This window comes from Scomber scombrus, chromosome 11 (assembly GCF_963691925.1).
Source record: "Scomber scombrus chromosome 11, fScoSco1.1, whole genome shotgun sequence".
Classification (NCBI taxonomy): Eukaryota; Metazoa; Chordata; class Actinopteri; order Scombriformes; family Scombridae; genus Scomber; species Scomber scombrus.
In genome coordinates this window covers 8,407,823-8,527,655 of record NC_084980.1, presented here as the reverse complement: position 1 = coordinate 8,527,655, position 119,833 = coordinate 8,407,823, and the positions used below count along the sequence as shown (strand labels likewise).

The 119,833-nt window shown below is 39.6% G+C and overlaps 4 protein-coding genes across 5 annotated transcripts; 1 reads left to right on the top strand and 3 right to left on the bottom strand.

The window, feature by feature from the left end:
• Positions 1–2,632: 2,632 nt before the first annotated feature.
• On the bottom strand, positions 2,633–18,256 carry LOC133990755 (amyloid beta A4 precursor protein-binding family B member 1-interacting protein-like). The gene is made up of 14 exons (XM_062429159.1): positions 18,129–18,256; positions 17,915–18,023; positions 12,511–12,570; positions 10,967–11,054; positions 7,760–7,977; positions 7,595–7,666; positions 7,323–7,482; positions 6,978–7,099; positions 6,809–6,883; positions 6,519–6,662; positions 4,935–5,045; positions 3,914–4,012; positions 3,676–3,760; positions 2,633–2,805 (listed from the first exon to the last, which is right to left on the bottom strand). The coding sequence occupies exons 1-14, from the start codon at positions 18,254–18,256 to the stop codon at positions 2,666–2,668; spliced, it is 1,611 nt and encodes a 536-aa protein (XP_062285143.1). The 3' UTR covers positions 2,633–2,665.
• Positions 18,257–26,395: 8,139 nt separating this feature from the next.
• Positions 26,396–34,147, bottom strand: LOC133990554 (annexin A13-like). The gene is made up of 11 exons (XM_062428902.1): positions 34,063–34,147; positions 32,789–32,864; positions 32,146–32,240; positions 31,880–32,050; positions 30,479–30,512; positions 30,142–30,221; positions 29,453–29,521; positions 28,343–28,444; positions 28,155–28,230; positions 27,944–28,056; positions 26,396–27,627 (listed from the first exon to the last, which is right to left on the bottom strand). Exons 1-11 carry the CDS (start codon positions 34,075–34,077, stop codon positions 27,508–27,510), a joined length of 951 nt encoding a protein of 316 aa, XP_062284886.1. The 5' UTR covers positions 34,078–34,147; the 3' UTR covers positions 26,396–27,507.
• Positions 34,148–38,591: 4,444 nt separating this feature from the next.
• Positions 38,592–98,759, bottom strand: gpr158b (G protein-coupled receptor 158b). Its single transcript, XM_062429326.1, has 13 exons — positions 97,864–98,759; positions 91,587–91,692; positions 73,371–73,473; positions 69,631–69,842; positions 67,531–67,599; positions 59,680–59,789; positions 57,932–58,170; positions 51,672–51,810; positions 44,931–45,036; positions 42,700–42,846; positions 42,141–42,384; positions 40,795–41,348; positions 38,592–39,557 (listed from the first exon to the last, which is right to left on the bottom strand). Exons 1-13 carry the CDS (start codon positions 98,724–98,726, stop codon positions 38,592–38,594), a joined length of 3,858 nt encoding a protein of 1,285 aa, XP_062285310.1. The 5' UTR covers positions 98,727–98,759.
• Positions 98,760–105,542: 6,783 nt separating this feature from the next.
• dis3l2 (DIS3 like 3'-5' exoribonuclease 2) lies at positions 105,543–118,648 on the top strand. 2 transcript variants are annotated; one of them, XM_062429246.1, is made up of 21 exons: positions 105,543–105,601; positions 106,270–107,069; positions 107,173–107,303; positions 107,585–107,638; positions 107,762–107,863; positions 107,998–108,181; positions 108,416–108,480; positions 108,797–109,026; positions 109,130–109,303; positions 109,570–109,649; positions 110,128–110,240; positions 110,440–110,547; positions 110,764–110,997; positions 111,516–111,595; positions 111,696–111,879; positions 112,312–112,398; positions 112,657–112,804; positions 113,119–113,249; positions 113,976–114,080; positions 114,518–114,622; positions 115,108–118,648. In XM_062429246.1, exons 2-21 carry the CDS (start codon positions 106,295–106,297, stop codon positions 115,207–115,209), a joined length of 3,192 nt encoding a protein of 1,063 aa, XP_062285230.1. In that variant the 5' UTR covers positions 105,543–105,601; positions 106,270–106,294; the 3' UTR covers positions 115,210–118,648. The 2 variants fall into 2 exon arrangements, with proteins under 2 accessions (XP_062285230.1, XP_062285229.1); XM_062429245.1 differs by having other exon boundaries at positions 105,545–105,606.
• The last annotated feature ends 1,185 nt before the right edge of the window (positions 118,649–119,833 follow it).

Sequence of the window (119,833 nt, the reverse complement as noted above, 5' to 3'; positions counted from 1 at the left end):
TGTGGACAAAAAAAAGGGAGGGGATAAAAGCTTCTTTTTCTTTTTTTTTAACTGTAACGGTCACATTTTGCCTCACAAGAAATGAATCACTGAAAGAAGAGGGAAAACAATACCAAGTAAATTAGATGTAGTGTTAATTTGTGTACGTGCAAAATCAAACCCATTTAACACATTTACAGTATTTACAGTATGCAGTTGATTCAGGAAAGTGAAGTATTGCTGTGATTTTTTAATTGAATAGATGAGGCAGTGTAGTGCTCCTTCCCTCTTCTTTTGCACTGTAGTCCAGCAGACCGGCCACATTTAAAAGCTTTTCCCTCTTTTCAAACACATCCATCTTACCTTATCAAAAAAAAAAAAAGAAACTAAAAAGGACAAAGAAACATCAACAAGTGCATTAGGACACGACTGAATGTTCAATGCCGTCGATGTCCAAATCACGAGATGTTTAAAGCTACTCTTACCTTTCTTGCATTTCACACAGCACTTTGAAAAAACTTGAACAGCAACAACCCCTCCTCCCTCCTATGTCCCTCATATCATTCGGACCGAATGATATGATTGGTCAGAGTTTTCACAGAATATTATGAGAATGGAATAATGATTAGTTTCTATGCCTGGTGGATCTCTCTAACATTTTAGAGTGCCATTACCTTATTAATAGCATTTTAACCTAAACAAAAAAAAGTGTAAAAATGTAACAAAGGTTAGGGTAGCTTTAAGAGGAGGAGGAGGAGGAGGAGGAGAGGGGCGGGAGGGGACAAAAGAAGCAACCTCGAGTTGTGTATGTACTATGCTACGGTATGTGTCGGTGGGGATGGATGGTGTTTAAAAAAGGGTGAACTGAGTGTATAGGATGCATTACAAAAAAAAAGAAAAGAAAAAAGTTTTTCTTCTTTCTGTTCTCTAACTTGTATATAAACTGTAACGTGAGAAGCTGCCAGTACAGTACGTTTGTCAGTTAGTGTGTTTTTTCACCTGTGAGTTACCATCGGTGTCAGTGGAGGTGGTGCCAAGATTGGATGTTTTTTTGTTTGTTTTTTTAAAGTTTATTTTTACTTGAATATTAATTTTATCCATCACTCACAGTGCCATTATAGCTTGATCTGGGCAAAGTGGGCGTGTATGATCATTTATTTTTCTATGTTAAGTCACAGCGATATCATTTTCATGCTGTCCAGCTACTGTAGCAGAGCCGCATCTGTGAAGCGAAGGAAGGACTAACTCATGTGTCTCCATGTTGTTGTTTTTTTTTTTAAATTGTCCATTGTGTTGAAATAGCTGCACTGATTAGTTATCAACAACTGTGATGACTTTATGATTTTCTGTCTTTGCTCAGATTGCGACGCCAGAGTCGCATGAACTTAACCTTTACACCTATTCTTTCAATCGGTTGCTGGTGAGGTGCTTTACATTGGTGCTTAATAACCATAATCACCTACTCAAACAACCTCAACTCAAGACTGCTCTGCGTAGAAATGTAACAGAGGATTTTAGTCTCTTTGTTTTGAGGGGTGAACATTCATCAGTTTTGATTGTAATCTTCTTCAATCACTTCAGCATCTTAGTGAATGTAGGCGACTCAGCGGTAATGTAGTACAGCTAGACTCAGCCTGCGACACATGTTTTATTTTGGTCCAGAGGCTGTGCCGGGGATGAAATACACCTGCAGTGAAGGAATGAGCTGCAGTCCTGAAGGGTCTTAAAAGCAGCACTCGATATGAAATTACATTTTTTTTTTTTCAACTCTACTACGACTATACGATGCCTGCTCTTACAAAGTGATTGTCGGTGCAAGTAAAACTCACTGTCAAATATCATCGAAGCTAATGTTTAACTCAGAATCTATGTTTGTAACAAGCCACATAAACAAACATAATCATGTGTACTGAAATGCATTCAAGTGGAACATTTGCTCTGAAACGGAACAAAAGTAGAATGGCTTTCTTTGGTTGTTAAGCGAGGGAAATCCTTCATGTTTCCCACACAGACAGAAAAAAAGACATAATGCCAACTCAGTCAGATGATCAGTATTCATTCAGCCACTGTGCATGAAAGTACAGGAACATCATCACCACTACATCCCATTCTTGATTGTATTTTTTGTGAGGAAACAACTTTTTCTACCTAATGTATTTCTAGCTTTGCATTCAACTTGTTTTTACATCTTGTGTCTGAAGCTGCTGAGGAAGGTTTGCTAGCAGTTTGTATGTAAAGGATTTATTTATACTTTTTCATAGAGAAATCATGAGACAACCACTGACGTGCAGAACTTTGTAATGTTTACCACTTTACGTCTAGCATTTCAGGGCATCACAGGTCAAGACGCCTTTCTTTGATGTGTGTTTTTTCTTATGATGAAATGTGGAAGAAAAGAAGAAAAAAAAATATCCGTAACTTAAATGTTCATGGGAACAGAATCCAATATTTGTCTTCTCTCAGTTTGTACATAGGATGTGTTCATTGAAATTTATGTACAGTCTTTTTGTAATAAACAGCTCATTGAAACAATGAACTAAAAAATGTGTGTTTCCTGTGTCATAAAGCTGTTGAAGAAGATTTATGTTTGTCTGGAACAAAATTCGAATAAATATGATACATTTGAGAATAAATAACAGCTTGTGTACGTTATAGGCTCGTAACGAGGAGGAGAAGGGTATGCGTGTCAAACATGAGCTTGTCCAGGAGGAGGAGGAGGGATGAAGTCAGGTGGCGCCTCATGTGGATAGTCTTCAACAGCTGTGCTCTTTGGTTGAGGTGGACCAGCAGGTTGTGGGATGGTCTGAGGGACTTGACCGTTTTTGACTGTAGAGACAGTGAAATGCAAATCAAATCCAGAAATGTACAACATGTTTTAATGTTTATATATACAGTGTTTCAGGCAGATACATTCCTACCCTTTATATTTGTTGAACCCTGCTTTCCTAAAGTAAAATTTAACAAAGAAAACATGCATAAAAAATGATCAGAATCTCCTATAAATGAGTGAGGACTGACCAGCAGATGCGTTATAGAATATACAATATGTAATATGCTGACTGAGCTTTGAAATATACGATTTCTGATTAATGTGATTAACAAAACATATAAAAGACACATTAAATGATCCTGTATACATTTTGCCAGTAAACGTTTTAGGGAAATGTTCCAGTCCTCGATCAACCTGAGTTCTCTATTTTGGAAAAACAGGAACTACATTTTTTTTTTTTTTAAAACATACATATTTTACCTCAGATGCTTCTCACTTAGTTACTATAATCATCTTCAAGATTTTTATGAATCATACACCAAACAATATGTTAATATTGCCAACATAACTAAGTTAAATTTGATGACTTCTCCTAATGTTCTTCACATTTAATATAATTCACTGACATTTTTTGGTGTCCTCTTTTATGTACCATAGGATCATTATATAGTGATTGTAAATGTTTCCGCCCACAAACAAAAAGCATACAAACCAAAAAATAAATTGCTCTCTGAGAGCTTCATTAATCAGTATCTGTGACTGATGAAATGTTTATGAGTGATTTGTGATTCAGATGTCTGGTATAAAGCCTAATTATGAGGAAATACTGAGGTGGCTCAGAATGAACAATAAAAAGTATGTAAGACTTAAAACAATTTCTTGAACGCTTTACATATACCTGCCCTGCTCTTAACATGCAGCCTTACCTTTGTGGGCAGTGTGTTGGAAAGTTTGCAGAGTGGAGGCTTTTCTCACTGCAGTCTGGTAGTTCTGATATAGGTCAGTCCCATACTGAACATGCAGACATAACACACACATGTTTAACTCTGCAGTCATGAAACGTCTTCATATTGATTTTTCATTAACAGCAGCCCTAAATGTATAACTAAAACTGAACTGTAATTGGTTTAACTTCACTATTCTACTGGTAGTGTTGGATCTGACCTTTGCTATTCTGATAGAGTTGACCCAAAGCAACAGTGTGTGTTCATCTTCACAGCACAGGAACTTGACGTAGTGCGACTCCTTCTGGATACAGGGATGCTGGGTGAAGAGAGAGAGAGTTAAATACTGTCAATACTGTAAATACTGTATGTCTGCTTTCAGTTAGTGTACTTGTAGTCTGCACAACAGCCAGCAGAGGGCAGACAAAATCCAGCTCGGACTGCACTGTGGATAATGGAGCTTGGAAAAACATTGGTATGTACAATGTCCATGGGGAAAAATCATGATGAAAAACAGGAAGGAATGAAAGCAAGATTTGTTTCCACTGTGAATGTGTCTGTTTATTATTAATGTATTAGTAGTGTTTACTTTTAATTAAAGACAGTCAACACCAACATTTTTTTTTGCTTGTCCAGGTTACTAACAAAGCAAGCTGCCAAAAGAGAAAAGGAAAAAAAACCCAGTGCACCCACAGGTCAATGTGTTGTTTTTTCTTCATTCATCTCACTTCCTCACAACTTCACTTATCACTCATTTCCCAATAACATCAACAGCACGTTGTCTTATCATATGACAACTTGATCTGTGCAGTATCTGTGCAGAAGTGTAACGTTCAGACTTCCTCTCAGTCTTTGCTCTTGTGTGCGTAGAAAGTTGCTGCCTTCCAAAAACAAAACTTTTGTGTCGTGTTCCAATCACTTCAGAGGACATTACATTGACTTCATTACATGGAGACTAACATTGACCTTACATTAACAAGTCCTCACCTTAAAATGGAATGATTTACATTATATTACATGTATCTATTAAAATAGAAACATGTGTTCACTTCCTATTGATACACAGAATAAAGAGATATATCCGCTCATGCTGCTGCCCAGGAACAAACAGCATTCTTTCAATAATAACTTCTAGTTTAGCAAACCACATGAGAAACACTCAACTTCTAGCCACTTGCTTTGTGCTTTTAGGATTTATGATATATTCATCCACTTTCAGTGACTATAACTGCTGAGCTCACCTTTAGTATGAAGCAGAAGTTGGTGGGAGCTCTGTATCTCTGTTTGTAGTTGTTGGCGGTGTAGATGTTGACTTTCTCGAAATGGACAAAGCAAGCCAGATCTTTACAAGTCTGAGAAAAACAGAAAATAATCAGACTGACATGTAGGAATGTGGAACATATCGATGCATACTTGTTGGGACTTGGAGTGTGTTATGAATATGTATGTGTGTGTGTGTGCATGAGAAGACAAAATGCATTTAATTTGTATATCATATTCCATGGTAGGAATTCAAAATGACAATTCAAAGGAAACGATTGAGTGACTGCCCATTTCTCTTCATTCAACATTCAAAGGAAGTCCTCATTTGATTTCCATTTCAACACATCATGTCCACACATTGAATGGAAATCAGTCAAGCCTAACTGACAAACTGTTGTTCACTGGAAACAACTGGATTTTCTTCCACTTCCACTTCCTGGAAGACTCTTTTGATGTTCTTTTGATGGTTTCTTATGTTTCATCGTTCAGGTTTCTTGCTTACCCTGCCCACTTGATGACCACAGCTTCATCATTCTCTCTTCTTCAGGTAGCTTTTGTGTCTCTGTTAGTCTTGGTGTTGCCGTCACATGTGGGTGCAGCATTTGAGGCTGCAAGAGAAGCTTAGATTTATTTTTTCCTCTTCCTAATGAAGTATCCTTTCCAGATCTTCCTGCTCTTCATCCATGTGTCCTTGACCTCAGATGATTCCTGCAGCTCTCTTATGTTTGAGATTTGCACATCTGTCTTGCACAGTTTCCCTCCCTCATCTATTTCCTCCATTATTCTGAGTTAGCCTGGCCGGTGTTTTTCTGATCTGTCTCAGTGATAGGACGACATGTTTCTCTTTAACAGCAGTGAGGCATCAGTTCACACTGTCCATCTTCATTTCTCTTCCTCTTGCCATTCTGCCTCTGCTGTGCTCCAGCACTCAGATGTAAGCCATCATGCACTTCTCTTGTCTTTTTGTTTAAGGAGTGCTGCTTGTCTTCTCCAGTGTTTTCTTTTAATTTCTCCATTTTCTCATCATCTAGACAGTTGTTAGACTGGGCCTGACATCATTTGTCAATATTGCAGATGTATTTCATCGTTAATGTAAAGAAGTGTTCATTTGTTTAATCTTACCAGGAAATATATCATCAGCTATCCAAATGAAAAGTCTAAATTATTTTCTGATTTTCATACTGCTATTAAAACTTTATAACATTTAGTGGTTGGTTCAATTCAGGTTGCAATTTTAAACATAGTGCAGCTACTGCTTGACACAAATCCTCTGTAAGACAGTGAGTAATATTCACAAAAAGTCTTTTTCTTTTCTACTTGGTGCCAAACTATCACCTCATGAAACCTTAAAAAAGTATTTGCTTCATTTACTGTCATGACTTCCTTTCCTTTGGTCTGCTAAAGGTTTTTAATCATCTTCCTGTTGTATACATAGCAACAAGAAAAACAAGTAGTGTTGACAATGCATGGTTTCTTGTCTATGTTTGGCACTAAATTCAGTATCTGCTGGCCTTCGCAATGAGGTAAGATGTTGAATGTTCTCATAGTTTGATTTGTCATACCCTGGTCTTTCCTTTGGGTACGAAGTAGATGCCTGAGGCTCTGAGCATGAAGTAGCGAGACTTCCAAACCTTCTTTCCATCTTCCTTTAGGTACAGCATTCCCTCAAGATCAGGGACAATCAGAGTAGAACCTCCAAAATGCTCCTGCGGGGTCAGAGGAGAGAGATAACATGCAAAAAAAGAGGTGAAAAGAAAATAAGGCATAACTTTTCAAGCTGTTTTGAGCTTTGAGATGACACACAGCAACTTTGACATGTAGTGACATCATTGTGGGGAGGTGTGTAACTCACCTTGATTAAGAGTTTTTTGTCTTGATCAGTTATCTTATTCAAACATTCCTTCGTCTTCTTCCACATGTAGAATAACTTCAGGACAAGAAAGATGCGGTTCAGTTAACTATTTGAGCGTTGAACCATACAATCAAGCTTTGGCGTGAAGAAAATGCCAGCTCCTGCTCACCTCAGGGTCTGTGAACATCAGATATCTCTGAGGTCTCGACTCAAAATAGATTTTGTTCTCACTGTGGCGAGTCCATGCAGACAGCGGCTCCACTAAAGACTCGTGGTCCTCGAAGCTTCTTTCTGAAATAGATGAGATACAACAACAACACACTGAACTCACTGAGCTCCTTGGAAAGTGTGTATTGATCTTCAGCTTTGAATCTGTATACTATACTGTATGTGCACACGCTTATGATTGCCTGCATATGATTTGACTGTACATGTACATGTGTGTGTGTGTGTGTGTGTGTGTGTGTGTGTGTGTGTGTGTGTGTGTGTGTGTGTGTGTGGGTGTTCAACCCACCAATCTGAAGCTCAGGGTTTGTTTCATGCAGGCTCCAGCCAATGCTGCAGTCACAGTGCGTCTTCTCAAACAGCACGTCCAAAAGCTCTCTGGCCGTCTGTCTCTCATCCACCATCAGAGTCTTGAAGCTGCCGTCAGTCATCAGCACCTTTATTATCAACTAGCAGACACACACACACACACCTCAGTTAGCCTCTTCAATCTAACTGTACTGAAATTGAAAGTCCGTCTATGAACTCTGTCCATGTTTTAATCAAACCTGCTGACTTTACCTTTTTCACATTGGCTTCTTTCAGCTTCTTCAAAGCCAACTTTATTTTGTCCGCCTTTGTCTGGGCTTCGCTCTGGAAGAATACCATGAGGAGGTGATCAGTTCATTCCCCACATCTATGAAATTATGACTTAATTCTTAGAATCGCTGAGAGATTCTAGGTTACCGTCTGCTGCGCTCCAGAGGATCCAGCAGTGTTTGACGGTGGTTGGAAGGCAGCTACTGTATCAGATCCCTGAGTCATGTTGGGTGTTGTAATCGGGTCATCAGTGAGGCTGCCGGTATGTTGATCAGTGTTAAGTCTCATTTCTGATGTGGTTGATTTTGATGCCAGGTCAGCCATCAGAGCATCCAGGTCATGGTCCTCCAGTTCATTAAGAGACTCTGTAAGGAGATGAGAGGGCAAAAGTTGGCCTAAAGGTTAGAAAAAGTAAAGGTTAAGGTCACAGGTTCAAACCCCAGCCTGCTTTCCTTCATTAACACTACTGAGGTATCACTGAGCAAAGCTTTTAACTCCCAGCTGTTCCAATAAAGCGGCTCAGTGGCCAGCAGATCAGCCGGCGGTTGTACAGCAGCTCTCACTACAACTTCCCTGGAAACTGAAGGTTAAAAAAGAAGGTCATCCTGTTATTAAGAAACTCAAATCAAAGATGTTTTTTTAGTTAGTTTCAAATGTTTATGCTTACAGAAAAATTTCCGTTCATTCAAGCATTTACTGAAGTTTTTCATTTAACAGGCAGAAGAGGCCAAAACATCTACACTGTCGAGAAAAAAAAAAGTTGAGAAAAGTCCAAATTTTAAGACAAGATGTTTTTAATTCTTGGACTTTGAATTTGTCCTGTGTATAATTTATTATTTAACACATTTACAACTTTGGATTTTCACATCTGCAATTTGTGATTTTCGGTTTCTGACAGACTTTAACTATGTTTTTGTTATAAGCATCAAGTCTGATCCCTCATGATCTACAGCATCAAATCCTTTCAGCTGTTGCAAATGCTTGCAGCCACACTAATAGACATGGCATCTGCAGTATATCATATTGGTGTCACAGATCTGGCTGTGCCTCCACTTTTTCTCTCTGTGTACTTCTCTGTATTTTCCCTGTTTCCCCTGTGTCTCCTCCTTCCCTGTCTGTTTGTGTGTGTGTGTGTGTGTGTGTGTGTGTGTGTGTGTGTGTGTGTGTGTGTGTGTGTGTGTGTGTGTGTGTGTGTGTGTGTGTGTGTGTGTGTGTGTGTGTGTGTGTGTGTTGTGGGCACGGCTTCAATGACCTGGCGCCTGGTTCAACTCCACACCTGTCTGCAATCAGCTCATCTACTCACAGCTCAAGTACTCTGGCTCTCCTCTCCTCTCAGCTCAGCGGTTGTTACTCTCTCTCAGCCGCTCAGTATTCTAAGTACTTTTTTTTTTTTTCTTGTGATCTCCTCGTCCAACTTACTAACCTGGACTTCTCCTGTGTCCAGGTCTCCGGTGTTAGGTCGTCTACCAAAGCAAGCCCACTCTTCAACCACTCCACACCATATTCACCTAGCCACCAACCAGACCCCACCATACAACCCCTCTACAGCCTGCCTGCTCCTTGTCATCTCTCTGTATTTCCATGTGTGCTTTTGGGGCCAAAACAACCTTACAGCTTAATGTTATGAATGAAGGGGATTTTAGTGAACAAGTGAAGTAACATGATTGTAAATTCTGACAGTGACCTGACTTGAAACTTATCTAATTTCATTAAGTTAATGAAGAGTTAATTGAATATAACTGACTATGAGATTTTACAGTAGAGGATAGAAAATGGGTTTTTGTGCTCTCTGCGATTAAAGAACACAAGTCAACAACTGAAGCGTTAAAGTTTTTAGGATAAGCATTGTTCACTGACACAGCTTTTTTTTTCTTTAAAGACTGTGTAAAGTGAATTCAGACATTTTCTTCTAAACACATTAAATAGGTCATAAATGTATTTCTAAAAAAGGCGTAAAAAGCATTTCAACCATTTAGATTTGAATTGTGGAGCTAGGCTTCACAAACTGTGTTTCAAGATTTCTGTGTCTGGATTTAATGGGCGGGTCTGAAAATCATCACCGCGTTACGTAACCCGGCGGTTTACCAATAGCACAGTTACACACCGGAGCATATACCCGCCCCTGCTGCTGTAGAGGTATAAATACATTCAGCGCACACTACTACTACAGTCTACAGTTAGCCACAGAGCTAGCCGCCGAGCTAGCCGCCGAGTTAGCCGCTGAGTTAGCCGCTGAGTTAGCAGCAGAAAGCTCTCAGATCTAGCGTCCATGTTTCTGTTAGAGGTGGTGACTTTGATTGACAGGTGACACGTGGTAGGGGGCGGGGTTTCAGCAAACTCGGCGGCCACTCCCACAGCGTTTGGGAGAAGAGAAATAGGCAGACTTTTACACACCTTTGAAGCCTAATTTCATATATTTGCCGATTTTTTTAATCATTCAAATTTGGCAGGGGGGTTAACAACACACTTTTCTGTGGTATGTCAAACTCAGAACACATACTTATTTTTTCTTTACACGGACTTTTATTTTGTTTAATCTGTTTAATTTGTGCCATCTTGGCAGCAAATGGTAACAGCAAGGATGTTATTTCCGGACTACCACTTTAGTCCAGATGGAAATATTTCAACAACGATTGGATAGATTGCCACAGATTTTTCTACAGACATTAATGGTGCCCAGAAGATGACTCCTACTGAAGTTCCCTGTATTGCCACCATTAGGATGACTTTTTTTTGTGTCTTGTGTCTGTGTCTGTATATCTTAATTATTAGAGGAATTGCCACAAAATTGGATACAGGTATCCATGATGCCCAGAGGATGATTCCCAATGACCTTGAGGACCCCTGACTTTTTCTGTGGCACCACCATGAGCTTCTAGTCTATTAGATGGGTTGCCATGTAATTTGGTGCAGACATTCCCAGTCTACGTGTTCTTTGACGATCCTTTTACTTTTCATCTTTCGCCACAATCACGCCCACTACTTTAGTTTGTCTAGCTAACAGTTTGGTTTTCTTTACGATAAGTAATAAGTTACAGCCTCACAGAGCTGTTGGTGTGGATGTCAGCTGTTATTACCACCGTCCACTCTTTCCCCCTCTCCCAGGGTCAAACTAAATACCTCCAGTCCTATCCCTCCTAGTTTTTTAGAGGTTGGAATGACCTTCTGGCGCACGAAAAGACAAAAGTCACTCCCCATCTCACAACAGATGCTGGAATCTTAATTCTTGAAAGTGCACTTTGAAATGTATCTGTGTAACACTGCTCATCTGGAAATTACCCCCACCCCCCCTCCTCTGTTCTTACAGCCGCGAGTTGATTTAGAGTATTATTGTCTGTCTGAATGAACACTCACCATTCAGGTCTGTGAAGCCGATGGAGAAGGTGCTTTGTCTCTGTGAGGCAGGAACTCCATCTGCCGTGTCGGCTGCAGTGAGTAGACTCTGCAGAGAGGAGATGTAGCGCAAATAATTAAACAAACATCTTGCACCTTCAACACCCCACTGTCTTTGCCAGTAGCCACGATTAACAGTCGTATATCAAGACGATTGTAACTTCAAAAAGAAACTTCATTACAGAAGTTGTGTGTTTGACAGAAGCTGCAGTTCGTAGTTGCTTGTAATCAAAGAGCAGCGCTTGAACTGCTCTGAACTGTTGTTTAATTATGTTCCACGAGCCTGTTATTTATCAGTGTTTCCCTCTCTGCTTCCAAGCTGTACCATTAAGAGAGAACATGTTGCATTCAGATTGTGCATAGACAATTAATCAGATGCTATTCCAGTAAAAACATACATACATTAAAAATTGATTTGTCAAAACTGCGTTGTTGCTTATTACACTTCTTTCTCCAGAACCAAGAAAATGGCACAAGATCTGTGTTTCTATAGAAGAATTTGAATGTTATAAAGGGAAATGACTAATATCTTAAATGCAGTATTTTAATGATTAACATTAAGTCTCCACAGGCTCAATTAGACTCTATAAATACGCTGGGCAGACTGCCAGACTGTACACAAAATGATGCCTCCCAGCATGCAGTTCAACCCTGATGGCTGTGGCTGAAAACACATGTTGACATGCTGGAGCCGGTGCTTAAATGACACCTCTGAGCTCCTTCAGTCTGGGATGAAAAACATTCCTTTTTGTCTTCTGGCTCCAAGGCGGTAAAGCAGCGAATGAACCTAATCAAATCAATAAGAGGAATTACTTCAAATCCTTTTGTTTCTCAGAGGTTCTGCAAAGATGAATGCTTTAATCAGAATGCTTTTCTTTGCTGACTCTGGTTTTAGTCTGTGGAGTGGTGCGTTGTCACTGTGATGGCTTTCCAAGAGGATGGAGGCCAAAGTTGCATATAGAGCCTTTTTCTGGTATGGCTGATGTAATGCTGGAGACTGATCCCATTCTTGAGGCTGCATTTATTTCAGCTTACATGGACAGTAATGACTCGCGCTTCAGACTGGGGGTCGCATCAGTTTAGAAATGTGTAATGTTTTTCTTGGCGAGCCGCGGTTATATGATGAAGCAGCTTAAAGGAATCTGTAGCGATCCCCCACAGACCAATCCAGATGCGATGACTTCACACTACGCTTTACACTTCTCTCTCTTATTTTTACATTCTAAATCAAAGGCTGCCAATGTCTAATCAGATAATGTCCAGATTATGGAGGTAAACAATGAGGGATTGGCCTGATTCACTTCTTGTAACCTGTTCCTACTTCAAAAGCACTGATGGCAACATTCAGCGAGAGCCCAACTCATCTGGTCATGTTTTGAGAAAGAATGTGACCAAAGATCTTTGGTATCACAGTGTTGTTTTTCTCTTCTTGCGTAGGAAATAAACCTATTATGGGATATGCTGTCCATTATCCGAGGTACTGAAAAGAAATCTACACAACTCACCTGAGAGAGATTATCAATCTCTCCCAGCAGGTGACTGAACATGGAATCGATGTCGTCCATCTGAAAATAGAGGAAGAGATTTAGATTTAGTAGTAGTACATGGTATAAAATAGAAACTACAGTAGGAGCACCAGGAACTGAAAAATGGGCAATTTCAGTTCAGTTTGAATTCAGTTTCAACTTGGTTTCACACCAGCAAGAGGAAATTCGCGAAAACTACTGACATTCTTGTGGGATGAAAATTGAGAAACTATTTGACCCACCCATACCCACGCACATATACAGTTTGGATATGACTGTCAAAGATGTAAAAACAGATAAACAATACACAAAGCTTGTGCTTGATCATTCCACAGAAAGAACCACAAATATCTGTCTCTAAATGTTCAAAGTCACGAGTTTGCACACACTGCCGTATCATTGGCATGACTCTACTAAATGACATAGCACCGTGTGCGGTATGGCAAAATGGCTCCCATGTTCCCCGGAGAGTATCTTAGTAAGAAGACTTCTGACTTTAAATTGAAGTGCTGAGAAACAAAGAATAATCTGTGAATGATGAGTGATCGCTCTAATCAAATGTAACATATTCTTTACCCGTAATCGATCCTTTCTGAGTAAAAATAAAGGATTTATATCAAGATCAAAGTTTTTCATCAGTGAAACTGTGCATCTGGGCTTGTGCATATGGAGGCGGAATTTTGCCAGCTTTAGGGTCAAAAATACATCTCGCATGTGGATCAGCTTAAAAAGCAGAAGATTGAGCTCTCAGCTTCCTGCCGGCACTGCGAGACTCCTGCTATGTGCGGTTATCAATAACAATATATAGTATATTGAAGTGTAAAGCCACAGCAGCTTGAACAGCAACAGCACATATAAACAACAAATCCAGAGGCGGGATTAATAAGACGCATTCCATATGTTTTCTGTTTTGTACGTTACCAACATATTTACATTACGATACACAACAAGACACTTACATTTTTATTAGGGCTGCAATTATTTTACATTATTGATTCACCTGTTGATGTTTTTCTCAATTATAATCCATTTTGGTTCATAAAATGTCAGAAAAAGGTGAAAAATGTTAACAGTTGGCAACTAATCAATTAATTAAATAATGTTGCAGCTCTAACTTTCACCATTACCAATCTTCTTCTGCAGTAATGCTCATCTTCATCCAGGTAAAACCTTCTGTATCCCTGTGGGTGTCTTTATGACACATGTTTGAATGTCATGCTAACTGTATCTGTTTTATTGACTGTACTAACAAGCTCTGACCTTTCAGTTGAAGAAATTAGATTTGACGTTTTTATTATTCTCTTTGCCTAATTAAATGTTTACTGTTGTTATGTTTCCTAGCATGTATGTATGTTTCTCAACGCTGTAATTATCAATCACGTTCCATTTCAAATATCTTGACTTTTACTTTGGCCTGTGCATGCTGGGAAAGGCTCCGAGCTTCTGTGACCTTTCAAATATTTAAGTAGTTTCCTAGTATGCATTAGTATGTATGTAGTTAATGTATTCTTCTCAGTCTATTTTGTATGTCTCACTTATTCTTAGCTTCATATAAGCTGAGGCAATTTCTCAACTGAGATCACGTTTATCTTTTCTCTCTGTATCTTGATCAAACTGAAGAGAGCGCAGCAGACATCTGTTAGGTAGTGTTTAACTTTACATTGAAATGTTTTAAAGCTTGAAGCTGAAAAGTGCATATTCTCTCTTGTATACATTAAATCTTTACGTGGTGTTTGAAGGGTTCATAAATTTGGTGTCTCCGTCTCGCGCTTTACTGCCCTGTACCACTTGTTCTTCTTCATACAAAGATGCATACATATACACACGCATGCAGACTAATGTGCATATGCACAAACAGAGTGACATACACAGTCCTGCCTGTGCTGTTCAAGCTCATTCTCTGTTTAGGCCGAACAGTAAGCAGACCATCCATTAAACTGTAATGAGGTAAAAGGGGAAGAGGGGAGAGGTTGGCAGAGGACTAAGAATTGTTTCCATATGAAAGTGAAATTTTTTAATCATGCAAGTTAACCTTACCTTTGTGGTCTCTCAGGACTTCTGCCTTACATATGTGAAAGTCAAACATAACTTCTCTTCATCTTGTGTCAGAAAACGCACACATACGCCGAATATCTATTTTCAGTATTAATTAACTGGTATCTACTGTGTATGTGTCAGTGATTTTGCTGTGGTTGGCATGTGCTCATCAGAGTATGCATTAAAAAAACACATTTGTTTCTGAATTCCACGCTCTCATCAAGCATGTCAGAGTGTTGCTGCCGTCTCCCACTGTGGTCTCACACATCACCGTAAGCAGGAACCGCCAGGAGACAGACAGACAGGCAGGCAAACAGGCGGACGAGCCAAAGCTTGAGAACAAAAAGTGATGTATTGATACTTATATGCATGAAAGGAATCAGAAAGCATTGCCTGCTGACAGTAAACCAACATGTTTTCACTCTTCTTGTGGCTGAGAGCTTCTTACTGTTTTCTAATTAGTTGCACAACCCTCCATTGGCCGCTGCCAGAGGACATGTGTTTGTCCTAAACAAAGCTGATGTGACTGCTCAAATATTTAACTCTTTAAGAGATGAGCACAATGCTGAAATGTGGCTTCACATGACTTAGACATTAGCATTGTATATTTGTATTATAATGATATTTACCATTCAGTCTCTAAATACACAGCAGCAGAATTTCATTGAGTTCTTACCTTCTCTGTCTCTTTCACACCTTGAAGCTTAATGAAGAGTGTGTAAAGGCTAAAGGGTCACTATATAAGAAACCACATGAACACATGACTTGCTGTCACTGCCTCTGCACATATTAGCAGTTTCCTGTGAAATCAGGAAGTAGATATGACTACTTATATGGCAACGCAGAGTGAGGTTGATGTTTCTAATTACGTTATGTATCAGCATTGCTCTCACCGCAGCTACTGACCACACTTGTCTTCTCTCTACATTTTCTTAAAGCGCCTACATTATATTGTCAGATTTGATCTATTCTCAGGACCTTGTAGGCATGTGCAGACCAAAGTTGATTGACATAGCTCTTTGACATTTAGTTAGTTTCCATGCACCTTTTATTTTTCTGGGGTTTGATCACATCAGTGGGTTCCTAACTTGGTTCCAACCATTGCAACTAAAAACACCTGTGTGACTATGAAGGGCCTTTAAATGAATGACTTTTTGCAGTAGTGTGTAGTTTAAGGGATTTACAGTTTGATATTCAGAACTGTCATTACATTATAGCTACAAATCCCAGTAATGCTCTATATGTTAAACAGAAGATTCAACATGTAGGTGTGACAGCTTTGAAATTGGCACCTTCAGTGATGCTGAGCTGAGTAACGAAAGTAAAGTAATGAGTAACTTAACTTTAGTTGTTTGCAGCTAATTAGTAAAGTATTGTCAGTAATGTCACTTTTTAATTTGTAATGTCTTAATGACATTTTTCAACACTGCATATAACTAAGTTGCAAAGAAACAAGATAGGCTTGAAAATAAACTTGCATGGAAATTAAAAGTCACAGCTTCAGAGAAGTTGGAAGCATTTGTATTTATATTAACAGGAAATAGAGTAACTCTGTTCATATAAATACAGTAACAGGTCTTTCTTCTCAGCAGACGTTTTGACATGTCATTGCAGGAAATGCGCATATGTTTATAATCACATTAGTGATGACTATGATTGTACAGCTCTATTTGCTCACTCGCATAATTTACTATGACAGTCAAAAAGAACTGAGCCATCTCATGTAATTTGCTTTTCATGCTATATAATTGAATTTAAAGTACATAAAATTAAAAACAAATTGCACTGACATGAGAATTTGGTGAAGTGTGCATACAGGGGACACCAATATAGTTGCCTAACATGTTTGAGGTGGTGAGAGATGTGCAAAGATAAACTGATTATGAATAGTGCAGATAATTACAGAAATGTGTGACAGTGCAGAGACACTCTACTGTGGTGGGGTTACCAGATAGTTTTAAAGGTCTTAGTTGTTGGGGAGGTGTTGCCAAGCAGTTTGGACATCAACCCTTTCTCCACTGCCCTCTCTACCGAGTCCACAAGATGCCCACAGAGTTACGACTTCCTGATCAGTGCTGTTGATATCCACATTCAGAGTCATGTGTGGGCTCACTTTAGTCTGTGAAAATAAGTAGCTATGTCTAAGTTCAGTCCTGGACCACCTGCTGTGTATTATGTGTATGTGCATGTGCATGTGTGTGTGCGTGTGTGTCTGTGTGTGTGTGTGTGTGTGTGTGTGTGTGTGTGTGTGTGCACGTGTGTGTGTGTGTGTGTATGTATGTGTGTGTGTGTGTGTGTGTGTGTGTGTGTGTGTGTGTGTGTGTGTGTGTGTGTGTGTGTGTGTGTGTGTGTGTGTGTGTGTGTGTGTGTGTGTCAGTGAGATATCCATTACCATGAAAATGAGAAGATAGGGAAACAGTCAAGTGTTCAAGTCTAATGTGGTTTAAAACTTTAATCAAAGCCATGTGGGGTCATGGAAAGGAAATGAAAGTAGCAATAAACTGTAACAAAGTTTACTTTTAACAGGAGAGGCACTTTTGGTTCTTACTTTACAATATCACAGAGTTGTGTTTTTAGAAGTCCTACTGCTGCACCCTAATCCAGGGAACACATCAAAGCATTGACGCTGTAAAAAGCAGAGGCTTTCAGAGATTTTAATTCTCACAGGGCTTGTTAAAAACCCACACACCTAATCCTGTCATCAAAATGAATGGCAAAAGAAAAAGAAAGAAAGCACTCTTTGAATAGGAAAACGGTCACACGTGAAATGCCCCATAAACTAAATCTCTAAAATTCCACTGGAGCAATTGGGACTTGTCATGAATATCACAATACATAAAAGCTGCTCATGAATGCCCAACCTGATTATGAGAATAAAAATAACACAAGATATAGTGCAAATATGTGCCACATGCATAGCTTCAATAGAAATGGAGTGACTCGGCAGAGTGGTATGTCCGGGAAAGCTACGGGTTAATTTAAGACTAGGAGCAAAACCTGTTGCCAATTAGGAGCAGTGAGCGCCACATGTGGGCTAGACGGAGCTATCTCCAGAAGGGGCAAAGGGGGCAGAAACTGCGGTGCATGCGATGGAGACAAACTAAATTTCTGTTCAATCACTCCTTCAAGATCAATTGGAAGTTACGTGTATGGACAATTACTAATCTGACGGATTTTTTCTTAAAGGGAGAATCCATAAAGATACACCCTACTGAAGGATTAATGCGCAAAGAGGCACATTTTCATTTTTACCTTTCAGCTTTGCAACATGGCACGTGTGTCTGCCATATTTTTATTCTGTCTTACATTTATACTCAGCGCAAGAGAGAGCATATCTGAGATCTGCCGGGGGCCGCGCTGCTTTCCCGGCCAGGACTGGAGCAGACCGTGCGTCGGAGCGCACTGCCAGGGGCGCACAGAGAGAGCAGCGGCGTCCCGACGGCAGTTTCACCACTCTGCACAATCCGGACAAGGACAAGTCCATCAGAGTTATCAACAGGATGGTCATTTCATTCAGCAAGCCCACAGCGCGCCGTTAGCACCGTATACCATCATCCAACCTCAGCAGGGCGGCTTTACGCAGCAAGCGGGTGCGGATGGCACCCGGAGGACGAACCCAAGAACCATCACTGCGGAGGTGTTTCATCCTGGCTGCGCTGGTGGGACTTGTCCGACCACAGTCTCTCATCGCCCGACGAATGATGACAGCGCACCACGAGAGTGCAAAGGGATTGGATGTAAATTGCCCCTCCGGATGCGCCAGAAGGCGCATGGAGGAGACGACGGGAAAGGGAACTCTTCTCCGGTTCATGTAACAGACAGAGCGGCACAATTTCTGGATGAATTTCCAGACTTTGGGTCGGAACGTGGTGCATGGATACAGTTGACATGTGACATGAAACCAGGTCAGTATCAGACTGTGGATGATGAAAATATGAAGAGATCATCAGTTTCTCAACTCCTCGGGGAATGCTAATCACTTAAATTGCTGTTTAATGGTTTGCTTTCTTTGCTGCAGGGAACAATGAGGTTCCGTCAGAGGATGCTCTTGTGCTGCAGCTACAGCTGTCTAAGAGCCAGGAGAAGCTCGTTGAGGCCCTCAGGGGCCAGCAGGACGAGGTCAAAGAGCTGCAAAGGCTCCTCACTGAGCAGCAGGGGACGCTGGTCAGCCAGCAGAGAGAAATACTGGAGCAACAGAGGAGTATGCATGAGCAGATGGAGCAGGTAATGCTGCTGTGATGATGGAGATGTTAATGTCATTGAGCAGTGATTAGAAAAACAAACGTTTATTCAGTTGTGTTAAAATATCTGACTTACGGAAGTTTTACTTATTTATGATAATCCTGACTCAAGGTTAGTTATACAGAACAGACTAATAAGAGTTTAATGAGTATTTGCAGTTTACTTTTTTAATTCATATAATGAACAACAACAGCAACAACAACCACCACCACCACCACCACCACCACCACCACCACCACCATCATCATCATCATCATCATCATCATCATGACAACAGTTTTTAACTCATATGTTATTTCTCTATTCCAGGTGAAGGCTCAGTACAACATACTGATGGAAAGCATCAAGCAAACATCTTTCCCAACCCTCCAGGGGGAGCTGGACAGTCACATGGAGGCCTTGAATGGGCAGGTCAGAGCTCACCAAGCACAGCAAGCCCTCTCTTTGCACAAAGTGGACATGGAAGCCAGCATCATGGAGGTAAATCAACAGTGTAAAAGAGTTTTACTCCAAAACAGAATACCACACTGTGTATAAAAAATAACCAAATGATTGTCGACATGATACCAGATAGTTGTTTTTTTCAAATAGTGGATATCTTACTTTTAAATAAACTCAAAATATATGGACACAATATTGCAATATTTTCTGAACTTTTCTGACTATTTTCATCAAAATGTAAGAAAAGATAATCTAATTTAATATAAACTTTGTGTACTTCAACTAATATATTGAATGGATTTTCAAGTGAAGCTATGTGTATTAGTATACACAAAGTCTTCTTTATATGATTTTATGAATCTGATGTACCGTCCTGACTGATTTTTAGCATGGCACTGAAATCTTTGATGCCATCAGGTGGGGCGGTCCCTGCTGTCCTGTGGGACCTGCGGTCCCGAGGAGTACTGTGGCTTCAGCAGTGGTCGTCCACACTGTGAGAAATGCACCATCTGTCCCGCTGGCTTCTTCCTGGTCGCCCAGTGTACAGTCCATGCAGACAGAATCTGCCAGGTTAGCATCACTTTCAGTGTGAGAGGGGGTTTTCTTACAACAGAGACCAGAGACAGTTGAACTTGTAGCTAGAAACAGGAAACAGAAACATACAAAACTTGAACTTGAAGCATGGGAGAGAAAGCAAAGCTTCTTGTATTGGTCCATGAGCTATAGCAAAAGTATAATTTAGTTGGATTTACCATGATTGACAGGAAACAAATAAACAAAAAGGATGTAGAAAAAATGTCAATAAAGAATCAGGTTTAAATTTGACCCTCTTTAGATGATAGTACACCATTTCTGTTAACATACAGGGTTAAATTTGATTCAAAATGCCAGTTTGTTTGTCATTACAGGACAGAGATGAATGCCTCGAAATAACTGATCTTTGTGGAGATGAACAAAAGTGTCTTAACACTCCAGGTAACATGAATTACTGACAACTTTTGTCAAAATACCTGCAAATGATACTGAATTTAAATATATATTTTCCCTCTTCCTTACATATTAAACAACTGAATGAACAACTTTCATATTTCGAGACAGCACTTTCAATGGCACTACCTAGACACTGACATGTGTTTTCAACTAACGTCTTGTTTTTTTTGTCTATCCTATGGTATCACCAGGTGGATTCAGGTGTCAGGGCATGACAGAGCGAGAGGCCAACTCAGGAATGTGCGGCCACGGTTACTTCTATAACGCGGATATGGATGAGTGTCAGGCCTGTAATGAGTGTGACGGAGAACCTGTGGCCTCACCATGTACTCTCACCACAGACACTATCTGCTCCAGCCCTGCTGTCGCCAACAGCGCCCTTTCTCTGTCCTGGGCTGGAGATGTGAGTCTGCCAGGTACAAAAGGCCACATTGTGGCTCATGCTTTCCCCAGCGTAAAGCTTCACATCCAAGGAAGAGGCGATGCAGGCCTGCTGTCTGCTGAGGACGGACACTTGGTGCTCAGGCAGCATGGCCTGGTCTGGCTGGATGAAAACCTCTCGGTGAACCATGGCTGCCGCAGCTTCATCCAGGTGAGTTTGCATATGAACAACACTGATGGATCTGAGAGTCGTGAACTCAGTGGTGTCAGGGTTGAGCAGCAGGATGTGAGGTCACTCCAGAGTGCCAGTATCAGTGGGGTAGCAGAGGTTGCCCCTGGTCACATGATCTCACTGTTACTTCGAAGCGCCAGCAACCACTGTAACCAAACCAGTGAAGGTCTACAGCTCTACAACGCCTTAGCAGCTCCACTTAGTCTCTTTTGGCTCTCCCATGACACTGGGGCTGTTGCCATGACAGCACAGGCAATGGTGTCCGCCCACTATCATACAAACTATCGCCCGGTCTTCCGCACCACCTCTACCTCTGACCCATACGTAGTGGGGCTGACTCATGATGGCCGTGGGATTCGTTTTGCAGAAAGTGGCACCGTGCGCTTCGTATTTCAGCAGGCGTTGTACTCCATGGGTCAGGCATGTGTAAGTGAGGGCTTCCAAATGTTGGCGTACCTCAACCGAAATGGGACTGGCATGGAACTGTGCCGTACCTTCAAACCAGGGGTCCACTACCGCGACACATCCATATCTCTGTCGGGAGTGGCTAGAGTTGGCCCTGGAGACGCACTGGCCTTTGAGATCCTCTCTCCTGCTCAGTGCAATGTTCGTTTCTTTGGTGATGAGACAGGGATCAGTATCCTCAGCTTGGTTTGGATCCCTGCTGCTATCTCTTCCTCTCTCTCTGCCTCTGTGGCTCACACCAGCCTTCCCTCAGGAGCCGTCAGAAACAAGCCTCTATTTTTCCGCCAGACAAGCCCTCAGGTGTCCCAGATGGGGCTTCCGGGGAAGGGATCCACAGATCAGAGACGAGATTTTGTCTTCAGGGAGAGTGGCACAGCCAGTGTAGCTCTGGACCTCAAACTCATTCACTCCTGCAACCTGGTCAAGGTGACTATGCTCAGACGAAGTGATTCGGAGAAGTCAGGGTCAGGTAGAGAGGCAGAGGGAGCGCGTCCTGTTCCTCTGGCCCAGCAAGTGGGTGGCCAGATGCCTGAAGGCAGCCAGTGGGCCAGTGTGAGCCTACGGGCGTCTTTCCAGGTGCATAATGGCACAGCAGTGTTCTTCACACTTGACTGTGTACGTGGGCGGGTCAATCAAGTAAGCCACCACTCAGGAAGTGGAGTGTCAATCCTCTGGGTGGCAGCATAACAAAAGAAAGACAAACCTTTGCTATGTTGTTTCTTTATGTGGGTTGCAGTTCAGTAAACATGATGTTAAGTCATTTATAGGACAGACTAGTTTCACTGGTTTGATTTGATATTTTGGAAAATACGTTTATTCACTTTCTTGCTGAGAGTTATAGGAGAAGATTAATACCACTCTAATATTTGTCTGTTAAATATTAAGCTGGAGTCAGGAGACGGTTAGCTTAGCTTAGCTTAGCTTAGCACAAAGACAGCTAACATTTCTGTGTTTTTCACATGTTACACAAACATAAATAAGTTAATGAGGTTCAGAAATGCTGGCACAGTAGGTGCATGTTTGTAGTTTGGATGGAGTCAATAGCTGCGTCCTTCTAGTCTTTGTGTTACGCTAAGCCAACCAGCTGCTGACTCCAGCTTCATATTGAAAGGACAGATACAAGCTATCGATTTATTTTACTAATTATTCTTTTAAGCTGCTTGATTTTGTAGTGACTACAGCTAATTTGATTTTAATTCTCTTTTTTTTTTAACTTTTAAAAAGTATTTTATGTTTTTAAAAAAAAAGATCAAATATTGATTATTATTGATAGTATTATGCACCAATCATCATATTTATATTAAGTCAAGTGTTAGCATTGTGTAATAGATTCTACAGATGTACAAAAGATGGCTTCAAAAACCAGCACATGATAATAATGTTACAATTAAGCTTGTGCTTGAGTTTTCTGTGTATTCCACATGTTGTATTTTGTCTGTCTTTTATTTATGTAATTCAGTTACTCTGTTGACGCCAAAGGACTTTCAGATCATTACCACTGTGACTACAGCATTATCTGCTGTTACCAAAAGCAGCTTGGTGGTGCTGGTTTCAGTCAGCCAAGAGTGTGTTTCTTTTTAAAGAGCATGTGTTTCATGTTAGTCGCCATTTTCTAATGGGAATATCTACTGCATGCCTTGTTTAATGACCACTTTCTGCATATTAGGGACATAAAAACAGTCATGTGTTTAAATATGGCCCTGTTGACGTCAAACCATCCTGGAGGGATGATATTCTAAATATTAACACCCGAAGACATAGTTACTGTTTAACCAAATTAAATTGTAATAAAGTGTATATTTGATGTTTTATAGTCAACTCAATAAAAATACATTTGTTTTGCCAGATGCTTTGCTGCTTCTATGTTTAAGGGCTAAGCTCAGTGTAACAATGAGTACAGTAATTCATTTTTTAATCTACTAAACACAGCTTCTAGATATATGTGTGGTTTAACTATCCATGGCTAGTCATCAATTCCAAGACAATTCCGACAAAGTTACACCTGAATTAAAACAGCAAAAAATTTCACAAAGGAAATCATGTCACAATGTTAGCTATCGCAACAGAGTTGTAGTGTTGTGCTGAGCATGTTTGATCCCATTGTTATATTTACATATATGTAAAACTGAAAGCATTTAGAGACTGATGAGCTTGCATGTACTAACCCTTTCATGAGCTTTTTCCAGTTAGCCTCAGTCAGAGATGTGGTGACTGAATCGAACACATTTGCTCTTGGCAGAAGCTGCCAGGTGTTTCCCATTACACATGAAAGAACAGAGGTCCTTTATCATGATTTTAAACAGTTGAAATTATATTAGCCGGGTAGTTAACCTCCTAATGGCCTTCCTCCGCACTTCCACCAACAACGTTCTCATTCCCAGAGTGCTGCACTGCTTTGGCGTGAGATCAAAAAGCATATTATGATCCTGGGCATATGTTCTATCAAAACCAGTAGACCAGTTGATGTTGTTATTTCAGTGTTTGAAGTCATGACCTCCAGGTTAGTGTGGGCCATAGATAATTAAATAAATCATGACTGAATCTAAAATAAATCATGGGATTAGTGCCACTAATATTCAGGTTTGTGCGTTGAGGGTACAGATATGGGGTCTCAGGGATGAAAAGAGTGCTGACAGGATGATTTCCCACTTCAATGGTCTAATTCTTTTTTGTTCAAGGTACCATGAATAAACCATGTGCAGCACAGTTCATGAGCCAATCATAAATACTGTGCATGACCTTTTTTCAAAAACCAAGACGAGACCAAAGACAACCAGACCTGAGTCAACAAACGGACCAGAAACAAAGCATATCTTGAGACAAATTGAAACCACTCCAGGACTGATGGATGACTGAGCAGGTGAGTTATGGTGGTCTGAGGATGATAAACGTTTACGGAAAAAGGTCAGAGACCCCAGTACAGAAAGTGGGGCAGCGTCTGGCAGGAGTAGTTGGCCTAGCACATTAGCACTTTGGCTAATAGAGTACAGATGGAAGCAAGGACAAACCCATGAGTGTTTTGAGTATGTATGGGAGTGTCTTTGGGCAGTGAATGTAAGATGTCAGCTTTAAAGACCTATACATATGTTCTTGTTTGGACATATTATTATTATTATTGCATGGCATGGTTTAAGGCATTTTGACCCCCAACTGTGATCTATTTTAATAGAAGATCATTTAAATCTTCTAATCAGAAAAATCTTTCATACATTTGATTGATTCATTAGTTATCGATACAACATAAAATGTGCCAAAAGTTGAGTGAGCATTCCAATGGAAGTTCATGTTAAATTTGCGATCCATCAAAAGGCCCTCCAGTGGGTTAAGGCTGTGCCATTATGATATAGCATCATATCTCTAACCCTGACCTAATGTACCTTTAAGCTGCCTTTCAGTTCAACTCTCACCCAAGACAGAAGATACTTGGCAGCTCATCTCAGCTCTCTGTTTACTGTATTCACTTACGGTAAACTGCTATGGCTGATCCCAATGGTTTGATAGACAGTGTCATCATCCCTGCTTATCTAGTTTCTTTTGTAACTTATAAATAGTAACTTAAGAACACTTGTGTGTCTTTGAATTGTACCCTCACCCAAGCAAACAGCAGAAAATGGGCAGCATCACCCGACCATCTACTTATAGTAACTGCTCGGTGATGGCCCAACTGGCTTGTTAGGCAGCTTCAGCTGGATTCTACGGACCACTTTGTATTCCAACCTTCATCACTGTGTAGAGATTTTATTAAGAAATTAATCAAAAAAGGATGCAAAAGGGCTGATTTCCTTCCAAAAACTGCTACCTATTGAGACAAATGTTAATCAGATAGGAGCCTTATACAACATACTTTCATCCATCTACACCATAGACTGCATATAGTATACAGTGTAATGTAACATAATAATATACAGTATTTATACAGAATGTGGTCTGCAAAACCATCACACTGAATGAAATCTGATCCACATCTAAGGCAGATCACAGAGAGGACAGACTGCCAGAGTTTGGTGGACTGGCCTCCATATGGTGCACAGACTGTACATACACAGGTAGCAAAAATGTGCAGAAAGGAGGTGTGGTCCAAACCTTGACCTTGATATTGAACATCACAGCAGCAGAGAGACAGAAATATACACGGGGATGAATGGGGAAAAAGAAGAAATGGGAAAGAAACTAAGAGAACATGGGAAAGAAAGTAAGAAATCTGCTGCTCCCGTGTTGATGCATCTGGAAGCAGTTCTCACTTGTTTTGAACCTTTCTTTTCTTCTATCTCACCAGAGGCGTCCCACACTTTCTTTGCTCAGTAGTAAGTCAAAATGTTTTGGAGTACTCACTATTGCTCAGTTAGGGATCAAGGGCACTGGACTCAATTCAGGAGTGTGGGGGCCAAAAAGTGTGTGTGTGTGTGTGTGTGTGTGTGTGTTTGTGTTTGGAGTTTTACAGAGAATTCAATTAGCCGATTAATTAGCTATCAAAATCACTAGTCGACACTACATCATTGTAGACTTATTATTCATCTTAGCACAGTTCAGTAATAAGGCAGTGGCAATGCATTTATAGCAGATATGAAGCTGGGGGCGCTGCTGTGCTGTGGGTTGTTGTTGACAAGTCATAGTTGTGTCATGTGTGCATTTAGACTGTGCAGTGTAGGGTACCCAACTACAATCAATGGTGTGGGAGGGCCAATCAGTGCCTTTTCCATTCCCAGGACATTACATGCATAAATATGCATGAAAAGCATCTGTATATTATATTATCAAGCCAAGTGTCTTGCACTTTGTCCTAATTGCAATTTGCAGATACATAATGTTAAACCTTAATGAAAACTACCTAAAGCAGTGAAAAAAACACATTTTAGCCCATCCCAACTCTCTAACACTACACTTTAACAGGAAATGTAATGATGGGTGGGGGTGGGGGGTATCTATATGTAAGTATATCATTATGTATTATATAATCAATTTCACTTTAATTCCATAAGATGTCATTTGTTTCTTGAAAAGCACAATACTCCTAGTGATGCAATACTGCCCTCTACAGTGTTTATAGAGAATACAACATTGCCTCTTGGTGCAGTTAAAATTTATTATCACACACCACTTTTTGTCATGTCAATACATGTTAATTATTACTTCTTTTTTATAGTTTAGTGTATAATTTACTATATGACAATACAACAGTATGTGATAGCAGTTTATGTAACCTTGGATTTAAATAAATTAGTTTAAATACAAACAGACAATGTGGCCATTAAAAGTGATTTCACTTCAGGTGTTACAGAGCAAAAACCATGTCATCATCTAATCATCTTAAATGCACAGTGGTTGAAGTTTTACACTGATTGTAATTGTAGTAACTGAGTGACAACAGGAAAAAGTCAGTTTTGTTGTGTTAATGTGCGAACAAGGAGGCTTGTTAGCTGTGATGAAAAATCAAACTACAAACAGTTAAAAATCCCACATAGCATTTTGGGATGTGACTACAAAAATCACCATGTTAGGCCTTTAATATCAGGGTAAAAATACCTCCAGGTGTAATTAATCCTCTGGTGCATTCAGATATTAGAGATCAAATGTGATAATTCGGCACTTAAGTGTTGAGTGTTGCAGGAGAAAGGAAATTGCATCACTATTATCTTAAGAAAGGCATCTTAGAGGCGAAAAGAAGTAACAATGACGAGGATGATGAATCAAAAAGATGCTAAAAGTGGCAAATAATACATGAGGGTACATACATTTTAAGTTATGTTTATAGTTTTGGGATCAGCCTGAAATGGTGGATTACATATATTTAGAAAATACAAAGACACAGTAAAGCTGCTGATTGTGAATAAAGAACTGGACTAAGACTATCTATGTGGTGGATACATTAGCATGATGCTCAGTTGCACAAGCTCCATATCCACAATGCTGCCATATTATTAAACAGATAATATGTGTTTGTGAAGACAATAAATATAAGTTTACAAACAATGTATAACAATGAGTTGATTTTTGGTCAATGCTGCAGAGAGGTATCTGTAAAAGTGAAAGAGAGAAGTGATTTAGAAAGTTAGTAAGTCCACACCGTGAATGAGTGAAATTAATGTACAGAGTAAACAGATGAGGACAGAGAAGGAGGGATGAGCAGGTAAAGAGGAGAGACAGGATGAAACCATTAAATAAGGCCAGTAGGAGGACAGTGAGAAGTTTTAGTGCAGGATCTCAATGAGGAGGCGTTTGAAGTCTCCACCACACTCAGAATCCAGGGCATCTTTCAGGGGAACATCGTACTTCTCCAGGTACATGTCCTTCACTGTGTCCAGGTCGATCTGTCGGTTAACACATAAAACTACAGTCACTATACAATTCTGTGACTGTATTCATTTCTGGTTTTCTTTTGGAAGATCAAAGGAGCAGATTTAGAGGTTCATCAGATTACACATCAGATTACTTTACAAAACAAGTGCATGATGCCTGTGCGATATATAGAGTGAGCATGCAAAAGAAAAGATTAATCTTAAGCAGCTAACATCTTTATAAAATACACAAATTCTTGTTTTTGTTTGGCATGCATCCAAATGTGACTATCATGCTGCTTGTAAAGTTATTGGCTGTGCAGTCACACAAACACACACACACACTTGCCTCAGAGCGGCCAACGACTATGCGAATGAGTGTTTCCTCATCAGTGCCCGCTCCCTTCATAGCAGCGTTAAGGCGTCGGGCAAAGTAGAGCTGGGGGTTCTTAGCACACCTTACTGTAAATAATACACAAAGGCATCAGGTATTATGAAATGTGTAAATTAAAATGGATTTGATATTTTATTGGCTTGTGTACAATCCTTTCCCAACCTACCCAGAGTGATGTAGCAGTCTTTGAGAGTTCCTGTGGCCTCAGAGTCAATAGTGTCCAAAATGTCTGTTCCTGAAAGCTGCAAGAAAATGAGTTCACAAAAGAACATACTCTAGTATTACTACTTAGGGGAAAAAAGAAAGAGAAGCTGTGTTGGGGTTTTTTTTTTGCAGGTTGAGTGCATTACTTACCGACTCGTAGAACTTAAAGGTGGCCTGAAGCTGCATGTAGTTCCTGTGTGTGAGGATAAAGGTGAATGTTGATTCATCTGTGCCAAACCTGCCTTCTCCCGCCTGATGGTTACAAAAAGACAAAATAAAAAGAACACATTTGTAAGTATCGACATAGTAACAGTCAGGCTCATGTGATGAGAGGAGCTAGTACAGTTTTACATTAAAGGGTAATTACATTTTATTACAATCTGAATCTTATTTTGAGACTTTTGACCATAATTCCCACTAAACATTGTCATCTGATTTTTGGCCACTTGGGGCAGCAGAAACATATTGTAAACACAATATTAATATATATTATTTACACTGTTAACCAGCTAGTGCTAACTTTGTACATCTGGCAGTTTTTTTAAACAAAAATATCTCCCTGCTGAGACTGGAAATGATACAAAGAGAGCAGCGAGAATGAACCACAACTGTAAATCACAGGGCTGTAAAACCAAAACAATAACTTAAAGATACTAAAAAGCTCCATAAAGCTGAGGGACACTGCAGAACAAGGTGATGGGTTCATCATTATGAGCAATCCCTATCACATTATACAAAGTCATTTGATCCATTGTTAATGTAAAAATATTGCTTATAGCACCTTTAATTGCTAAGCTCTAACCATGCAAGCAATACAATGCTATCAAAACCATCATCATTACAGACAAAACTATTAAAATTTGCTTCAAGTTGTAACAATCCTGTTGTACTGATGTAAATATCCTTTAAAAAGGTGAATGACTATAAGTATCATTATGATATGATAAAAAGGTAAAATGTATTTTCAGTGAATTGTATTTTGTATTCACCTTAATTGTGAATTACCCACGGATGCCATAATCCTGTACTGTAATGCAAGTCACAGTGCAGCAGTACCACAAAAACAACTGATTTGATTTAATCAAATCTATACTTGAGATGGGGTGCGCGACTTACCAGTCATCCTGGGCTCACACACCTACACACTTAATCCTCAAATCACATTACCTTGCAAACATCAGTGTGATTTAAGGGCAAACTACAAAAAAGAGCTCTAATTGGAAGGAATTACTGCAGCACAGACCTCTTCTAAGAACATACCTCAAACAAAGATGTAGCATCCTGTTCGGCTAAACCCTCATCCACCTCAAAGCCCTCGTCTCTGCTCGCCTGTAGATAAAAAGGGATATAGGAGAAGAAGGGGATAGAGGGGAGATATATGAGGGGACAGAAAAGTTAAGAGGATGGATAAAGGAGGTGATCCGTGAAGAGAGAGGGTGAGGGAAAAGATTTAGCAAGTGGAAGAAAGGTCAAAGATATAGATTACAAAAATAATCTCAGGGATAACAATAATGGGATAACATTCATCTGCTACACATTAATAGGACATATTTGGGGTCATTACAACATGAGTCACAGTGTGTTTGTCTTTTCTTTCTAGGGGAAGGAAAAGCGAGGGGAAACAGGCGAGGGTGGGAACGCTGGACGGGATGGCGATGGCATAGAGGCCAGAGCATGCCAAACAGTGATGTGATGTGTGAAGAATGTGTCAGTGGGCGAATTAAAGCATGCGGAACAATTCTGTCAGCAGTATCAAAGGAAGAAAAGTGCTGTTCTTATTGTCTTAAAGGCTTACATCCAGTTACAGGAGTTACACTTGAATTGTATCGAATTGTGCTTCAAAAGTGTGGCAACTCTGGGATGCTGCTTTGAGTACTGAAAGTCATCATCCACATAAAATACTGTGTGTATTGTTCATGGTTAATAAACTTCAAATATTCCGTGTTTACCTGCAGCAGTGACATCAACAGGTTCCTCACGTCTCCACTGGTGTCACCCTCGATGTCTGCCTCCAGGTCACGCTCATGCACTGTAAGCCACAAGTAGCCACTACTTTACTTTTAAAGCCTCCTTAAATCTTTTACATCATTAGCAAATGACCAGCAAGTGAGGAAAACAAAGCTCACTTTACCATGATTCATTCTCAAAATTGAAACACCCAAAACATTGGGACAAATATAAAAATGTTGCTGTTCCATGCGCTTGTCAACTGACCACACTTTCCAGTATGAGAGGAACATCAAATTATAGCTGCTTGAGTATGACTCAGCGGAGAGGAAAACCTACCCTGGGCATATGCTTCCTTGTAGCTCAGGATATCCTGTAGGGAGACAGAAGATCTCTAATCAGTATTTTAATCAGTAATCGATTAAATGGCCAAGTATAATATGAAATGTGTCACCTGACTCTACAGTCCATACCAGCTCTTTGGAGCATTTTAGCATCTTTCAGCTCTTTGTTTTGGTTTTACAGTCCCAGCTTTACATGTTTTTGTTCACTCTCATCGCTCAAATCAACGCTGTTTTTGGCAGGCAGCTGCTTTCAGCAAAAATAGCTCTTAAAAACATGCTACACCTGCCCAGCAAGAAGAAGCTAGCTAGTGAACAGCTAGAAGCTAAGGAGAAAAATGCTCCTTTGAAACTGAAAGTAATAAATACCACTTGTTAAGTAACCCGAAAACTAAATGTGAAACCAGTTAATGTTAAGTCATAGTTGATGATACTTTACAGAAGGATTTATAAATTGTTACTATTTGTATTGTAATTGTAACTGGTAAAACGTATTTATGCTTCATATCCTGTTAATCATTAATAGAGCTGGAACCTATTATACACTGATCAGCCTCAACATTAAAACCACCTGGCCCCTTGTGCCACCAAAACAGCACTGACCCGCTGAGGCATGGACTCCCTGAAGGTGTCTTCATGTTACTCAAACCATTCCTGTATAATTTCTGCAGTGTGGAGCGTTATCCTGCTGAAAGAGGACACTGCCAACAAGGAATACATTTGCCATTAGCGGGTGTACTTTATTCGCAACAATGTCTTACTAAGTAAATTGTTCTTATCAACATAGATGCCAGGACCCAGAACATTACCCAGAGCATGTAGGCACTTTCAATAGGGGACAGGGGTCAACATGGCCACTATGACCAGTCTGCAGCTATGCAGCCTCATACACAATGCACAGTGTGTTCTGACATCTGATAGTCGGCATTGTCTTTTTCATCAGTTTATGCTACAGTAGCTCTTCTGTGGGATTGAACCAGATGGGCTAGCTTTTGCTACCCACCCACATCATTGAGCCTTGGGCATCCATGACCCTCTTGCCGTTTTACCGATTGTCCTTCCTTGGACCACTTTTGTTAAATACTGACTACCTACTACAGGGAACATCCAACAAGACCTGCCCTTTTGGAGATGACCTAGTTGTCTAGCCATTGAAATTTGGCCCTCAATTTGGTCAAAGTGGTTCAAGTCACTATACTAGCCCGTTGTTCCTGTTTCCAACACCCATCATGTCCCTGTGTTCGCCCCTTATTGTTATGATATAATCAACTTTACCTGTCAGTGGTTTTAATATTGTGTCTGATTGGTGTTAACTATACTTTGTTCTAAAGCAGTATTAAATGGACACCACAACAGAGCCGGTTTGATCTTTACTTTGATAGATCAACTATTGACAAACCTGGTTGGTTGCTGTGCACAGAATCTCGACCAGCACAGCTTCGTCTGTGCCCGCCCCCTTCATGGCCTTCCTCAGCTCCTTGGCAAAGTAAATACGAGGAGGGTCCAACATGGCCATGGTGGCATTCTCAAAACTGCCGGACAACTCCTTCTTCAGGACTTCCTCCAACTCCTGAACAAACAAGAGGTGAAAAGATGCATGGTTGTTCAGTGTGTGTGTGTGTTTGTCTGAGTGGGTGTGAAAGAGAGAAGGTGGCAGGTACTTACATCATCGTACTTTTCAAAGTAAGCCTGTTTGATCTCCACGCGTTGAGCAGCAGAACGATTGGCCAGGATCTGAATGATGGCCTCTTCATCTGTTCCTGGAGAGTATACAGTAGTGTATATATAAAGAGGTGACCTCAGAATCAGTCAAATAAAAATGCTTATTACTCAAACTGGAAAGTCACTCTTATGAAAATGTCTGCCAGTCACACATATTTATGATAAAACCTTATGGTGTTTTTAATGTAATTGTATTTTCAATCTTATGTGTAATCATAGAGTAATATAGAGAGTAATACTATAATAGTAATAGGTACTGGACAAATGCCATCTGCTGCACATTTATTGTACGATGTTTACCATGATGTGTCATCAGTCTGTAATGTTTCAGCTTCTTGAGCATAATCCTGATCAAGATTTTTGTTTCCCATAAGTATTTGGGCAAATAAATGTGTTTTCTTATCAATTACATATCTATATTCCTTATTTAGGGAAGACATACAAGATTTAATGAATGACAGCATTAATAGCCAACATTCACTGTAAATACAGAAATCAGACAGAGACTTTAAAGAATGAATAAAGAAAAATAATATGATACACAATTACTGATAGAAGAATGAGAGAAAACATCACACATACTTACCTAAACCTTTACATGCTTTTCTTATAGCCTTGATATCAGCTGTAACATCAAAGTCCTCATATGGGACTATGGTGGGCTGCAGATTAAAAACGAACAGGATTAAGATAAAACTGCTAAAAGTATCAAATTAACCACTGTCAAACGTGTTTACACATACTTTTCAATGTAAAGCTACAGTTATAATATACTCCATACAAACAGATTAAAGAACTAAATTGAAGGGGAAAAAAGTAATGTGGTTTATTTACTCCCAGGTCATTTCCTCAGCAGGAAAAGGGTGCAGTCTGTCTGAGTGTGTGTTTGCTGAGTCATGGGGCAGCAGCAGCAGCGGCGGCAGCCTCCTCTCCTCGCCCACCCTCTGCTTTATACAATGCGGCCTTATTGATCAGCGTTTCTGAGAAATTCCACATTGCTGCTGCTGCTCCCTCCTCGGCACACTCCCTTTGCTCAAGTTAACTGCGCAAGTTCTGCTTCAAACTAACTGTTTGGAGGCAATTTAAGGTTTTTTGTGTGATTTTTTTGCAATAATCTAAAGGTTGGTAATATTCCCCTTCATTGTGACTTACCTTATCCCTGATGACGATTGCATATGTGTGTATGTGTGTATATGTGTGGACATGCTCCTATTTCTTCATTGCATACTCTACCTTACAACGCAGTTAAACTCTGTGCAAAGAGTGCATCATTCCAGTTTAAGACAGTAAGCTGCTTTTTGTGACCAATATCAGGGTTCAAAATCTACTTCTTTTCCCCCCAACAGCCATATGGTTAGTAAATGTTCAAATTTTAGTTCATATAATATTTTACCATTTTTCACTTGTGAGTGAAGCAAATCTACCATCTATTTTAATATTTTACCATCATTTGTCTGGTGCTACTCTGGGTGTCATTATATTGTTACTCTTGGCGTACAAAATGTATGTCCTTCTCACTTTTTTTATTATGAGTAGTAATATCATCATTATCATATTATAATTATTACCAATATTGTGTTAGAGGCCTTGTTAATGTGTCAATTCACAGCTTAAATTCTTATTCTGTCTCCTATAGACCACACCTACCAATGATGTACCTTCCTGTGACCTCTATATAAGAGTTACTGCAATAAATATGAGAAAGAAAAACCTGCCTCCGTGTCCTGACCTACACTCCACGGTTTACTCTCATGCGTACCAAGTCAGCTACCTAACCTCATCAATCGCTCTTTAAGTCAAGTTGGTTTATGGTTAATATCTTGGTCACAGAAGTTGCGGTACATCAAGTTTTTTTCTTACCTGAACGTTGCCCATGATAGTCCAGACCGGTCTTTCCAGTTATAGGGAGATGTGAAAGCTGTGCGCTGTGTGTTTGGATGTTGATGCTGTGGTTGATGTGATGCGTGGCAAGCCCCGGATCAGCTGCTCCTGCGGGGACTCAGCCCTGTCCGGTGCTGCAGGGTGACGTCACCGCCGCTTATTTATTTAGCAGGATGGAGCTGAGTGTGGGTGGAGGTGGTGGGGGGAAGAATAGATTACTAGTAGAATAACTAATTCTGCCTTGTAATTAAAGCTATATGTTTGTTGCGCGACAAAAATGGGAAAATAAATGGTGCAGTGGGCATTTTACACAAGTACTGAACTTAATTTACAATGTTAAGGTACTTTCCTGAGTTCTTCCATTTTATTCTACTACTATTCTTCTACTCCTCCACATTTCAGAGGAAAATATTGTACTTTTTACTATTCACTTTTTAAGATCAAAATCTTAAAGGACCAGTTCATGAAATATGATGCCATAAATTATAAAAATGATTCAACCGTGAAACAGACTGGTGATTATGCCTGCACAGTGGTTCACTGGATAGATTATAAACTGGGACATGTTGCATGGACACCCTAGATTAGTTTGCTGAAATCCTTACGTTGTATGATGGTTTCTTTTTTTTTCATTTTCCAATAAAAGATTATAGTGTAATAATCATGATGACCAGTGCAAACTGTTCCTGATGTACAATCACACATGGCCTGTTTATGATGGTACAAACCTACATTAAGAATATATTGTCTAAAGAAAAACTAGCCTACTACAGTGTGGAGCCTTATGTGAAGCAGAATGTATATAACTATGCATTAGCTGTAGAAACAGGCAGGTTTACTTTTTCTAACTGAAGATAAAAATCTCTGTTTGTATTGTGATTTAGGTGAGACTGAAGACGAAATCCATTCTATGTTTTATTGCTCATTATATGATGATTGAAGGGCTACACAATTTTAATAAAATGTCATTCATTTTTGATTAATTTTTCTGGATGAATGATTATAAGAAACTTGAGCTGTGTTTCATTAAAGGAACCTTTTGTGTGGCTGATTTTATTTGTTCAGCCTGGTACAGAAGAGAGAGCTCGTTGTTTGCAGTGTAATGTAAGATGTTTTGTTCTGTATTTGACAAGTATTTCACCCCTGCAACCGTATGTTGGTGTTTAGAAATACCCTATGGGCTGGACACATTACACATAACTATGATGCATTATTATGTATTAAAATAGCCATAAAGTAGTCACACTGAGACCCAACTCACCTGGTTAAAACATTAAAATGCTGCTTGCACTTTAATGCATCTAATACAATAAACCAATGCAACACACTGGTTTGTTTAAACCATTAGTTTACCAGTAATCATATGCAGATACTATCCCGGGTTTGTTTGTTTTGCATTATATTTGGTTACAATTTACATTCAGCAAACTTTTGGTCAAAGTAAAACAGACATGTATAAGGTTAATCTTTACTGGATTTAGTTCTGAGTTTCATAAGTGATGCATTGTCTTTCTTTGTTACTTACCATACCTACCATGTGCTTACCAAACAAAAGGAAGAACCGCCCAACTACTTCCTGTATGTATACACTGGTGATGTCAGTGAGTTGGACTAAGCATGGGGGATTTATTTTACTTAGTTAAAGGGCTGATTTCATGTCTTTGATTTATTCTTGTTTTGGCTTATAAGGAAATGATGGGTGGTAAACAGTGTTGACTGATACAAGTAGCATTGTTAAGTGCCAATTGGTAAGAGGGAGGGGACACCCCTGCAGTAATGGTTCTGCCTAATTGAGAGGAGGGCCTATTTAAGGGGAGAGATGTAGGTGTAGAGGTCAGAGGATGAGAGTGTAGCTGTGTGCACGGGTTCATGCCTTAGTTGAGTATCTTGAGTTAAGCCACTTTCATTTTGAGTTTTTGTATTCTTTTCATTTTTGGACACATTCTCTTTTTGTTGTTACGCCAGACTGAATAAATCAGTTTTTACTCATTCAAACGACAGCCTGAGTCTGCCTGCCTACCACCTTCCTTGTCACTTGAGCTACACTACATCACACACTCTGACAGGTTTTTTCATCTAAGTAGAGTAAAAGAATACTTTTGCTCATGCTTTAAGTATCTTACTGCTACTTTCAGGATTTTTGCAGCAATGTAATGGAATAGTGTAAGCTTGAACACAGCTGCTTCTGCAAAAGTGGATACCCGAAATACAGCCTTAGTCTATGCAGAATAAAACACAAAATACATACAAGTGTTAGGTGCAGAAGTTAATTAGTTCATTAAGACCCTAGTGGATGATCAAGACATTAATAGTCTAGACTTGAAGAGGCCATTCACAATTCTGCATATTTACCACTTGGTGGCAGTGTTGTACAGCCTACAAAAAAGGATCTCCAATGAAAGAGTTAACATAGACATACAATTAATTCAGCTGATTTGAACGTGCAGCTGATGAAGATATATACGGATCATTAGTGTGAAACTCAAACTAACATTACTTTACAGAACAAAATAATCTGCAGTCCTAAAGCAAACTGAGAGTCAAATCAGTGACAATGGGGTTTTATAGAAATATTTAATTCAGAATTGAGAACAGGGTATTTACCGTATGTACATGCAACACAATATGAATGTACAATATATAAATACTCCCATGTGGATGCTACAACAGCTTGTAACCTTTTGGAGTAACACTTTACAGTATAACAAGCAAAAAGTACATTTAGTGGGCAAGTTACAACGTTCCATTTAAAACCATCTGGTAGAAAAATGCTTGTGAAAGTTTTACCAGGGATAAATAAAGTGAAGTAGTGAGACGTGTATATTTATCAGGCCTCTCGCTTTATGGATGCTGTTTCCTGAATAATGCAAAACAGATTATCACACAGTTTAAACTGGAAGTTCTTTCTTGGTAAATACATGACAACATCTGACATCTTTATTTGGAAAAATCCATTGTGCAGCATACATTTGTCAAGTCCTCTTTAAATATTTCATAGTAGGCTATATTCATAGTTTTTTTTTATTCCTTCAGGTGAATTTTAGCGTACCACAAACCCTATATTTTCACTGTCATGCACACACAACCATAAAGAAGCTGAGCTGACGTCTGTGTGAATGGCTGAATGTTTTTATTGGAGATGATGTTCAAACAGTAAATTATTCATTTCCCATTAGAGAGAAAGTGGCAAAAGAAAGCTTTGGTCATGCATAGTTTGTGGTTTAAGCAATTGAACATGTGCAAAAATTTGAAAGAAGTTGCATTCAAGCAGATGTAAATTGGGGAACTTAGTGATAGAAAAATGCATTTTTCACATCATCCACCCAACTCAGCCTTATGTTTGGTCCTTAAGTCGCTCTTGAAAGACATTTTTTTGTGTTGTGGAGTGTTTTTAAAGAAGGGATTTTCATAGCAAAAACAGATTAAATGTGCCACTTCGAGAGGAGTAAACAGTAAACAAATGTAAACATAAGGAAGAGTCTCATGGATATTTTAGTACTGCTCAACTGTAACTGTGAGCCATTTGAAACATCTGTGTACATTATTGATATAAATGCACAACATTTCAAAAGCAACATGTGGTACATCAGAAGACAAATATCATAGGCAACAACATCAATAGTTCCACTGTCATATTTGAGTACAAGTTAACCAATAAACATTTAGTCATTGGATGCTTGGTAGTTTGCAACATGCAATGGCTTTTGCAAAATGTATACACACTGCACTGTATATGGAGGACTTTAACTGAAACACACAATTTTTCTTCATTTAAAAGTAAAGCTGGACAACAATCCTTTGTCATTCCACTGTTTCTCTAATCAAACACATCATCTTCATTCCATGAATTATGTATTTGGCCTAAAGGAGCATTCACAGCTGTGTCTGGGGCTTTGGTCCTGCTTTACAGAGCTCATATCCCATTCTTTTCCTTAGGTCTTTTTTTTCTCCTTCTGTCTCTTTGTGCATCATCAGTATCTGATATGGTCGCACTGGCTAACTGTATAACATAGATTATCAGTTTCATCAGCTCGACAGGGGAAACATATGTGAATATTCAATAAGCTGATTATGTGAAGCATTCACTGTGTCTGTGGACAAACGATTGTCTGATCTGCTGGTAAATACAGGTATGATTCATTTTCAAATTACCTTGATGTACACCATGTGATAAAAACAGACGATGTACCTCTGACAAATGTGCAAGCAAAAGTGCAGACTAAAAATTACTTTAAAGTGACTTCAAGGTTGCATTCACCGCAACGTAACAACGAGAACTTTTTTTTTTTTTTAGCAAATACTCATGTTTGGGTCGCATCAATGGATGGCAGAATAAATGTTCTTCCTTGCAAAATCTCTTACACCAAGGTGACCCAGAGTGAGCTTTCTTATCAATGTCACTTCTTTATCTTTTGGTTCTCTTCATGGAGACATTTCATCCCTTTGTCCTCTGTGGATACAAAAAAAATACAATCGTCGCACCAGTCTTCACCAGTCTTCACCAGTCATCACGCCCTCTCCCCGGAGTCTGGCTCTTGAAAGTCCCAGGGACAAACATCAGCCATTTGTGCACCGCTGATGACTGGAGGTTTGTGACTGGTACTCAAAGAGCTTTCTTTCTTCTTGTCTGGTGAAGGTTTAGTCTGACCAAAGGTGGTGTGTGAGGGCTCGGCCTCCCTGGAGAAAACCTCCGACCTCTTGCTCTCCATCACCTCTGGGTCTCTGCTGGAGCTCCTCCGCCTCTCAGAAACCGACCCGCCGCACTCCGACGACTGGCTAACGCGTCTCCTCTCCGACGGCGGCTTGCTGGAGGAGCTCCGCCTTTCTCTGCTTTTCTCCCTCGCTTTCTCCTTCTCCACCTTGTGGTTGGATGAGCAGGAGCCTTTCCGTTTCTTCTTGTGTGTGGTGGGGCTGTTGCAGGTCTTCTCTTGCTTAGGCGAAGGTGGGCTGGCGTAATCCCAAGGGCAGATCTCTACCATCAGGGAGGGAGGCTGCAAAAGGCTGCCTGTGGACTTGGAGTGGTCTGAGTGGAGTGCCTTGGGTTTTCCATCAGTGGGTGTGACGCTCTTTTTACGCCTGATCCTGTCTGGGGAGATGGAATCTGAATCTCCTCCCAGCATGGGTTGATCATCGAACTCCCAGGGGCACACGTCCGGTTTGAGAGGCAGAGGTGACCTGGGTGGCCGAGATTTACGTGTTTCCCTGCCCTCGTCTCCTCCTTTGTCTTTGGAGCGGCGTCTGTTGGAAGGAGACTGCCCTGCTTTCTGCCTCTGCTGGGACCGGCTACCTTTGGTGTTTCCAGAGCTGCTGCCTCTCCGGCCTGCAGTCGTTTCTCCAGGAGCGATGGAAACGTGCTTCTGGGTCTTTGACTCAGAGGGGGTCTGAGGTTCTTCCAGGTCCCAGGGACAAACCTCGGACACATCGTAGAGGTTCCTCCCTGTCTCGGAGCAAATGGATGGCTGGCTGCCACTCACCTGTCACAATCAAGCAATAAAATAACTGCTGATAAAACAATCTCAAATCAATGCCCACTTACTTGTTTTGGAGCTTTCAACTGTACCACAGAGCCATCGTTGTCAAAAAAGAAATCTTCCCATTACAGTATATCATGTATTTATCAAATGATAAGAGTGATAAATAGGGCTGTACTAACAATTGTTTTCATTATTGAATATTTTGGGAATTAACTGATTCATCAATTAATCTTTTACTCTATAAACAAATGAGAAATGACACATTTCAAGTCAGAATGAACAATGACAAATAACAAATGCTAAAGCTGATGTCTTTAAATTGCTTGCTTTGCCTGACCAACTGTCTAAAACCAAGAGACATTCAGGTAAAAAAGTTAATAGCTTTTTCAAAGGCTTTCAACTACACTTAAAAGTCTCTATCACCAGATGGAGTTTGATTAGCTGTCGTTGAGATGGCTCAGTTGTCATCACAATACCCACACACAATAAGTATGGACCTTTGATCACGTTATGATAAAGGTCTGTAATATTTGGGATAGTCATAAACCCTGTCTTTGTACAAGGATATTTTACCTTGGCAGTGTTTCCTGTGGTTGTTGCATGTGATGTCATACACCATGTGCAACCTGTGAGACCTTAAAGCTGCTATGATCAATATTTTTATATTCCAAATGGATCAAGTGACTATGTGTGTGAAGGAGTTGCTCATAGTTACGAGCCCACAGAAGATGATCATCCGCCTATGCAGTTCTTCCCCGTTCTACTGAATATTTTAGCTCCTTTAAGCATATGGGTTTTAAACTCTGGCAAAGCGTTCCAACAGCACAGCCACATACTGTGAGGGAGTCCCACTGGGATGCCTGTGGTGGTTGCCAATGATTAAGCAAAGTCCTGGTCCTGGGCTTAAATATGAGTGGGATTCTCATCAGCCATTTCTTTTACCGCTGGTCCAGACTGACTCCCAGATATACTGTTTCACTATCCTCCTTCTCATTAACAAGATGTTCTGTTGAGCTGCAGTTTAAACCACCCAAATTATTATTTCCAAGGTAAACCATACATTCTTACTCAGGTGCAAAGGTGAATAAATCCTGACATTTAAAAACTATGAAACTTGTTGTGATTCATTTAATGTCAATGGAGTAACTGATGCTTTAACTATTATATCTTCCTTTTCCCCCATTTCCGAATAGGAATCAATTAGGATTTGGGTTGTAGATTTGAAAAAAAAAGGTACCTGTTGTTTCATGATGCCCATCTTCATAGGTGTCTTGGAATACTCCACTGACTGGCTGATGATCATCTTGGGATAATGCTCAGGTGTTTCATCCACACCTGACAGCATCCTCCCCTCCTGTCCTTTCAGACCCTTCTTACTGGCATCCTCCACGCTTTGCGTCTTGTTGGTGAGCCCTGGCATCTTCTCCTTGGCACTGGCAATCACGCTTAGAGACTTCTGCATGATGGAGGTCCGCAGGTGGACAGGTTTCTTTTCATGTGTTAAGTTGTGAGCGCTGGCTGATTTCCAGAAGAGTGGAACAGACTCGGTGGACTCAGCTGGTTCCAGTCTCGGAGGGGTCGCAGCTGGTTCCAGCTGTTTCTTGGAATGTTTTCGGCTAATGAGGGAACCCAAAAGAGATCCTTCCCCACCTCCTCCAACAGGAGTCATTTTGTCTCCTGCTGTCGAGCCAGTTTGGCTTCCAGTTTCATCTTGGTCACAAACATGGTCATAGCTGTGGGACTTCTTCAAGCCCATGACTTTGTTCTTCAGGGAGTCATCCCGAGATTTGCCTGGGGGGAGATTGAAATAATAGACTGGCATGAAAGTGGGATAGGTTGACTTACTTAAAATGACACAAACTACATTTGTATGATCACACACAAGGCCAGTCTCTATTTATGTGGAGCTGACATCCAATATTATAAGACAGCACATTGTGTTTTTCTGTTGTTCTTGTTTGTAGTTATTATTACATGTTTTCGAGGAAGATATTTTGACACGTTACAGTAGGTGTAAATAATAAAGTTTACACCAGATGGCTTAATCGAATTTAATTGCTTCGGTTTCATAGTCCTGGCGTTTTTGCATGCTGGTTCACTGTCATGGCCTACTGGGACATTTAAATAGGAATGATCATTATTAATATTTTTAGTAACACCTGTGTTTTTCCAATGTGACAAGTTAAAATGTCTGCTTTGAAAAAGATATATAATCACTACATGCATTTTCTGTAGAGATCTGGCTTCTATTTCTTAATATTCTAAATGGTTCATTCATACTAAAGAGATGACTAACATAGGTTTTCTCCATCCAATAAACCAGTAATAAAAGTTGATTATATTTTGAATGAGAAATGTACTGCATGATTGCAGATAAGCAAGGCAACATTAAACTGATTTTGTATGGACGTTGTAACTAAAATACAAATGCCACAAAAAATACAGAAATCCTGCAAGCTTTACAGTAACTTATCTAAAAATCTGGTCATATACTGCATTTCAAATTGGAAGTCCAGAGATAAGTTCTTTTAATTTATATGCTGTGTTATCACCCTAACTAGTTTTAAGGCACGATGATTTTACCATGATGGCTCGGCTCAAATGGGTTTCTCCTTAAGGTACTGCGGTTGCTGCCATGTTCACTGCTGTCTTCACGACTACACTGGCGGTGAATATGCATGGTCTCTGGGATCTCTGTAATTCGTTTCATCAGGGAGCGACCCAAGCCTTTCTTGGAGTTGCGCTTTTTTTGGAGGTGAGGGTTATTGGCTAGCATCTTCTTGCGTTTGTAGACTTCCAGCTGGGCGTACAGCTTTTTCAGTTCATCCTAAAATAAAAAGAAGGTTGAAAATCATGGACAACAACTTCCAGGTTTTAATAAGAGACATATTGTGCACTTTTTTGAGTTGCTCAAAAAAATCTGGTAGCAAGTTACAAAGATTACTAAACTGTGTCTACCATGACAAAAATATTTTCCTATTTAGAAAAACATGAACATTTTGCTATTAATACAAACAAGATAGGACCTATCTCAAGTTTGACACCTTCTTTAAGTGCTTCCTTGAGGAAGAAGCAGGAGCAATCCATATTTGAATAAACCACAGGCAGGCCAAAGATTGTGCTATTCTAAATGCTACTTCACCCGTATATCCTCAGGGTCCAAGCTGTGCTCGCTCCAGGCCGAAGTAATGCTGTTGTTGAGGTAAGAGCCAGATCTTCCCATGTCCAGCTCCTCCTCATAGGCCTCGGTGGCGATATCATCCCTGGCCTGAGTCCCTTTGGACAGGAACTAAAACAGATGGAGAGAAACGTTAAAGATCACTGATCCTGTGGGAAGGGGGAGAAAAAGATGTCGAGTCTGAAATGTAGTTTCTCAACTAACATTATCTCTGGCCTATGGATTTATTCTATGACAAAATTAATATGTTACTCAAGGGGGTTATTTGAGGTGGGGGTTGGTGAATAATAATTTCCTGCAGCAAAATAATTAATGATGTAGATCTTGGGAAATGAAAAAAATTGCTTTCATGCCTGTAATTGAAATCGTTTAACTGAGAGAAAGGACACCATCCTGATAATATATATTGCAGAGTTAGGAAGAAGGCAAATTGTAGAAGATTCATATTGCTTTCATGAATTATTTTCCTTAATATAGCATTGAATGTCTCAATTAATGATTTAACAGTTTCAACAGGCTTCAAACTGAGGGATAAACCCTAATTTCAAGTAACCTTTTCTAAATTGAGACTTATTGTTGGAGCGAACAAGTTCAGACCTACAACCACCCAACATTATCTACTGTATATGATCAAGTGTCCAAGCAATTCAAAACACAGAGATCTTTAAAAACCAGAATAGTCTAACACAGGCCAATATGGCCCGGTGGCAATGCATTTCCGAGGATCAAAACACTGGCATGGAAACACATAAGAACCACAAGAAGAGCAGATGAGCAGATATTAATAATCTTCCTCTTAATAGGAAAAGTTTTTATATCTTTACATATCAAATATGACTGCAAGGCATCTGAACCAAGAATGTGAATTTAAATATATTCTGGCTAAAGCTTCTTGTTGCTAGCTGTCCATAGTAATGATGATAACATTCAGTAAACGTATATTAGTATATGTTAATAGAAATATATGATGGAGATTCTCTGGTGAAATATTCCTTTTGGGCAACTTAAAACTTTTCCCACTCTTTGTGATTGATGTGTTTTTAATGTTTTCATTGTGTACTTCTTGTTTTGAGATGTTTTATCACCCTGGGCTTCTTGGATGATTAATCACATCACAGACATGCATACAATATGGGTGTTTTTTGAACATTTTCAGTTGACTAAGCTCTGACTGGGATAGAAATGATGTGTCCATTTAAATACATCAGTGCTTTGGAGTCAGTGTGAAGGAGTTACTCACAGTTAAAAGTTGAATACTCACATACAAATACAGGCTGCTCACTTCCATTTAAATGTTCCTTGATTATTGTTTTATTTTTAAATTGAAGAAATTGAACTGTGGAAATTGTGTATTATGTAATTCTGGTTTGCAGGCACTAATCTCCTCCTCACTTGAATTCCTGAGCGCAGTAATAAAAAGTTGAGGTTGCATTTTTACAATAACACAATAAATGAAAGTGAATGATCTGCAAAGAGCAGTTTCATTTCAGCTTGATTTTCACGGCCAAATGATTTAGCTTTGCTTCACTAACAAATATGGGAACAAAAGGAGACCAAATATTTAGCCCAGATTCAGGAACAGACGCTGTGTGGGATTAACATCCTCCCACTGTGCTTAATTATCCCAGTGTAATCAACTGACTTGCACTTCTGAGGTGCCTAATTAAGAACGAATGAAAGAACGGAGAGCGCTGATGGTGTATTGCATTTCTCACACAGCGGGAGAATTAAATGTTTTCCATCAGACTTGAGAGACTGCACATAAAGACACTCGTGGGAGTGCTTAGCTAAATTACAATAACCACTGTCGCAGTTTGAATGAGTTTAAGGCAATGATAGCAAATGTGCCTGTGTGAATGTGTGTCCCACATCGCTTATATCAAATGAACTAAAGATTAATAATGAACATTTGCATATACATATGTAATGCAGCAGTAGATATTTCCAATTTCCAAAAATGCTCTTGCAGGGAAAGACAAGCATGACTTCTGCACTGATTTCATCCATGCTGCACTTTCTATGGGAGCTGCTTCTGTTATGAATAAGTTTCCAAAGTCAGGAACTTAATAATAATAAATATGAACTTTTCAACAAAGAATTTGGTGGAAGAGCCCTAATATTTGCTTCTGTAAAGGTAAACCATAGACTGTAACTGTTAACTATCAGACCACTAAACTGTAGGTACTGAGCATTACCTTTGGGAAAAGCAGCAGGCCCAGAGTCACAGTCACAGTCAGATGAGTGTGAACGAAGAACAACATGAGCATCCAGTCAGGGTGTAGACCGGGCACCAGAGAGAACCTGCAGGAGAACATTAACCACAGAGAATCTGTTCGGTGACCTTATCAAAGTTTAGATTTAAAAGCCAGCCCAACTGCAGCGCTTCTTGTGTCTGTGAAACACGCTCAGACACACCTGCGAACACAAACACTAAAAAGAGCCTTTATTGGTTCTCTGGACGAGGGAAGTAGAATAAAATGTACCACAGCCCAGAGGCAATCTCAGCTTCTAAAAGCTGTAAACATAAACGCATGAAAGCAATGCTGTGTGAGGATTATAAAGGCAGCAGTTTATTGCATCCAGTTGCCTCCGTGTGAGGAGGAAAGATTTGTTCAACTTGGCTTTGACTGTAGCACTTTTATTTTGTGTTGAGGCAAGACAGTGTTTGAATGTTAGATACAGCTGCAGGTAACTGCCAGAATAAAGAAACTCTGACAAGAAACAAAAACAGGCTTTTCTCATCCCAATCCTTCCTGTATGTCTCTCTGTGATTGTCCCTTGTCCCTGTGTCTTGTCGACTGTGCTTATGTCGGATGAACCAACATGTGGAACTTGGAACTACCATCTATAAACTTTTGTGATGTCTTCTCTTTTCTACCAGGTGGCCATACTGGGAAACAAACAAATGGTATATGGAGGATACCAGGCATGATAAACTGGCAATACACAACTTCCAGCTGGATATGCGACATGTCACAGCAGTAGTAGAGTTGATGATGAATGGTTATGAATTTGAAGAGGTTAGTATTTATAATTTAAATGTGTCAAATATCATGTAATTAAAAGAATATCTTTATTTAGGTTGTGTATCAATAACAGCTGCATGGGAGATGCCAATGGTCAGAAATGGGGCAGGCGGAGAAAGTAGAGTTTAAGTTGGTTAAATAGAGATGCTGGCAGAATTGGCATCTATATATAGTTGCAGTCATCATTTGAGCCACATACCAAGCCACAATATCTGAACAAAGTGTCTCATTTGAACGCACTTCAAAGCAACGTCTCGCAAACAAGCTGTTGTTTCACATTATGCAAAGACCTGCTGCCTTCAGTCGGGTGACGGAGATTCGGCACAAACGAACCGTAACATAGTTTGTTTCTAACCAAAACAACCAGACTGAGACCTTGTTAAAGAGGTGTTCTCAGCCCAGGGGGAGCACACACTACAGTTCAATCTAAATAAATACTGCAGTTGTGCACTTAGATACAAACTGAACTAATGAAACAGCAAGGAACAAAGTGGCAAGAGCAGGCCTAACGAGACTGAATGCAGAGCGGGTGTGGAGAAAACAAGAAAAAGCACAAAAGAAAATGGGCCTTATTCATAAAAACAGTATGTACGAATGAATCTGGGCTTAAACCATGCATATGAACTTGTTTGTACACTGTGAACAAATTCAGAACTTCCTCAGACCATGCGTACGCATAAATAATGGGAGGGCTGCAGTGCTCTACGCCTTAATGCAGCGTTTAATGATGGTTAGTTAAAATGCCTTATTACAAACTGTATACTTATTACATTTGTCAAATAATTCACTTTTCCACACACAAACACACACACACACACACACACACACACACACACACACACACACACACACACACACACACACACACACACACACACACACACACACAATGCATCACCCGTTCCTACAAAGCATATTCTTAGCCTTATTAATTCACTTTTGCAAGCAGCAATGCTATTTTCATTTCAATACAATCTTGTTCTGGTGAATTGCACTCGTTAATTACAAAAGACACAAGAAATTACAAATATCATCTTAACATTTATGAAAACAGTGATGTCATCACTTTCTCCCTCATTCCTTCAACATATTCCTTTTAATGATAATTGTCCAATAATTGCTGCCAGTCTCTCATCCTGGGCTGTCAGATCTGGCGGTATGCTGATTGCAGATAGCGGACATGCGCCTGTTAATTTAGAATGATTCTGATTCACTAACATACGCACGGTGAAGCACTTATTTTGTGCGGAGAGTGAGAATATTTCTGCGCACATATTAGTCAATGAGGCCCAACGGCTGCTCTGAGCTGAGGACACAATAAAAACTTCCTCCATGAGCCAAATGACAGTCCACAATATAACCATGCACACTTCAAATATAAACCATCATTCATTAAAATGTCTTTGAATTATATAACGATAACTTAAATAAGTTCACAAGTCTAATTGAACAAGTAAACAATAAATTGCTGTTGACATACAAACCATATTGCATATTAAGACTGCATGTAACATAAACTGGACTGAAAGACAAATGCTTTTTTTTGTGGCATTCTCCAAACATTTCAATGTCATTTTGTGGTTTTACTATTTTAAACTTTTAAATTATGATTATTTATACCACCTCTAGCTGCTGATCCTTATTTTTGTACTGTATAGCAAGTAGTCACATTGCTTTAAAAGGTGTTCCATATATTTTTTTAAAAGTTCACAGAGCTGAACAGACACAATGTTTTCTGCCGCCATCAGCAAAACTCTACTAGCGGCTTCTTTTAAGCACCTGATGTCATCATTCCCCTGATTGTAGCGTCTTTAAATCACAGTCAGTATTGTATTCACAAGCGCAAGTACAGGTAATTGCTCCAATTATTGCTGGAGAATGTGAGAAGTACTCAGAAGCCTCAATGGGCTCTAACAAGTTGCTGCGTTTTGGCACCAATTTTCTACAGCTAACACTATGGTAATAGTTCCTGGGTACTAAGTGTTATTTCCTTATTGCTTATGCCTAAAAAGTAGAGAAAAAGGCAGTTATTCCCTTCAAATGTTGCTATTGTGACATGGACAATGATATTTTGAAATAACAAAAGATTTAGAAGCGAGTAGTTTATGCTGCTATAGGCTTAGACTGCCGGGGGACTCCTACCTCCATGATGCACTGAGCTCCTCTCTCCTCCTCTCTCTCTCTATCCATCCATCTATATCCAATAACATTCATGTACTATTAATGCATTCAGTAACCTACACTTCCTCCCCGGAGTTGTCTGTGCTTTCTCATCTCACAGGCAATCTGGGCCTGTAGACGTCCGGATGACAGATTCCAGTCCCGGACCTTCTAGCTTCAATGTTTATTTTCAATGTGCTACTCTCTCTCTCTCCTATTCTTCCTCTCTCTCCCCTCTACCCCAACCGGTCGAGGCAGATGGCCGCCCACTTTGAGCCTGGTTCTGCCTGAGGTTTCTTCCTGTTAAAAGGGAGTTTTTTCTTGCCATTGTCGCTAAATGCTTGCTCATGTGGGAATGTTGGGTCTCTTTATAAATTAAAACTTGAAGAGTACGGTTTAGAACCTGCTCTATGTGTAAAGTGCCTTGAGATAACTTTGTTGTGATTTGGCGCTATACAAATAAAGATTGATTGATAAAGATTGATTGATTTTCAGGATTTTCGATTATAATGTTAATCACTTTCAGAAACCAGCTTTCAAATATAGTTTCCCATTATCTTATTTGGTGATTTATCTGATGTTTTTTCTCACTTAATCTGAATGAAAATGTGCAAATTCACTCATTTTCCTATTAGAAAGAGGTCAGTTTCAAAATATCATTGTTCTGGTCACAAAAGCAATGTTTGGAGGGAATAATAACTATTTTTTCTCTATTTTTTTAGGAATAAACAATTAGAAAATAACACAAACTACCCAGGAGCAAAAAACAAGTAAGTATTTGTTACACGATTTAAAGCCAGACACCATGACAGATCAATCACTGCAATTATTTAGGTAGTATCAAGCTGAGTGTAAAGTCTGTGAAAAGGTTTCCTCTGGGCAGTGGGACATCAAATCCTTCAGTTGTGTGTGTGTGTGTGTGTGTGTGTGTGTGTGTGTGTGTGTGTGTGTGTGTGTGTGTGTGTGTGTGTGTGTGTGTGTGTGTGTGTGTGTGTGAGAGAGCGAGGAATGTGCATGTGTGTGATGTTTCATGCACCAAGGTGGCTCAGAGGTTGTTGGCCCTTTGTCATCACTCTCAGTAATATACACATTCACATTCATAATTCATATTAGACATCAAAAAGCATAGTGTGTGTGTGTGTGTGTGTGTGTGTGTGTGTGTGTGTGTGTGTGTGTGTGTGTGTGTGTGTGTGTGTGTGTGTGTGTGTGTGTGTGTGTGTGTCTATGTATCAACCTCACCCCACCGCACACACTCCACATCCTGAATAAGTCCAGTCTTATCTCTGGACCGCAGCAGCAGACTGACTCTGTCAGTTCACCAGAAATACCCTAATGTTTCATTCCCCAGCAAGCACGAACAGCTTGATTTATAACAGTTTCACACCACTGATGAAGGTGTACCCACTGGACTTTTCAGTTTCTCAACAGATTAAAAGAATGTGATCTTTTCCTTTTGGTCTCACTGAGCACAATAGACTGCTGCCTAAATGAAAGAATATTCAATCATGGACAGTTTTATCAAAGAAAGTGTGACAAATGGATTTTTCCCCCCGAAGGCTCCTGCAGGTTATATAAAAATCACCTGTCTCTTTTTATTCACACTGAAAAGGGAATGATTAAGTGTTCTTTGGTTTAGGAGTTTTGTCAAAGTTTGGGTATTACTACTTTAACCATTCCTTAAATACTACCATTAAAAAAAATCGAATGAAATTGTCCTCCTGTCTCCAAATATAAGCACGGCCAGTAAGGCTTAATAAAGCAAGAGCAAAAATGCATAGTTGTGTGTGACTCAGAATTAGGCAAGCTGGCAGTTCAAAACAATGATTCAATCACTTATTGTAATTTAAATCAAGTTTCAAGTGCCTGCAAGCTCAGATTCATGCTGAACAAACATGAATGGAAACCAGTGGCTGTCTGAGAGGAGAAAAATATATTCATCAACTCTCTGGTCTGCTTTGCATAATATTCAAGCAGCTGTGTGCATTCATACATTTTTAAGATTTTTAGCTCACTGTTGAAACAAATTGGGCTCATAATACTCTGTAGCCCAAACAACTAAATTAACGAGTTTGTTTTTTTCTTCAAAAAAAGACACATAGAATGGTAATGTGGTAGATGACTCAAATCACCACATTTAAAGTTGCATTATTGATTTTCTGGCCACTTTAAGGCAGTGTAACAAACAGTATGTGACCTCATGAAATTGCTTTGAAGAATGTGTTAGCGAACAATTGCCTATTTACCTGTTAAGCAGCACCGAACATTAGTGCTGCCTGACAGATGTGTAAATGAGTGTAATATTTACTCCCTTTAGTTCTGTTTTGGTCTCCATTAACTCCTGTAGAGAGATATCTGCTCTTTAGCAGCTAAATGCTGAATTATGCTCACCAGCTATTCTACTGTCTGCCATTTGGTAACTGTTGGGCAGGTATTAAGAGTAAGGATTTTTAAAAAGCTTTTTTGCTGAAAACTATGATAATTATTAAGCTGAGAATGAACCAAAACAGCCAAGTATAGGCTGCAAAAGCAAAATGACAGACTGAAAAACTGAAATGCTCCATAGAGCTAATGGGAACAGTTGCATGGTAATTACAAGTGTTACATTACACATAATCATTTGATTCACTGTTAATGCAAACGTATTGATTGTAGCAGCTTTAAATCTGCATTAATCAATGTATTTTTAGCCGATCTGGGGCAATGTTTGCTGTTTTGGTCCCTTGTAAGAAATAACTCTTAAGTAGCTAAATGCTACCATGATGTTCACCAGCGTTTGTTAGCTGTTAAATGCTAAGCATATAGTGTACAATGTTTTTCTCAAAGCATTTGGGCTTGAATAAGCTGTCTGTTGAAGCTGAAACAATGTTGATAAGAGCATTAAGAGTTTTCCAAAAACAGTACAGTTGTGAGCTGTAAAACCAAAGAAATGAGCTAAAATATGCTAAAAAGATCCAGAGCTGTGGGAAACTACACAGTTGGGTGACAATTATTTGTTGGTTTATCACTACAAATGACCCCTGTAACATTATAGTCATTTGATCCAAAGAAAACATTTTCAACCCAAGGTCTGGGTAACATTCAGCTTGTACTTGAAGGAAAATATGGGGCAATTACTCAACACTCCAAAGAATTGTCAAATGTGTAAATTAATTTAAGTAGCGCAGTTACTTTTCACTTCTGTGAGAGAGTGACAGAAAGACAGACAGAGGTAGACAGTCAGATACAGGGCACAGAGAGTTTATTTTAGGCTCTGGCACAGTAAATCTCTGCTGTGTGTCTGTTTGAGGAAGACATTTTTTATTCACCTCCTTTCAACTGGCTTACCCGCTCTGCTGACACTGTTCATTTCCTTGATGAAGGGGGCGGGTGAACTCTGCCTTTCATCTGACATGATCAGCACTTGTAATGCCTGGGCTAACAGGCACATTTCTCCATGATTATGATTAAACAACATCTTCTGCTGCAATAAGGGGTAAAGTCGACTAAACCCCTCCTTCTCTATTGTTTGCGCTATCCTCATTACTCTCAGAGAGATATTCACCGAGTTCAAGTGACATACTTAATTATTCTACAGTCTAAGCTCTGTTTTATCTTTTATGTCCCCTTCTCCAAATTTTCCCTTTTTCTTTCTCTCTCTCAGCCAGCGTACAAGAGGACATCATTTATCTATCCACTTCTGACCACAATATGTCTATCTGACTTCCTGTTCATGCCCACTCATGCCTGATCCACCCTGTTTTCTCCACTTACCTGATGATGTGGAAGATGGCTGATAGAAGGAGCTCATTGTAGATGGCCACAGCCATGTAACGAGGCTCATGGAAAGCCGAGGGTACGGTGCGGATGGCATAGCACAGGTACACGCCCCACAGCAGGAACAGGAACTCCGCTGGGAGAAACAAACAAGGTTGCAAAGAGGGTTACAAGACACCTTATATAAAGTATTTTTTGTCTCATTTCTTTATGTCCTAATTATTCTATCAGGGCTGCACCATGCAGAAAGTATGAGTCTTTTATCATAAACTGCTACTTGTGTGGTTGGAAAGTCATTGCAAAGCTTAAAAATATTCAAATTCACAACATTTTGGGAAATTCACTTTTTGAAAATTGATACCACTCTTATGTCTCTGGTATGAAGCTGGACCTGAGCCTGGGAGGTGATCAGCTTAGCATAAGAACTAGAAGCAGGAAAAGTTTTGAAAGTCAGTTGGAAGGTGTACTTCTGAAGTTCGGACAGGGCCAGGCTATTCGAAAATCTAGACAGCAAATTAAATGTGATGCAAATCAGATCCAAGCCACATTTGGAGTTGGTTTGAAATTTGATTTGTACAGATGCGTTTCAGTCTGGATGCTCTGGACGCTCAACTCAGATTTCAAAGTGTCTTTTGCATCACTCAGAATGTGACACACAATGACGTCAAATGTCAAATCTAGAGTGAAAGAAGTGCGTCGGAGCGGCTGAGCCGAATCCATGCTGCTACTAGCAGAGCAATATGGAGGACAACATGGAGAGCAGTCCATGGACAGACACTGAAATAAATTGTCTGCTGGCACTTTGGGGGATTAATGGTCTCCATTTCTCATGCTTCCTGGTGATGTTGGTGACACTGGAAAGCCACGTCCCCAGCGTTGTTACCACAGCAACCCATGCAGATGTCTGGACACACAACTCTGATCTGATCACTTGCAAATAACAGTGCAGACAGTTTGTCTTAAAGAGGATCTCTGTATTTATATTCTGTGACTACACTAGAGTAACTTTGCATGATTCACAGTTTAAAAAGTCCTTATTTATATCATACTGGTACTTTATGCCACCCCTCAGCGCTAAAAGCTGTTTATGACCATCACACCTCCAACAGGTAAGTAACTTATTTTACTTTGCCCTGCTGTATAATGGAAAAACACTCACAGTGGGACTGACTCCCAAAAAATGAAAATAATGCCATAATGTTAGTGGAGTGGAGCAGTGGACTTGAGTGCTGTATGTGGAGCAGATGACCTTATAAAGGAATCTGTCAAGAGCCGACATCAGCTCGGTTTAAAAGTAGAAAAAAAAACAATAGAAACTGAGTGTTCAGAGCAGTCTGAAGCCACAGGGATTACATGTACATATGTTTACCTCATTATTTGTCCACCTGTATATAAACATCTTACATTGTAACATTATATATATATGACTGAAAATAAGGAAAAGCACAATAGGTCCCCTTTAAAGACCCGACTTGAGAAACAAATCTTATACTCCTGCAGTCTTGTTCAAAGCCTAAGACACTGATCCCCAGAACTGCTCTGACACCTCATGCAGAATGATGTTGTTTCATATTTAGAAGTTCCTAATTTAGCATGATTTATACGTTCGCAATGTTTGCCCCCAGTGAAAGTAGCGGCCACCTCGACAGAGTGTTGACACCTCTCTGCTTGCACCTCTCACCAAGATCACATACTGTAGCAATTTACAGCAAGAAGACATATTTTAATTATCATATATTTCAAAATATACAGTATATGTGCACAGACACCTATATAATCCAAATCACTATTACCATCTAAATTGTCACAGTAATACAATTTTAAAGTACATCAGCTGCAAAAGTCAATAGTAATTATTTTGGAATGGGATGAAGGGGATTCGTTTGGGGTTGCTGCATTTTAGAGGCATGAAATTATGCCTTTAAGCAGTTTAATATATCTTGCATTGCTGCTTTCAAAAAGATTATGTTTCTATTACTGCCTGTGAAAAAATCAATATGTTCCCAAATAAAATATATATTTTCAATTATTCTTGAGATATGCACAACACTAAGTAAATAATTACATATTTAAAAACCTGATGCACTTTATAAGAGCTTGTTGTTTTGTTTGCAAACAGAAAATAGTGCAAAGAACTTTGCTGAGGACTGTGTTGGCATAAGAGTCCATAAAGACTTTACAGTGATTACAGTCCATTAATATTCATGAATAGGCCTAGACTATAAATCATCACTAATTACATGGTACTTAGCCTCTGAATCAGGATGCATAGAGAGCTGCTTGCAAGAGGGAAAGGATAACAATTGCAGCTAATGCAGATTAATTGCGGATCCAAATTAATTGCTTATTGTTGACATTATCAATACTGTTTTGCATCAGTGTGGTTTTGCTCTGCTTTCAGTACAAAATAGGATGATTTATTTATTTTTAGACAGACATGTGTTCCCTTGTCAGCATTATGACAAAACAGGCAGAAACACAGAAAAAAGCAAAATTAATCTTCACGAGCATGACATGCACCACGTCTGGAGTATTGTTGAAATCCTCCAAAGCAGCTTCACAGGGTGCTTCCTGTCCTTCAACACACCGCTGTGTTCTCACCGTCTGTCAGAGCAAACAGTGGGGCTTCCTCATTTCCCATTGCGTCCAAGGCGCACACACAAACTCACACAACACACACACACAAATGCAAAAAGAGAGCAATGGCTATGTTGTTTCATTACATTTAAAGAGCTGTGTTTGTGGGAAGCTGTCTAACACACACACACACACACACACACACACACACACACACACACACACACACACACACACACACACACACACACACAAACACACACACACACACACACACACACACACACACACACACACACACACACACACACACACACACACACTCTCTCTCTCTGAAGATGTTGCCTTCCTCTGTCCCGTCTCCAGAGTGTCCTTAAGCTGTCCTCCCTTCTTCTTCTCTCCCTCTCAAGTTCTCCCCCTCCTCTGCTGGTAGTGGAAACTCTCTCTGCATCGTTGCCCACATCCCTACAAGCTTCACAGGCTCCACTCTTCTTTTTTTCCCAACCACTTCCGCCTCTCTCTCTCTCTCTCTCTCTCTCTCTCTCTCTCTCTCTCTCTCTCTCTCTCTCTCTCTCTCTCTCTCTCTCTCTCTCTCAGTCAGCCTGTCTATCAGTTCTCAGAGGCAGACCAAGCATCTCTCAGGGATCCATCCTTTCCCTCTTTCCAAACAGGATTAGTCTCCCCTCTGCTGTCAGACTAGCTTCAGTGAGGTGCCCATCACTGCCTCCTGCTTCAATAATCTGTCATTAGGAAGGCGACGGTTACGCGCGCACACAAGGCCATCTGGACCGTGAGGGAGAGTGTGTGCAATAACTCAGCAATGCAGTCACTATTCATACTTGTTAACATGACAATGTCATACATTCTGGTCATTTAAGGGACAGTATGAAAATTATTAGGACAGTAAGAAAAGTGGGGCAGATTGTTTTGGGAGTGCTGAGAGGGGTCTTTATTTTTATTCATGTTTTGCTTTAGAATTCTATTTTATTTGACCTTCTGAGGGAAGATAAAAATTGGGTTCACCACCCCTCCTCACGCCAATAATTTTCCCTCAGTCCCTAACGGGTGCTACAAAAGGTCAAAACTGGTAACTTGATGGTGGACCCACTAAAAAAAGAAATAATTCTGTTTCACTGACATTTCATATGTAGCTTTAGGTATATAATTTATTATATGGATGCAAGTGACTCAAAAGAAAACTCAAAGTGGTGTGAGTAGAATATAAAAGGCTGGGGAGGAATATAAAAGAGCAGAACAGAGTGAGACAGTCAAGGTGAAGTTGCAGCAGCAACAATATAACGCACACACATTTAAATATAAATTAATAAAGCAGTTCATTTCACTTTAGTTTATATGACAAACCCTACAGATTGTGGTGAATTATCTATTATTGAGCTTAGCTCATTAATCCTATGATAGATTATTGAATAGTTAAAACTAGACAAGCTCATCTTCTGCAAAGTCCTTGGAGACATGCTTGTGGTAAAGGGCTGTATAAATAAATGAGGGACTTGGTGATACCTCCTCTACTTTCCTGCTGGTGGCAGCCCTAGTCATTGTTAGAGAGGGCTACTCCATCTTGTTTATTAGAGCATGCCATTGTTAGCTGAGCACGCAGCATCATTCATTAAACTATCAGTGAGCAAACCCATCAGGGAAAGGTGAATAAAACAATGGATGCCATCATCAAAATTCTCAACTGCATCCATTTAATCTCATCTTCACCGCAGAGGTTTTTTCAAAATTCTGCACTGAAGGCAGGGCGCCGGATAAACAGGGCCCATTACGGCACAATAATGTCTTTTGGCAAGCAAGCGACGTGTATTGGATCATTTTACTCCTTGCTTAAAGAGATAGCTCTATTTATCTCCAACAAGAAACCCATCAAAGCAGAAGAGTTTATCATATTTGTACAAGACCAAGATTCCCTGGACTGTATCTGTTTATTTCTTGTCTGACATAATTTGTCACTTGAGCAACAATAGATGCATTTTGTTTTAGACTAGCTGGAAAATAAAGCACAGGAGAGGACAGTGCTGCAGGACAATGTTTCTGCCTTACTCTGTCCATCAGCAAAGAACCACAGCAGGCTGTTTACCTTTTGACCACACTGGCACTGTAGCCTCAGGACTTTAAACCACTCACATTTGGGCCAGCTTGCTGTCTTTATTCCCTTCAAACCTATGTTCAGTAATGTTGCTATGGAGCAGAGATGGCACCAGTTCCAATAAGAAGCCTGCAAAATACGTGTTTATATAAGCTTTCTACATTTTTATGTAATTTTGTGTAATTTACTTTAGGGAAAAAGAGCTTTAAATATGCAGCATGTTAAAAAATGTTAATACAGTGAGTATTAAATAATAAATAAGTGATTATGCATGCCCCAAAAGGAGAGTTAGTGAAAGAGCTCTATGTGTTTAATGAGCCGAGTAAGCTCATACAGATGATACTTTTCTTTATTCCACATGATTGCACATATAAAACTAAATAAGGAGAAATAAAATAAGTAAACAACAACACTTGTTGCCCAGTAACAGAACAACCTAATACTATAAACAAAAAATGATGCATAATAAATCAATAAACAAATAGTACAGTATAAGATAGAAGCATTTGAAGGACTTTTGAGGAATGCAAGGAATATTAAATGGAGAACTAATAACATTGGAAAACTAATAACATTTTTAGCATTTACAACCAAAATAAAGCCACAATTTAATGTATTTTTTAACACTGGGCCCTGGCAACTTACATGTCAGGTGCCCAAATGAACATTTAACCACCTCCTGTTTATACTCACCATTAGAGAATCTTTTCATAATGCACTTACAATGTAAGTGATGGGGGCCAAAATGCACAGTCCTCCCTCTGTGCGAAAATATATTTAACAGTTTATCTGTGGCTAATATAAAGCTTCAGCTGTCCAAGTTAATCAAATCAGGTAGATATCTTTCAACATTACAGTCTTTTTAGTGCCAAAGTCCCTCTTTTTGTTACTATACTTCCACCATAGCATAACAGGAAAACACTGTCTGAGGAAACATTAAGAGGGAATTTGATGCTAAAAAAAGACTGTAAATGTGGCAGACATCCACTTGAGATGACTAACTCAGATTGCACTTAACTTACACTGAGGAAAATCTCATTTCAGCCTCTGACAGTGTTCTTATGGGCACCTGTGTGTTGTTTTAAGACTGACTGAGCCTATCCTTTAATGTCAAAGATGCAATTACTATTTATTCTCACTTCCATAAGGCAGAGAGACTCAAAATAGATGTAGCAGAGGCAGAGATATAATGACTTTTATAATGTGACATGACAGTTTTATTTGTGTGATCCTCCTGCTTTGGAAATGCCTACGCCTTTCATACTCCTGCCCTGTTTGTGACACAGGCTTTCTGTTGGGAATTTCAAGTCTCTGAGCACAAGCAGAGATGACATCATCTGGGTTATTTTTTTCAGACTTTGGAAAGCTCCTTCCACATAAATTATACAAATATTTTCACAGGCTGAGTAGTGCTTCTCGTGACAAGTCAACTGATCTTGATGTGTAAAATTGTGGAGTGGCCCTTTAAGCAGCCTAGACCCAACTCATGAGCCTGAAAGCTCCTTACAGTAAACTGGTAAGTTGCACCAAAAGTGTCACAACACATTGGCTAAATGTAAATACACATACTCACCAACAGCCATCATATAGTCCCATCGGTCCAGCAAACACATGCTGAACTGCAGGCCCTCTGGGGTGAGGCCTGCTGATATCAGGGCCAGACTCAGCTCAGGGTTCTGGCACACAGCGGAGGTCCAGGCTGCCAGGAACCACAGCACCACCAGCAGAATCACCAGCAGCAGCCGCAAGACCCGCCAGCTGGTCATATAAGGCGTCCTTTGGGCTGTGCGGGACAGGAACACCTTTAACACCCTGGAGGGAGAGAGAAGGAGGATCACAGTTGCTAGATATTAAAGACTGCTGGCTGAAGCAGCATAGATGAATAAGCACATCTCACGCCCCCGGCTGTTGCTCTTATTAACATGCTCACTTGAATTAAAAGAAACAAGGAGGGAAGGCACTGTAATGTCAGTTCATTCATGCTCTTAAAGGATGTTCGGTTTAATTCATGGTGTAATATTGTGTGTCCTGCAGGGAGAAGTAAAAGGACGGGAGAAGAAGCGAGGAAAGACACACGAGGACAGATTTTTTTGTTTGTTTTTAATAAACAGAATGATTTAATGAGTCTGGTGTCAGCTTTTCATTTTTCAGCTGGAGGTGGTTGAAGAAAGGTGATTGTTAAGTAACATATTAGACACACTGCACGCAGAGGCAGTTTATTTATAAGCCGCAGAGTATTTGCTCTCGTTGCTGCATGCACAACTCAACACCGCCTCCGTAAAGGGAATAAATAATGCAACACATCAGCCAAAATAGTTTTAAAGTGATCTGATGCCAGGGAAGCTATACAGGGCCAATGATAACATGTTATTATATAAAATACAACATCTAAACTAGACGTACAGTCACTTCTCTGTTTACTATCTTCTCTGTGATGTGCTCTTCTGCTCTCTCCTGACCAGACTGTGACAAATCTCCCTCATCTCTAGTATATTCAGTGGGACCCCCCCGGGGGCACACTTCACACCCGAGCGAGCTAGGAAAAAAATCTAATTGATAATTTTGCCTGGGGAACACTCTGGCCAGCCTTTGACCCCCTTCTCCCTTCTCGGAAACACTTGCTGAGAGCTGAAGAGCAGGAAGTGTGTGTGTTCGTGTGTGTGTGTGTGTGTGTGTGTGTGTGTGTGTGTGTGTGTGTGTGTGTGTGTGTGTGTGTGTGTGTGTGTGTGTGTGTGTGTGTGTGTGTGTGTGTGTGTGCCTGAATAGAGACTTCAGCAGGCAGATGCAGATAGACCGGACCTGATGTGAAATTCAAATGTGCTTATTGGCAAGTGTGTGACATGTGTTTGTGTGTGTGTGTGTGTGTGTGTGTGTGTGTGTGTGTGTGTGTGTGTGTGTGTGTGTGTGTGTGTGTGTGTGTGTGTGTGTGTGTGTGTGTGTGTGTGTGCAGACTGAATTATTGAAAATGTGGAAGGCTAAGTCATACGGCAAGTTAATACCAGAGAGGAGAGGAGAGGAGAGGAGAGGAGAGGAGAGGAGAGGGGAGGGGAGAGGAGAGGAGAGGAGAGGAGAGGAGAGGAGAGGAGAGGAGAGGAGAGGAGAGGAGAGGAGAGGAGAGGAGAGGAGAGGAGAGGAGAGGAGAAGAGAAGAGAGGAGAGGAAAGGAGAGGAGAGAAACCTATCTTTATGTTTTTTGCTTTTACTTCATTCTTTACCAGACAAAATACAGAAATAATCTTAAAAGCATGGAAAGCAACCAGGTTAAAATACTGCTTCTATCACTTCTAGCACACTATTGCTCCCAATACTCAGTTTACTGTACCTGTACAGCTTCAGGATGACGGTGCCGTACATGACAGCAAAACCCAGGAGACGAACCCACCTCAGGAGAATACAGCGAAACACACTGGGATTGAAGTACAGGATCATCACCTACAGAGTGATACAACAGTGTTAGTGTTCACTGACAAGCACACACACACAACCACGCATTGATCTTTGTTTCCTTTGCGACTTGCACTCTTGTCATATTCCCCTCATATTCACACAGAAAGAATCTGAATAAAAATGAGGTGAGTTTCGAGCATGCAAGAGTCAGAGCCGGAGGCAGATTTGGCCTTGCAGATATCTCACGCCTCCACAGCTCCTGCTAACATGCCTCAGCTGTATGTTGTTCATATGTCAGCTGCCAGTACATATTAGATACGAGAGTTTGAAGGGTCGGTGCCCATCTCGGTGGTGATGTTTAACAATGTCATTTTCCATGTGGGAGAGTGCACGACTACATCTGAGTAGGTTTATTTGCATGCTGATTTGTATTCATATTCATGAGTGTTTCTGTAAGAGTACTGTTCAGGTTGTCACTTTCCGTCTCTCTGCATTTGATTTGCAATAAAACAGAGTATTTGCAAGTGGCTCAGATCATTTTTCTTGGTTGGGTGTGAGGTTTATTCGCACCTATTACTGTTGAAGACAAGCCTGTGACGCAGGCTGAAGACTCACATGCTGAGCAGCAAAGATGAGAGCTTCCATTTGCACTTGTATTACAACGCATTTCATATCATTAGTGTGCATCTCAGCAGGACTCCACACATCAAATCTCTAGCGACCTGACTGAAGCAGAGTTCCACATTTTGCTCTGAAGACACAGTGCAGTGATTCTGTGCTTATTTCCGGTGAAGCAAAGTAAAAACCTGCTTTGCTCACCCTTATGGATATACATCCTCCATACCGTTTAATCATCTCTCCTTGCTGCATCGGCTTAGTCTTGCAATGTAAATAGGCTCTGCATTAATTTACACAAAACATACACAGGAACTCTCATTTTAAATCTGACACTAACAGGGTGTTGAAAGCCTCCATTAAGCATGACTATTCCACATGTAAGTCACCTGATGTTATATTAATATAAATCTGTTTGAGCAATATCTACTCAAGCTGAAAGCCAAAGAACAGAGGTGGGTCTTCAGCAGCGACTTCAAATTTCTACAGTCTGAGCAGTTCTTATAGGTCAGCTGTTCCATTACAAATGCTTGGCCACCTCTATTTTTGTGCCTAGATCTCTGAACATCCAAGAGCATCTGGTTGGTCGACATCAGTACTCTAACTGGAGTATGAAGATTCAGAAGTTCTGCTAGATAAGGTTTCCCCAGCTCATTTAAAATCTTTAAAAAACAGCACTAAAATCTTAAAATAAATCCTGTAAGCAACAGGAAGACAGTGGCAAATACCAGTGTTATGTGATTATGCTTTCTTTTACCAGTTAGAAGACGAGCGGCTGCATTTTGTACTCACTGAAGACGACCATTCTATGCCCACATACAAAGAATTACAATGGTCTTGCCAAGAGGTTATAAAAGCATCAATAACTCTTTCAAAATCTATGGCAGAGAGATTGGCCTTTACCTTGGGTAGAAGTGTTAACTGAAAAAGAGTTAGTTTTGACAACTGTTAAGAGGTGCTTGGCAATCATAAATGAGCAAAGCAGAGACATCTTGGCACATAAAAAAATAAAGCAGCAGCAAACAATAAAGCTGAGCAGACATGACAGATAGCTTGCGATACACTCTGGCGCTATCTTAGCATGTAAAATGTTGGTGAATTCTTTTTGATAAATAAAATATTGATGTTATATGGACTACAGTTTAAATGTGTAATGGGATATCTATTGCTGTACAGTGGCAGTCAAACACACTTTCCCATTCCCATTCGACTGGTACTGTATGTGTGGTAAAGTATTTTTAAGAGTTAGAGCAGGGAATCCATGTATGAGACTTCTGTAATGTCACTTAAAAAAAAACTAAAATACAATTTTAACTGGTCACGCATTGAATCTTTTATTCAAACTCATACAGATAAAGAAACAGGAGTTAAACCTGTATTAACTTATTTATGGCCACTTGGGGGCAGCACAAGCAAGATGTAAACACAATACAGATACTTTATGACCTTTTAAATTGATATAATTGGTTAGTTAACACTTGCTTATTTAGCAGATACAGAGCTGTATTAGCTTTCATTTAGTGTCCACCTTACACCTTGAATGGAAGTTCAATATTTTCTCCTCTTTCTAACTATTAGTTCACCAGCAAGTTAACAACATGGTGTATTTGGTGCTGGGTAGGTATAGTGTACAGTATGTTTTTCATGTTTTTTCACTAAGAACAGCTACCTGTTGCCCCTAGAAACAAGACTGGAGAGAGCTGCGAGGGTGAACCAAAACTGTGAATTTGGGAGCCCGTAAAAACAAAAACAATAAGCTGAAGGATGTATATATATAAAATTAAAATTAAATAAATTAAAAATTCCTCTGTCAGTTTGTCACTACAAGTGACCCCTTTCAAATTAAACATATCATTTTAGCCATTGTTAATATAAAAATATTGATTAGAGCAAATTTTAAAAAACAAACCAAACTTGCAGTTAAGAGGACAAATATTCAGTGTAAAAACTCATCATCATATCCACACTCGATGACGTAATTACGAATGCATCTAGATTCATTATTAATGTCTGTACTGTATGTTCCGTACCTATGATCTTTATAGCCTAATAGTTTCTTTATGTGTGTAGTGTTTAAAGCAAAGATATAGCGGAGGACCTATGCTTAGTTTTTTTGCGTTTCAGAATTATGTGCCCCAACTGTGTAGAATAAATAATTATAGATATTGGATGTATGTGCAGATCTACCTATGAAGTGACATCTTAATGATTTCATTCTTTAATATAGATCAAAGTAAAAATAGTCTTTTTGTGGATAGGTATTCATATAATAAAGTAAAAATGTATTTTAGTTAATGTACTTGGATCTTTGTATTATATTGGATGTTTGCTTTACATTTACTGTCCACTGGAGCTTACCAATCTTTATATCTATTACATTGCCTCAGACAGACACATGCCTGAGAAGTACAACTAATGCTTTTACAAAGCTTCATTCAAGCAACATCAGCTATCCAGAGTACTTAAACTTGAGCAACAATAGTACCTGTAACCTATTTTCTTTTTCTTCACTGCTTCTTCACAGAAGCAGAACATCTGTGGCAAACTCAAAAAAGCAGGCAGCCAATACCCAGCGAGAACAGTGGATGTAAGATTTGTGAAAAGAAAATAGGAAGTAATGGTTATGTGCTACAGTTTTTCAGGAATTTACAAGTGTCTCAAGATAACACTAGTGATGATATATTGGATAAATCTACTGCTTGTTTCTTGGTTTTTATCATCACAATTTTAAACCATATAATCTCATTTCAATACTGGCAAGATGGATTCCACATACTCAAAATGTGACTCAGTGTGCTATTACAGTGTCATAAAAATACAATTTTCAGCCTTCAATCTGTCCATTCTCAGTTCAGCTGTGGGATACAGACATTTTTCTCACCTCCTGATTATGAATGTGACACACAGAGTCAAAGCACTGTTTCAGTCCTTCCATACACAATCCCCATCAAGACCTTGCAGTGCCAGAGTCTGTCATTGGTATGCTGGTCGTGAGAGAGCAGGGAGCCAAGTCCATTTTATACCCAAGAACAGGAATTATAGCTGTTCCTTTTTAACACTCCACTATCGGCTGTGAGTCACTGTTGCAGCTCAGGATCTGATAAATTGGTTGGCATATGGAGGACAGACAAGTACTATTAGAGGAAGTTTAATACATACCTAACAAGATTTTTCAAACATAGACCATTTTCCAAAAATCATGTGATTTTGAGGATGTTTAATATAATTTATAATTTAATCAATAATGTCAAAAAAGTTGTACTCTAAAAGAATAGTTTGATGTTTTGAGCAATATGTTTATTTGCCTTCTTTGGGATAGTTAAATGAAAGGATTTCAGTCTTGTCAGTGGTGTGTGTTGGTATGGAGCCTAAACTAGAAGAGGATTAGACTAGATTAGCATAGCTAGCTTAGCACTTGAAACTGGAGGAAACAGCAAACTCAAAAGCTCTAAAGCACCAAAACCTCTGAAACTCATTATTTACATTATACATGCTTTGTCTAATTCAAGCACTAAGCACACAAACATCTTCATGTGCTTTGTTTGCACACACACATGAATACATTGCCACAGCCACACTGAGGTTTCCAGGATTAGTACCATCGTGTTCATGCAGAGACCTAAACCTGTACACTGTGAATATCTGTCAAAAAAATCCTTATTAATAGTTTTGGCCACTTATAGGGAAAAATAAACAAGCTACAAACACAATGTAACATCATCACAAGTTGATATAGCAAATGTGGTAAGCTGAGAGTAGTCTATGCTTCTCCAAAGATGCACATTAACATCTCTGCAGACCTGTGCAGAGAAGGGTGTCATGGGTTACTGTAGGTTATGGCGGTTCACCAGCTTTAGCAAACAATGGCTTATTTACACATGAAGCAGATACAGTCAACCTGACAAATGCAGTCACTCTTCTTTTAGCTAACTTTTTCTCTGTGGATATGGCACTGCGAGTGACTCCTTTGATATTACTGTTTTTTGTTCAAATTTGGCAATGAAAATGACAACTGATTTGATCCAAAACTATTTGTATTCATAAGAAGGCATAACAATATGAGATGCCTAATTTACACAATTGCAACATTCTACCACTGTGCTCTTGTAAAGTACAGCGCTTGAATAAAATGTCTGCAACTCATAATGCCAAATCAAATAATAGCAAATACGATGGCAGAAAGAAATAAAAGAAATAGGAAGAGATAAAGACAGATGGAGAGCAAAAGACAAACCGAATGTAAAAAAACCTTTACAATATTAATAATTCACTTGCTACTTCTTTTTTTTTCTTTGCAAGCTCTGTTTCAGTGTCTCGTTTACTCATCTTGTCACTGTATGTCTGTCTTCCTCATGCTATCCTGTGGTTAGGATTAGCATCCTACCTGGCACCCTCATCTTTTGAGCAAAAATCAAACCCTCCAGCTCTCTGGTCTACATGGACCAAAACAATAAATCACCTCTGCAAATGGTAAGAATAGGCCACACTGTTTCTTACACCCACATGCACAGATGCAGAAATTCAAATGCATGCACAAATGCACACAATCACAGGAAAATGTGATGCTATAAAACCTTTTAAATGCACTTTTAACCCATCTTCCATTCTGCCTATGCACAAACATAAACAGAGATAGACAGACACAAACAGTGTCACACCCTTTCTGCAGTGCTACCCGTATGGACTACAAAGTCGCAGGGGACTGCACAATAAAAAGCCACATTTTTATATTGCCCAGAAGAGAAGGTGGCTCTCCTGGTTTGCATCCAACCGACCATGCCTCCTCCATCAATTAATCAGCAGATGTATTTTTAAAACAAGTTGTGCTAGAACTTGATGGACTCTTAAAAAATGCATTGAGCACCAGTGCGGAGCAGCTGCGCCAAGCTTAGCTGAGGAGGCTTGTGGTGGCAGCAAAAAAAGAAACAGCAGCAGCAACAAACGTTAAGCTTGCTAGAGAGGAGACAGACACAAAGGTGAGGTGGAGACAGAACATGCAGAGGAGGTAATGAGAGGAAAACATGAGGCATGGAGGGACAGGGAGAAAATGGAGACAGTCAGAAAAGGTAGAGAGAGGTGCTAAGAAATGCAGAAAACAGAATGGAGAAACAGCAGAGCAATGGGATGAAGAAACTCATGAGTGTATCCAAGTGTTTGTGAGTATTTTTGGGCAGCTATTTTTGGTACTTGAGTTATCCTTGGGGTGAATGGGGAACAGAGTGGATGGATGGATGCAAAATCAAATCCATTTTGAGCATCAGAGCAGAAATATACGCAAGGTGTGGTCACATAAGGATAGACGTATAATACCTGCAGGCCTTTATCTGCTGCAATTAAACAACTGAGCGTTTCATTCTAATGCAAATATCTTTCTTCTGGTAACACTCCAGTAACTTCAGAAGAAGAACAAAAATCTTTATCCCAAGAGTCAGCCGGGTGCTCTGAAGCTCTTTTTCTCAACAGATTTGTCTTTTTTTTTCTTCTTCTGCTTAAAAATGGCAAACATCCAGCCACCAGGCTTTATGTTTGAGGAGAGCACTGGCTCACAGTTGGCAGTCTGTGCAAGTATTTGAAGGGAGCGAATTCCCCAGTTACATCAGATCTCCCTGTTACATGGCGCTCAGGTTCCTTCCATCTGTTTCCCTGCTAAAGATGGGCTTCTGACGCGGCACTCCAGGTGCACTGTGGGCTGTGTGCACAAGTGTAAATACACACATATACAATGCACACTGGCACCCACCCACATGGACCTGCACACATATACAGACAACACAAAGGCTGGCAAAGGCACACACACACATGATAAGACACACTCTGCACATGCACACCAACTGTGATGTTCAACTCTTTGTCGTTTTCCAGATAATTATGAGAAGTACAGTATTATGACAGCATCTAGCTGCAACTGAAGAAGTAATAGACAGGGTTTGTTGTATTATTTAGATAGCAGGATAATGTATTCTGTTATGAACATAAGCAATCCTTTTAAAATAAAAATACCGACCTAATTGTCTGGTAAAATTTCAATTCTTTCAAATCTATATCAAAAGGTAGAAGCCTCTCCTTCATATCAAAGTTCATAAGATTTTCTGTGATCAAACCCCATTTTTGATACTTTTTTTTGTCTGCATTTTTTCTGCAATAGCAATTCAATGTATTTACATTCAATAATTACCTCATAGTAGCCACTCCCATACTGGATTCAAATTGCCACCACATGCATGAGGGATCCTTTCCAACAGGCATATCAGAGCTGTATGAAGTTGCTGCTAATGCCAACACTTCTTACTGCAGCTGCTTCATGTTTAAATCACTTAACTGGCAAAACATGGGAGGTTTCTATTGTGAAGCAATCACAGGAAATAAAACGCATTTGTCACCCAGGTTATTAAAAATGTTAAATAAGACAAGCATTGTTTTGAAAGTGGATCAGTTTAAGAGTTACAGGCAACAGTGCAGCCAACTCCTAAATAAGAAAAATAATTTCTTGGAAACCAACTCCATCATGAAATCAGATTACACTTAGAAAAATAATATTATTGGCCAACTTCTTTATTAAAACATGTGTTTGTTTGGCAGCACTGTAAACAGAAACACTACCAGATTTTCTGTTGTACGTTTTGACAATGTAACTGCTCAAATTTGGTGTGATGGGACTTGTAGTATTACATAAATTACGTTCATTGTTACCACCATGAGCCACAGGTGTCCCTAAAGCTAACCCCTAACCCAACCAAGTTGTTTGGTTTCAAAGTTTTAAGTTTTTTTCCATAATTTTTTGATGACTGAATTAGCAATCATTAAATACAGAGACGATCTTACATTCAGCTGATCTGCTTTCAGGACTGTGTAGGTGTGATAAGATTTGATTGACAGTGACCTGGCAATATACACAGACAGCTGTCATCAGATTAAAATGTTGCTAAATCCACATTGGTGCAAAAACTGATATCAGCAAACTTTCTGACTGATATCTGCCCACTTCAAACCAGTAGAAATACACAGACAAAGAAATGTCTCAAGTGAAATAACCAAAATTGTCAGTAAAGCAAAAGGCAGTAAATATTGTGTCCTTTTAGGACCCTATCACCCAATCAGCTTTACTTGCGAAGGAGTAACAGGCTGACTGAGGTAACGGTGGTGGCTGTTTAAGATCAGAAGAAATACTTACTGGGAAGTAGAGCAGTAAAGCCCCAAACAAGATGGTTTCCAGCAGAATGAGACCAGATGTGCGGATGCTCTGTTAATTTAATAAGGAAAGACACAAATCAATCAGTCAATCAGTCAATCAGTCAATCTATCTATCTATCTATCTATCTATCTATCTATCTATCTATCTATCTATCTATCTATCTATCTATCTATCTATCTATCTATCTATCTATCTATCTATCTATCTATCTATGCATGAACAAAAGTAAGAGTGTCTATAACCCTTTTCTGGGTTGTATTTAATTACCCACATTACATCCTAGAAGTTTTTCATGTATTTTATGTAAATGTAAGGGCTCCAGGGACATTACTTGTGAACTGAAAAATGGGAGCGATTCTGAGGCAACAACACACGTGTCTATAAATAGCACACAGCAAAAGATTCACCTTAACTTTGCCTGAGTACTGGTTGGAACTATCCTACTGTACACCGTGAGGATCTCATATATATTTCCCTTTATTTTAATAGCTGACCTATATTATTTTACGACGCAGCTGTAAATCTGTCTGGATTCAAATGGAGGGACCAGCTGTGATGGATAGGTTCAATATAACCCCTTAAACTATAAATACATAATATGAATCAAGTTAAAGTCTATGTACATTAAGAAATGAAACAAGGGATAATATCATTAACTCAGTTGTCCTTTTGGCCAAAATCAATGATGATGTCCCTGTGAAATGCATGTGGCCTGAAATTATATGAATGTTGAAACAAAGACATGCAGCAAAAACACTGATGCTTGCAATGTAAAATCTGCTGCACCTCTGTGTTACATATTAATCCTGTCACAGAGTTAAACCCTTTAGCTCTTCATTAAAACCTGTGTGAAACAGAACAGCTAAATAAGGGACAGTTAGCTAAATGTGCCACCAATTACTATGTAAACCAATTCCTGTGTCAATTAATGTAAGCTCCAAAAAGGTCTAGGTCCTACAAATCCCATAATGCATTGGATATCTACGGAGCCCCTCTGGTGACATGGTCAAAAAAAAAAAAAAATTATGGCCACAATATAGCTATAACGTGCACACAAAATACTAATTTGTGGCCATGAAATAGGTATAACGTATGTATTGATCAGATATTATCTGTGGTAATAAAGGATTGCGCAATTTTCTAATCAGGGTTCTATTAGTGTAATATAGCAGTGTAAAACGGACTTCAGCAAATCAGGACCAAGCATAAAACATCATCAAAGTGTTAACATAATGGTTTAAAGGAATTGTAGCACATTTCATCTGCAGGTAAACGTCAGACTGATCAATAATATAGTGAACTTTTAATCTTCTGTGATTTTATTGAAGGACAAATGTCCAGAGAACACTACAGACAAATTCAGTAATTCAGTCAGAGCAACAACAACCTGCAAATCAATACAAACTAGATTCTGATCACTGATAGGCTATAGGTTCCCTTGGCAACGTGATACATACAGTGACGCACGTTATACTTATTTCGTGGCCATGAATTAGTATGTTGTGCGCACGTTATAGCTATATTGTGGCCAGAATTTATTTATTTTTTTGACCATGTCACCAGAGGGGCTCCGTAGATATCTTCTACAGTAAGTGTTAGAAAAATTAATGTCTGGAATATGCCGATGTTTTTCTCCACACAATCTCACCATAAGGTCTATTTAGTAGCTGCTCTGGAGGTTTCAGGCTTATCACATGATCTTCAGCAAATGGAGGTTGAACATCTACAAATCCATGCTAACTCCATCACTACTGGTGAAGATCATGTGATCAAAACATAAACTACTATGTGGATTTCAGGGTTAGGCTGTTTTCACAAATGAAATCAGAGAATGAACTTTGAACCTCCACACCTCTAGTTTGTAACGGCTTTCTGAAGAGAAAAAACAAGCCATGATGATCCAGATGAAACAACTATGATTGTTTTCCCAACGCAGAAGATATTTACCTGTGTTCTAAGGCTCAGTAGTACTCCACATGACAAATAAACAGGTTTTAGTGTGTAAAATCAGGGGACTTCCTCTTTAAATCAACATTATCTCCTTTGTATCCAACACAGTAACCTCTGATTCAACCCCACCTTATTTCTCCTGAAGTGGTAGACCACCACCATGCTGGCCAGGTCCAGCACCATGCACAGACCCTGGAAGGAGGCCACAGCGAGTCGCAGAGCGCTGTCCTCCTGGATGAGGCAGGGTGTTTCATCCCGGCAGTAGGGGCAGCCCTCACGGCATGGCAGGCACTTGCTGGAAATGTCAGATGTCTCATCTCTATGAGAGCTGTGCTCCTTACCTGAGGATATGAAGACACTTTAATTGACAATCGGATGTCTAAACATAGAGTACATTCACACGTGTTCCTAAAGAGGTCATGTATAATGTATGAGCCAATCACAATTCAGAAGACAGGTCTGATTTACTGTAGTGATTTCAAGGATTATCAGTGTAATTAAGTTGCATTTAGCTGCCACACACTGACTTCTTATTAAATGCTCAGTTAATCAATTCATTCAAGACATCATCAATCCAATAAATCACAAAGCCTTGGGGGTGATAATTACAAGATGCAGCCTTTAATTAAGCAGATGAGGGAATTATGAAGGAGAAGGGGATAAAATATTGTGACAGTGCTCCCTTCATCATTGGGTCTGCATAATTGTTGTTATACCAGGATGTAACACATTTGGATACAGTTTATCCAATCTGTTCCCTTGATTACTTTTTCCCAGCATCTCGTTTTAGAGGGGTCACATTAAGCATGACTGGATGTGTTCTGTGTGTTGCACAGAAGTACATTTGCTTTTAAAATCTGAATTTGGTCAGTTCCATGTAAAGAAAGAGATGATGCCAAAAATGTAATTTCTTCCTTCTTTCTGCAACATGTTCTCTGTGGCTGGATTTAGAGTTAATCTGTAGTCTATTGTAAATCCTCAACCACACACCACACTATGCAGCTCTTCTAGGGAATAACGCTTGATAGGCATGTAATTCCTCTGTAAGTCCTATAGCTCATACAGTTATGCAAACACTGAGCTAAAGTTGCACAGTGCTTCTTTAGACCACTGTTGCAAGAAAATATGAGTAAAGGACCTGAATTTGAATTGACCAGTCAACTTATTTCAATGCTGATAATGTCAATTTATCAATTTATTATGCAGTCACTGAAGAAATTACATTTCATCCTTTCATAAACCTGTTAACCAGTTAACTGTGGTTCATTTTTGAGGGGGTTTGTTGCTGAGAGTTATGAGAACATCGGTACCACTCTCATGCCTGTGGTAATGAGATGGAGCAGGAGGTGATTAGCTTAGCTTAGCATTAGCACTGGAAGCAGGGGTGCACAGCTAGCAGCTGTTCATTAATAATAGTTAACAGAACACAACTTGCTGTAAAACCTCAACATTTCAGCATGTGTCTGAAATGAAGAATATATACATGTGAGTTTTAGAAGTATTGGCAGGTGTATTTTTGAACTTATTTTGATACTTCTCCGGGCTAGCTGTTTCCTTCTGCTTTTAGTCACTCTAAGCTAAGCTAATCATGTTCTGACTCCAGCTCAACTGAAAATAGAATCTGCAAAAAAAGTAAAAAATATTATTTAAGGGTTTAGAGAGGAAAGGGAGGAGGAGACATTTGTGAGAAAAAGGACAATTTTAATGTAAACGAAAATGTGAATGACTACTCAAAATCCAAAATCCATTATAATACAGCATACTAAATATAATAATTCAGAAAATACAACAATAAAAAGTTAATGTGAGATAATACTTAATATATGAGGTAAGAGTTGGTTTTGTCCCACTTTAACTAGTGAAACAGTTAATCAGGAATGTTTTAAATGCCAGTGGGCAGATTCACGGATATATATGAGCTATATTTAGAAAAACGCTATCATGATAAGATCACCTCATCAATAAAATGTAGACATTGCCTTTATAATCAAATGTCACGTCTCTTGAGGTTCAACTGCACATTTACAAATATTTCAATTGTTATTGCAGGCTGTGTTTTTCTCCCTCCATCCTTTCTCCCCTTTGATATCGGTCCTTTTGGCCTGTTGCTAGGGAACAATATAAAATCAGTTTCCAATCTGGTCTGTTTTCAGGGGAAACAGACAGGTTCCAGGAGGGGAAATCAGGGTCGCCAGCCAATGATGAGACCAAATCTGAGCCACAGTGATTTTTAATGACGGGTCTGCATGGGGTTTGGAAGATGAGTCTCTTCAAAGAGTGAGCCGTTTGACTACTGGCCTCATCACGCTGCATTACAATAAAGCTCCAGCTTAGCATATCATCCCCCTTGGGTTGCTGTATTGTTGGAGTCAGGGATGAAAACCACCGCAGTTGCCTGATTATCTCACTCATCAGAGCCAAGCTTTCTGCCCGAGGACACTGCAGTGCTCTAACTCAAGGTGTCAGAATACAGGCATTCAGATCCAAAGCAGGAAGGTAAAGTTAAAGGGATAGTTTGTGTGGGGTTGTATGAGGTAATTAACCATAGTCAGTGTTTGCAATGTACTGCTGTGGACAGGGCCAGAAGCAAAATGTATTTTTGCAGCCTAAAAAAGGGCCCACCTAAGATAAAAAATAAAAAACAATATTAGTATACGTGACGGCTCCAGTGTCTCTCTCTTTCTGGCCCTGTCTGCTGTATGTTACAGGTCCTTGGATGGGTGGAGTCGAGCTGCCACTGATCAGTAACCAGGGACACCTGGCCAATGTTCCTGCTTTACTTAAGCCTGCCAGCCCAAGCTCCACGCTCTCTCTGATCGGCACTGACCAGGCCTCATTTTCTTCTGTGTTATAGTTGGATTTTGTTTATACTTTGACAACATGTACTACACATTAGCCATTACATCCACACACATGCATACACTGACTGCCATAGTCCAGTGTAAGTCTGTTGTCTAACTTTAATAAATTTCAGTTTGTTATTGCTAAGTTATGACAGTATAAATGCAAGGGTGTATTTCCTGCATTTCCACATGCACTTGGTAATACGGTAACCTATGACAACAGTTTTTCAGTTAGAATTTCAAAATATGAAAATTAAAGCATATCTAACCACTGTGTTGCATGTTGTAAAAGTACTTTGAATAGTAGGTAACCATCCAAGGGTCGGGAGAATTTTAATGAAATTTCCATATAGAATACTGTACTTTGATAAATGTGCTAAATGGCTCTACCCTGCAATACATAAAAGTGCTGCTCCTGCATTTCCTATTCATTTGAATGAGATGGTGTGTCCAAACTTTTCACTGCTACTGTATGTAGCTATCGTGTGCATATTTTATACACTTGTACTGGTTTCTCTTTTGAAAGCATTACAAAGCTGACAAAATCTGCTAGTGACAGTAGTTAGCTGACAAAATCCAGTTGGAAGTGGTAAATCTGCCCACCTTTACAGACATAGCAACAGTAACTAAGGCAGGCGGATATCGGTAGAGATTCGATTAAAGTGTGACTAAACCTGTATTTAAGTTTATCTCACCAAGTGTCTACGCTTTTCATAATCCAACAGGTCTGTGAATCAGGTGCCACCTGTGGCTCTCACTACAGCTCAGCACAGAAACCTGGTAGACATTTCCACAATAAGAACAGTCAAAAGCCTTTGACTGAAGCTTTCAGTTCCATAACCTCACAAGCCCCAGGATATCCATTCAAAGACATAACACGAATTTCAAACAAAATATGTGACAAATATGTGAAAAAGAGTTTTTATTTCATAAATCTTGAAAGCTTGCTTTTGAAAAATTCAAAGTTTTGATCTGACAGCTAGCTGCAACATGTATTTTTATATCACAGAGGGATGTGTAACCTACTTTTAAAGCCATTGAGCGCCACTCGGCTCGGATGGTAAAATCCTCTCTTGCATTGGCATTTGTACTTGTCCAACACAAATCCGTGGCCCACGATGGGAGTGCACTGAGGGAAGAAAGAACAGAGGCAAACAGAGGATTAAGAAATAATGATTGTTCACCTATTTTGGTCGTAATCAACAAGAATATTACAGTTGCATGGGAGCTAAAGTGAGAAGCTTCAGTGGAAAGAGTAATGATGATATGGGAAGACAACAACAACAGGATGCAGAGGGACAATTGACAAGTGGTGACTCAGCCAACGCAGCCCTGTTTGTGCTTCGTCAATCCAGAAGCAAGTGGGAGTAAAGTGATAAATCCGTTCTGTTATTTAGGATTTTAGAATCAGAATGAAAGAAAAAGAGGATTCAGCAACAACAAAATCTGTCAGAAATATAAAACAGATAATTAGGTTTCCTTGAGCAATGTTAAACATTTGAAAGGATTCAGCAAAAGACCACCATTTGAATACGCCATAGACCACTATGATAATACCAGATGGTGTCCCATTTCTTTTATTGCATTTATATTGTATTTCATTTGTGCTTTTTAATTTTTGTTAATTTTGTTTGTTTTGTTTTATTTCATTTGTATTAACTTGTATGTACACACACAGAAGATAACATCTGTACAGTACTGAAACTATTAGTTGGGTAAATTTGACAGAAAATCAACAAGATCCAGATGTTTCATACACCAAATGAATAACTGATGAGTCAATAATATTTAGTTTCAGGCCCACATCTGAGTGCTTTATATAACAAACAAAGCAAAACATGTTATCAAGGAATACAATTGAACCAGAACAGTCATCAAGTAGACATGATGTCAAACAGGGATTGTGTTGATTATCTTCTTCACACATTCATTGATATTTTTAGCATTTCTGGCTTTTCAGTAAATATCTGTGAGCTTCCAAATCTTTGCATTTGGTAGGAAAATATTGTAAAGATCGGAATGATTTACAGCACCTAACAGTACACCAGTAGAGAATAGTTTAACATTTATAATGCAGAAGACTGCATATAAACGACAGTGTTTAACAGACCCTTCATCACTAAAATGAAGATTTAGAGAATCTGAATATCGTCCGGGGTTCCCAGCAGTAAAAACACACATCAGAAACAGAATAAAGTACCATACAGTTGATTTTTCACTGTCTAATAATAACTGCTCTCCTTTCCAGGCCCACTGCTGTGTTTGGTCTCACTTAATGAACTTGTTTCAATCATGTTATCAAGTCTTCTACATCATCTACATGCTCTTCTGCAGCGGGAAGCAGCAGACACTCCAGTTAGAAACCTGCCTGATGTCAAGGGAAATCACAAGGCTTTGCCAAGTAACACGGAAACTAATTAATATCTAAATTAGGAATTAAGGGTTGTTTGCACAATTTAAGAGTGCCTACATAACTCCAGCTTGCATTGATAATTACGGGAGCTACTTGGGCTTACAGACCATCTGGAGCAGCGATACACTCAGCGACACACACACACATCAATAGGCATCAATATGGATATACTATACATTTAGATATACATATTTGCACTAAAGTAAAGCTACAATACATTTGACATGAACTTTCATGAATAGTACATTACATTGCATCAGAGTAGAAACAGTATATTTCCTCTGGGATTGCTGATGTGGAGAACTGTATTTATACTTTATGGGTATGAATCAGTGATAAATTATTTTTTATTTTTTTGATTAAAAAAACAGAGCCCATGTTGAAGCACTACTTTAAAAGTTTTAGAAATGCGCCTATGCATGCTAAAATGTTCTCATGTCTGCTGCATTAAGCAAGGAGCTACAGAGGCTTAGTTTAGCATGAAGAGTGGAAATGAGGGTTTACTCTGTATAAAGTTCAAAAATATGCCTTCCACCACTTCTACAGCTTTGTTATAAACACATTGTATGTATTTTTTTGTGAGCACAACTTGTCATAGATATGCACATATAACATGTTAAATGTTAAATTTGAGGCGCTGTTAGACGTATTGGTGTAGTTTAGGAAGCTGCTTCCCCTGCTACGCTAAACTAATTGCCTCCTGTAATGCTGCATTCACACAGTGTCGACCCCTCACCGCTATGCATGTAATCAGATTACTTATTTAACCTTAATTAGCTACTGTGTTCTGTATTTGCAGCAGTCTTTTATCAAGTGAAACCAGAGATAAACATTTATTGATACTGATGGTTTTGCAATCCTTTTGACAACGATTTGATGGCAGTTCTACAGACGTTTTCACTAAGTAGCTGTCAGAAATGTCTGACTTTCAGGCTTTTTCTGTCTCAGCTGCTCATAATAACTGTCTGCAAGATTTGACATGAATGCCAGATAAGACCATAGATATAAGAGTGCTTTGATCATTTAATCTAACTCTCATTAAGGAAATAGACAAGAGTGTTTTTTTGAAGTGTTAAACTTTTCCTTAAAGGCACAATATAAAGCTTTTTTGGAGATTTTCTACCTGCAGCAGGATGTACTATACAACAGATATAAGAATGTGCAGTTCATTCCCTGCAGAGCCGTACTTTTGATTAATGTTTAACACATATAGTAAAAGGGACAGCAGTTGCAAATTATTTGAGTTTAGTATCTCAGAGGTACCCATCTTGAACATGGTATTTTTGAAGATATTTTTTATTTTTTATTTGTGCAAGGCTTCTGCATGCTAAAGCCTCCCACTGAACTGAACAGATCAGGTATTTCAGAACTGACAAACAGCCCCAAATCGCTAAAATGGGAAAGAGCGGCAGAGAACAGCTTAAGGGTATAAATATCGGAACTGAAGTGCAAATGGTTGACAGAATAAACAGATATATTGAATCATTGCTCCAGTGTTGCACCAGTGAAGAAATGTTTCCACTACTCTGAAGAAAGAACAGGAGTTTCACACCTTGGAGAATTTACCTCGTTTTTTTTCTGAGGTATTGACTGACTGAGGTTTGCAGGTGCTGCTCTGAAACATGAACTGTGTTAGATGGGGATCCTTAAAGCTATTCTGGGCTTTGCAGTAAAAAATTGAACACAGGAAAAACTGAAGGAAAAAATTGTTGCGGTTATGAGAGCCCTGCTTCAGCTAGAAACCAATGCCATAAATTACTTTTCCAAAATAAGTTTTTCGGTGTTTCAGCCTCTTTCACTTTAGAGTAAAAACGTCAAAATCCTTTTCTAATTCAACTGCCTCTTTTTATTTGTATTCTCTTGCTTAACATGGTATTTAATCAGGAAATATTATGGTTAATAGCTATTACTTGAACTTCATAAAAAGTATTAAGGCACTGCACTGTTGTAAGAAAAGTAGGCTTCTTGGACAGCAGTTATATTTAAATAAAAATCTTGTGATGTAAAGTACACCAAGCACCAGCCTTAATTAAACAATTTATAGCTGAGATGTGAAGACACCTGCATGACAGACCACAGGGGATAGCCATGCGACCACCCTTCCCCCTCCCCTTCAGCACCTGGAACTTGATTAAGTGTCACCTCTTGAGGGATGCTGATGTTTAGCTCCTGGAACTTGTTTCCAAAGTGGGAGGAGGAGAGTGGAAACAACATGAGAGCCAAGGTACAGGTAGAAGTTCAGTTACAGGTAAGGTCATAAATGCTAAAAAGCTCACGATGACATGCTAACATGCTGATGTTTAGAAGGTATATTGTCTATTTTATATTTATGCCTGTCATGTTGGGTACGTTAACTATTTTCTCCACAGGAAGTCATACATAGAAATGCTAAACGTTACTGTCCTGTGTGCAGAAAGTTACGTTTCATGGTGGCGGTTTCTAATTCCACATTTCAAAAGTATTACTAGAAGCATGTGTTGCTGCCAGAACAACCATCATGCACCTTTAAATAACAAAACCTTTCAAAGATGTTATCAAAACATAATTTCAATGCATGCTTTCAAAACTGTTTTGCATACTGACCATGATTGAAAACCTGGCAACTGAAATCCATCGCTCATCTACCACTGTAAATGCAAATCTGTGTGTGCGTGTGTGTGTTGATTTGTGTTTTCTCTCTCAGAAGAAAAGCATACCTGCGAAATGAAAGTGTACCAAACACAGGAAGAGGCACTGGTTTGAGCTAAGGCCTGATCATTTTTTATTCCTCCAAACCAGAATGAAATTGGGTCTCGGCCAAGATGTTTGTACCTGTCAGACTGGTGGAGCAGGTGGCGAGCCGAGGACTCATTCCCCCTGAGAGCTCCCAAAACAGTTGGGAGTCCAACTTTGAAACTTTCAACATCTGTCGAGCAGAAAAAGAGGGAGAGAGAGAGAGGAGACAGAGGAATGGATGGATGGATAGGTAGGTAGAGGTAGATAGATAGATAGATAGATAGATAGATAGATAGATAGATAGATAGATAGATAGATAGATAGATAGATAGATAGATAGATAGATAGATAGATAGATAGATAGATAGATAGATAGATAGATAGATAGATAGATTGACACACACTACTGACACAAACATACACCAGCATTTGTTAAGAACTTATTTTCTGCTTACTCCAAGGGAAGTGAAGATTCATTATGATAAGAAATACCCAGGGACACTGGAGTGGGCAAGGATGAAATATGATGCTTATTTTAGGCCTTTGTTGTGCTATGTGCATCAGAATTGTTGCATTTATTAAACCTGTCTGTGCTTACACAGCAGAAACAGCTTTTGGTACTCACAGTAAATAACTGTTAATTAATAAATACTTGCACGTGTTTGATTTGAATCCCATTAATTCCAACTTTGTCTGACAGGGGTAATTAACAAGCTGATTCTGACAACGATGCACGTGTAAAGTGTGTTCACAAACAGAAACACAACCATTTTTACCTTCAGCGACCCTCTGTCAGAACTAGTACAGATCTCGTGAGTATAATACTGAAAACATGCATGTCACACAGGAGATTTATACGATGCATCGAACTAACATTCATGTCACACAGCATCCCTTAACTGCCTCTCACGCACACTGCTCCATATGTCCTCTACCACCAGCGCCACTTTTTTCCAGCAAAATCATACACACTAAGTCACAACCACACACACACACATGCACATTTTGACAGCGCCAAAGCCAGCCTTTTTTTTCCTCAGCCACTGTGAAAGTGCTATGAAACGGTCATTTGACGTGTCTCAGTTTGATGAATCACCTTCATCAAAGGCTGAAAGTGAAAAGGTATTTTATAATTGCACCTTACTTTGGATTCAGTTGGGGGCTTTTAATTTCAAACACATGGCTGACAGGGTTCAAGGTTGCATTGTCAATCACAGAGCGTGCAAAAGACTTATCTTTTAAGAAGGGCAGCCTGGGGAGAGGATGCGTAATTATTATAAAGCCAATACCTGATCCTTGCTGTTCCTCAGAACTTGAGAAATGTATCTGTGCCATTTTGTGATGGTTTGTGCATTACAATAGTGGCCTCATGGTGTTATTTACCCAACCCTGAGCATTTCGGAAAAACCTTATGTGCCGTATTTTCCTTTTAAACATGGCGCATTTAAGAATGATTTTTTCTGTAAGTCCACTTAGAAGAACAACAGCTGTGTCAGTCTCATCCAAGCTTGTCACCTTTTTTGGGGCCTTATTCTGTTGCTATGTTTCATAATTGTAGCTAAGTGATCTAGTTAGATATGGGTCCCCCATTTTTAATGCGACCTAAAAAGCTCTAATTGGTTGGCTGTTTCTCCAACCACGGAGAACAACCATCAGCGACCACAACACCAAACAAACACGTTCACATCCGAGGTCGTCAAATACCAACACTTTGTCACTCCCCTCTGGCATCTAATGCACAAGGCAACACCCCGGGATTTCTAAATCCAGTGTAGACCCACCTGCAACACAATCAGAGCAACTGGTTTTGGCACAAAAACAAGGTTAATTTTTGGCACATAAAACACTTGGTTAGGGATCGGGGAAGGTTGTGGTTTGGCTTAAAACGATGACTTAAAATGTAGTCGCAGCTACACCGAGACAAAAACTGCCCTGAGTCGTGGTTAGAAATGTGACACTTGCAGTTGGAAGCAGGAAGCCAGCAGTGGTCTCCTGCGGTAAAGTCCACTTTTTGCTACTAATTGGCTGAATCCAAATGTCCACCACATTTGCAGATTTTGCAGGCACGGAGTCTGTGAGTTCTGACGGCTGGCCAAATCCACAATTAATCGACCCCACAAAGGGCCTCAAGCAGTCAGTTTAGGGTGCAGACTTCAACAGACTTTGCTTAGGAACCCACAATCCTGCAGCAAAAGGCTATATAGTGATGATGTGACAGTAAATAAAAAGACTAATTATTAGCATGAATAAAAAAATAATTATCATAACAATTCTAATAATAATAGGCTATGCTTTTTAACTTTTGTTGTATAAATTAATTAATGTAGAAACATTTAACGTACACAGAATGATGCCTATAGACTTAATATCTTGGATTTGTTTATTACAATCTGCCAAACTAGACCAGCAAAGGTTGTTTTTTTTTTGTCCATCTACAATGTGAAAGTATTCAGGATTTAATGTGAATATAATATTAACAGTGTCCCTCACTGGTGAGAGTAAATGTCATTGAAAATTCTGGGCAGATTTTTTGTGTGTAAAGCAGAGCTGCACACACGAAAGCCGTTCAGAAAGACACTTGGAAATGAGTTACAAGGTCAACAATTTCAATTTATTTCTATGGAAATACCCTTCGCAGCCCAGCGCCCTTGCAGACTTATTGGATGTCTTTGAAAACTGTAGTTACAAACGACTGAAATGTGCGAGGGCTCAGTCTGCAAGTCTGGACATTTGGATTCAGCCATTATCTAGATATCCACCCAACCCATCTCCTCATAAGAAGGAAAATGTCACCTTATATACACGTCATCGGTCACATAATTATGTGAATGGGTTTACACTGGAGTAGTTGAAAGCCTGCTGTATCTCATTCAGACGCTACACAGTGCCATGTGTGTCGGTATCAGACACCAAGGGGCATGACGACATAGCATTGGCATTTGATGCCCTGAAAATGAGAACAAAGCTGACCAGACCTATGTTGGATCGCTGAACAAATCATAAATATCTGGAACCAAGCTTTTGGTGAAAGCTGCATTTCAACAGCATTGAAATTTTGTTTGCCTTTTTATGCTGGCTTGGCACCACCACAAAAAGGCAAGCTGTGCTACATCTTTCAATCAAACATTCGTGAGCATACAACATCGGCTAGTCAGCCATTTCAACTGAGAAACTTAACACTCATACTCAGTCGCTCATAAAATATTATGAGGCTGCGCTGCATTCTGGTCTTATGAAGCTGCTGTCAATTGCACTGATGCAAAGTGGTAAGTCTTGAAAGAAGCCGTTACTCTTTCATTCCAAGGGACTAACTAAAATCTAAATTTTGCTATTATAGTTTTAATTGTTCTGCAATTAAAGTCCACTCCAAGAATTATGTACAGAAATATATCAGTTTTGGATCTCAAGATCCAAATCAGACCCAACAGCTCCTCTAAAGTGAGTCCATTAGAATCCATTTCCCCTTAAAAAGTTGGGGAATTGATGTACAGATTTAAACTATATAAATACTCAAATTTAATGCTATCATGTCAAGTGTAAAACATACCTGACATGCAACACATTATAATGCTTACTCAGATTCAGCCTGACACCTAAAATGAATTACCTTTAACTTTCTCCTAGAAGCCCCTGTTTGGACTGTCATGTTTGGACTGCAGCCTGTTGTATACCTGTCTCAGTTTTCTCAGCGTGCAATTTGATAAAAAGCTGTGAACATGACACCAAGATGGGAGTTGACAAGAGTGAAAAAGAGGGAGAGAAAAAGAGAGAGGGAACACTCAGTGTCCCTCAGAGATCTATAAATACACTGAAAGCATTAAACCCTAAAAGCATTACAATCACTCGGTCCCTTGGGTAAGGAATCTGCCTGCTGCTGTTTCACAAGACTACTAACCACTGAAACATTGGCTGTCTGAGGAGAGGAGACCTTGGACTTAAGCCTGTCTGGTATTTCGCCATCAATTTAAGAGGCAAAAACTGAGATATATAGCTGGTTATTGATTGGTGGCTTGTCGTGGTTACACTGCTGTGACTAGAGATAAAGTCGCCAAGAGGGGTGTGAGTGTTGCTGTTGGTGTATGTGAGCCCTTTCCCTGGTGAAGGGATTGTAAATTCAGAAAGGCCTTTCCATGATTTATATTCATGTTAGTTAAAGGGGCAAAATGTGCAAAATGTTACCGCTGTGTGGCTGCTCAGCCTTAGGAAATTCATCAAGAGTGTAATGCACGTCTCACTTGGCATTTTAAGACTTATGAGATGAACCCTCAGTTTTCCCACAAAGACATCTGGGTGGGTGGTCCCCAGCTCTCTACCCGGACTCAACTGGGAGGCCTCAGTCAATTAAGATCCAACTGCTGCTGCAGACTTGACAGGCTCTTACATTTTGCTGTGGCAGCCGCTGAGCTGCAGGCAACAGATTAGAGAGTGAATGGTGTTTCTCTGTGGAGGATGAATCCTCCCTGACCGTCCCTCTCTGCTGTCACTCTTTATCCCTCTCTCCCTCTCTGTCTGGCCCTCTCCTCCATCCTACATGCATACTTGTCCTTATCCTTCCTCCTTTCATACTTCATGCATGCGTCATCAGCCTAATTAAATATCAAAGAAGCATGCTGGACTCACCGGAATATATTGCAGAGCATGTACAGGCTAAACATTATTCAGGTTTGTTTTTTTACTTGTACTATTAACAGCTATTCTTCTGTATCATAAATTATGGTATATTCCAGAAAGCAAGTATATAAGACGCGCCATAGAGAATGAATATTGAACTTCCATAAAGCTGGATGCCTTGCAAGAGACAGATTTTTAAAAAGAATTGTCAAAAATTGAAGCAGCAGAAACTGAGATTTCCCACATTTTGGTTAAGCTTATAAGATCTTACACTTCCCATAATGCAACATGATAGCACCCTATTCATTAGATCCTCACTGCCTGGTAAACAGAAATTCCTTTGAATCTCGGAAGCACCAGTTTGTAACACAGGCTTAATATTAAAAATTGAAAGTGCCCAAATCCAAGATGATATGATGACATCATCAGGGTCTGTATGAGACTGTCAAACCTTAACCACAGCGTTGTCACATCTGAAAACGGATTTATTTTTTAACAGTGAATTTTAACGGTTTTGGAAGGCACTGATAAATGATTATGTCCTGCCAATAAATGATGCTTGTATGTGTAATTCTGGAGTGCTTGGTCCGAGGATGTATTTCATCCTTTAATTTGATGGACTTGGTTTCTATTATTGATATGGTGTTCATATAAAATGTTTAAGGTAAATAATGTGACTAAAGCTTCTAACCACCTCTCACTACAACTGTATCCAAAATATGTGTTGTTACAGAAGTACCTGAATTATAACATACACCATTTGCAGTGAAATACATGTTTTGCATTGGAAAGGGTTAGAATTGAAAACAGTCATGGATGTATTTAGGATCATTCAAGATGATAACAGGCTTTGACGATACAGTATGTTATTATACACTGATGTGAATTCACACCATGTTCCCTATGTGTACTGTATGTTCTCTACAGCTCCCTGCAGAGGAAGCGTTTATGAATAGAGTTGAATGTACAGCTACAGAGGAAGCTTCTTACATTTTCGATGCGGTGCACTTGCTTCATTACATTGAGGGTTTACTTACCTTGGATTGAACTCTTCTTTAAAAATGCAGCTTTGAATAGAAACACTAATGGTCTCTTTGATGATGAAAAAAAACTTAAACACACACACACACACACACGGACACACACACACACACACACACACACACACACACACACAGACACACACACACACACACACACACACACACACACACACACACACACACACACACACACACACATACACATGAATTGCCAACTGGTGTACAGATGCACTAAGTCTTGAAACACTTCAACCCAGCTTTAGCTGTAGAGCTTCAAACTCCCTGAGGAGAGACGGAAAGCCTCTGGCAGAACAAAACTGAAAGTGGAGAGTGAGATAGGAAAAGACAGAGCAAAACAGGTTATTTTCTATCTCCTCTGCTCCTCAAGTCACCATTTTTTTAGTTTTTTTTACCTGCTAGAGATAAGGCAGGTACAATCGAGTGAGTGTCTGCTTTCCTGACAAATAAAGAATGACATACCTTAGAAGAATCCCCTATCCTATACCTAAATATCTTTACTGCATGGTCTATTCACTGCTGCATTGAGCTGGGAATCCCTTCCCTTACATACCATATTTATCCTGACTGACTTCTGATGCTTTAATCCTCTATTTTCTCTGCAATGTGCGAAGACAGATAAGGATTGAGGAAGACAAAGTAAAGTACATATATTTGTATTGATGCCCTCGTTTTCACCCCATACAGCACAGGACTGCAGAGCCAGTTATGTTTCTTGCATGCATCACATGTGTCCAGGTGATTAATTTTTCCGATGAGAGAGACACACACATTACTATAACCAGCAGTTGAGCTGCAGCCAGAAATAATTGTATTACTCAGAGATGCTTTTTCTTTGCTGGAATAGTGTTTTCCAAGTTTGTAGAAAGGTAACTTGCAAATTAGATGTGCTGATAATATTTTGACATGGGAAGATGCTGCAATGATAACAGCTGAGGTCACCAATTTATGCCGAGGAGGATGTCTCTGCAGCATGTAAAACAGTAGAGAAGGTTGAGGAGGTTGAGGAGTAATTCTCAATTATGACTTGGCCAGTTCAAATTATTGTTTGATGTGTGCCAAAAACAGGGAATGACATGTTGATGGAGGGCTTGTCTTTCTGCCTCCCTCAGAGGAGTTAATTGGCTTTAAGAAAATGGAGACAAAGAGATAGGAGTAAGGGGGATACAAAAGGCAAAATGGAAAACTGGAGAGATGAGAGGAGAGTTATAGCCAGATAAAGAGGATAGAGAGACGTTTGGGGGAGTGTGACTAGCCATTGAAACAGAGAGTGTGGTAATAGAAGGAGAGGAAGTGTGGCTGATTGCGAAGAGAAAGTGAGAGGAGAGACAGAGGGGGTAACCCTCCTTGGCTGTCACAGCAGTTTACACTCATTAGCAGAGCTCTGCCTTTGAAGCTCTTTATCTCCAGCGGCACGTTTTATAGGATGGGCAGAGAGAAAAAAAACACACGCAGACAGGCATATGCAAACATACTGCGCACACACTGAAACATACTAAAAATTAAAAAGCACACACACACACACACAAAACAACACATAAACCTACTCAGATGCATCAAGCCACAAATCACCCACACTAATCATTCTCAAGTCCTTGTCCAATTATATAAGCAGTGGCTCCTTATGTAAGATGCTTCCCCTACGACTGACTATCCATAATGCATGAAGTCTTGTATTTGGTTCATGGTGACACATCCTACCTTCCTCCACTGCCTTGCTGTATCCGGGCAGACCAGAAAAAACAGCACCAAGAAGAAGACGAAGCTCATGAAGCTTAGCAGAGTAAGCTCAACTACATATTTTAAATTAGAGTACAGTCTAGACCTGCTCTATGTGAAAAGTGCCCTGAGATAACTTCTGTTGGAAGTTAACGCTATATAAATAAAACTGATCTGACTTGAATTGAACTATATAATGCAAATTTAAACCACAACTCACAGATAAAGGGGCTACCTCGAAGTTTTGTGTCATTCCTTTTTTTCCCAATAAACTTCTCCGGTGACAAACCCTCAGAGAATTATCAACCAACTCTGCAGGTGTTCTCAGCATTGCTCATTTTAGTGTCTTTTATGCTACATTTATGTATTCGCCAGCAGAATGTGAATTGAAAATGAAAATATTGCTAGCCTTGTAGTCACACTAGCTTGCCTAAACTAGCGTTTGTTATTTCATGTATTTATGGAGACACATAAAACCAAATACAGAGTGTATATCTAACAAATTCATGTTAATATTAAATATTATTTCACTGTAACTGCCTGTGTAGCTGCTTTGCAACCATTTTGCCCCAGGTTTTTTAACACTTCTATGCATGTATGGAAGATATCTTGTCTGTCAGAAATTCCCAATAACTCTCAGTTGGAATTAAGTACAACTAGCATGCTGACATATCAGTTTTCTCCACTCAGTTATTTTGGTTTTCAGTTAGCAAACTCTCTCAACCTAGAAGGAAGAAAGCTCAAATAAGCTAACTGCATGCTACCTGCACCAAATAATGGACCCACACAGTGAATAACTGATGCTAGCCAGTGAGCATAGTGTAGCCATTAGCAAGCAAAGGAGATAGATATGTAGGAGTTAAGGAGACTGAAACAAGAGCTAAAAAAGCAATAGATATTGGACTCTGTGTGCATTTGTTAGGTTGGGACAAACGACTCCAAATAATATAAATGTTGCTACAATCAACAATTTGCTAACATGTTTGCTGTAAGGCGATAATGTCGGTGTTATGTCTTTAGCTTGTTGTGCTGCCCCCAAGTGGCAAAAAATCAATTCACACAGTTTTAAGTGCCAAAAAATATCACTTTCTAATAAACAACTTGTGAATATAGGAACAATTTCATTGCCATTCAAACTGTGTCAAATGTAAATGCTTAATCTTAATGAGACACACATTTTGAGAGATAAATAACCAGGCATCACAAAGGTTTCTCTGAGCTGCTTCTCTAATGAAGAGAGAACATGTTTCTGAAAACAGACTATTGCCCATTACACTGAGTAAACAGAGGAGAAGGACTGCAGACTGCTAACATAAAATTGTTCATCTACAAACCGACTGAGTCATTATATCACAGTAATAATGAGAAGGGAACTGTTGTGGTAACTCTACACACTCTGCAGAACGCATGATGCACCGTCACATTACTAGAGACTTTCTCGTTATTATCTTTCTCTGTGAGACAGAGCCTCAGGGTGTGTTTGTACTCGACGGGGAAAGCAATGAGCCTCACGTCGACTTTCCACAGCCCATTTCCCCAAAAATGTATTTAGCAAAATTTAGAAATAAAGTCTTTTTAATGGGGACATTGGGACAAAAATCAATTTCTTTCTACGTGGTCTGTGATGATAAGCTTTACACTCTTTCTTTTCTTCTTTAATAAAGCTCTACCTGAATGTTTTATTGTGTATGTGGTGCACTTAGGCACTTTTTTATTTTTTCTGGAAAGATTTTGACTGCACTGTTTCATACCTTGATTTTAACAGTAAAACTGAGGTAAAGTCCCAAAAGAACAAAACAAAATGTGTGTAATGGGTTGGCTGAGCAACAGCAAAAAGCAATCGATCAGGCAAACTGCAGAAAATGAAATGAAAATAGTGAAGCATTTGGAGAGAAGTAGCATAAAAACATTCCAAAATTTCTAAGTCCTGAAAACAAAACTTTATACAGCACTATAGTTTAAAATTGAAGGCAAACTAACTGGGGATATTCAATGATTATCTGTTATATTTGGAATAATCCACAAATATTGCTATCTAGAAGGAAAACATTAAAATAATCCATAAAATATTGCTAACTAGAGAGCAAACAGCTTGCACAGTGTGATGACAAGATCCTGGTGGAATTTTCCATTTATACCCAATAAACCAAAGTAAACAAAGGTATGTAAAGATTTGCACTGGGGATTCAAAAGCAAATGTATTATTTTAAAGAAGAATCTCTTTATTTACACATACTAAGCAGCATTTTAGCCAGCCTTACACACTTTTTAATCATATTTGGAATAAATTCACATCCCTTATCAAGATTATGACTCTCTGACTCTGTGTCTCATATTTACTTACTTTGCCTTGTATAACTGTGATTTGATTCTCACCTCTCTTAACGACAGTCTGGACATATTACAGAAGCTAGAGCACTGTTAGCAGACTGTCAACGCCCATGTCTCTCCAAATTCATGTGGGTCAAAGGTCACAGCCTTGCTGAACTTTTAGTTTTTCTTTTTCACTTTGCGTTTAATGAGTCTGTTAAACGTACTCTAAACACTGATGGCAGCTGTACTATGTCTACATTGATCCTGCAAGAAAAAGTCTGTGCCTGTTTTGATTTCATCTCTAAATTAAATTATCTTCTGTAAAACAAAATTGATGGCGCTGTTATAAATCCATAGAGTTGATCAATACATGTCCCCGCTGAAAAAACATTTGTGATGAATGTGGATAAACTTTTATTTCAGTGCTGTTTTTCTTTATCTCTACTTCCCACATTCCTACATTTGAAACAACACAGCTGATTCAAGATGGCACTGAATCATTAACTGACGCTTGGCCAGATATGGTGTGTGAAGGGAAATCATCCGAGGAGGAGAGTAACGAGTGCTGAGCTCTGTAATGATCCTCTGAAAATGCACTCTGGTAATGTTTCATGTTTCTAATTCAATTTCAATTACAGCATACAAAGTTTGAAAGCAAAAGTTTGTACAAATGTAGCTCATGTGAACACAAATGTATACACTGGCAGACACACACAGAACACTTGGGATAATTCAGAGCCATCAACGTGGTGTGAAACGGACAGGCTGGAAGGGCCTTGGTGACTAAAAGACTGTCTCTGGCTTCCACTGTGATGATAATAGAAACACCAGCTGCACACACACAGCCAAAACAGATCTGAACAGACGAACTACAGCGCTATCAGTCAGATTTCACCAGACAGCAGCCATGAGAGTTGCTTATGAAAATGGAAGAATACAGAGGAAGCAGCACAATAGATCAAGGCGAAACACAGAGACCTCCTGTAACTCCTCTGTACTGTTTCCCCCATGACAGAATGAGAAGAGGGGGGAGGAACACAGACAAAGAGCATTGTCAATTATTCACCACATCTTGCTGCAATCCATTACACTACATTTATTATATATCATATGGCCAGCGACATGCAATGCAAGCCTGAGCAGCTACTCTCACCCCCCGCTGGAGTCAGAAAGGCTTCCCGCAATTCATCACATAAAACTAACGCATTGGCACTGACACGAGCGAGGGAGCAAATGCACAGACGAGCCCACACACTGAAACATTCAAACAGCACACACACACACAAATACACCACTATTTCCTTGCTCTGTCTTCCTGGAAAGTGACAAAACATGATGTATGGTTGCTACCAGTTCCATCACAGTGGTCACAGGTTAAAACAAAAAAAGCACAAAGAAGATGCTTAGACACACACATATCACCATCACTACCCCTCATCATCACAGATAAGCACCCTGCAGAACAATCACTGATGGGTACAGACACTACAATCCTGTCTGGTTTTTTCATCTCAGACAATTTACAATTCAATGATGACAATTTTCTTTGTGTGACTCTTCAGGCAGGCATTTTTGGTCTGTGGGTCCACCACTTTGGTTCAGGCTGCAATATCTCAACTATTAAATTAATGTTTCAATATTGTCCCAATAGGATGAATCCTAGTGACTTTCGTGATCAGCTGATCCTTCCTCTGTCTAGCACCACCAGCAGGTCAAATCTTTCACTTATCTAGTGAAATATCTCAGCATATTCAATGATCAAAAATCAAGTTCACATTTATCAAATGTCTCAACAACTATTCAATGGATTGCTGTAAGATTTTGTCATGTGCCCCCTCAGTATGAATTGTATGTATGATATGGGAACAAATTCTTAAAAAAAGGATTCCTAGTTACATCAGACGGCCAGCATGCAACATGAGTTTATTTAGTGACCACTTAGCAGGAGGCTGTTAAACTGGATGAAAGGTAGATTTATTTCGATGTGTATTTGTCTTAATGAGGAGCATTAACTACAGCTAACTCTGTGAGTGTGATAATGACCAGAAGAGCTTCACTACTTTACACAATGTTGTCAAATTTACCAATTCCAAGCAAAATTGTATTTATAATTTCAAATGACAATGTTGTTGTTTTTTAAACAGAGAGTTGTATGTAATATAAAGCATAATAGTGGGACATGTTCATTGCATTTGCCATTCATTTGATTACTTTAAAAAATTTTAAATATGATTGTTACATGGGGATACAAAAATATCCAGAAAAATATCTCCCTAATGTGCATTCGTTTTGCTGTGGAAAGGGTATTGAATTTAATATGTCAAGGTCTTAAAAAGGTCTTAAAAAGCATTACATTTGATGTCAAAAAGTGTGCAGCAACCCTGCTGTCAGGTAATCATACCCTTTAAAATGTCATTTGCATCTAATATCATTTGAACCACCATGTAATGATTGGCTGTCTTTCCTTATCATAAGGTTTTGTCAGCGGCATGCCACCCATTTCACTTCAGAGGCACCAAATATCCCTTTGGTGGACATCTATTGCTGTCCATGTTTAGCAGGGAAACGGTTTAATCTTGGAGGTTTGAGTCGGGCAAGTTTCAGATATTTTCCAAAGACTACAGTTAATTACACAGATAAATGACTGCATGTGTAGTGACTGTCTTAATGTGGATGAACCACTAACCTTATGGAGTGTAGAGAGAAACCAACATCCAGTAACACACTGTTACCTTTGCCTTTTTATTAGTGGAAATGGTGGCACAGCTGTGTTAACTGTTAAAGAGGATGCAACAGATTGTCTTGTCCCATAATGTAACTTAACAGAGGTGTATGGCATTGTTTAACCTGCTGTTTTTCTGAATTTGAACCAGTCTTGTTTGAATACTAATTCAATCTGATGGGATACAGAGTACGCTTTAATTCTTCCAACTGGATTGATATTCAATTTAACGTTGACATCCTCGAACCAAATTCATCTCTGTGGGACTGCTTCACCTTCCTCTTTATCTTGCTTTATCTTGCATCATCTTGTCATCCTTTCAGAATCAAAACCTTTTTATATGATCTGTGTGCTTTCGTTAAAATTTAAAGCTCAGTAAGATTTTGACATTTCTGTTCTGATGGGGATCTGTCTAAGCTACTATAACAGAAAGGATGCAGAAAGAAAAATTCTTAAAAAGCAGAGATAGTAGTTATTGAGTTTCAGGCCGTAGGTCTGTATCTGTTGGAGTTGGCTGTATAATACCTCCATGTGCTGCATCATTAAAATAAGACATGAGCGACCAAATCTTCTATATTCGATCTAAAAAGTCAAAACCTTCAATGACACAACATACTGTATAGTATATTTAATATTTAGCATATTTAAGTGTGATCCTTGTTGCTAAATAAATACAACTACTTTTAACTTTTTAACTAGCATTATCTAATAATGTAAACTCCAATTATCAAACCATATGTTTCTGTATTATTTAATATGACTGAAAGATATTCAAATTACATACGACATATTCCTTAAGTTGAGTAGCATTATGGAAAACCAGGTAAAGTTCTGCGGTCATGTAAACATAAATTGAACAATAAAAAAAGGTAAAGTAAACACAAATAAAGTGAATATAACATAAAATAAAAACTGCTTAGACTGAAGTAAATGATGGGCAAATTAATGACTCATTTGTCTTTTTTTCTTATGTAATTCCCATGCTCAGGGTGTGAGGTCGGGACTGGGTTACATCACTGTCTCTGTCTCTCTCCTCTGCTCCGCTCTGCTCTCTGTCTCTGTGTCATGATGTACTAAGAGCAGCAGGTCTGTGTGTCTGCTTGACTGAGAGCAGGGCTGAGCTACACACACGCAGAGCAGGGAGACCACAGTGGACAGGATGAAGCTCTGCATTCACACAAAATCTGACAAGGTAGGCGTATTTGTTTGTGCTTAAGAGATGTAACCGCAGTGAAAAAAACAACATTTTATTTATAGGATTGAAGGCTTTGGTCTCGCCAGCGCCACTCACTCTCTTCATTCAATCTCTGCTTAGTACACCTTTAAAGAGTGAGCAGGTCAAGGACACTTGGTTGCTTGTGAGAGGAAACAAGGAACAACAGTCAACAGTATGTCCTATAAGAAAGGCTCTTGTCAGATGCCTCCATCCAACCTTACTGTTGGATCTTTGTTGGGGGGCGGGGAGAGGCTCTTTTGTTTTTGCCTGCACTTTTTTGCCATTATTGTAGTCTTTGATTTCATTTTTAAGGAACGAGTGAATAGACTGAAGGCGGTATGAATGAATAAATGATTGAACCAAACAGTGGAATACATGCCAACATGAGTTTTCTTTAGGTTATTTCTGATGATGTGATGACTGTGATGACTGTGATGATGACAACTAGACAGGTGCAGAGGAGCATACTCACCTCCATACTGGTGAGGTTACAGCGGTGAGTCCCAGCAAACCATCCACTGTTGGAACACTGGTTGATGTCAACATCCTGCAGATTGACATCCACACGGACGACCCCCCTGCCAGAGAGAAATAAGGGAGGAAAGAGGTGAGGAAGAGGCAGAAGGAAGGCAGATGAGGGACATTAAGGTTGTGCAAGTGGGGCAAAGCAGACAAAGAAAAGAGAGGTTGAAAATGTTGAATGGTGGGTTAACCAAATCAGTAAGAAGGAAAGAGTGAAAAAAGCAGAGGCAGAGAAGAAAATTAAAAAGCACGGGAAACGTGATGCTCCGGGGAAGTAAGGTCAAGGGTGGGAGAAGCACGGTGATGGCGATAAAGAGGAATGAATGAAATGGAAAATAAATCATCAGTGAAGGAGGTGAGCGACAAAAAGAAGGAGGGAGGAAGATAAAGAGAACAAAAAGCAGAAGCCAGACTGACCGTTAATAAATACTTTCAAAACAAGGTTATGCTACTTCTTGCCAGACATTACAGAAGCACTTGGAGATTCACTTAGTATAAAGATTATATTGTTTTGGTCAAAAAAGGACACACGCAATATCAACATGCCTCAGGCTTTTTTGCTTTTTTAATAAAGCAAAAGCCTCCTCCTATTAAAAACAAACAAGTTACAAAAGATAAAGTCCTCACTGTGTTGGTGGTTATGGACATTATTGGGTAGATGGACATATGTCATGACTGCTATGCACAAATTTACACCAGCTAATTGGCTCTCTACTGGCCTTGAGTGGTCAGCCTCATCATTTGCCTCACCAGTTACACTCTCTACATAGGCCTCCTAGACTAGATATTAGTCTATCCAGTTTTTATGTCAGTCTTACAGTACATTGCTTAAACAATGTATTGTCAACAATTCCTAAGATCAGAACCAAGAATTTGTAAGTCACTTTAAAAAGTATCTTTTTTATCTTAAAATTGTAGTTTTAGCCACATTAGCAGTGGGCTATAAAGGTGGCAATGTTGGTCAGTTGGTCGTTCATCCATTTTGGTTCAGATTGAATTATCTCAACAACTATAGGATGGATTGTCATGAAATATTCCACAGACACTCAAGGCCCCTAAAGGATGGCTCCTACAGAGTTGGTCAATCCTCTGACTGAGATTGATATTTTTGAAATGGATTGTCATAAAAGTTGGTGCAGACATTCATGCCTCTTAAGATTAAATTATATCAATAATGTTATTAGGCCACTTTTTTATCAGTCTCATACTTTAAAAATGTCATTCTCATCACCTTCTGTTGTACTTTGTTTAGTGCTAATTAGCAAATGTTAGCATGCTAATATGCTAAATTAAGATGGCGAATTTGAGACAGCTGATGTAGCTAGCTGTCATCTATGTTACTTTTTGGCTTAACATTCTGTATACATTTGAATAACTTGATTTGGATGATGTAGACATTTAACACATAGTGCAAAAACAAAACTTTGAATTAATCAAATTAATTTGATGTGTTGTCCAGCCTCGCTTTGGCTAAACGTAGCTACTCCTTAGTGGGATCAATTTATTGTTGGCTCTGATATTTTTCATAAGATTTGCTGGCATTAAGGAAATGTACAATTTCTCCAGACATATCCTTATAGCTATTAATTTAGGAATTAGATTTTTAAATGTATGTGTAGATAGTTCAGGTATTAGCTTTTCCTATTTTTGTGCTTCCTTTTAAATCAGTATAAAGTTTTATTACAGTGTGTTTTCTGCAGTGCGTATCACAGACATGAGGTGTTTTCCAACTAAAGGTGAGAAAAATTCTCAAGTCTCTTCTCTGTATGTGAAACCAAACATCTCTGCAGGAAGTTGGTGCAGTTTGGAGTTCAATACATGGAGACTGTTGGCCTCTGCAGCAGTGAGCCATCAGAGATTCACACTGTGAAGGGAATAAGGTTAAATACTGTTCAGGAGTGTGACTGCAATACAGAATGAGAGGAGGACTGCCTGGGACTTCAGCTAGAGGAGGCAAGTTTATTTCAGCGATCCTGCTGTGGTCTGGACATTAGAAGAGTCTATCTCACGTACACACAAACATATTTGTCTTTATATCCATTTCAGCATTTCCTAGTCCCTTACCTAACCTTAAATAATCACAACTAAATGCTTAAACCCAACCCTTACCCTAAACTGAACCTAAACCCAATTCTAACCTTAGCCTTAAAACTAAGTCTTAACCCCGTTAAATTGTCCTTTGAATTTGTAAGAACCGACCAAAACGTTCTCACAACAAAGAAATGTCCTCACAATGCTGGTTTTAAACTGAAATTGGTTCTCTAAAAGATAAGGCACACACACACATAAAGCATACTAAGTTTTCTTTGATTAATTCCTTCCACCAACATACAAGCTAGAAATTCACATGCACTCTCTCTCTCTCTTGTCCTCGCTCACCCTCTCTCCTTTGTGGTTTTGTGGATGAGCCTGACATCAGTTACCTCCATCTGCCTGCTAGGAAGTGGAACAAACAACCATGGAGAGAGGCTGTGGCCGCAACCTCTCCTCAAGAACAGGACCAGACAGAAAGATAGAAAAGCAAATGTGTTGATACCTGTGAGTGAAATAATGTGAGTGTGTGGACTGTATGCATGTGTGTGCTACTGTCAGTGTTTACAGGTCAAAGCTTGGTAGAAACTAGAAGCATTATAAATAGCTGAGAAATGTCATAGATGTTGGACCTAAGAACCATCTGTGGACACTTGAAGGTAACACTAGGCAAACATTTTGAGCATTTAAAGCAAAACTAGAGACTCTTGATAGTTTGATGGTGTTAATTATTATTTTTTAAGATCATGGTTAAAACGTACTTGTGTCTTACATTTGTTACAACAAAAAATGCAAATTACTTCTTTACTGTGGCTTTGAATGGTACTTGATACAGCATTTAAACTTCAGTAAATAATTGCCAGCACATCTGACTCCTCACTATGATTAAGAAGATTAAGAAGTGTTTCTGATAATTAGGGCTACATTTCCCATTAAGCCTGCTTTGCTTCCTAGCATAAAGTGGATGTTGTGACTTATTGTGCCTCCTCTTTCAGGCATCCATGAAAGCCAATTTCTGCTAAGAAATGAAAAAAGTACATGAAAAGTTATACATTGTTAAAAATAAAAAAGACTAATTGTTGTTCAAAATTATTGAGTTGACTTAGTATCTCATAATTCTGTTGTTTTTTTTTCATCATGCATAACTTTTCATCTTTTTCCCCTATTCTTGGCATGAATGGACTTCCATACATGCATCAGTTTCCAGGTACATTTGTTTTCTTTCTGTGGCTCTACTAAACAGGATCTTGCAAGTTCTTCATTAGTCATAAGTCCTTCACTTGTTCTCACTTGGAGCACAACCAACAAAACTCCAGACATTATTAGCTTCATCTGCTCTAGACAATATTTTCTAGCGGTTTTTTGCTGTTCCTATAAAACCAGATCCAAAGGTGAGGCTAGTGGTGCCTTATTCTCCTAGTTATGGTGTCATTTATGTGTTAATGTGGTGTCTCAACATTACTGTGGTGATGTTTTACACATGCCGAATTGGTACACACATACAGTACGACTTTAAAACTAGCTGCAGACATGATAAGCATAAATAATCATAATGACCTTTAAAAGGAGCACTGAATGTAAACTAAACAGCTCCCTGCTGTGCTTCAAGGTGCTCCTCCTCCCTCCTTCCCAACCTCACGACTCTACTTCAAATTTGCAACCATAATTTACATTTTAATTAGATTTACAAAAACGAATAGCCTCTCTTTGACTGAGTTATAAAGTTGGCCTGGAAGGACAGTAGGAGGGGCAGGGAGGAAGATGAGAAAGAAGTTGCTTTGAGGAAGAAGGAGGAAATGATGGTGGAACTGACTCCATCATCTACACTAGCTTATGCTTTTCTCTCCCAAACCAACCAACTTGTTATTTTTAGAAATGTCATCACAGGTATGAGATGAGTGGAAGAAACAGCAGAAAAGTTGGAGACTGCGACTCACATTACAAAAAAGTGGGTTGAGGAGGAAAACAGCATGCATCTGGTTGTTCATTCATTGGGTGATAATTTATACCCTATACTTTATAAATACTCAAACCAGTCAAAATTGACCCGGGAGGACAAAAGTTGCACAATCAACAACAGGACAAGACAACAGGAAGGTTAAAAGTAAGCATGAAAACTCAAAAGCAAAAACTAGTATGTGGAGTTTGATGTATAATTTTGTCAAACTACTATTTTCAAGCTTAACTTGCAGCATGCACTAAAAGTCCTGCAGGTGCTATGGATGAAATCTTAACAGTTGAGCATCTCCATTACAACTGAGCCAACTCAGCCACTAATGAAATGCATGCGATATGGCTGAAAGCTCTGGGAATAGATAGAGTGAAACAACATTACAATGTACATCAGAAAAGCTGGCTCACTTCTCCTAACAGACAAAAAATACAAAACGTATCTGAAAAGCACTGCTCTGGCAATATCCACTATTTCCACCATCAAAACATCAGCCAATAACAATATTTGTTCACGCTCCAAACACAGTGTGTCCTCTGGATAAATGCAAATTGACAAATGGAATTGGGAAATGGTTGGGAATGAATGGGAATGAGTCAACATATCCTTTTCTTTGTCTACATTTCACAAATCACTGTCACTTGTTGCCTGAGCTTAAATAGTTGACAGATGAGTTGTGAACTGATTAATTTTCAATATCAGACACCTATGAGGTGACTGACACAAGCAGAGCTGCCATTTCTCTCAACTAAAACATCATCATGGTATATGGATGGTTTTATATACCGTAGCATACCTGTAGTATTTATACAACATGCCAGATATTAGATAAGTCATTTTTTGGAGATGATTAGAAAATTACAGAAACAAACTGTCGCTATACTGCATAAAAGACACACTTTTACACTTTTTTAAAATTGAAATGAATTGTGTGTGGCAGTGGTAACTCTGCAGTCATCTTTGTGATACCCGGATACCATGCAGCAGAAGCTGTACACTTCCCACAAATGTCCAGATCAGCTTCTGGTCACGTCATGAGCACAAGTGACTGTCCCTGGAGCAGGTAGTGATGCAGCACTTTGCTCAGGGACACGTCGTCAAGAGTGAGACGCTTGCCAATTTGAGACCCAATTCGCAAGCATGACACACTGCTGCCTATAAACCACTGAGAAATGTTCATTTGTTGCTCCAAATCAAATGTCATCCCCATTCACACTGTTGCAGTTGAGACAGCTAAAATTTTGCTGGAGGTGTAAGATGCTGTGATTGAATTTTGGCACCAACAGTTAATAATAACTATATAGCACAGAAGGACAAAGTAACCAACATCAAAGACCAACTCTCTGTTTTTCCCTAACAGGTTTTCTTGAAGATTTATGAGCTATCTGATATCGAAATGGACGTCTTGTTGTGTAATACAGCTCGACCGATGTAAGGATTAAGTGCACCTGAAATTCTGAGTGGCTTCATATTGCAGTTGTTCATATTTCATTTTTTATTCATGATTTAATTGATCTTTTTGACACCCTTGAACTGGAGCCTTGAAATATGATATACTTGGGGTTTTTTATGCACCTAACTACTATACACACACGCGCACGCACACACACACACACACACACACACACACACACACACACACACACACACACACACACACAAACACACACACACACACACACACACACACACACACACACACACACACACAAATATCAGCATGTATAGATCCCTTCACACTTTGTATAGCCTACAGTGCTCATTAGATTTTAGGCTGCAGAAAAGATGCACAGCTGTGCTTTGACAGGCAAGCATATTAAATGAAAAAGGTCTACCTGTCTCTGTGAAGCTTCTTTTACACCATCTGTTTCTTGCATCAAGGCTCGAGTTAAGCAAGATCCATATTTACATTAAGCTTCATTTTACATTATTGTCAATCAAATACAGGGTCCTTAAGTGTGGCTGACTGGTAATTACTGTAAAGTGGTTTTAATGGCTGCAATTCATTGGTTACTTAGGAAAGTTTTTCAAGTAATTTGTATTCCTAACAATCGAATATCATACTACTTGTAGTAGGTCTATATCATAAATCAGGCTTATGTGCAACAGTATACAACCTATTTGTATTGTGAGCACCACAAAGCTCTCAAAAAGCAAACACTGATCCCTCAAACTGCATATTTTGCTTCTATGTCTTATTTTTCCTCTCTGTGCCTCTCTTTCACACACTCAGACCTCCTCTCACCTGAACTCCGGGGCAGAGTTTCTCTTCAGTCCATAGAAGCCAGCAGACAAGGTGAGCAGCCAATAGGGCACAAACGCCCCATGTTCACACTCCAGGTAGGGCGCCGACCACTTGATCTGTTTTTTGTCCAGAATGTAACTTTCAGTCTTGGTGCCCAGTGCGTCCGGGACCCTTCTGTGCACGTGTGGTCTCCTCCCGTCCCTGAACTCATTAAACCACTCGGACTCCGGGGTCCTGCTGTTCAGGTGACGGTGCGCAGAGTTGGACAGGTCGCGCAGCACCACCTCCTCCTTCTCGGTTCTCGTCGCCTGGAGAAAGACTTGGGGGCCCGGCGTCGGCGCGTCCATGTGGAAGGTCACCACAGCCCTGTGGATTTTGGGGTCCCCCTCGAGGATGCTCTGAACCAGCGCGTGGTACCAGTGGATGTCCCTCCGGAGGGTTTGCTCCCTGGACCTGTTGGCCTGCATGATCATATTCAGGAAGTTTGTGGCGTGCGCTACAGTGTCCAGGATGCTGTGGAGGGAATAGTGGGATGCGACGTGCAGGCCGCCCCGCAGACTGCTCAGCTCGTACCTCCGGGAACAGTTGACCTGCCTCAACGCCGAAGAGTCGCCGGTGTGCAGGAAAGCCGTCACCACCCGCGGCAGGTCCTCCTCAATTTTGTGCGCTACCACCGTGCGCTCGGTGGATGGTACGGAGTAATAGGTCGGGTGATGGGGCGGCTCCTTGTTGATGTTTTGGGTGCTGAAGACCGGAGGATTCTTCTCGTCTCTTTCATTATCCGACCACTCCACGTATCCGTAGTTTGTTCCCAAAACGAGTCCTGTTTGCAGGAGCAGCGGGACGACCAGCAGAGCCATCATTCCTTTTCACAGGCGCAGAGAAGAAACCGTGGGCACTTGGCAAAGTGTGGCGAGCATAACCAAAGCCGCTCTCTTTCTTCTGCTGCTTCACAGGATTAGAGACACTTTGAGGTGCACACACCAGAGGATGTCCTGAATTTCATACTGAAGATCACACTGAAAACGATGAAGGCATCCGAGCATCTTTTTGTACGCGCCAGGGAGAACACAGACTTTCCGACTTTCCTCCGTTTTTACAATATCAAACAGCCACACAGACACAACCCCAATGCCCCTTAACTCACACACACGCAATCAAAAAACCCAACAGTGATTCCTCATCAATCCGCTATCCAGTCATATGAACCGATGTTATTACCGAACACTCAGCTCTCTTGTTACTCCTCCTTGGAGAAATCCATGTGAGAAGAGTAGGATGACGACGAACTGGGCAAATTGTTCTTGAAGTTCCGTCCCTCCCAATAAAATCCTAATAGGCCACCTGAAGTGTCGCCCACTACTGTGTGTGGTGTTTCGTGCTGCCTGTCTGCCGGAGGTGGGCGGAGCATGGGAACGACAGGAGCTGTCCGGTGCTGAAAGTAGCGCCTGTAGGAAGATAAGCGAGGCTGGTGGTGTTGGTGGTGGTGATGAAGAGCTGTCAGCAATGAGGATGAAGGAGCATCCTGGCAATAAGATTGAATCTAAAATTAGAACAGAAAAGCATAAGACCAACAAGAGACAAGTGTGTGTGTGTGTGTGTGTGTGTGTGTGTGTGTGTGTGTGTGTGTGTGTGTGTGTGTGTGTGTGTGTGTGTGTGTGTGTGTGTGTGTGTGTGTGTGTGTATGTGTGTGTGTGTGTGTGTGTGTGTGTGTGTGTGTGTGTGTGTGTGTGTGTTACACTACATACGTTTCTGTGTATACTTATGGATCAAATGTATTGACACTTTACCCATATGTTATTGTTTGTCATCTCCCTCCAAAATCTCCACTCAGAAATATCTTTTTGTTCCTTCAGTTAGATGTTTGAACTGTGCAGAATGATTTATGCGCAGAGTTTGACACTAGAAGGCTGTTTTCACATTCATCTGTGTCCACCTTAAATCTGAAATCAAAGTCTTGTACTTACAGAATGATTTATGATCTCACAAGTAGTTTGAAGTAGAGATGCACCAAGACAGATACTGATGTGAGTATCCACAAAGACAAATGTGAGTCCACCAATACTGACTCAAATAGCTGAATCAAGAATTGGTGACAATGAGCTGATCTGGTATCGGACACCATTATTTTAATAAATAACAATTCGGCAAATTTTGTATTTACAACAGAATTTGTAATGGGTCTTTTTTGTGAAAAAACCATGTCATAAACACAGTATCATTCACACAGAGAGCATGTGACAAGATAGTTGGCTCAATATCCTCAGACTGGAGGGATGAATCTGGGTGGGATAAGTGAAAAGCAGCTCTTGACCTTCCCTCATTACCACCATTGAGGTGCCTTTGAGCAAGGCCCATTACCCTAAACTGCTCCAGTGGAGCTGACCAGTAACCAGCAGGTCAGATTGTAGTGGTACTGGACAGCTTCCAGGTTTGAATGTGGTAACTGTGTGAAAGTGGTCAGGACATTCCAGCAAAAGAGAAGCTTCCTCTCAATAAAACTTCCCAGAATAGCTGTGGTTAAAAGAATATGAGTATTTTTATATTTATGTCTTCATTTTTTATGCCTGAGGAGCATCTTGTTGTCAAACTGTTGTCACAGTTGTCAAAATTAAAGCTGCAGAGGATGAGATATATTTAAACTGAGATATCTTGTGTGTGCATGCACACTGCAATTCAAGGCACTGCCTGCCATCACTTCAGAGTCAAGGACACTCTGACATGTGAACAAAAGAAGCCTTAGAGCAATCCACCAGCCCTGCAATTTATGGACAACCAGCTCTCCCTCCTGGGCCACGGTAGCTTTCTAGGGTTACTTGAAATACACAGAAAACATAATACAATTGTGTTTCACAGGTTAAGCATCACTGACCATGATGAGTGAAATTGATGTGAAAAATTTGGGAATTGCACCTTTAATATGCTGCTATAACTGATAAGCGGTGAGACGGCTACAGTGTTTGATGGGGTTTCTTCACACCAGAAGTGGAAATCAGTTTCGTTATGACCTCACTTTGCATAAAGGGATATGGTCATGTTGAAAACAGGGAAAAACCATTCCAAAACTGTTGCCACAGAGTTAGAAATGCCTCTTTGTCTACTTTAAATCATAACTCTATAATGTAGTATCAAACTTTTCCTTAATTGTAACCAATAAGCCAAGTCCAACAATGAAAACCATCTCTATCCAAATGTCACACTCAAAGGTACTGCATATGTACAGGGAATAGAACAGATTAGAAAAGAAGAATGTGTATGGAGAAGAGACCAACACACACACGTAGTATATAATACTATTAGATACACTACACACATTTCTATATATAGCCAACCCAAGTGGACACAGGAAAATTACACTGATGTCTGTGGGTAAGTATCTCATTTCAAAACCGTGGTCTGATATTTCTGCTTTCAGAAGTTTAACTATGCAAGGTTTCTCATTTTCACATCACACATGTATAAGCTACATGCTGGACTATAATTGGCCATTTGTGATGTAAAAAGATCCTGCTCGTACTCACACGTCTCGAAATCAAGCAAACTTCCCCCCTTCAGTAGCTGGATCTGAAAACATGCTTCCAGTGTCAAACCCTGCACATACTTCATTCTGCACAGTGAAGCATCCAACTGAAGTAACAAGAAGTTAAAAAAACAAACATTTTTGAGTGGAGGAGGACTTTAAATAGCCCTATGAAGCCTGGCCCAAAAATTAAAAACAAGCCCACACAAAACTATGTAGACAGGGGTGTCCACAGACTTCTGGCCATATAGTGCATATAGTGTACATGTTGCATGCAAAGACACAGTTAAACAGGGGAGTAGAATTGTGTACATGTAGACAAGACAGATTCAGAGAGATGGACTTCCAGGTGCCTCTCTTACTCTTTTAAAAAACAAAACATGAAAAACACGTAAGCATGGTTTGTGTTGTTCTGCGTGACCACGTCTGTCTTGGTCTGCTCTGACACTCTCCAGGGCTCGTCAGAAGTCAGCCCCAGACTGTAAATGGGCGTTGCAGAATTCAGCTCGCCCGGGGTGAGTCGCAGGCCGTTGCCATGGCAGTAGAAGGTGACGACTGCAGAGATCTCCCCATGCTGCCCGCTGTTCACTGCAGCCAGTAATGAAGAAGGTAACCTGTCTGGCCCTGCAGCATCTGCAACTAGACCTTTCACATACATTCACACACTCACACACACACACACACACACACACACACACACACACACACACACACACACACACACACACACACACACACACACACACACACACACACACACACACACACACACACACACACTTATCCACCTCGTATTTGGACCTCCCATTGCATGTCTGCAGCCTCCAGGCTCCATCAAAAAAAAGGTGTGTGTGTGTGTGTGTGTGTGTGTGTGTGTGTGTGTGTACGTGTGAGAGGGTGAAATAGGCAGAGGAAAAGAGAAAGCAGCAGAGAGGGAGCATCATAGGGAAAGAGACGAGAGACCGAACGAAGTGACTGCTCCTGCCCCCTCTGTTTCATCTTCTTTTACAAGCTGCACTGCCTCCCCTGGCCTGATAAATATTTGATAGTCATTTGCTGCTTCATCTGCATGCTTTACAACTTGGGTCTGTAAGGCCGCAAAAGCAATAAAGGCTGCCGTACCAGTCGTTCTTTCACCCACACTCTCTGTTCCCCCAGAGGTTCCTTTAGATTTCCTCAGAAGAGAGCAAGAGAAGGATAAAAAAAGGGGTATTTCCTCTGGTGTTCTTTTTTTCTCTCACATACAAGAGTCTGCTGTGCTACCATGCAGTGAGTTGCATTTGAATTACAAAAAAGTAAAGTTGGGAGGTGCTTTTATTTGATAGGGTGACCACGGCTCAGTTGATGTTTTACTAAAAGTTTACAATGGAAAAATTAAACACTAACTTGAAATGCACCAGAAAATAAATCCCACTTTATTCATTTTTATATTAATATATTCATGCCTCATCCCATAAACAAACAAATCATTGAAAAGAAGCTAACTTTGAGAGGCTTAAAAACAAATTATTTTTAGTTGTCAGCCTTCTATATTGTAATCATATAGGATTAAAACACATATTGGTGTGAATTTATGTCATCTGTGCAGATTCATCATCCTTTTCGCAGATGCTGTTTACTGTCATAACAGCAGCCTCTGATATTAAAGGCTTTTGACTACAGCTCCATATTTGTGCTAATATAGAAGCTGGCTGTGAACAACATCAATGCTCTATAAGGGTGAGAAATATTTTTTTACACCTCATGCTGCACAGCTGCTATAAGTAGAAAGAATGTTAGAGTTAAAAACTTGGTTTGTGCTGAGTTTGATGGGATAGTTGGTGACTGTATACTGTTTTGTAGTGTAGACAGTGTTGTGTTAGTGTGGTAATATGTCATTCAAGCTCTGTTGCTCACAAGAACAAATTCTGAGAATCAAATCGATCATTTTTGTGGTGGTGTAGATTAGAAACGGGCCACCATGATTCAAACAAGGGAAAAAGAAGTAATGATCCCCTCATCCCTTTAACTTATGCACCTTCCTTACCCCAACACAATCCATCACACCGTTAATGGCCAGTGGCATGACTGCTACATCGATTGCTGCTGCCTTATGAAGATGATACGCGCTGGTGAAAGTGGTTCATTTCTCAAGATAAAGTCAAGCAGAGGAAAGACAGTTTGTCAACCAAACCTAAGATGCTGGTACAACAATTTCATCCACAAGTATTAATACAATGTTTCCAGTGAATGGTGTGTGTGTGTGTGTGTGTGTGTGTGTGTGTGTGTGTGTGTGTGTGTGTGTGTGTGTGTGTGTGTGTGTGTGTGTGTGTGTGTGTGTGTGTGTGTGTGTGTGTGTGTGTGTGTGTGTGTGTGTGTGTGTGTGTGTGTGTGTGTGTGTGGTGCTGCAGTATTTTGCAAATTGTTGGCAATACAAAATGTGGTTCTTTAGCTAAGGATGTGTTTCACCATTACTCAAAGTAAAATGTAAAGGGGTTACATCCTGGAAAGGTTGCCAATTGGTCACAGGGCAAACACAAATAGACCGATACACTGAAATTCACCTTCTGAGTCTCATCTTGCTGTTACTGTGTCCTTTCTCCTGCTGCAGCATGAAAACCTCAGTACACTGACTAAATGTGTATAATGTGAGTTCTAATATGCTTATGCGTGTGTCTGATAGTGTAACAGGAGGCAAGATTTTAATTAATTCATATAATTAATCCAATTACAGCACAATCATATCGTCTCTGTTTGACAAACAATACAACACAGGTGGATTTTAATTAAAGACCAGATGCTTCCACAGGCAGTTTGATGCTTTTGTGATTTTGAAGTCTCATAAAACATTAGGAATGTGTGCACTGTGATGGTGAGCAGTATGTATAAAGTATAAAGGAGTTTCAGAGGTGTTGCAAACCTTTATCTTTGTTTTAATTCAGCCTTTACAGACTCTTTACAGAAAAATTAAATACTACGTGCTTCTTAATCATGCAAAGCTCTTAAATGGCCTTATCACACACAACCACTGCTGAAGGCATCTGTTTGTGTGTGTGTGTGTGTGTGTGTGTGTGTGTGTGTGTGTGTGTGTGTGTGTGTGTGTGTGTGTGTGTGTGTGTGTGTGTGTGTGTGTGTGTGTGTGTGTGTGTGCTTGTACTGTATGTGTGTATAAGAGTGTTGTGACTCTGTCAAGGTGAGAAAAGATAATTTTGTCTATATTATACCCACAGATATCTGAGAGCCCCACAAATACACTTAGCCTGGAGGAGTGGTGTATCTGTGTAGTTTGTTTGTGTATTTGTGTGTGTGTGTGTGTGTGTGTGTGTGTGTTTGGAGCCTTCATGACTTATCTTGTAATATGCAAGATAAGTCAACAGACAGGTGTGAAATCAGCTTGTCAGTAAAGAGAACAGTCTTCAGCAAATAGGAAATAGCAGAAATAAGAATTACAGTATAGTCATCCGTTAAAATTGTACATTTGCCTACGCGCACACACACACACACACACACACACACACACACACACACACACACACACACACACACACACACACACACACACACACACACACACACACACACACACACACAGTCTGTATAAACAGATTTACTTTCCCCTTCAATTTTTCATTAGCATGTTTGCACAACTGACACATACAGCATGTGAATGTCTCTGTGCCATCAAATACATAATATTCAGTCTTTGCTGCTCTCTACAGGTTGTTTGTGGTTCCAGTCAGGTTTGCTCAGTGTGTTTTTATCGAAAAATCGGGGAGCTGCTTTAAAAACAATGAACACTGAAATGACAGCACCTTTAGAAACTTTACTGGGTTTCATTAGATGCAATATCTCACACAAAAAAATACATAAGCCCACAGTCACTCTAATGACAATTCTTCAAGGCTTGCTGCTGTGATTTCGAACTTTGTGCAAAAGTCGACCTTATTTGCTGGTATTAAGGGTTAGAGTTAGGCTCTAGTTTCTAAAATTACAGTTTTCTTCCTGTGCCACTAATGTGAACATTACCAATATAATGATATTACCACAGATGTTTTGACAATATAGACGGTAGACTGAATGATACACACTAGGGGGGTTCTGTACGCTCGGCTGATAGAGATATTTCCGACAACACTGAAAGGCAACACGAACCTTCCATGACGACGGAGGAAGTGAATGTATGAGCTAGTTAGCTTTTTGCCCTGAACGACAGCTAAGTCACAACTTACACCGTAGTCAGTAAGGTATTGTTGTAAACATTTTAAGTTTGGCAGCCTGTCCGTCCATGTTTAAGTCGCTTATTTTGCTCGGGGTAGTGGTCTGACTAATCTCATCGTTAACGTTAAACCAACACCTGCCGTTGAAAGTAACAGACGTTATTGCTAGTCTGGTAACGCTAACAGTTGCTAGCTGCTAATGTTAGCTAAGAAATGTTATAAATGGCATTATTTGTTTACTGAGACGTTAAAACCGAAAACAGTAGAATGACACGGATGCATAATGGTCGTTTTCTCTTTTAATTATCATCCAGAAGAATGTCATAGAAGCTAATATTATTTAGGAAAGTTACCTAACATCACATGCATGCTTTAAGTGTGTTTGTAACGTTCAGCGGTTACATGGGTTACATCACTGAGTTTAAGTTATGTAAAACCAGTTAACTACCTAACATATTACAGTCAGCTACGAAGTGAGGAGTGCCTGTTATTTGCTCTGGTTTAATGGTAGCTAATTACATATTCTGATTTCATCTTTACTTGGAGTGATGACAATTTTAAAAAATAACAATTTGATGATAATATGATTGATAATATAATCCCCAGCAAAGCCACTGAGGCTTAAAGTGCTCTTTGATGATTCATTCTTGAATTGTATGTTAACACAATGTGTGCTTATTGTCTTTTCAGAGACAGCATCTTCAAGGATTGCCACATGGATTCACCCCGGCAATCTAAGAAGGGTAACCCGGGTAACAGAGAGCCAAAGCGCAGCCAGAATCAGTCTGGCACCCCTCCTCAGAAAGATGCCTATGCTAGGCTTCTCAGTCAGCACCGCAGCAGCAAGTTCAGTATGTATCTGGAACAATATGCAAAGGAGTCATCATTTCCAAGGGAAGGACCTGGTCCGAGCACAATGCTCAAGGCTCAGAGTGACAAGCTGAATATACCACAGCGAAAAAGGGACCAAGTGCCTAATGATTTCTCTGATTCAAGTGACTTTTCCCCGTCGTCCATGAAAAATAAAGGAGAGGACAGCTCACTGTCTTTGTACATGGAGAAACTAAGCAGTCGCAATGCGCAGCAGGACTGTGAAAGGAAGCTCTGTGTGGCTGACAGGCAGCGGCGGGGACAGAGAAGGGACACCACCACCAGCCAAGACGGAGACATCGAGTCAGGTGAGGAGCTCAGTTCTTTAAAACCAAATGACTCGAAGAAACACCAGAAGCAGCAGAAGAAAAACAAAGACGTCAACAGAGATGTCGCTTCTAAGGAAACAGACCCAGTCATTGTACAGCCCCCCCAGTCCCCAAACAAAGCCAGTACAAATAAACAGGAACAAGAGAAGATGAAGAAGTCAAAGAAAAAGACTCCCCCCAAGCATCCCGAGGAGGAGAATGGCAGAGATGGGATGTTAAAATATGGGGTTGATGCTCACGTGTCAAGGCCCAAGTCCCCTCATGGTAAAGACAAACTGCAACAACCCAAAGGTAATTTCTGTGTTAGTCTATGTTTTCTTTGTATGGTTCACTATGATCATGCATTTTCACACTTTTGGACATATATTAAATCACTGACTAAAATTGTTTTCAGCTTCAAGTGCAAATTCTCCTGCTGACAAGAGTAGGAACAAAGGAGGCAGATTATCAAAGAAGCAAGTGTTTGAATCCTACATGACCTTGGAGGAGGTTTCCCATGGCCTTAAAAGAGGAGAACTCATTCAGGTACAAGCCTTGAGTTACTAGTCCTTAGACAGCGGAAAAATCTGAACTGAGTATGGATGAAATTACACAAGGTGGTCAAATGATGTGGTCATACAAGTTGTATTGGTGTTGCATTCTAATTTGTTTAAATACAAACTGAAGTAATGAAGGTTGGCAACTCAGCTTTAAAGCCATTTAGTTCCTAAACAAAACACGTGGTACTGTAGCAGTTCTTGTTAAATCAGTGGACGCCTCAGTAAGCTGATGTGTAAATTTCTAAATTCTGCGTATTTTCTCTTCAGGGACAGTTACGAATCAACCCCAAGAAGTATCATGAAGCTTTCATTCCATCTCCTGTAAGTCAGTGTAACTTGCTTTCAAGCATTTTTGTCCGGAGATCTGTAAACCTGCTGATGTCCATCTTGAAATGTTTACATCGAAGCCACACAGGTAACAAGCGATCCCTTTTGTGTTTGCAGGATGACGCCCGGGATATATTTCTGGATGGGATTGTAGTTCGCAACAGATCGCTGAATGGAGACATAGTAGTGGTGCAAGTCCTACCTCGGGAGCAGTGGAAGGTAAACTGCTACCCACCTTTTTAAAGACCCACGTATTTAACTCAGGCTTTTAAAAGTTATATTATAACAGAACAATAAATCACACCAGTAGATTTTATCAGTAGGAAATATGTTGGGTTTTTTTGTCTGTCTAGGTTGTGAGGTCTGATACTGACTGTGAGGGTGCCAGTGAGCCAGACACCCAGAAAGACAACATGGTGAGAAAAGCACAGAAGAAGACAGAGCACCCCCCGAGGCCTGATGTAACTCTGGAAGACCGGTGTAGTGACCAGGATGAGCTCATCAAAAGAGTTCAGAATGTCAACCTCACTCACACAGGTAATCTAATGAAGTAGTGAGCACGGCAGCCATTTCAATTCATAACTAATATAGGAAACATGGCAATAAATTATAATATGTTGCTCCTGGTATTGGGTATTGTTTAATGTACTTGATGTCGAAGTGTTAATTTACTGTTTTGTAGAGTGTGTCAGTGTACAGAAGGTCTCCAAGAACAAAGTGAAGTAGTACAAATAAATAAAGTAAGTTTTTCCTCTCATCTGGTGGCACTAGGGGAACCTCTGGAAGAGCCATCAACTCCACCGTCCAATGGGGAAATAATCCAAAAGACCGCTAAAGTGAGCTTCCTACCCACATGTTGTTGTGTATTTTCTTGGTCAACCCTCCTGCTGCATTATTCCACATTTCCCAGATTAAAATAACACTAATGTAGGGGTTTTCCTGCTCAATGTGAGACTACAGTGGGGGAAGGACAAAAAGGTGCCACATGCACATTTACTCTGGAGTTCAATTTTCAACCACATCCATTAAGCATCTGACCTCTTCATCCTAACAAAGTCCTTTAAGTAGGTGGTGAAAAAAGATTTCAAATCATCACTATACCCCCCCCCCCCCCCCCCCCCCCCCCCCAAATCTTCTCCCTCTGTCTACCAGGTGGTGTACATTGTTGAGAAGAAACACTCCAGAGCTGTGACAGGCTTCCTGAAATTTCTACCCGACAAGCCTTTCGCCATGTTCTCCCCTGTGGACCACCGTGTGCCACGGATTAACATTCCCCTAATTGACTGCCCTGAAGACTTTACCTCCCGCCCAGGTGACTACACCAGCACCTTGTTCATCTGCCGCATCACCAACTGGGCAGCCGACAGCAACTTTGCAGAAGGGTGAGCGTTATCCAAACATGAAACAGGGAATTATTTAAACAGTTTAACCATTCTCAAATTGGCTTGACAACAATCCTTACTCTCCTCTAAACATTTCCATCAGTCGACTGGCTAAGACACTGGGTCAGGCGGGGGAAATCGAGCCAGAGACGGAGGGCATCCTGATAGAATACGACGTGGACTTTTCTGAGTTCCCAGAGGAGGTGTTGGACTGCTTGCCGAAGGCCCTGCCCTGGACCATCCCACCTGAGGAGTTGAGCAAGAGGAGAGACCTGAGGTGGGACTTGTAGGATTATTCATGCTTACGCATCTTTTTTTCCTGACAGATATGCAGTTCATGTATGATCTTGAGGTGCTGTCAGCATGACACCATCTCTGAGGAGTGATATGAAGTGCCAGAGTGATAACATAGGACACTCATGACTATCTGATGCCTAAAGCCATTTTGAGTGTTTATCAACCATTTGATTATTGAATTATGTATGCTATATGTAGACTTATTTTAGGTCACATCTAACTCACAAAGCATTGTGGTATTTTCAGGAAGGAGTGTATCTTCACAATCGACCCTGCTACTGCCAGAGATCTGGACGATGCCCTGTCCTGTAAACTGCTTCCAGATGGTAAACTGCTCTCTGACTGATGGTTGGGGAGGGTGATGAATTCTGATTATAAACGATTGAAAATTAGTCTTTTTTGTGTGTGTTGATATCAGTTTTTGAAGGTGGGAGGTTAGACTGTCTTTAAGGGCTGAATGATTTTGAAAAATATGTCTAATTTCGAGTACTTTGAGCAATACTGCAACTGAGATATGATTTGTGATATTAGAGAGAATAATCATTTTTGAATCGTTATTTTCATTTTCATTGAAATACATAAATTATTATGTTATGTTTTTAGTTTAAAACATGTTCCTCCTCTGGGATCTTGTGTTTTCATAATTGTTGAACAACAATATTTAAATGAAAAGGGAATTTTGACACATTTCTCCTTTAATAAATTGCCTATGATTTAAAGATTGCAGTAGGCCTTATTGCAGTTTTGATAACATTTCAATTAATTGTTCAGCCCTACTTTATTTACTGTATATTTTAAATGCAGGTAACTTTGAGTTGGGAGTCCACATCGCTGATGTGAGTTTTTTTGTGGAGGAGGGCAACGCTCTGGATGGCATTGCAAGCCAGCGAGCAACGAGTGTGTACATGGTTCAGAAAGTGAGTGCTCCTTAATACCAGTTTTCTCAATAACTGGCTTCTTCACATGATATCATTTGTGAAACTACTAAATGATTTGTTACATTATTCTGCTTTTTAGGCAGTAGTCTGAGCTAATTTTCTGTGTGTTCTCTGTTGTAGCTTCATAATTTCAAATTTTCTTGCATGTTCAAGGTGTTTGTATTTTGTCACTGTCAAGGTGATCCCCATGTTGCCAAGGCTGCTGTGTGAGGAGCTGTGCAGTCTGAACCCAATGACCGACAGACTCACCTTTTCAGTCATTTGGAAAATCACACCAGAGGGAAAGGTACGTTCATACACCTGGAGCACCTGTTACAGCTGCACTCAAATAATAATGTATGTTCTAAGGTTAAGTGGAGTGAAGGGTCTGATGGGTAATTAATTGACCTGATTTTCCTCTTGATGCTCTTGTTGCCATAGTGATGTTATTCAGTGGGATTTTAGATGTATTTCTCTCCTCTTGATCCTCTTAACTGGTTCCACTTCACCTACCAACCCCCAGATTCTGAGCGAGTGGTTCGGCCGCTCCGTGATTCGCTCCTGCGTGAAGTTGAGTTACGACCATGCTCAGAGCATGATTGAAGCACCTGAGAAGATGTTCTCTGCCGAAGAGCTACCACCTGTGGACCCGAAGTACCCCATCGATGAGATTCACCAGGCTGTGCTCAATCTGCACTCCATTGCCAAGAACCTCAGGTCTCAGCGCTTCTCTGGAGGAGCTCTCAGATTAGACCAGGTTAATCCTCATTCCTTTGCCTTGTTTGACTCTTTTATGCTATCTATCCCACGTTTTTCTTTTCTAAATCAAGCACAAAGGCATGTGACAGGAAGATATACATACACTCTTGATCTAACTTATGAAAGGTTTCAGTCACAATCATAATTTTTAGGTTAGGAAAATGCATAAGTCTGCCCATATATAAGTCTGGAGAAATGAAAAAACATTTGAATCTCATACACTAGAGTAAAAGGAATAAATTCACTTCTGTGACTTTTGGTGAATGCTAAACATGAAGCAGGAAACACTGTTTGTACATTTTTATTTTAGAGATTTGTAATTTAGACCCAGATAAGTCCTGAATCAAAGTTTCAACTTTCCAATCAGGTTCTAAAAAAGAGTTAGAAAATATAATAAGCTGTCAGCCGTTAGAGATAGATACATAGATAACTGAAGCTGGCTAACCATCATATTTTAGCAACAAATGGAAACACGACCTGGAACTTTCTTTACATTTGATATTTTCTTTATTTCAGTTGAAACTGTCTTTCACCCTGGACAAAGAGACCATGATGCCTCAAGGCTGCTACGTGTATCAGTACAGAGACAGTAACAAGTTAGTATCAAATGTCAGATGTATTTCTGTGTCTATCCCATCTATTTCTCTTCCAAAATGCACATTTGGCACACTGTGTATTTAATTCCTTGTTTTCTAGGTTGGTTGAGGAGTTCATGCTACTGGCTAACATCGCCACAGCCAACCACATTTATCGCAAATTCCCTGAGCTGGCCCTGCTCAGACGCCACCCTCCACCCAAGACCAAGATGGTGGATGAGCTGCAGGAACTGTGTGAACAGTTGGGCATTGACATCGATCTATCCTCTGCAGGAGCGTTGCATGTCAGTACTCGTATTACAGATGTAGCACAGTGTTTAATCTCTCTTGTCTTTAGGCACACTAGTTCCGAATCAGTATAGTTTAAGGTGCCAAGTTTGAGTAAGCTCTTCTAAACTTTTTTCCTCAAGTAATCAACCAAAAATTACAGCGTTGCAAGTTTTCCAATTTATTTTTTATTTGACACCGTTTAAAAAAAGATTACGCATAAGCACAAAAGGAAATATGAAAATGTGGCGCTGATAACCAGATTTTAATGAACTTGATTGTTGTAAAAGTGGGTATTTCCCTCTCTCTTAATCATCACAAAGGTTCCAAACTTCAAGTAATTGTTGAAGATTTTCAGTCTGTTGATTTTACTGAATGTGATATAAAAGAAAAACACAGTAAGTGAGAGTAAGTAAAAGACATTTCTTTTTTCTTCCCCAAACATGCAGAAGAGTCTCAATACCACTATTGGTAATGATGAGTACTCCTCTGCCAGAAAAGAAGTCCTCACCCACATGTGCTCCAGACCCATGCAGGTAAGAGCTCACTATGTTTTTCTCTTGAAGCCTTTTAAGAAGTAGTATAACTACAAAATGAAATATGACTAATAGTTTTTGCCATGAAATGAAATTATGACAAGTAGTATGAGAGATGCAAAATGGATTGATTACTGAATATGTAATACTTGAACATGAAACCTTTTTAATATTATGAAATAATGATCAGAATGAAATGGTTACTTTTATACATAGGATCAGCTTGTGTATTTAATGTGTATTCTTGGTATTTCCTAGATGGCGCTGTACTTCTGCACAGGTGTACTAAAGGATGCACAGTTATTTAAACACTATGCTCTCAACGTTCCTCTCTACACTCACTTTACATCACCCATCAGACGCTACGCTGACATCATTGTGCACCGGCTGCTGGCCTATTCACTGAGTATGTACCTTCACAACAAAAACCCTCGCACTGACACCGAAACTAAAGCATACATTTTAACAAATAACAGATGGTCTTTTGTTTTGAACACTGCTTAGCTGTTTTTCAGGATGTGTCAGTTTGATGTGAAAAGGACTACACACAAAAAAAAACAAAGCATCCCCAGATCTCACACTGTTAATGACTTGTTTGTCTTTTGCCAGTGTGTCTGCACTTCCTGCCTCTGTCTGATTCTGTTGTGTGTCTGCGTCAGTGTAAATATTTGCGAATGATAATTTTTCTTCACTCTTTGTCCTCTAAATATTTGCTTGCAGATTGTGGATCTAAGTTAGGGCTGTCAACGGAACAAGTCCAAAAACAGTCATCACACTGTAATGACAAGAAAACTGTGTCCAAAAGAGTCCAGGAGCTCAGCAGTGACCTGTTCTTCGGAGTGTTTGTGAAGGTGGGTGGTCCGTTTCATTGCTGTCCTGTAAAAAACATCCATTATCCAACAGATAAACCATTATCTCCAAAATATGAACACAAGCAGTCCTGTTATCGGCTTTGTGATAATGCATTTTTTTTTAATTACCCGATAGTGTATACAGGGTTAAGAAGTAAGATAGTTTTCTGAAGTCAAAAAGGGACACATTTTCATTTTCGCTGGACAACCTCATTGTCTGTTAAAGCTGTAAACAAATATATATTTCTTTTTTGATGCAGTGATCATGAGTTAAACAAAACACTTAAGAGTGAATCAAATAGCAGGTACAAATATTAGAAAGAAATATCAGGACAACTGAGTACAATTGAACAGCAGCACAAACTACAAAACCCTCATAAATGTAGGATATATTGCAGGACTGGTGTCAGACTCCATTAGCTTAATCAGTGTGTACCTAATAAACTAGCTACCGATTGTGAAGGGGATTCTACACATACTGAATAACTTCTTAGTGTGTTTGTTTTTTAAATCAGAAGCAAAGCAAATTAGATGTAAGGCAATATTTAACATTTTCACTGACTTGAACACTGATTTACTCTTTTCACTGTGATTATACAAAAAATGTATTTTACCTCTTTAGTGGAATAATGTAAGCTAACTTCAGCTGGTCATGAAGTCAGAGCTTATTAAGTACATGTTCTCAGTATCCAGCACTGCTATAATTTCTGGGTCTGTGCTCAATAGGACTGTGGCCCTCTGGACTCTGAAGCCATGGTGATGGGGGTGCTGGATCAGTCCTTTGATGTGCTGGTTCTCCGATACGGAGTACAGAAACGCATCTACTGCAAGGTCAGCTGCAATACTTCCTATGCACAGAGAACCGTTTCAGTCTTCACACACACATCTGTGTACCATGCAGTATAATTATATAAGGGTTTAGCCTTTCATCTGCAGTACACTCAATGTTTCCAAATATTTCTTTACATACATTATGTAATCTAGTTTTATTTAGTGTTGAATGTCAGTGTAATTATCAGTACATTACCCTTGATATTTCCTCTTATAATCTTAAAAGCCTTATTGTCCCTAATTGTTTTATTGCTTACTTATGCACACATATTTGGACAAAGTTTTTTTCTCTATAGATGACTTTGAATTTGGTTTCTGAAAAAGCTTCATTAAAAGAGAGAAAGGCCACAGAACAAAAAAAACAGTCCAACAAGTGAACATCACAGTAGCAGGTCAAGTGACCCCTTTTATTTGAAACCATTTGCTTTCACCTTCAGTCTATCGTGGGCCTGGACTCATTCCGCCATCATAAGGTAGGGAAGAAATCAGAGCTGACTCTAATCTGGACACCAGAGGACCCAGAAACAGGCCCAATAGAGCAGGTGAGAACCACTGAAGCCAATATAAGTGCTTTTCCTATTGTCTGTCCTGTCAGTAGGTAGTGAAAATGTATTGAATATAAATAATTAAAAAAAGGATTTAAGGTTTCATAGCTTTTATGTAATTCTTCACTAAGTGATAATATTAAGAATTTGAATTTGATTAGAAACTTGATCACTGGTAGTAATATATGACAATAATATGTGCTAGTTATGAGCAACAGAGAATTTCAACCTACTCTTAATTTTAGTTCATAATTATCTCAGGTGTTGTGGTCCTTATGGAGCCTTTTCCAATGCATTATTGTTGATTTGAGTTCAATCTCAAAATGAATAGCAGCATATAAAAAAACCCAGGAGAAAACAAGATTACTAACTTGTTCCCTGAAGGATCATACAGGCTATCTGTAGTTATCTTGAATCCTTGACTCAACAGTTTGACAAAAGGTGTTCATTTCAATGTTGATCATTTGTTGATTCCTCCACAGGTCATTTCCATCTTCACATTAGTGGAGGTGCAGCTCAAAGCGGACAGTGCGCCCATGAAATACAGTGCAATGCTCAAGAGACCTGAAGAGAATGGATCATAAGCAATGACGTGCATTCTGAGCACTCAAAAGCTTGTATGGAAGATTGGAATTGCACATTTTCTTTTAAGATTGATAAAACTAGACACTGGGCTGTGCGATATGACCATAATCTCTTATCCGAATATGGGTCCTTTCATAGTACATTTTCTTTAGATTAATTCCAAAGGTAGTTCATTTAAAGTAAAGTAAAATATAACCAGTAAACAAAACATTCCTCAAAGTTTAAATGATATTATATGAAAATAACCAAAGTGCCGTAAACAAAATCGATATTTGGCACAACGTCTTTGCAGATGTAAGTTGCAATACCAACCGTTACTCCTTCCGTCTTCATGATTGTTTGCTGTATGGTGTGTTGCGGGTAAAAAAACATTTGCAATGACTGATTCTGGGGTTTGTTTTGAGCACTTGACTACTTTCTTGGCTCTCATACCCAAACCACATCCAACAGAAGTAGTACGAACCCTTCATTTTGTCTTGGCTGGTCAGAGTCCTCCCACTGTTTGGAACAGTCCCGTCCCGTGTCACGGCCACTCTCAACTTCCCGCAAAGTGTCATCCAGATTGACCGAGTATTGCTGTGTGGTGTTATTTGCGACACAACAAAATAAGCAATAGAGCAGTATTTAGGATGATAGATGTTTTTCTAACGTTATAGGATATATATTGTCATATCGCACAGCCTTCACTAGACTTTTTAAATTGTTACATAGTTTAGAAGTAGTATTTTTGTGGTAAGCATGGATATCACTAGTCAGGTCGGAGACAGATTTCAATTTAAATTCCCACTGATGTGTATGCCCAGTCCAATGGTCGTTCATGTTTTAGGCCATTTACTGCAAATCACATACACACACCTGCTAATCTATCACCGTTACAAGGTCTCTGCAAGTTTGCTTTCCTTGTAAAATGGCTGATAAAAGTAGTTGGTAATCTAAAACACATATGATTTATAGTAAGTGGTTTGAAACATCTAAATACTGATCTGTCCATTTAAAGATGTTTAAGAATAGCCTCAACCCAACCTGGTTTGTAATTCCACTTTGTACCTAAAGATAGTGAGATAGTGAGTCACTGTTGTGTCCAGTCTGCCCTCAGTCTGTCATGGGTGGATACTGTTTACAGTGAATCTTTAATATGGTGTCAGTTGACAGGTGTTATTTGAATAAACCAACCATATTTTGAATCTAAATGGTTACCGGTTTGCCTGGAGGGAAAAAAACTAATAAAGTGACATAATAACGGTACTAAATCAAAAATAACAACAGCTTTTAACCTGGCTCAAAATCTCCACCAGCGCTACTTCTTCATCCTCCTGTGTTAAACTGAGGGCAGGCAGGATGCTCCGGTGACTCACTATCACTTCTTAAGGTACAAAGTGGTATTACAAGCCAGGATGTGCCACTGCTATTCTTACATTAAGCACAACAATGAACTCACTAATGGGCAGACTTTTGGGGCAATTTTTATGTAGTTCAGTGTGGATTTCAAATTGAATTTTGGCCCAGATCTGAATGTGAAAGAACCAAAGCAGCAATGGTTTTATTTTGCTGTTGATTTATTGACCTATTTAGGTCAGTTTTGATGTGATATAATTGTTGTACACAGTCTAATGTGTGAAAACTGAATTTGTAACTGTTTTCAGTTAAATATCTGATTATAGATTGAAAGGCTTATTCTTGTGTTTGCAAGGCAATACTACTGGATTTTACTTTATTTGGCCATCTTTGGCTTGCTATTGTTGAAATAGAATTAGTTTTGACCACAGGAAAGCTAGAAAGGGTCAAACCATGAAAATAGCTAGTAGTACTAGTAGGCTTTCATTTTAGTCATGTGCCAACGCTGGAGAAAGGTCTGGCTGAAACCATTAACTTTCTGCTATATGGGGAAAATAACACTCTGCCTTGTTTGTATTTCTTTACAATTTTCTTTTGCGGTGACCATGTTATTGCATAATAGCATCACGGGGAACTTGCTTTGGTGGAAAATTTGCTTAAAATAGCTAAATCCCCGCAAAAGAAAATGCCACATAAAACAGTAAAAGATGCATAAGACTTTTACTGATTTAAAAAAAAAAAAGGCAACTTCTCTGTGCCCTAGAAGTGAAGCCTGCTGATACTTCACCTCTGGAGGAGCTCACTGGACTCATTAAAACCAGATGATTTAATAGCTGTATGTAGCTCTTGCAGAACGTTATCAAACAACCATTTACATCTATGCAGTTATGCCTTGTACGATCCAAATCTTTGTAAAAACTTGCCATTTCCAGCACGTCGGTTGCTAGCTCGGACTATTGTTTCACATAGCGACAGTAACATGCAGATAGCCGAAGGGGAGGAGAATTTGAACTGAAATAGTCGACCTATGGCAGGCTTAGTCTACATCCTGTGAGTCAGACTACAAAAAACATTTATTATCAGATTTACAGAAAACTTATAGCATAATTTGCTTAGAAATAAACAGTAAACACATGTCAACCACTACTTTTTATATTGTAGTATTTATGTATTTATAGTATTTTAGTCAGTGTGCCTGATGTGTTGGACCTTCATCTCACAGTCATGAAGTACAGCTCACAGGACTTGTCATTTGATTAAATTCCCATCAGGATCTAATAGAACTAACCTATAGTTTTGGTCTATACTGAGGTACATTTTCTGTAAGTGTGTTAGTCAGACCAAAGCTGAATAATTTATTAACTCCATGTTGTTTTTAGTACAATAAATGGGAATAACTTGAATGTGTTGCTGCTAAAATTAGTTGGTGGCCTTGAGCTCTTAATAGATTTTTTTTTCTTTTCCTTTATTACACTTGGTTTGTGCAGCATAAATATGTTATGGACCTCAATATCAACTGTGAATGTCAGCCTTAATGTAATCTAGTGAACAAAAGACTACATTTAATTGAACATTTTTTAAAGACCTCCCCATTGCTTTAACCAAGTCAGTGTGCCTCTTTAGTTCTCATTCACCATGACTTCAGTTGAGCGGTGCCATGTGATGACATAGTTAGGTGCTATGTCTTTTTATTTTGGATATCAAATCAATTTTTTTGGATGATTTTTAGAAGAAGAAAAAAAAACGTTTTTTGTTTTTTTTGAAAATACCACCAGCTAATGTTAAGTTTTTTTATTTTTCATGGACTGACAGTTTGACATGAGCTTTAAATGTACATTAAAACACAGTGGATACCAACGCTACTAAATAACTGTACTGACTTATTATGTGATCAGAGTAAAGAAATTAAGACATCTCAGATTTGAGAACCTGTTCATCTTGTTAAATGAAAAGAAATACAGAAGTATGACCTCTGTGTTTCTTTTGCAGTGTTTGATTGTCACATGTAACTTTGGTCAGCATTCAAAGTGCATTTGTACTCTGCTACTACCATACTGAGCAATATACAGCTGTTTTTGTCTCTGAATAAATAAAAACATACATTGAAATCCATTGAAATACTGTCTCTTTTTCTCCCCCTGAACACTGGTTTTGGTGATGATGGCAGGGTTGAAGATGAGGAGGGCACAGAAGCTCTGTTTAAACGGGAGTTACTGAGTAATTGCTGGTTGCGGCTTCTTGTTAACCACAAATTAATTAAACTGCAGCATTGCCCTCCTCTGTTTAGTTTATACAACAAATAAACACAGATAATCTCTGCGGTCTTTATTACCGGGGAGTGTATTAATCAATCAATCATAAACCCACCCAGCATATTACAGATAGGTGGAGCGATATGTCACAGTTTATACTTTACTGTGTATTTAACTCCACCTTTACACACTATAGGCACTGTAAAACCACACCCTTTAATAATGGAAATAAAATGTTCTAAATATACATCTGTCGAGATTTTTTACTTGGATCTCACATCAGGGTTGACTGAAATAACTCATCTCCAGTCATCTCAGATGTACATTTGTTTAACAGTAAAGATTTTCTAGCTAGATGTGTTTTCAGGTTGTCACATGTACATTTAGTAGCGTAAATCTTACGTGTCACAGTGGTAGATATGTTGTAGCTGAACAGGTGGAGGCAAATGCCAGTTCTTGTGCTTTCTAAGATCAGACTGAGGGCTTTACTTAATACATTGGAATGATATTGGCCCTGTAGCTGTATCAAGGCTGCATTAGTACCTCCAGGGGCCCCTGGGCCCTGAAGCTCATGTCCACCAAACAACTTTTATTTTATTCTGGTTGGATAACACTGCTGTCGAGAGGAAACCTTGTTACTCCATATTTTGTTTTGGACATACTAGGTGTCCCACAACCATAATTATCAACATTAAGAGAGTGGGTCAAGCCTTGTGTTGTATTTCTGTAGAGCCCAACAAAAAAACGTGCAAAAGTGCACACTTTTTTTTCTTCCATCATTGAGGGCCCCTTTTTGCTCAAGGGCCCCTGGGCTCTTGAACAGATTGCCTGTATTGTAGTTCTGACCATTAGCTGTATTCACAATCCCAGAATATGTTGGGCCTGTTAAACTGTTCATTTTCCAACTAGAGGCTTTAACTTTAACCCTGACTTTTGATGGAGGAAGTTGGCACTTTTATTTAAAAGCAAGCAAGTTAAACTATGAACAAATGAAAGTATGTATAAATAAATACAATTCTAAGTAGATAAATAAATG

Excerpts from the sequence above, each read along its gene's own strand:
- LOC133990755 (XM_062429159.1), bottom strand. The coding sequence starts at position 18,256 with ATGAGAGACTGTGGTCGGACAAGTCCCACCAGCGCAGCCAGGATGAAA. Across the intron at positions 5,046-6,518 it reads TACCCAAAGGAAAGACCAGG|ACTTGTAAAGATCTGGCTTG; the intron begins GTATGACAAATC and ends TGTTTTTCTCAG. Across the intron at positions 2,806-3,675 it reads CCAACACACTGCCCACAAAG|TCAAAAACGGTCAAGTCCCT; the intron begins GTAAGGCTGCAT and ends CTGTCTCTACAG.
- LOC133990554 (XM_062428902.1), bottom strand. Across the intron at positions 30,222-30,478 it reads CAAGGAAGCATATGCCCAGG|TGCATGAGCGTGACCTGGAG; the intron begins GTAGGTTTTCCT and ends TGTGGCTTACAG. Across the intron at positions 27,628-27,943 it reads TAGTCGTTGGCCGCTCTGAG|ATCGACCTGGACACAGTGAA; the intron begins GCAAGTGTGTGT and ends GTTAACCGACAG.
- gpr158b (XM_062429326.1), bottom strand. The coding sequence starts at position 98,726 with ATGATGGCTCTGCTGGTCGTCCCGCTGCTCCTGCAAACAGGACTCGTT. Across the intron at positions 69,843-73,370 it reads GGCGCTCAATGGCTTTAAAA|GTAAGGAGCACAGCTCTCAT; the intron begins GTAGGTTACACA and ends TCATATCCTCAG. Across the intron at positions 41,349-42,140 it reads ATTTGAGCCGAGCCATCATG|GCAAATCTCGGGATGACTCC; the intron begins GTAAAATCATCG and ends ATCTCCCCCCAG.
- dis3l2 (XM_062429246.1), top strand. The coding sequence starts at position 106,295 with ATGGATTCACCCCGGCAATCTAAGAAGGGTAACCCGGGTAACAGAGAG. Across the intron at positions 107,070-107,172 it reads CAAACTGCAACAACCCAAAG|CTTCAAGTGCAAATTCTCCT; the intron begins GTAATTTCTGTG and ends AATTGTTTTCAG. Across the intron at positions 112,805-113,118 it reads GCTGCTGGCCTATTCACTGA|ATTGTGGATCTAAGTTAGGG; the intron begins GTATGTACCTTC and ends ATTTGCTTGCAG.